The sequence below is a fragment of the Rhea pennata genome, chromosome 15, assembly GCF_028389875.1.
Source record: "Rhea pennata isolate bPtePen1 chromosome 15, bPtePen1.pri, whole genome shotgun sequence".
NCBI lineage: Eukaryota > Metazoa > Chordata > Aves > Rheiformes > Rheidae > Rhea > Rhea pennata.
The window spans coordinates 14801053-14922567 of record NC_084677.1 but is presented as its reverse complement, the minus strand read 5'-3'; the positions used below and the strand labels follow the sequence as shown (position 1 = coordinate 14922567).

Sequence of the window (121515 nt, the reverse complement as noted above, 5' to 3'; positions counted from 1 at the left end):
ATTTTATAGATCTGGATTACATTAGATCACTAGTAGATCTAGATCTACTATTACATCACACTAGTTGCAAATTTAGACATGGCCTCATTCTCCTAAAAGAAAGCGGGAGCATCTGTTCCATTTTTCAGAAGGAACAACACGTAGGCCTCGGAAAAAATGCTGTAGGCTATCACACTGAACCATGATAGGTCTCTTCCTGGAATCTAGAATTGGAGATCTAAACCTTAGAAACGAATGAGATTTAAGGCACATATCTTTACTATTTTTTACATGCTAGCTTTGGTGGTTCCCTTCTCAGCTGTTGTCCATTTTAAATACCTTGCTTGTTTTTTTCCTGTAGATTATGTAAACAGCTAAAGCACCTAGCTTATGGTCATGGATTCTACTGGTGTTGGGAAATCAAAGCTTGAGATGAGCACTACAATGGCTATGATTCTTTTATGAGTATACTTTTTAGTTTAGACTTTCTTGTTAGTAAAAATTCCTTTAACAGCTATTCATACAGTAACATTTTGGGTTTTTTTTCAATACAAACATCTCAGTTAAAAGCCTGTGCTGTATTGACAGTCAGCTATGTCAAACCTATTATGTTCGTGCCATTTAAAATCGTGATGTACGACTTAGGAAAGCTTTATACCAAGGAGTGGATAAATACAATAGGTTAAGTTCTGGAGCAATTGCTATTTACAAAGGACAAACTGTGGTCTACTGATGACATCATTAGAGAATGGTTTTAATTAAACTCTATAATGCCTGTGTCTCACTGTGACCACCTCTTACCATAATTTGATTTGTATAGGGCACTCATTTGCAGACTGGATATTGCTGCAGAATAAGATTTGCTCATATTTTTGCTGGCCTGTGTTCCACACTGTGATTAAGAACAAGCTTAAAGTTAAGTATATGTTTAGCTACTTTCTGAACTGATGCCTCTTTTATTCCCCTTCATTTAAATTCATACCTCAAATAGAAATATTAAGGATCTGATTCTGTCACTCTTGTTGATGTTGAGTAATGAGTTAATTATTAATTATGTCATAAACTATTCTAATCTCAGAACAAGAAAATTCAAATGCAGGTTATTTAACAGAGTCTGTTCAAACCTAGAATTAAAATGTTTTGGCAGCATCGCACAGAAAAGAAAATAAGATTTTACAGTATTTTTTATTATAAAATATAAGCCATGGTTTGCAATATGTGGAAATGACTAGATTATGTCTTCTGTTTCAAGTACCTGTTGATTTTTAGTGTTGGGAAAAGAGTGATCAACCAAAGTGAATATGGAGAAAAACAGCAATTTTTTTTATTACTCCCTGCAATTTAACTCTAATTTTGTAGTTCCCAAAACAACATGTGAATGACTGAGAGCTTTGTACCATTGCTGTCCACTGAACTAACAGGATATAGCAGGCTATTGCTCTGTCTTCCTTGTTTCTTTGACAAAGACAAATGCTCTGAGAAGCTAACTTCACATTCTACTTTAAAGAAACAAACTTTACTGTTAGTCACTATCTGTATTTTCCCACTTATAAAATTGATAAAAACAAAATATCTAGTGTTGGGAAATTCTTAGGTATCCTTTATAATTCAGATCTTTTTTCCCCTCTGGATATCCAGAGAAATACAATACAGTTAGGTAATTCTCAATATCATAACAATCAAGAAATAAAAAGATTCTTTTTCAAAATAATGTTTTATTTCCCAGTACCTCATATCAGATTAGACAGAACAACAGTACAATCCAATACATCAGAAAGCCAAGAGACTCTTTAAAATCATTTTAATCTTTTCGGATGCAAATGTATTAAGTACATACAAATACTTTAAGACAAGGAGATAATATTTTTATAGCCTCCAACTTTTTCCTTGCTAAATTAGATGTTTATTTCTCAAAAACTTTTTTTATTCTCTGAATAATAAAGTAGACAGCTGCATGAAGTAAACCTCAAGCTGTGTTCTGAAGTCTATTTGAACAGAGTGCTTTAGTCCAACAAATTGAGAGGACTTATAACCCTTCTGGTATGCTGACAGTGCAACTAGCTCGTTCCATCTTGAATTCGTTAAGGTAAAGACAGGAGAGGCATTTAAAGATTGGGGAACATTGTTTTGCTTATCCTACTGGTGGTGAAAATAAGCCTCTAAATATCTGATCACAACCTCCTATTTTAGAGATAAAAAGTGCCTGAACTGCCTTTAAAATAGTGAATAGCTTACTTTCCAAGTAGCCATAATCTTTAATTTGTTTATTGAAGATATTTGCGTAGAATATTTGTGTTATCGTGACAGCCTTATTGCACTGGGATCTTGCCCTAGGCAGCTATTTGGATGCATCATATGACAGAGAATATCAATATAAAATAGTTTTGCTGGAATGGAAAGTCTGTTTATCATACTGTCTGTATTTACCATCTCAAATGCGCTATTCAACCGTTTTGTAAAATTGAATAGTATATGCTCCAGTTCTCTCTTGGAATGTTGTGATGTTAGGAAACCATTGTATTTCCGTGCAGAAGGAGATGAATCTAGATGAATCTAGGCAAAGCCTTGCCTAGAGCATTATGGTTTTTCCCTACCCATAGGTTTAATGTATGTTCTTATATACAGATTACTGTTTGGCCAACCTTCTTCACAACTAGTTATCCCTCTGAAACTGTAATTATGCTAATCAGGCTTTTTTTTTTGTTGTTGTTATCCCTATACAAAACGCTAAATCAGGAAGGAAATAAGTTTGAGGATACTAGCGTCCTTAAAATAAATACACATACACAAACATAAATAAGCACATCTGTACATATATGTTAATTGGGGAAATGTAATGCTTACTCCAAAAACCAGAATTGCAAACCTAGAAAATTACATTAATATCTTTGGACTTAAATTGATCTGCAAGGCCTGTAAACAGATTTAGAGGATTTAGTAATCTGCCAGCAATGCCATACGGTGAAACTGAAGAATTCCAACAAAGAGGAACATACATCTGGTGTTTTACAGCCTAACTTCAGAATGATATGCAAACCAGGGATGCACTTCAGATTGGTATGCAGCAAGAAAACATAGAATTGTCACCCCAGCAACAAAAAAAAAAAAAAGAGCAACTTCTGCAATAAGTCTATAATTATAATGAAAAAATGTTTGTAGTGCTAGTTTAGGGAAAACTGAACTTTAAGCATTTTTTTTTCTGTATTTGAATATACATCCTTCTAAGTCAGGGCATGTCTGCACCATGCAATTGAGTGAGAAACAGAGACCCCCGGCTTTTCAAGAAAGCTGTGGAACCAGAGGGAACAGCAGAGCTGAATTTGTCTTTGTCAGTGCTGCATTGCTCTATGTGATCATTTTAGATTGGATGGCATCAGCTCAGAAACGCGTGTATGGTTCTCAGTTATATCCTACAAGCATTCCATCACTGCTACAGCAGGACAGTTGAGGCTGTTCTGATTCATTAATGGTGCATTTCCTGATCTTAATATGTTTGTAATATGATTTCTTTTGAATTTGGTGTGTATTGTTATTAATGCTGAGATTGCTGGATTTTGTCATTATTAATTGGAATACATCTCTAAAATTTGGGTCCTTTACCTGCCATTCAGATTTAGCATGTGCTTTCTAAATTCCATGTTAATACATAACTCAAATTTTAATCTGTTTTGATGAGTTTTATGTCAGAAGTTAACAAATGGGTATACTTACAAATTTTCAGAATTCATTTTTTTTCAGATGTAGCAAACATTTGGAATCTTTTTTTACAAGTGCAAAATGCAATTCCTTGTTAACTACAAAACCATGGCCTAATTCTCTCTAATTAATAGTTATCCATATGTTTTCTCAGTGCTTTGCAAAACACAATCTTCAGCTATGTGACTGCTGTTTTTTACACGGGCTTCATGCTCCATTCAGTGCAGAGGAGTGGTCATGCTTGCTTTGAGTTTGTCTGCTAGCACAGTGAATTTGTATGCATAAAATCCTATGCAAGCTCTGAGCGTATATGCTGAAACTTAGAAGCAGACAATTCATAGCAGCCAAGAGCTGCAACTTCATTGAAAAGTCCGCTAGCTTTGACTGTAGTGTGCTCAATATGGATTGAATCTTGCAAACATTAGCTACTAAATCAAAGTTTCTAGTTAGCTATGTAAGCTCATTTTTCAAAGATTTATAGCAAACGCATTTGGTCAGATTTTCAGAAGAATAGCAAACACAAATACTCAAATCCCTGAGGCAGCAGGTGCTTGCAATATTTCAGTTCAGTGTTCCAGGGTGTGAGGCTCAATGTGATCTAAACTTGCAGAAAGCTGAATGAACGGAGTATTGTTCAGTACATCCACTGAGCCTTCTCTCATATCTTATGTCAAATTGTGTTATATATTAATTGTTTGGAAATCCTTTATTTTTGGTATTAGATCCTTCAGTTTAACTAAAAAATAACTCAGCCTAGAAAGGACAATGGAAAGAAAATCTGTGAAGGTAGATCTACTCGTAAAGGTTTCTAAATGCAGCCTATTTGAGAAGTTCATTGAAAAGTCTAGGTGACAGAACAGTGAAAGTGCACCTGTCTCTTTTAGCTGACATCGGAATAATTAATTTCATGAAAATGACTTCTATTGGAGGTTAATTTATTTTGGCTGACAGACACATACATTAGTATACGTGTCTAATGCTGCAGTCAGCCTGAGCTTTATTTAGAACAGCTTATTTATATCTTTGGGAGATTTCATTGTTAAGAGATGGAAGATGTCTAGGGTCATCCAGTATGAACATACTTTTCTTGGTTCAGACAAAATAAAATATCAAAACAACAGAGTATTGACTGCTTAAATATTTTGGCCTTCTGACAGAAAATTATTTCACTTCTTACACCAGTGAAGTTTAAGCAGTTCCTAGATATGGTACATTTGGTAAGCAAACACCAAACTCCTCTCATTTCACTAATACTGATAGTGTGTGAGTTTAAAGAGATGGGGACACATTGCATTAACTCAGTATAAAAAGTAGTGTTTGTATGCAGCCCAAGTAACCCTGCTTTGCTGCTCTTTTGGCCATAATTTGGTGTTTAAAAAAAATCTTTTTTGTAGTTGTAAAATTTACTGACACAAAGATGGCCATCTGTAGCAGAAGATGGGAATTCGTTTGGAAGTCTTCAGTAGGAGCCAAGAACAAAATATAATATGTACCTTTTAAATGGCATGCATGTGTTAGAATGGAATGACTCCATACTTTAAAAGAAGAGCAAATCTGAAACTATTTAGTGCATTTATGTGCTATTCAAGTCTGGAAAGTCCAGCAGTGGAAGATGGCCTACATACTCATTTCAAGTTCTGAGTTCATGATATCAGTACAATATCTTTTTAAAGTGAATTACAGAAATTTCCCAAGAGATAGCTATTCCTTAGGCCTTTTTCTTTCTTTCTTTTTCCTTCTTTCTTTCCTTTTTTTTTTTTTTTTTTTTTTTTTTTTTTTTTTTTTGGTGCATCTTTGTGTAGATGGGTGGAGCCTAATGTAATTTTTAAGGTTTAGTTTTAACAACTTATGATTGTATTCTCAGCTAATAAAGAAAAAAAAAGGTGGATTCTGTATTGGTGTAATTTAGGCAACATTTGGCTTCCTCAGTGTTTATGAAAAGAAAGTAGACAGTATTTATGGGGAGAGTGGATGTACTTTTAAAAATAGGTAAGTTGCCTCTTGACCTCGTTGTCCAGTTTTCTCATGCACTGAAAGTCTGAAAGTCCCCTGGTGCCTTTGGCATCCTTCTTGGATTAGGAAGTCTTCTTTTATATAATTAGACTTGGGCATCTTGTGGAAAGGAAAATGGAGAGTCTTCCTACCCTGACACATGAATGATATATGCTAGTTCATCCATTTTCATTACACATTTCTGTGGCTAGGGCCAACTATTGGATGGAATTTACATCTATCAATTTTTGTGATGTCCACCTGTTAAATTGATGTCATTGGTACAAAGTCAAATATTTATATACCAGCTAGAGTGAATGATGTTTCTGTTGCTCATTCTGCATCCTACAAAAAGACATTTTGGGCAAAAAGATAAAATGAAAATAGAAAAGGCAAGACAAGAAGCATTATTAAAAAGTATTGCAATCATAAAAGATTTTAAAATAGTCTTTTCCATGTATCTAAAGAGAGTAACAGAAGGATTCTATTGCTAATAGACACAGAGAGATCACAAGTTCAGGATAGCTTTGTGAATCGAGGAAATCAATGGCCTTAGGCCATTCCAGTTAGAACCTCAGAATTTAAACTGAGGCCAACTCACATTTATTGTCTTGAAGGAACACAGCAAGAGAAATACTTGCTCAATTATCTTGGAGCTGGATTATTAAGGCTATATTGAGATGTGTTGTTGTGTTTGCCAGGACAAAAGTCTGTAACCTCTGCTCATAAAAACCACAGAAGAATCCATCAAAAGGTGGGCTAATAGCCCCTTGAAAACAGCTGGCATTAGATTAGTGTGTCAGTTGTGAATTTTTACTTCTTTCTGCATTGTCCTGAAAGAAAGAAAAAAAATTTCTTCACACAAAACCAAAAATGTGGAAATGAAGCAGAGAGAGGAGCTATTGTGTTAGACATAAAGCTGAAGGACCTTCACTGTTTGTGGCTGAAGTTGTGAAACGTGCTGGAAATAGGAGTTCCATTTTCAAATCTTCAAAATGAGATTAATTTCAATAAATATAAAACTTTTCTCTCCTAACTTTTTAACAGTTATGTATATGTGCAAACTGAATAATTTCTGAAAAATATAAGAATTACAGTAGAAATAATATTTACAGATAATAATACTATTTTCCAGATTCATTATTGTATTTTGGTGTTTGTAGTCATTCACACCTATGGTAGTTGTAAAATCTTTTGAAATCCTAGTAGTAGCATTTTACAATCATTTTGCCTCTCTGTGTCAGGCAGTGAGAATGAGGTCCAAGCTATATAGAATTAGATTTATTTTAATTTAGGTACAAATTTATTCTACTTATGTGGAATAGCCTGAGTTATTTAAATGCAGAATGTGTATCCTGACAGTCTTCAGATGTAGGACTCAATATTAAACTCTTGAACAGATATCTGCAAAAATTAAGCACTGATTACAATTCAGTAGGTCAAATGAATGGAACTGAGTCTAAAGTTTAGCTAATACTTTCCTCTTCACATATATTTCTTCAAGGATGAGGTTGCAGTTCTCATTGCTTCTGCCACAGTGCTAGCCATATGGAGTTAACTTGACTGTTTTTAGTTGTACTCCGGTTTCTGAATTACAGTCTCCTTGAAGAGTTTTCATCCTTGCATTCTCCTTGGTAAGTAATCTGAAATAAGAATCAGTTCATAGGAAAGCAAACTTTGTTTAAAGCACCAGTGACTGCAGTTCTTGGTATGTTCTCCCTTTCTATAGACTTTGCAGATTCTGTCTTTAAGTGTCCAAGGTCACTCAGAAAGGGAGGGAGAGAGAGAGAGACAATACTAATTCTGTTGCTATTGAAGTATTACGTGGGAAATGACCTGGAAAAAAATTCCCTGAAGAGCAGTAGGGTGTCAGTGCTAACTCCCAAATAAAGAAAACAGTGAAACTATTGAACCATGCCAAGAGCCATTTTTTTCATCTCCTCAAACTGTTAAAAGACTCAGTAGTGTTGTTGACATAGCAAGAACTTACAAAATCTCTCACCAGAGGTTACCCATCAGAAGAATGAACATTATGGAAGTTGTTTGGGAAATCTGATGTCTGTGAAAAATCTTCCACTGCTTGTCACATAATGTATAGAAACTGTAAAGTATGTCAGTCTCATTTTAAAAGATTCTCTTAAAATCCCTGTCCTCCATAATAGTCCTATAGTGTCTGTAAGCAATACCATGGAATGGTGTAGATCAGCTTTCAGTTATCCAGAATAATGATTATCTTGGAGGGAAAATGCAAAAAACATAACATGTAACTTACATTATGTTTACAGACAGTAATGGGGAAAAGACAGGTTAGTGATAATAGGTTGCCAGTGAAGGACAGAGATACTTGTCCAAAGTCAGTACAGCACAGCCTTATTCAGACATTTCCAGAGCTGGACTGATTCATGTAAAGCCGATACAGCTGTCTCTGCACCTCCTAAGGGTAAATTATGCTTGTGTTCCTGGATACATGAGAGTTGATCACACTGACACTGTATCAGTCCAAAGAATGGTATGGGAAGCATCTCCAGGTGACACTTACAAACAGGGCATGTTTACACTGCACAGGTAAGTCAGATGCGTGTTAATTTTGAGTGAGCTGAAGCATCACCACAATATAATGTGGCATTATACAGAAATACTAGGTTTGGTCCTGAAAGTAATAGAGCTTTAACAGCATGTCTCTGAACCATAGCTAATTCATAGGATCCTTTCCAAGGACTAGTTTATCCACATGCAAACACCATGTTGATTTGGCTACCTAGTTGATTTAGTTTATTGGAACTAGCTTGGGGGTATCTACCCTGTGTTCCATTACAACATGTTGGTGGATTCATAGGCACTCAGGTTATTTTTCTTAGTATGCAAATACAAAAACATGGGAAGAAAATAATATCTTGTTAGTCTAGTGTTATTAGAGATCTTTGGAGGCACTGCTTCGAAAGACTGAGTCGGAGACAGGTTTGCTGTATAAGAGCAAGGCACTGGTGTTGGCTATGGTTTCAGGAACTGGTGCATAGTGACTTACCATTTTCTTTCATGATTAGTAAAAATGTATGTAAGAAAACTTAAACATTACATCTCCAATCTTTATGCTTTTGATAAGGCAACCCTTAAGGCTACAACATCTATTGCTATCTGGCAGAAGGCCACTGCTACTGTCACAGAAGATGCGGCAGTGAAATGTGTGATAACAGTTTTAACCTAAACTTTGGGCTTGAGGAGAAAGGGGACTATTGCTAGTGAACTTTTTCTCACCATCCTTATGACTGTGAGTAATTTACAATTCTGGCTCTCTACTCCACAAAATACGGTGATGTATCTACCTAGCAAAAGCAAAAGTAGTTGTGTGTGTATACTGGAAATGTAACTTTGCGAAGAAGCTGCAGTTATATATGCAACATAGCTGTCCCACTTGCTAAACTTAGATTGATTGAAGACTTCTTACAGAAAAAAAATCAGAGATGTAGATATCAGATTTATTTATTTTTCTTCTTTTCCCTCTTGTTGTCATTTGTCTTTAATTTTCACTATTTTTTTCTTTTCCTTGTTGACCTAATTCTTTTCCGTTGCCTTCCTTTAGTCTTTCCCTGAGCTCTCAGGCTTACAGTTTTCCAACTATAATTTTAAGTTGATTATGAAAATGAAAACACTGCTTGATGGGAAAGGTATTGGCCTACCTTGCAAGACTCACTAGAATTCAGACACCTTTTTCTTCCAGTGCAAAGTACAAGATCTTGCACATGCAATAAGAGAAAGATGACCTTTGATCTGCAATGTATTTTGTCTGGTTTTTGTTATGTCTCAGCCTTTAAATATAAGGTAGGTCTACCTGCTTTTTCTCCTTTCAGGAAACATGTCTCATCCTGGTGAACTGTGTCAGAAATTCTGACCAGAAAGAATATATTCCCTTTGGGTTAATACTTATATGGATGCTGCCTTACAGCCGTTGTACATTTAGAATAATAAGTGTTTTATGGCAGAATGCCATTCCTCATTTCAAAAGAAGGTGCAATGCTGACATCCTAAAGGCTGGAGCAATTTATAAATGGCAGCAGAGCCCTATGATTAAATTACAGGCTTATTATTTAGCCATGAAACTCTGTATTGTTATTTGCCATGTGTATAAAGAGATTATCAGCAGGGACTATAATTTATAATTTACTTTGCAGGTGGAAAAGTTTATAGTTTGAGAAACTGTGTGAAATCATGTTTGTGCCATTGTGTGTGATGGAGGGGAGGAGAGAGAAAGACAGACATCAATAAAATGTTTAGTTTAATGGAAAAATTCATGCACTATATGAATATAAGGTAGAATGATCTTCCTTTCTTTTGTGTTTGCACAGTGCACTGTTATCTGTGTAATTCTGGAGCCATCGTAGCATTATGCACTTTTGCAGAGTACTCTTTCATCTGTAGTAAGGCAGTTTCATGCTTGAAAAGATGCCAAAAGGCTCTCTATAAATTTTTCACTCAGCATTATTAAAATATGCATGTAGCTCAAAAATGTACAGTACACTAAAGAACATCTAATAATTGCTATATAAAAAGTTTTGTGTGGGAACACGATGATTACATTTTAGGTAGCAAAGATGTGAAAATGAATTAAAGTGTATTGCACCCAATTGTCGTGTTTAATAAAAACAAGTCAGATTGAAAATTCAATTAAATTATTAACACCATTGTTGCTGTTGCACATTCATTTAAAAACAAAGTTACTGGATTACTACTTGATCTCAATTGATTTTGACTTTCACAATGAATATTGCCAAATCTCTGCTTGTCATTCTTTAAGAAGATAAGAATTGATCAAACTGGTAGTTCATTTAGTCCATGTCCTCTCTGACATTTGGCAATATAAAACATTTCCATGATGGGTGTAAAAACACCCATGAGGTGTTTGTATTAACAGCTGTAACATTGGCTTAAGGTCTGAAGCATGAAATCTTGTATCCTTTTTAACAAGTTTATCCTATCTAATACAATTATGGATGTTTCTGAGTAACTGTCTGATCTTTTCTTTGAATCTACTTTATCTTTGGCCTCTGATGTATTGTAACAGTGAGTTCAATTTGCATGAACTGACATGCAGTGTCACAAATGAGTAAATGGTTCACAACACTTGATTATGGAAGTGTATTTTTAAAAGAATTAAGGGGTTTTGTGCAGTTTACATACATGCTTACCAAGATGCAATGCACTTGCAAAGGCAGCGTGTGTGAACCAATTAGATAAGCATTTAACTTACTCCTGTGAGCCGTACACACCGACGTGGGGAGGAATCGACAAGGAGTTTGTGAGGGACTCAGGGATTGCCATTTAAGATAAGAAGCTTCCACAAAGTTTTAGTGGGCTATTCCACAGCCCACTAAACTTCTATGAAATTATTAAAACATACATATGCCTTGTGGCATCCACAATTTAAAAATAAGGCAGGAGATTCAGTAATACACTGAAAGGACAAAGGCCATGCTGTTGTTTCCAACAGTAAATCATGCATGAGGATTAATTAGTGTTTTTGCAATGCTTTGAAAATGTGAAACTTCATATAAGTCACAGTATTAAGCCACAAATTTTAGTTTTCTGAGATCTGTACTTCAATTTTTACTTTAGTAGTATTCTTTTCTTTATATAGTGATTTTCCATTATATAGGACAGTTTTTAATCTCCTTTGTAAGAATAAATAGCCAGTTTTCTGTACAAGTCAGTCCCACTGAAAAAGAATAATAATGCAGCTCTTAGTAATAGAAATAACCCTACTCTACATTTTCTGTATGTTACTGAGATTCTTTTCTTCCTCCCTGGCCTGGGTTTTGATTTCCTATATATGATTTGATAGTGATAGTCAGCCTGAGATAACTGCCTATTTGTTTTAGGAATTGTGACATTATGTTGTTTGCTGTAAGACTGTGACATGCTTTTGATATGGTACAGCTTGACATGACATACATTACAACCTAGTGCTAACAAAGCAAAAAAAAAAAAAAAAAAAAAAAAAAAACTCCTAAAACAGTATATGAATATTAGATGGGATATTATGTATATAGCATATATATGCTATATACCATTTGTTCTTTTTTAATGGGCATTGTTTTTTGATAAAGTTTGTTGTGAAGAAAGTCAGCATCAGTCTTCCTTACTTAGGAAGATCATGTTTTGAGCTCATTGTTGTCCCAGATCTCCTGTGGTCTTATAAAACTGCAACAGATGGTTCCCTGTGTTTGCACAGCTGCCAGAACCATTGGTGATAATAATAATACTTTTCACTTTTTTAATACTTTCCATATGACAACCTCATAGAGGTGCATAGGTTGCTCTGTGTATTTTGTGCTGTCTTGGTACACATCCCTTGGGGACATAGTTTACTAAAGGCTCCCCAAAGTTTTTCTCCATTGTCCCCATCCCTAGGCATTTAGTCTGCCCTTGGCTGCAATTCTGTTTGGTATTTATGACCTGTTGCAGCATAAGTGCTTTTTGTTTGTATACAGTCTTCTCACTGATTTTTTACCAAGTGTTTTGATCATACCCTATTCAGAGATCTTAGGATATATTAGATGCTAGTGAAATGATTAGAGGGATTGACAGTAGCAAAAAGGAGTTATAATTAAAATTATCCAGTTACATATGTTGCTGTAATACATGTATTATGTAGATCTATTTTATGATTTCCCTCTATAGAGCAGAAAACAACATATTGGTAGATCCTTATAGGTCTTATTTTTAATGTTGTGTGGGAGAAGAGCTTTATTCAAAAATTTATGTGAACTCTTGCTTTCCATGTTATGTATATCATGTATGAATGTATATTTATAGAAACATACATATATGTGTATACAGATGCGTGTCTATAAATACAGCCTATAAATGGCATATACTTATATATGCGTATATGAAGTGTGTTTATTGTATATGTGTTTGTACTTAACACATCCTGTATATAGATGTGTATGTGCCTGAAATCAGATGACCTTTCTGTCCTATTTTCCTTTCCATTAGAGAAGAGAGAACTCTGTCCAACCCACCCAACTCTGTCCAGTTATCAGTAAGCAGTGCCCAGTCCAAAATGAGACAGAAGAGATGCAGATAGAACAAACCATAGCATGTCTGAGACCTGTTGCTGAGTGATCACCTGCCTTCATCAGGAAAAGGAGGAGAATTTGGCATCAGATGCCAAATCAGTGTGATAAATGGAATTAATGTGCTTTTGATTTATTGCTGCACAGCTGCAGCGTGAGGAGTAGGGTACTGGGGAAACCTGGCCAGTAAGGAGTCCGGCTCTACTTCCAGTGGACTGGAATCTGTCCCTTTTCCATGCCTCAGAGCTTACTTATTTCTTCAGTCTGTGTCAGTTGGTGTAATAAGAGAGATCCTGTACACTTTGCTTTGGTAGGAGGAAGAACAGTAATATGAAAGTGGAAATTAATAGCTCAGACCTATCCCTGTATTTCAGCTGCAAACTTTGGCATAAATTTGGCTTTGTTTTCCCTAGTATAACTTAGTGGAATTTGCTAGGTTTTCTTCTGTTTTGTAATACTAGAGTTTACATGTGATCTGATTTCCTTTCTTTTCTGTGGACTGTTTTTTATATACTTAGGAATCTTGCAGTTTTTACTCCTCTTCTCTTCTGTATGAAAACAAAAATAGTTCTATGTGCTCTGTGTGAAATCCCCAGACTACTCATCAACCTGTGTATCATTTTCAATATTTAAAAAAATAGATGAATATATTTGAGGAGAATGTTTTTTCCCTCCACTTTCTTATTTTTATTCCTTTTTATTTTCTGCTCTCAGTTGACTACATTTTCTAGACAGTGAGCGGTGTACTGGAGGTTGGGGTTTTTTTCAGAAGTCTAGCTCCAATTTCACTTAGAGCTGTAAGCTGAGAGTCCTGAGACTTGCTAATTGGACCCTTTCAAAACAGGCATGTTTTTTTCCACTAAAAAGCAGCCCTGCTAGTCTCAATGTATAGATAAGCCTCTTGCAGTCACAAGAGCATTTTTGCTTTGTTTATTTAATAGGACTAATGATGAATGCAGCATTATCTGAAAATTGTGCCCCATGGCTGTAAACCAGCTGTTCTGATAAGTGAAAAAAGCTCTGGACAGATCAAATATGCAACAAAAGCCAGAGCCTACCTTTACTGTGACATTTTTGGAAGACTGTATAGCTGTTACATCACACTTTTTCAGTGGCCCCAAGCTCATACATATATTCAACATGTACATAAACATATACATATAAATAGGTAAACATATACTTTACATATAAATAAACAACCTACGTATAGAAACCAATGAAGTAAAGTTGATATGGCTAACAAGCTAAAACTGAGCTTATCTTCCTTAAAAGTGAACATCATATTGTACAACTACTACATCCATCTATAAGAGGAAAGAAAATGTGCTATAGAAAAACGAAAATAAAACAGGGAGTAGGTTAAGCCAAAAGAGCTCTGGTTGACGAATTCCAATTGCTGCTATATAAAAGAGAATGACATATACTTTCCTTTAAGAGCGTATACTGTAAGTCATATTAAAGAAGAAAAGGTTTTAGAGGGCTTTTAAATATTCCTAGAGTTCTGAAAAGGATCCTAGATGTAGATCTGTAATGCTTTTCATCCAAAGATCCCAAAGCAGTGTGCAGAGTGAGGAATTAGAGCACAGGGTGATATTAATATTTACTTTCTTGGCTGCAAAGAAGCCTGTGATACTTTAGAGATCAAGAACGTCCTACATCTGTGTTTAGATATGCAAGGGCCCAATTTTCCAAACTGCTGAATACCCAGTAGATTTCAGGCAAAAATGATTTAGGATTATAAACACTTAATTTTGAAAATCTTGAACAATACTCTATAAAGTCATCAGCAGTAAATCAGCAGTTAAGGTTGTACTGAGATTTTTATGCAAAGTAAGACTCACACTTCAATTACTGAATTTGTTCTCCAGACTAGTGATAGAACTGTTCGTAGGGAAAAAAGATTCCTATGAGGGTTTTTAATTAAAATATTTACTAACCTTAGGAGAAGAAATGTTTTAAAACATTCAGTATTTGAATTGTTCACTGACATTTTCTTTTTCCCTAGTTTTAAAGACTGCAGTCTCTACTGAAGTTACCCATACCTTTATCATTTCCAGAACTGATTGTTGATGTGTAATCTGCATTGGAGCTATACCAAAGATCATTCCAAATTTCCAGCTAATGTAGAATTCTGCTGCTTTGCTTCTTAATGGAGCAAGTTATCTTCCAATTCATTTCTGGGTACAGTTCAAGGTAAATGTTTGTAGTGGTTGTAATGGTTAATCCAAAGTAATCTAGAAACCATCTTTCTTTGAATTTATACCTACTAACTTGAAAAAATCTGGGAAGCAAAACTTTATCAGGAAGCTGAGACCAGAACATTTTCCACAGAAGATCAATTCATTTCTTTTCTAGATCCATCAGAGCCCTTCATAGCATCTGGTAAAACCCTAGCTTTTCCCAGGGGCTACTTGTTAGCATGGTGGATTTCATGTGGGTGACTGGAGATGTTTTGCTTTCACTTTATATGTACCATACATGCTTTCTAACTATTGTAGATTACCACCACGTTTGTCAGTAGACCCCAAGAAATAAGTAAAAGCTTGCTCGGCAAATTAAGAGTTAAAATCTGTGAAGTTTTTATTCTGATGTCTAATGTCCTTCTAATTCCAGGAAAATAATTGCAAGCAAGTTTTCAGTTGTGGAAATTGTAGGGACATTCCTACGTAAGTAGTGCAGCAAAGCCTGAGAGAGAAACAACTATCATATAATAAACATAGAAAGCAATTAAAATCACACATCATGAGTTTGTTCATTTATTTTTTTCTTGAATTGTTTTACGACTAGGTCCTCTGGCATTAAGGCAGTTTGGCAGAAGTTAAAATATTGAAAGGGAAATGGAAAGCATTAATCTGTTGGATTCTACATGAGCGTCTTGGGCAGTGAAAAACATACAAATGCTAATTATAGAGCAAATAGCACAACCACTGATCAGAATTTATTACAGCATTTCTGTTTTGTGGATATATGAATATTGGTATGTCTGGAATTGTGTGCACTTGCTGTGCTCTCAGGATCATAGCATTTCTGAAATCATGAAGATACGTGCTTTGCAGCATACACTATTTCAGTTTCAGAAATGTGTGGACTTCTGCCATATGCCCAGGGTTCTGCTGCCTTTGGCTCTGTTTGGCCTCGTGTTTTATATCTAGAACTGTCACTTCTGTGTTGTGATGGCTTATTCTGCTTCCAGAATGTTTGAATACCAGTGATTGACAGTTTTTATGGCAAAAATTAAAAACCACACATGGAACAAAAGAGCAATGGTAACCAAAATAGATATATTCAGAAGGAAAAAATGTCCATTCTTTCTCCTTATCTAGGAATGGTTAGTGCAATTCTTCTTCTGTTTTCTCTTGTAAAGTAATCTAATGAACCTTATCACAGAGTAGTTAGTGTTGGAAGGGACCTCTGGAGATCACCTGGTCCAATCCCCCCGCTCAGGCAGGGTCAGCTACAGCATGTTGTGCAGGACCATGTCCAGTCAGGTTTTGAGTATCTTCAAGGACAGAGACTCAATGACCTTTCTGGGCAATCTGTTCCAATGTTCAACCACCATCACCATGAGGAAGTGCTCTCTTATGCTAAGATGAAACTTCCTGTGTTTCAATTTGTTCTCATTGCTTCTCATCCTTTCACTGGGCACCACTGATCACAGTCTGTCTTCTTTACACCCTCCCATCAAATATTTATTAACATTGCTAAGATCCTCTCTGCACCGTCTTCTCTTCAGGCTAAACAGTCCCTGCTCTCTCAGCCTCTCATGAGAGATGCTGCAGTACCTTCATCATTTTTGTGGCCCTTTGCTGGACTTGCCCAGTAGCTCCATGTCATTCTTGTACTGGAGAGCCCAGCAGTAGGCACAGCACTCCAGATGTGGCCTCATCAGCACTGAGTAGAGGGGAAGGATCACTTCCCTCAACCTGCTGGCAATGCTCTTCCTAATGCAGCCCAGGATGCTGTTGTCCTTCTTTGACCCAAAGGTGCATTGCTGGCTCATGTTCAACTTGTTGTCCACCAGAACCCCCAAAGCTGCTCTCAAGCTGGTTGACTCCCAGTTTGTGCTGGTACATGGGGTTATTCCTCCCCAGGTTCAGGATTTTGCATTTCCCTTTTTGGAACGTCTTGAGTTCTAGCCTGTGTTTCATCAGCTTATAAGCTGCAATAAAGCAATTTCTACAGAAAAAAAGACTACGAAGAGGGTTTTTAACATTCTCATTGGCTGGTCTTATGTAAGAATAGTATGATATCCTATATCCAAGTTCTGATCTTTTGCCAAGCAAACTTATCAGATATTATGAGTGACTGTTCAGCATATGACAAGTTAGACTGTAGCACAGAAAGTTTTTTTTTCCTTTACACAGGTATAAATTTTGAATTTAAGTATTTTTTAAATCTTTTTAAACTTTCTCAATCTCATCTGTCCTAAAGAATTTTGCAAGTCCTGGAAAATGATGTAACCCAGTTAAAAAAGAAAAAGAAAGTTAAATGTTGTTTCTGATTAAGATATGAATATGTGTACATGATATATGATTATTTGTTTTGGGGGGATTTTGACAATGGGAGGGAGCTGTTGGGGAGAAAACAGAAAATAAGACAAAATGGCTGGAAATAGGTACCGCCTGAAAAACACATCAAATATCATTAGCAAAATAATTGTTGATTCTTCATTGCGAAGGGTCATAGCTTCAACAAAATGAAGACTTACTCAATCATGACCTAAAATCTAAAGGATACTGAACAGTTAAGAAGCTTTTCACTGAAGGAAGGAAGAAAAGATAATTTGATCAAAGCTTCCAGGAGGATTAGCTCACTAACACAGAGGCTTTGGTGAAAGGTCTGAAGAAGCTTGGCTACCAAAGGAACTTCAAAGGGATGGTGAGATCAAGGTAGATAAGCTTGCTAGTAAATACTTGATTTATTTTATGGAGCGACCCTATTGTAAAGAAGGAGCAGTACTTTGCTTTATCAAGGGCTGTATGGTCCAATCAATGTGCTAGTGATTATAACCTCGAAAGGACAGATTTATAGATAATGAATCCAAATCAGGTTTGTTGAAGTTAGTACACAGGGAGTTACAACCTGGATCCAGTTCTAAAAGTGATTCTGTTCAAAGATACATAATTTTGGGGCATGTCATCAGTGAGGATGTATGCAGGGAAATCCAGAAAGGGGAGAGCAGTTGTTTGCCCTTGACATCTGTAGAGAATATTAACATTCTATCCCTTGCCTGGAAAGGAAAAATTGCTGAAGTAATATAACACCATATTCTTCCCAGTGCCTTAGGGAAGAACAGGTTTAGTTCTGATCTGATTTATTTAAATTCTTGTACTACATGCATCATGATGATACATAAGCCCATTCTGTAAGTCCAGTAGCCCATTCTAACTAGCAGCATTTAGCACTGATAGTAATGAGAGTTGGTTGGCTTTAAAATGTGCAGACACTCCTTTTCTCAACTCAAGTAACAGATAGACTTCTGAAACACTGTTTGTTCTTGACTAACTGAAACATTGCTCCATTTATTTTCAAAATGTGTAAAGTGAAAATTGCTGCCAGGATAAAAAATTATATTACAAGTCTGTGCCTCCAGCAAATTTTTACAGCTGAATTAAGCAAAGCTGATAATATAAACACTGATAGACTTTTTATTATGGCTGCACCAATGTGAGAATATTGCTGAACTCTGAAGACTTTCTTCTGTCCTGCTTAGTTGTTAACAGCTGACCACCTAGGCAGCAAATTACACTGATGATTCTAGCCTGGAGCTTCTGTGGCTTGGCTGTGTCCATATAAAAATATCTGTCTCACCAGTGACAGCCTTCTATTTGAAAAAGACTCTTAGAGGCAAATTTGCAAAGATGCCAGGCAACAACAGCTGACTTCAGAAAGACCTTTGATTACTCAAAGCCTATTGTAATCTGAATGCCTGTAGCACAATTTTTCCTGTGTTATTAGTGCCAGTGAAAGGGGAAAGTAGTGTTTTACAGTTTCACCAGGAAAATAACTGCATTCTGTGGCAGTGGGAACTGTGGAAAAGCCTCATATAGTTGAGTCACCATCCCTAGTTTTCTGTTTCTGCAATGGTGAGGATATTACAAGAATGATGTAGCTACATTTTGAATTTGGGTGTGATATACATTGTAACTCTTTCAGATGATTAAGGCCTAATCCTGAAGGTTCCTAAAGTCTAAATGTAAGGGATGTAAGTGCTATTTTTCTCACTTGGTATACCAGGAGCCAAACTCTCCACAGATGCTTTCAGTGTACCTCAAGTTCAAAACTATTGATTTCTTTGGGTCAAATTGTTTTGCAAAGAAAGCAAAACAAAATAGATAACTGGAAAATATTAGCTCTGAAAGGATGATGCTTTTTCATGAATGAATAGTTCAGATTCTATGCTCCTCCTTCTGTCCTTTGGAATCTGCTTTTGCTAGCCAATTTACTTTTGAGTATTTTGCAACAATATAGGTCTTTTGTGGTTAGTCATGAAGGAATGCATATAGTATGAAAAGCATATTGTGCACAAAAGAGCAGTATAAAGATGTCCAAGAAATGAGACTTTGGTATGTACAGCTCACATAAGGTTTGTAACTGAACACTGAAAAACAACAAGTTTGAATTTTAAGTTGAACATGTAGAAGTGACTTCAAGTCTTGCTCCATATCCACATCAGTTCTAGAATTGCTCCCTGCAAGTTATATCTCCAGATTTCTCAGCCACCCATATAATCACCATTTTATTGCTGATCATTTATATGGTGGTGTTAGTTATATGCAGTGGTTTACAACAGGTTGACTGAACCACATATAAAACTGAATCCTTGTTTCAGGAGACTTGCAGATTAAAGGTGTGAGTGGTGTGTCCTTGGGTGCTGGATTTTGTAAGAAGCAGAATACATAGTAAGAGTTAAATGCTATATACTACGAATTAGTGTTACAGAGTTACATACTGTGCAGCATTTTCATAACGGGAGTAAGTTCCTCAGTTTCTTCTCTAAATCCCATATCTGTTGCTTACCCTCTGCATGACACATCTGTTTTGTACCCTCTCTTTGCATGCAGCTTTCACAGCTTTATTATCCCGTGCGCGCAGCCCTTCATAGAACTTGGCCAATTACGTCTTCTTACTGGGGATCCTGGCTGAGAAGAATAATAATGAGATGAGAATATAGATATCACATTGCTTTGAGTGACTGCATGGCGACCACTTTTGCCAAGAGCTGATTGTGAACACAGCTTTTAGTCTTTCCAGAGCAGGCTCAGTGATGGCTGACAGAGTGAGATCTCTGCCAAGTGCAAATTTTGTGAACTAAAACAATGATTATATTTCAATGGGCTGAAATTCTAATTGAAGCTAAATGCTTGTTTTCTGTGCCCTCCTTCTGCTCTGGCCTCCTCTCTAATTCTTAAAGCAGGAGTTAGCTTGAACCATTGATCCTTCTGGAATGTACTGAGGGAGTAAGGCTTCCTGTTGGTGTGTGTGTTAGCTTCTTTGAATGGATGATGCTTTAGAATGTGTGAGCAGTCCAGACTCCCTTTCTTCTTATGCACCAGCTTTTGATATTCAGTATATGCATTAGAGCATAGCGCATCATTCGAAGAAGAATATTATAACCAGCTTCTTCACAATTCAAAAAGGAGGGCCAAGAGGTGTGATTAGAGTAGCTGCATTCCAGAGGCAGGCTCAGAACTGCCTTTACGTTGTGCTCTGCGTCAGTGATACCTAGTGTCTGGCTAGTGATCTTCATAAGAGACTAATCTGGGTGGGGACAAAAGCAGAAGAATAAATTCCAAATTATAATAAGTAATTAATCAAATAGAGCAATGAGTTTTTTCTTTTCCAATATATAACATGGAACAACTGAATTTTATCTTTACCAAATCCTGAATGCGGAGAGGGAATGAGGGAGGAATATCTGCGAGGGTAAAGCAGCCAACTGACAAGAGAAACACGAAGTCATGAGGAGATGTTAAAAATGAACTAGTTTTCAGCTCATTCTTTAGAAAATAGTGTCAGGTCTCTCCAGTTGCTTTCAGGCTTTATGGGTTGATGGTAGTTGACTTGTTCTTACTTTGAGGAAGCACCCTTTATGGTGTGAGCTAAGAACAGGCAAAATTTACTCCACTGTTGTGTTTCCTCCTCTCCCTCTGATGTGGTGTGGACTAGGTTCTCCACTGCAGAATATAGTGGGAAAAGTCATGTTGAATGCTGCATCTTCCTGTAGTCCTAATGCAACAGGATAGAAAGAGACACTAAAAGCCCTACACAGTAGCAACCACCTTTCATCGTTATTATTTTTTTTCCTAGAGCTTGCTAATTAAATCATTAAAATTTTATCTTCACTTAACCATGGATAAAACCATTTGAAACATTTAATTAGTATGCTGCAAGAGATACGTGTGAAACCAGAAGCATTTATAGGGTGTGAGTGACAGAGAAAGATAGATAGAGAAAGAGAATATAAGAGAATGCCTTTCCTTGCAGCAAAGCTGCCCATACTTTTGAACAGGCTGTAGATAAAATTGTACTGTTGGCAGATAAGGTGCAGTTCCCACTGAGGTAGTGACATTCACATGACCATATCTGTAGCTAATATCTAGATTTATAAGAGTAAATATATTACAAATATGTTTTGCTTTGCCATGTTCCCTTTAGCAGGATAATGAGAGAAGTTACAGTGCCTCATGGAATTTGTGCATCTAACTCGTATATTGTATGGATTCTCTTGTCATTATCTAGAACAGTGCTATGGAGTGGGAATCAGGACTGTTTTTGCATACTGTCCTGGGAGTTGTGCAAAAAAACACATACTGTGCCTAGGGATGTTTTAACTTCATCATATGATATAAGATTGCAAAGAGATGGATTTATTGGCCAAGGCTCACTTTAGAAAAGCCTTAGCCAGAGCAGGTCTGGAAATGTGATTGTGGTCATGACATTTTGATGGATCATACAATAATTTTCCAGTCCATATCATGGCAATCCTGCACTTGTATAGGAAAAAAGTCTGAAAGTACAGTTAGGTAGAAAAGAAGAATTCCAGTCTTCCAAAAACATTTGCAAGAATTTGAAACAAGAGTAGTCATTAGTAAAAGCACTTACGTGCAATGTCTGAGACCAGAATTCAAGGCTGTGCTCTGCTAAAGTTGAAATACAGTTTGCATCTGTTCTCCAATGGACACCAGTCTACAGTATATATGAAATACTGTATTATACAGGACCAAAGCAGGAAATATTTAGGCCCTAAACAAGCATATGACATGCTGCAGGAAACCATGGGAGACCTAGTACAGAAATTTCCTATTCTATTCCGAGTGCCGTATGTTGGGAGTCCTACTTCTTGGGACAGTTCAAATAAGAGGGGAGATCATGAAAGGCTCTTTAGTATACAGCCTTCTTTCCATCTGCTCTGAAAGAGGAGTATATGCTTTGTTTGTTTTTTTTTTTTTTTTAACTACATCTCTGTTCTTTCCATAACTAAATTTCTTCCCGGCTGCTTTGCTGACAGACTGGCCTCCCCTAGGCAGTTCTCATATGTCAAAAAGTTGTAAGAATTGTATAGAAAACCACATTAAATTAAAATGAAGAAGAAAAACACTTCTGTTTTCTCTCTCCTTCCCCCTCTCTAGCCAAAACACTGTCTTTGCTAAAATCTTATAATGTCTACAAAAATCAAAACATCTTGCAAAACATCATTGCTATTATTGTGTCAGGTTATAGATGTGCTGTAATAGGGACGTGCAGCTGTCAGTTCTAACAATACATAATGACATAACACTCTATTTAGAAATGGCAATGGCAGCTATTAACCTGTTCTATTTGTTATAGGATAATAGTGGAGAGTAATCCCTTGATTTCACTTAAGCACTAAGAGAGCTTAATTCTACCCTAAAAGGCAGACCCATCGGGTTCATTTAAAGAAAATTGCAGAATACTTTTTGCTTGCATCTTTATTTTGAAAATTATATACTCAGAGTTGTAATACTTTAGTTTGGCTTGACGAAGGTGTAAATTCAGTGGTGAAGAGGAGGGGTCTTACTTAGTTTTGTTTGACCTATGCTCTTCAGTTCTTTTTTCAGAAGTTCATTTTTTCTTCAGTGAAACATAATTTGCATTCAGTTCTGAATTCTCCATATCTAGATCCATCCATGGGAACTGTAACTCTGACCTGGCTAAAGCAAAAATTCCTGCTGTTTTTTATTCATTCCATACTGATCTTTAATGTCAGAGGCTTCAGCTCAAACCCATTTTTCTGTCCATTGATCTGAAGGTAAATAATCCATTTGCTAATGTAAACCAGGTAATATTCAATTTATAGTTTCATTCAGCCTTTCTTTTTTTTTAAGCAGTCTACACTGGTATGAATCTGAAATAACTTGCCTTGGATTTTAAAACTTATTCATTGGCACTAAAAATATTTTACCTAAATTTAAGATAGCTTTTGGTTTCTTTGAACCAACATAGACTGATGGTTTAGAAAATACAGACATCATCAGTTATGGATAGATCTTGCATCAGCTCTTCTCATATTCTGATTTGCCATGGCACAGATGTGCTATTTCAGTTCGCCTAGGAGGCGTGACTAGATAGAGGCTTGGGAACAGCAGAACTGTCTCAGCATTTCGGAGGGCTTCTGGATCACAGATGGTTCATTACACAGGCAGGCTTGAGAACGAAGGATATTCAGTGCAAGTTTGTCTGCAGTTCACCATTTAGGCACGCCCTGTGTTTTTCCTTTCCATGTATAGAATTAGGTTCTGATCACGGTCATACATGGAATTGAATTGCAACGTTCAGAACTGAGAATGTGATCACCGTTGTACTCTATTCCCATCAGCCTGGGGAAAAAGATCAAATTCTGTCTCTAGAAGTTCCGGCAAAATTGTACAGTAGCTATGATCTTCTTTATAATGATTTTGTTTGTGTGACATATTTATTCACATTGGCTCTTAACAAACAGAATTTGCTAGTGTGAGGTAACTTTAATTACCTTGCATCAGATTGCTTGAAAAAAACCTCTAGAAATACCTAGATGGTATTTTCATCAGGTTCTTCCAGCTTCCCCAAAAGAATCCCTTGTTTCAGATAAAGGAGATTGGAATGATTAAAAAACCAAACCAAAACAAAAAACAGCCAAACAAAAAAAATCCATTTGCAGCCCCCTTGAGATTTACCCTGCTTGTGCATTCTGTCATTGGTGTATTTACTGATATCAGAGTCAGAGGCTCACAACAGAACAGCTAAATATCAGCGCAACACAGCTGCAGATTGCAGCAGAATATAGGATCATTTATAAATTGCTGATAAAATTCTACCCAGAGTTATATTTATGCAATACTATTGATTTAAGTAGGGTTGCCTGGAAGTACTACCAACAGAATCTGCCCCCTCAAATCTTTCAGAATGGTAAGACATTTATCCTTTGATGACATCAGTTTCCCTGCATATACCATGGAGGACAATTTGTATTCATTAAAATAGCACTAGAAAATGCTATTATATGTTCTTTTTCTGCACATAGTTAAAAATACTATGCTCGTATTTGTTTTGTGATGTAGTTTTTTGTGGGGGGATCACATTGCAAGTTTCAAGAGAACTGTTTGCCCTATTCCTGATTTTCTCTAGAGTAAACTCTTAGGATGCATCAGGCTTTTATTTCAGATAAAGGCGCTTCCTGCATGCCCAGCTGACATCACCTCTGTTTGATGATTACTCTGTTTCCTTTCATGATCGCCTGGTAACAGCTTAGCAAGCACAGCTGCTGGTCAGGATTAAAACCTAGACTCTCCTGAAAACAGAATCAACAGTCATCTGTAGACTTCAATTCTTGATTTATTAGCTTAGATAAAGGGAGAAGTCAGCTGCGTGAGACAGCTAGAGCACGTTGGTCAGGCCAGCTACAATACCATTGTAGCTTGTGAGCGGTTTAGGGAGCATGCTGCATCCCAGGTTGTTCCAAATATGTCGCCAAATACTTCTGCTGCTCTACAGGACTCATGGTATTGAGGCAGCCCAAGCTGCTGCCCTTACTGAGAGACACTTGCATTCTGCAACCAAGGATCCTGACTCATCTTTTCTGCCTAATGGACCACAAGGGAGGTACGAGGATGGACGAACTAACTGTGGGACTAGGACTTGCTTATTCTGCAATGTGTTGCTTTTGGGGGAACATTTCAAATGTTAGTACACCTCTGATTTTATTCAGGAATCTCTGTAGGCTTTTCCCTGAGATGATGACCCAGAACATTCTTACGAGAAGTCAGTGAGAATAGGGTTTTTGTTGTTATTCTTAGCCTGCTCTTTTGTAAGAGTGACTACTGAGAGAGCAGTGTGGGTGCAACTACTGTGCATACATTCATGCAGCTTTATGACTGTGATCTCATAATGAGAATGAAAAATGTTTTCCAAGTTCCCTTCCTCCGTACTTTTTCTTGAAAGAAACTATCCCACTATCAAACTGAGATGCTCATGTTAGCCCCTCACCTATAGAGAAGAGTCATGGAAGGATCAGCTGGCTTAACAGACACATGTGCTGAAGGAAGATTTTCTCTGGAGTACTGATATTCTTCTTTGGGAAACGAATTTTGAGCTTACCTGTCATGGGGGTCGGGGGGAGAGGCAGGGGAATGAGTAATATTTATGCAAGTAGTGTGAAAGTTTACAGCAACATTCTGTAATTGCAAATCCTGTTTCATGGAGCAAAAACTGGATTATTCAGATAAGATTCTTTGACTTCAGGATCTTTGGAGCATGATAGGGATGGAGGAAAAATCTACTAACTATTAGCTGTTGTCAGGAAGAAGCCTGGACCATTTCTTTACCTTGGCAGATATGTCAGATTTGAATTATTCAGCTATTTTAGTGACTTATTTTACCATGAAGTCACAGACATCACTATGCAATTACTTGTACGTGCTCAAAATACCAGAATTCAGTGTTGGCCCTCTGCTTTGCATCAGTTAATTTTCTAAGTCTGATAAGGAATCAAATTCCAGCTTCTTAAGCACAGCTCTATTTCCAATCCTCTCTTCTCATGCCAGTGTGTCAGGCTGTCTTGCTAACAAGTGACCTAGTTCAACTAAAGAAAAAATTTCTGTCTTTTGTAGAGGCCATAGATATCTGTTAAGCTTTTGTTTATTTATTTATTTTTTTTTTTTTGGTTGTTCCAAATAAGGATATTGGTAATGAATTATTTATATGACATCAGGAAATGAGGGAAGGAGTGATGAGAAAAATTTCCATTCAAACCTCATACAGTTTTCAGCAGATTTCACTAAAAAGATTTTTTTTGCAAGTTTCATTTATATCTTGTCACTAGAGAAAGCTGCTGTTGATTTATCTTAAGTATTTACACAGAATTACAATCGTAAGATATACACACATATTATGAGATAGAGCCATGTATTGAGAAAGTTTATCTCCAAATAAAAAGTTGGAAAGGTTGTGCCTACAAACATCAACTGCTTCATTCTCTGCTAATTACTGACACCTGCAGCGGAAATCATTCTCCACTAAAACTAAGCATTTCAGTCAATTCCAGTGGTAATGAGAAATCTAACAAACACATCTTCCAGTTAGCAAAATATGCCAGTTGCAGAACATGTAGCAGATGAAGAATGAGATGGAATAGAGAGATGTCTTGTTCTTCTTTTCCCAATACAGCAAGTATTATAGCTTCTTGAACTGCAGCCATTTTGAGTCTTAATGTAGCCAGTTGTGGAACAGCCTTGCTTGAACCATGCTTTTTTTTACACTTCACTTCCCCAGAAATGCCTTGACCATGACTTCCTTAATTCTCCTTGGATATTTTCAATCTTTTTACTTTTGTTCTGGTGTTTTACAAGCAATTCTGGGACAGCAATTTGCAAGCTACTGTGCTCTCTCTTTGGCAGCCTGTCAGAGAAGTGAGAATCTGAAGTGGAAAGAATCTTGCAACCCAGAGGTGCCAAGATTAGATGATTCTGTATGGAATTGTCCATGTATGAATGTAGAGAATGGGGGGAAAAAAAGAAGGAAAAGCCCAGGTATCAACTACTCAGCTCTGTCATATACTCTGGCTCAATTCGTGAGGCAAGCCTCATTCTTCTGCTCCTGTGGGGAGTTGTTGGGAAACATGCAGAATGTTATACCAGCTCCATTTTGTGGAAAAAGAAATCAAGAGTTTGTAGGAAGAGAGAAAGAAATCTTTCCTGTTGCACATCCTTTGGTCTCTTAGTATGTTGGCAAATTGAAAATTCTGTGGCTAAACATGGAGAAATGTCTTCAGCTCCGTTCTGAGAAAGGAAGCTGAACATGCGTGGCCTTCTCTCCGTTGTATGATGTCTGCTTTTTGCTTTGACAAAAGAGTTCCGTTCCATGCAGCTTAGACAACCCCCCAAATACCCCTAGAATGGAAATGAAATCCAGTGGTGCAGACTGACTCCCTTGAAAATGAGGGGTTAGAATTTCAAGTTTACTTTAATATTTGTTGAGGAACAGCATGCTTGGGATAAAGGACATAAGCATGGCTAAAAATTTTCTTCTCTGCTCTTTTCTCATATACATTCCCATAGCAGCCCATTTCACTAGAATTTGGAACAAGTATCTTATTAGGTGACCATTGCATAAATTTAGCTGTTTATTGTATGGCTTCTAAATGCCACAGTGAATAAGACATTTTTTTTGTATATTTTTTTTGTTCTTCTTGCTTTCAGACTCAAACTTTCTGAAACATCATCATATTATAATAATATTGTCTCTTTCCAGAAGAACTTCAAAATTATTTGAAGAGCAGGGTCATTGTGCCTGAAATTCAAGCGTCTTTTTCCCTAGTGGGATTTCAAAACAGGCAGAAGAGTATCACTATACCTAAAGTGATTTTTTTTCCCCAAGAGCTCCAAAGTGTGCAGAAGAAGGTCACTAGACTTGAAGTTTGCATTGAAACATATAGGAATATATAGAATGTATATATAATGCATGTATTGGAATGTGTGGAATTTTGAAAGTTCATTCTACTTAACTATGAAATTCCATTGCATCTCAGCTCATGACAGTCTATTGGGAACACACTATATACGTAAGCATTTGTTTATTGCTGTACTTTTGTCATTGAAAAAATCCCAATACTTCTTCAGTAATTGATGCTCCTAAAGCACCAGTTATGTATCCTGGAGATATACTTTAATGTTACAGCTCCATAAAGCAGATACAATTGTTCTGTTACTATTCTTAACAGTAGATTAAAAAAAAAAAATAAAAAAAAGCAATTGTGCTGTATGGATGAATTTATCAGAATCTAACGGTGTATATAGGTCATCCTGACCAAAGTAAATGGGATAGTGAAGTTGATTTTGGCAAGAAGGCCACAGAATTCAGGCCTGATGAAAAAAACGAGGGGGAATGACTATAAGTTATTTCAAAAAAACTATATAAACACTGTCTTTCCATACAGTTTTGTATCTGATAATATATAGGTTTAGATTTACATATGGTAATAATAATGAAAAGGAAGCACTGAGTACATGAGAAAATAATGTAGATGTCAAGGAGTATTTCCTATCCCTTGTTCATGTGCTGGGATACTGCATTTACAATAAATCATTAATCCCATTCATATATAATTATTTTCTGACTCCTCTTTTCAACCTGTCTCACCAGATAGCCAAATGAAAATGAGCAAGAACTGACAGTAAATTATCCTGATATGCAGCATAAATGTAAATTCCAAACCTCCTTATTAGCGTTCAGTTTCTAAGTATGTAACCAAATAAGTCATTTACTTCACTTACAACCCCTGCATCACATTTGTAATACTTGCTTCTGTAAAGGGTTATAAAGGAGCTGTGATTCCCAATATGAAATATGTTATATAGAACAAATAGTATCTCTATTTCTCCTTCTTTTTCCTTCTTATTTCCTTATAGTATTTTTAGATGGGCAATATTTTTAAAGAACTTTCTTGGTTGGACAGCTAAGTGCATTAGTGTATGTTACTGTGATATTTCTTTTATAATGTACCTATTACATTCTCTGTGGATTTACACATATTGTATCACCATTGCTTATGTTACTCCACAGCTCCTCTGTGTATGTTTTTTTCCCCGATGCTTCTTAAGGCACAAGCCTAGCTTTTGGGGCAGCTTGTCACCTCTCCAGTTATAATTCTGCATGGCATTAACCTCTTAGTCACATCGTCAAAATTTTTATTTATCTAAAAAAATGAGGTGCCTTAAGGAAACTATTCCTTTGAACTTGGGGGCAAGTTTCTTTGATTTTATTTTATCACAGACCTTCAGAATTACTTATGAATTGCAGTGGATAAGTCCTTCAGAAAAAATAATACTTTCCCTCCCAACAAATTAAGCTATACTTCCTTTATTTGCTAAATTAATATTATAAATTCATTCTTGACTCCAGGGCCATTAGGTGGCACACTTGGGCTATGGGTTCAGCAGGGTGTGCCTTGAAATTGTTTGTGGAACCCAGCTTACAACTGATTAATCACAGATCTTTTCATTTATAGGGAATAAAGCAGGGAAAACACAATAAAATAATGGTTAAACATGAAGTGTTGAAAAGTGTTGGTCACCTGGAAACCAATAAGCTTTCAGCAGCTTTCTCTTTAGAGCCTAATAAGTGATGTCTCCAGGAATTCTGCATTCTCCCCTGCATTAGTTGTATGGATTTCATTCCTGCAGTATTTGAATCCTCAGGTGTACTTAAGTGCACAATTTGCAGTGAAATCAATGGCACTTAGATAGCCATATATTTCTTAGAATCTCCAAATGCTTAGAAAAAGGCTGTTGTTTTTGCTGTTTAAAAAACAAATAGGCCAACAAGAATATGATGAATTGAATCTTCCCCAGTTAGTTTATTTTTAGTATGGCTGCGTCATAGGACTTACATAAACTATAGAAAAATACATCCTTAGGATTAGGTAGAATTGTTGCAAAGGGCTAAGAATTTCTAAAGTTTGTGAGATTCAAGTAGGATGCTGTCTCAAGTGAAGAAACTGAGAAGTTAAGACAGAACAGTTTTACATACATCTGTGAGACTGTTGGCCAATCCCATCCCAAGTGCTAATGATTTCTAGAGATCTCACTTGTTAAATTTCTATTTCCTGTTCTCACAAGCCTCCTTCAGTTGACCGACAGTTTCTTTGTTCCAATGGGAGATACCTGTCATGCGAAGACATAATTATGGCTAAATTAAATGTCAGTATTTCGTATTCACCTAAGGCAAAGAATGTGTATATGGACAGGTTTTGCAATCCAGCTTTTGGATAGCTAAGGTAAAGCTAATGGAGAGCTGTTCTGAATACTAGGACAGACATCTGGAATTTCACAGGCACCTGGCTTTTTATCCTCTAATCAAAGGGCACCGATCTGAACCCTTGAGTTCCAGGATGACATTTTTATGGTGTCTTTTGCATTATGATACTTTGCTGTATTTGGATTTTTTTTCCCAGTCTTTATTAATAATAGAATGAGCTGCAGAAATGAAACCTGAAAGAGGCAATGTGTAGGCGACTGCTAGCCAGTGGATGCAATCAAAGGAAGTGTGTGTTTTCCTGGAACAGCTATTAGATCATCCATTCTCATTAGAAAGAGAAAGAAGCCCAAAGACTTTAGGTTTGTTTAAAAATCTAAGGAATGAGACAATCCGTGGTAAAGAATATGAATGTTTGACAAGTTTCTTGGATTTTTTTGCTTTATGCCAGAATCCCTTTAGCTTTACTCAGGCTTAGTGTTAGCCAGCTATCTTGTGCTATGTGACTGTAGAGACTGACCCAGATGCAACTTGTAGTGCTATTGTATAAGAAATAATAATAATAATATAAACATCAGCTTACGTGCATGACTGTGAGCTTCCTTGGTATCTGGAAAGAGAAGCTTGAGTTACTGTCACTCCTGCACTTGCCCAGAAGTTTTTATATCATCTGCAACTCCTTTTGGACATCATTGCACACATATTCTCATCTATCTGCATTCTGATGTGAGAATTAGATGCTCTGCTTATATAGACTTTAGAATATTTATTTACATTTAAAATTTCTTTTTCTTTAGATGAATGTTTGTGCATGAAAACAAATGACTGGTTTTGCAGGTGTTTTATGAAGGTGTAACACAAGATTACTTCACATGAAAGTTGTGTTCTGCTTTCAAATTCTTTCAGAAATAAGAATCAGTTTCCAGGGAATATCCTGATAGGAATGTAAATAAACAGTAAGCATACAAATAACTTTCCATTGCTTTTCGTTGGTAAGGGAAGATTTTTAATTTATGCTCAGGTTACAGCTAGTAGTTTAAAGCTCTAAAACATAGACAAGGAATTCTCTAAATCATTGAAACATTTTTTAAAATTTAGAAAGTGATAGTTTTCCTAAAGTCATAGTCTCTCTGATGCTTCTGCCATCATTAGAAATAACTAGTGTGAATGTAGCTAAGGCGGTACAGGCTGAACTAAAACAAGAATCAGTAAGGACAAGAGCAGTGTCCAAATGGTAAAATTTTCCATGTAGCTGCTTTGTTCTTCAATTTCCTTACTACCAGTAGTCTCTTGAAGAGAACATAATGGTCCAGCAGTGAAGTGAACTATAATTTGAGAAAGATGAATGATTCTTGTAATTTCTACCATAAATCTGCCCTGTGCAGAAACAGGATGGAATTCAAACTCCATTGTAATGATGGCCAAAGATGGACTCTGCAGGAAAGCCGCAAGTTTGGATTTTGGTGCACTGACAAAGGGCCTATGGCTTGAATAAGAGGCAAGCTACAAATGTTGGCCTCAATCTATTTTAAAATGTAAGAGTTGAGAAGAAGCAGTTTAGGACTGAAATGGGAGTGCTTCAGAGCTGGAATGAAACATACTGGCTAAGCTCCGTAAGTTCTGGTTTTCATGAAAGGTGAGTGGTAGTGCTTAGAACACATTAGCAGGGTTAGTGCAGCTGGAACTTAGAAGAGGTTCACCTCAGGATTAAGGTGTATTAGCAGGGCTTCTGAGGACTGAACAATTTATCTAAAGACATAACTTGAGCCATCCTGTGAATGACATTTAAAGCTGCCTAAAAGAGAGAAATGTTGCCATTTGCTATATTTGTATGAGAAGGGGGAAAACATTTACTAATTGGTATGCAAATGGTGGTTGACCCTGACCAAGTTTTTAGCTGTCACTTGTCATCCTTTCAAACAGTGGACCTTTTATTCCAATTCACACGGCTAATAGTTACACACCCAAGTGTTCATGTGAAGTTCATGTAATGGGCTCTTCCCCCGCCTCCCCTTGCATTTTGGTTAAATGCTTCTTTATAATGTCACACCTTTGCTTCCAAAGCTCTCCCTCTGGGCCTTTCTCACTGCGTGTGGCCTAGCAGGACACCTAATTTGGTGTAGACTCAGCAGCCCATGTGCTAAAAGAAGTGCTGAATGCTGTAGCCTTAGAAAAGCATTTTGCTAGTAAATAGTAATTGTCACAAATAGTGATGGCTTCTGATGTGTTGTAGGACAGCATAACTGAGCACACTGTATTTGGTTTCTTCCTAAGAGAAGATAAGATCTTGGAGACCCACATGTTAGGGAGAAGATGATTTGTACTGTATGAGTTTCATTCCTCAATACTGTGCTAATTATTTTGATGACCCTTGAGAAATTCTGTAGTAACATGAATGCCAAAAAAAAAATGTGACGGCCTTTTTTCTCTGAGATCTGCCTGTGATGAGTTTTGCTGGATAGGTATATTTTTTAAGGTTTAAGGTCTGTAGAATTTAAAAATATATATATGAATATTTGTGAATGCTGTGGGGAAGAATGTTATGTGGACACAACTATATTTCTGATGTAAGTGTTCTGCATTCAGCGGATCAACAGCAGGGATTAATTTTATCTGCTTCTTCCAAGAGGTTAAATCCCCTCTGCCCTCTGTGTGCGTGCAGAGGGTCCGGGCTTAGGCACCAAGGAGCCATACAGATGAACTGCAGCATGAACACTGCAGCAGCTCTGCAATAGTGCAGGGAAAGCAGGAGCTGCCTTTGCAGAGCTCAGGGTTAAAAACTGCCTATGTTGAACATACACATTACTAAATATGAAATATTTGTGTATGTCATATTTTTTTCAGTATGGACAGAAGTAGGTTTTATTTCAGTGCTGTATTTCTGTGGCATTTGTCATGGCATTGTTCCACAGATGCTATCACCACTGCAGTGTTACAAAAATACAAAGTTTCAAAGCTCTGTGATTGCTCACAAGAAGCCCAGAGTTCTCAAAACTATTCAAAGCAATTTGCAGAGGAAAACTGTAGTCTTATACTGTATTCGGAAGAAGACAGCATTTTGCAACTCCTCTCAACTTTCAGCTTGTGGTTCCTTCTGGTGCTGTTGCTTCTGGACAAAGTTTGCTGCATTATGGAACTGTTATGCAGGTCTGCTTAGTAATGGCACATCATCTTGTCCTGTGTTCCAGCAATCAGCCTTCCCACAGGAAAAATTGTAAAAATGGTTCTTTCTTTGACGAACATTCTTGTGTACACACTCACACATAAACACACAAGTCCCTTGCGATTTGTGTTTGGTGTGTGTCTTTGAGCATAACTTATTGAAGAATGATACATTAAGATAATTATATTTTTAATAACAAATGTGTGTGCATTGATCAAGTACCTAATATTAAAATTATGAATAAACGTGCCGGTAGTGATAGCCAGTAGCGGATAGTTGTTGCTGCTTCTGTAGTGTATTGAAGTGGCAGAGGGGAAGTAGTGATGAAGATAAGGATAAAGACTAGTGGCTGTGTGACATTTCTGTCGCACTGCTTGAGGGCTGATAACAGACTTGGGTTTAGAATTAGTAGAGGGAGTCTATAAATAAGATGAGTGCTCGGAAATTCTGATCTTATATGCTCAGCCTCTGGGGTTTATTTTTGTTTGTTTGTTTTTTATTGATTCTCACAAAGTTAATGGCTTGCTGGGATTTACTCTTAGTCTGATATGGGATGTAGGGATATAGTATAAGGGAGATACCTCCTCCTTTCAAGTCCCAGAATTGCTGAAGGTAAGACCTTGTTAAAAATGTGCAACAAAGGAGTGTTAAGAACAAATTGCCCTCTGTTTTCTGATCCCGGTCATCTGGCATAGGTCCAGATTGCAAAAGTGAATGCCTCCTATCGTGTGGGTAGATTATTGTCCGTGGACTGGAGTGGCTTCTGTCACTTTCTTAACTGTCATTTCTTTTCCCAAATTTCAATCACTTTGTTATTGCAAATAAAAAGTATATGGTTATAGTGAAAACAGGCATTTCGGTTGTGTTGTTTGGTAATATTTCTGTGAAAAACTGAGAGAAAACTTTACTCCCAGATGTAGAAGTCTTACCTTCCTTCTTTTCACCTCTGTTAATTATTTGAGTTCTTAAGGAACATAAAATTTTGGTTTTCTCTTATTTTCACTTCTGCTGAGTCCTTTTGTAGTTCAGAGAAAGAAAATACTTAGATATGAGACAATTTTCTCTTGTTTTCTGCTTTCATATGTATTTTTAAGTAAATATCACACCTCATCAGATCAGAGAAAACAGTTCATTATCTGCCTATTTCCTGCTAAAGGGAATGGGATTTGAGTAAATACTTAAAATTAAGAACTTGATTATATTTGCTCAAACATGACTTTAGTAAGCACCATCTATTCTTAATACAGAAGGACTCCATAGTTAAAAAAAGTAAATGGGACTTTTCAACAGTTTCTGAGGAAGGTAAAGAACCACTTCCTTCAGAACTTCAGTGAGCCTGGGCACCTGAATCCTTTAATCACCTTTGAATTCTACACTACAGTGGATGAGAGGTAATACACACACTCAGCTGAGTAAAGTCGCAAGGACAGCCTTAGTTGTGTCATTCTTAGGCAATGAGGTGGTTAGTTTTACAGCCTTGCTATTCCATGGAAACTTGGGGAATGGAGTTTTATTCATTGCAATATTGTGCACGTTGCAGTTCCAGGAAAAAACCCTCATAATTCTGGGGTATGCCATTATACATCCAAATTGGTATTCATCCTGAAGCTGTGCTCGATGATTGCAAAATGTCGTGTTGCAAGAATATCAGAACTCTCCAGAAATGTTAAAAGAAGAGCCAGGAGTAGTGAAGATCAGCTGGCTTGGAGCTTATTTCCTGGGGAAGCAGTGTAAAAATCTGTAATAGCACTAAGATGCTGATCACTGAACAGCTAGAGGCAGTGAACAAGATTCTGGTCTTGACCAGCATACATCCAGGCTACAACTCTTAATTGCAGGGGAGCCTCTCGCACTGCAGTTGCTGTAAAACAACGACAGAAGCTTAACCAAGGTAGGTAATGCTGAGGAATGGTAACCTGGATGTTTGGGGGAAAAAAAGAGGATTAGAGGAGGGGAGGTCTACCAAGATTTTCTTAGGTTTTAACGAGGACTTTTTAATGAGAGTGTTTAGAAGAATTGGCAGGTAGCATCAAAAACTCTTGGAGGAGCATGTTTTATAGTGGGATAGGTTTCAGTGGGAGTTATCAAAGAGGTAGGGGCAAAGGAGGTAGAATCTCCGTGTGGAAGAGATGGGGACCTTGTAGCTGGTATCAATATTTTGTGTGAAATACAAAGCCAGTCAGGCTTGAATTACAGAGCTATAATTTGTGCTTTGGGTTCTGCCGATGACACAATCCACTGGAGACTCTCTCCAGCGGGAGATGTCACCTGGTGATGTCACCAGGAACCCTGGTCGAATTACAGCCCCATAATTCACAGCAGCTTTTTACTGTATACGCGTATACACAAACCCATACCACACACACAAACATTTTTATACTTGGTAGTGTGCATCACGCTGTGTTTTTATTCCTAGTGCATTGCTTTTTTGAACAGAGCATTATCTTGTTATAAACACAAGAATGAGATAATATCATATCATGCCTGGATTTACTCTTCAATCAACTGCACATTGTTGCTAAGAAAAAATAACAAGCTTTTTTAGAGCTTTATCATATCAAGACCTCTGTCTTTAATGCCATTAAAATGAAAAGTCATTCATGGAAGGCAAAGTTAAAATGTTTTTAATCGATGAAAAAGAATCAAAGCAAATACAGCCAGTTTAGACTTAAAAGTAATAGAAAAGTAAGATTATTCCTTAAAGTTCTGAGCAAAATTAAGGCCCAACCTGAAACTGAATTAAATTTCTGTGGAAATGATGGGTCATATAAAGAATGCTTTATTACAGTTGAATTGTTCGATGTCTATAGATTCAAACATATATTTCGAGGACAGTGCAGCTGCACTCTAGATGAAATTTAAATGACGGTTAATGGTGGTTGAAATGATTTGAATGATTGTAATGGTTCTATTCTTGTAATCTGAAACCAAATCAAAAAAAAAAGAAAAAATCCTTCTGTTTGGACCAAGCATGGAGAAGTGGACTTTAGGTAGGGAATGATAAAGTGAAATCTTATAGTATTTGAGGACATCAACTTAGAGGAGAGTTGCTCATCCGCTTGTGGACTAGAATAAGAACAGTGATATGGAAATACATTGTAATTAATTACAGCAAGATAAATTATATTCAACAGCTTGCTGAATGCCTCAAGGTATGAGCTTTTTTTTAAGATCTGAAAAATACAATGGGGGCCTTACAAGAAGAGGGCCTGCAGATGTCACTGAAACACTTGGGCTAGTTATAAATTATTTTAGCTTTGATTGTGTAGCCAGTGTGTCTAGACTCCTTTTTCTTCTTTCCCTTACATGCTTTAATTCCATAGGGGCTTTTTTGTGAACCTTTGAGTTGGAGAGTCAGTTTAGTTTAGATCAATAAGCCCAAGTCTGACCTTTGAAACAGGTTTCTCAACCTCAAAATACTCCACAATTTCTAATCAGGCACTAAAAAAAAAAAAAAAAGTTAATAGTTTTTTAGAACATAGATGAAGCTGTTGTATTCATTTTGCTGGCGTAATTTACTACACTGATGATCAAAAAAGAGTGGAAAAAACAAAGTAAAAATGTTAATTTCAAGCACCATTACAGAAATACAATAAAATAAAATAAAAAATCAGGCATATGTTCATTTGATGTAAAATGATGGTTGTAAGAGCACATTGCCCTAAATGGAATTAGGCTTATAGCTGCAGAAGACCTAGGTCACTATCATTTGTGAAATGGAGATTACTTAATGAGGATTTTTGTCAATGTTTTAATAGAAGAATAGAGTGATTTAAACAATGTTTCTTTAATAATGAAGAACTGGCATTGTTATGGTGATTGTGTTAATACACAATCCTGTTGTTTTAATGGCTAAGTCATTCCTGAATATATATATTAGACTGCAGTCTCAGTGTAACTCATCAGTCAGTCTTCTGTATCCCAGCCTCTTGCTGAGAAGCTGGTCCTCTAGTTCTAGCTGCTCTTCTTAGTAGTCCTAGTTACAGAGACCTCACTTCCAGCTTCTGATTTGGTGAACATTTGGGATTCAAGCTGAGTGAATGATACAGCTGTACTTCTATTTGGAGGGAGTGCATAAACTCTGGCTTAACAAATCCCTTTTCTGTCTGTGCCTATTTACTGGAAGAGATGATTCTCTAGCTGAAGATGGAGAGTCCTTTACTCTACTCCACTTCTTACTGGTTCAAACATTGTTGCAGAATTTAACTGTCACAATCGCATAACTCTTAACTCTCTTCAAGTCCAAAATTAGATTGCAGTCCTTGACAAAGTTCGCATGTGTAGGAAATGTACAGTACTCAGATGACCACTGTAGATCTTTCTGTAACTGCTTCTCTCTAATGAAAATTATGTATAACTAGAAAGTTAAAGAAGACCAAGTATATGAGAATTCACTGTTAAAACTGAGTAGCATCCATTGAAACATGAGTCCTTTGAGAAGTATAAGATTTCAGTCTGCGCAGCATTGATCAACTTCAAATAGATGTCAGAGCTGCTTCCCTGGCAAGAGCTTGAAGGCACATCAACTGTTGGAAGTTGTTTAAAAAGTCAGGTACAGCAAGCTTAGTCAGGTTAAAACTATTGTACATATTTATATCTCAGTCTAGATCTGAATCTTCTTAATTATTTGGTATGCATTATTTATAAATATATGAAAATCAGTAAGAAAATATTTGAAAAGCTAGTGCTGAAAGTGTAGCGGGAGAAATGTAATTTGGAGTAAATATATACTTTTTCTAAATAAAATAACTTCTCTAGTGCTCTTTTGCATACCAAACAGGCCTAATGACACTTCTGATATAGTTTATGCATTCTGACATTTTTATATTCCCATTCAGATAAACATGCAATACACAACAGAAGTGATTGTATTAGTTTCTTAGTTTCTGCACTGCCTATTGTATTAAATAATGACTCAGAAAAATAAAATAAATCCAGGCCATGAATAAAGATGATTTGAGCAGAATAATAATAATGTGCATAAGTTCAGACCTTGAATCCAGTACCTTCTAGGAGATACCAGGCTCCGTGTTCAGAAAATGCATATGCCTGTTCTGCTGAATACAGGGGAAATGTGTTTGTGACATCTGTGAGAACTAGATCAAGTCCCACCTTTTGAGGTGGTGACACAGGCATTCTTGCTGGACAATTCAGATGAGCTCAACCTCTCTTCCATGAAGAAGAAATACATCTTTGGATACAAAAGTTTCTCTCTCACCCTGAATTAGAGCAGGTGATACGCTTCCTCCAGTCTCCTCACATTTTAATGCGTTGAGTCTAATGAGTAGTCATTGCTTTGGATCTCCTTACATAGAACACCCTATTGCATAGCAGAAAAGCTCCATTTTACCTGCTGTGGAGCAGTTGCATTCATGGCATTGAGGCAAAACATTTTCTCAGAGTCTTTTTCATCCAAGATTCTCGGTATACTTGGCAGGATTATAGGACAGTATGTACAAGCATCCACTTGTAATTTGCTAGGTTTCAATGAGCTATATGTGACTGAAACACTATGCATGATAGCAAGTTCTTTTCAGGATTAGAGAGTATGGTACTTAATTCTGTATCCCATTCATTTTAATAGATGTTTTTGCTATGATAAAGTAACAAGATTAGATCAACTAATTTCTGTGTTGCAGAAACACTACAGTTTTACAGATGGGGAAACTAAACTGGAAAAGCAGAGTGACTTGAGTCTGCAAACCTCTCCAGTTTCAGTAATGGGAAAGGTATAGTATAGAATGGAATGGAAAAGAATGGAGCAGAACAGATTAGAATAGAATAGAAGCTTTTGCTTTATTACCTGTTCATGTCCATCCTGACTTCTGAAACTTAAGCTCTTGGAAACCTGAGCAAAGATTAAAAAATGCTCTAATTGAATTCAGTAAAAATAAAACAGGGATACTGAACTCTGAAATGGACTATGTTCATTTATTTCTGACAGGGATTATTTAGTTTTAGTTATTTATAATACTTCAGAGTATATTTTTAAATGTGCTGCAACACAGAGCAAACTCAGTCAGAGACCAAAAGCTGAGGTGCCTGTGGAGCTTGAGGAGTATTGAGGGCTGAATATCTGTAGATTTTGCTCCCTAGCAATGTGTCTGGTAATTGATAGCGAGGCCTCTGCGTATCATGCACTGTCACCTTTGATAGTCATCAGCGTGTATGGAGAGCAAAGTCGGTGCAAGAATGAATGCTGCCAATGCGAGTCGCAATGGAGCGTTCCCAATAGTCCAAAGGGAAAAGCTAGAGATGCCTGTGGAGATGGAGAGGTATGTATTGTTATTGATAGCTACTTCCTATGAATTTGTTAACCCTTAAAAATATTCTGTCTCATTTTTCCAGGTTTTTATTTGTACTACTTTTTATATGTTTAAATCTATTATGCATTTATCTGAATAAAAAGCTAATTTATGCACTGATCTGGTCTGTATCAATGGGGAGGAAATGTAAGATATCTAGTAGAAAGAGGATTTTTGATAGATCTTGTTTCAGACAGTGAGCCCACATATACAACACACATTGAAGGGGTGTGTTTTACCTTTCATGCGGAAAAAAACCCAACTCTCCATTTCTGTGCATCTGTTGCACTGATAATCAAGTGGCTAATGGCTTCCCCTGGACTGGATGAAATGCTGGATCTGCAGAGCTGTTTATATGTTCTGTTCTTTCTTCTTCACTTTGTCCTGCTTTGACCTTGCTGTTTCACACCATTGATATATTCAACACTGGAAAGAACCAGGAGATCTTTTCCCCACATTATGGTATCAATATAGATATGTAGCTACTATATGAGGGCAGTTAAATTTATTCTGGTTTTATATTTGTGTAAATGATCTCTCAGTACCTCTCAATAGTACTTGAAGCCCCTTTTTGCAGCAGGATGTTAATCTATGTTGACTTTGGAGAAAAACAGCAATGTTAATTAATAGCCAAGCTTGTATTTCTGGAATATGCTTTCATGGCTTATTGCTGCTGATGTCTTTCACATGAAGCCACATTCCTGGAGTAACATGGGATTAAAAATACAAACCTTGATGCTGATCCCAAAAAGAGAAATGGCCTTCAATCATGTGCTGATACTCTGAGAGGACTGTTCACAGTATGGAAAGACAAGAACCCACATGAGTCTTTGCAGACTCAAGATCTAAAATACTAACCTTGTTCTAGTGTTTTTCCTTAATTAGAATAGTGCACTATTTCCAGGAACAATTGCCACCTACCTCAATTAGAAATAGCTGCTGAGCAGCAGGTTATGTTGGTTCTTTGATCTGTAATGTCTGAATTTACAGCCCTCATACAGTCCAGTCACTGAACTATGGACAATGCTTATTCTTATGTTCTCCTGTTTCTTTTGCACCATGACAGAATTAATTACCTTTTGCTTCTGACCTTTCCAGCAGTATAGTTGGGCTCTGCCTCATCTTCCTTTTTTTTTTTTTTTTTTTTTAACCTTCCCCGGGAGTGCAGAATATTCATTTAAAAAAGAGTTGTTTTTATACCCAAAGGTTTCTCATCCATGAAAAGTCTCTCAGTGGGTGAATCTAAAGTCTGTAATCCAAAAAGAAGCAGCTGGCTGTTGCAGTGATCCTTTCTTTGATCTCAGGTTCATGCCAGAAAGAATCAACGAGTCCTTCCTAACTGCATTACCGTATCTTCTCCCCTCATAACATACAGGGACATTTTGAACTGCTTAAAAGTATGTATATGCGTGATTCTAGAAATAAAATCTGTCCAGTGACTATACCATGCATGAGCTTCACTACATATCTTGATGCTTTTCCCCATCACCCCTCCTCTCTTCAAGGATACTGAGTTCCTCTGAGGTCTCCTGTGATGATCATGGTTTCCTATTAGACCTGTGATAGCAAACATTATGTTCCTGTTTCTCTATTGTAAAATTATTGGGAGTTTGTATAAACAAAAGTAGCTGTCCCCAGTACATTGACTCATCCAACTGACATACAGCCAAAATGCTGCAGATAAGCCTGCAGTAGTTTTGTAGGGAACCATGTAATGGGCTGATAAACCACACAGTTACTGCATTCTGAGATGTCACTTACTTTCCCCAGGACAGAGGAAGCCAATATGGGGTAAGCAGTAATGGTCTCTAGCAACTATAAAAGCAAAATGAAAAGTGACACTTTTCAACTCAGCAAAAACTAGAAGTGAGCTCAACTTTTCTCCACCCTTCTGAACACTTGAGTTTTAGCTTCTGGCAATGGCTGTCACTTTTGACTAGACTCAGCAAAGAGTCTCCTGAAAGTATTCTGTTATCATCTTGGTCTCTCTTCTTTTTCTTTCCTGTTAATTCATCTTTACTAATCCTTTATTTATTTAATATCATACTAGTTTTACTTCAAAATACCCTAGGGCACCCGCAACGGTTTCCCATATGGAAGAAAGATTGAGTCCTGATATTGGGTCTTCATGTTTGCCCATATTTGGAATTTCTATCAGTTCTGTAAAATTTCAAGTCGTCGTCGTCTTTTTTTTTTTTTTTTTTTTTAATGTGTAGGTCAGTATTACCGAGGCTTTTTCTTTGGGAAAGCTAGTAACTGTTGTTTTGTCGCTTCTCTCATCATTAAAGCATTGCAGGGAAAACAGCATTGTATTGTTTTCTTCTTGAAATAAAACATACTGTTTTAAGAGTAGGAGCTAAACCTGAGTCTCAGCTGTCCCAAGTTGCTTTCTAGATGAGAACAGTCTGGGAGTAGATGGAAATTAAGGAACAACGTGTTAACCCTTTTACTTCCATTAGTGTATGCCTTTATCTTTGTTGCTAGATAATCTCCAAATCCAGGCTATTCAGAATGTGTCTCTGTATTTGTAGAGATTTATAGAGAATCTTTATAAGATTCTTCTCATTACAGAGATTTGTAGAGAGCCTACCATACAGTGGGCTCAGAATGGTTTGAATATTTACTAAAGATAGCCCAGCATACCTTTCAGACGTTTTTTAATTTGAGGTTGGTGCTCTGTGGATTAAGTTATTAATCCATAGGTCACACTAATGGATATAGCCAGGAATCTAAGGCATATGATATATTTTTATTATTTGATTTACTTAAAAAAAATCCTGATGAATATTAATGAATATACTCTCAAGAGACCTCCTCCACTTTGATGCTTTTCCTTAGGGCAAGAAATCTAATGCAATATTTGATTTGATTCTGACATAACTTCTACGAAGTCCTGTTCTGTAATTCAACTTCCTCATGCCATCTATTTGCTATTAGCACTGCTTTAATCACTAGTTCTATCTTGACCACCTCTATGTCAACAATAATTGCTATGACTGCATAACTTTTTTGGATAGGAATCTGTAATTTTTTTCTTTTAATTATACAAATTAACAACAGTGTTAATGTCTTAAACATAGCTATGGTCTTAGTGCAAATTAGGATTGGCATATATCATACTCTGGGCATGAGAATTCCTGTACTATGTTCCCAGTTTCCTGTTTGCCTTGGGCAAACTGCTCAGAACTCATAAATGGCTGAGCAGTTGTTCTAGATTGCTCAAAGAGTAACGCTGTACCCTGGCACCATCTTTGAAAATCCTCTGTTCATGTCTTCCAAACTGCAGCCAATTCTTCCAACCTTTTCAAATTTGTTTCGCTTAGCCTTTGCCTCTCACTTTACCCACCTAGGACATTAGGAAGGTCATCTGTCTTCTAACTTCAGCCTTATTTCTTGAGCTCCTCAGGTGGAAGGCTCAGAAGTGTAGATTACTCTTATTCATGGCAAATGCCTATTTCTTAGTTTTTGCTGAAAGTCTAATTCTACCATTATGTCCAGAAATGTAAACTAATTCCTTGTCTATTTGAAGAAATCAGTACAAAATCTCTACCATTGTCTACGTATTTATACTTTCAATATTACTGTTTTTTCTACACCTGTTCACCAGCACATTCCACAGACACCTTGTGCCCAGGATTTGATTTGCGCTCTGTCCTTTTACTTTCATCACCTCAGATGCTCTGTTCATGAATGGTTCTTTGATTCCCTCCAGATTCCATGTTAAGGGCTTTCTCCTTTTCCTTGCTGTCATCTCTATTCTTCTTTATGAAGCCATCAAGTGCCAAAATATTTCTCGTGCAGGTCTTAGGCCCGTGCCTCCTTTATAGTTTTTCAGGATCAGAAGTGTGTTCTGTGTATATGAAAATGGTCACTTGTAAGACAATTTCACCACCCTTCTTTTTCCATTACTTTTTTTGCTTCCTTGCCTATATAGAACTACAGAGAGCTATCACTTCTTTGTCAGCAGATCTCCACATCCTGCCTATTAACAGCTTGTACATTTGTCTTTGCAAATAGTTCAGCTAAGTTTTCTGTAACGTATTTCATGTACCCTTCTTAACTACTTCTCTTTTGTCACCAAATGCTGCCTGTTTACTACATTATTACCTGCATACTTTGCTTGCAGTTGTACACACAGACTGTGTCCAAATATGAAACATTTTCTTGATCTACTGTATTAAAAAACAAATTGAATGGGATTATACGTCAGTGGAAAAACTCCAACCTCTTTCTCATCCTTATCTGATTGCTTCATTACATTTTAGAAAATTGCAGTCCTCCTCTATTACTGTTGTGTCTGCATTAACTCTCTGTGCAGAGAATATTTTATGCATGCTTACTGTTACAGTAGGATATTATTTACCAAAATTAATTTCGCTTGTATCACAGTGCACTTGAAAGTAAACAAACATCTTTTCCATTTAAGTGTACAGGGATCTTCCGGGGCACAGTAATTTTAACTAAAAGTTACAAATGGTCAAGAAGTTCAGACACACGTTAAAGAGATGGCCAGAAATACCTTGCCAGACGAAGTCAGACTCAGATACAGCCCTATACTGAGCCATTGCTTGCTTTAGGGGTCTTGTGAGAGAGCATCTGCCAAGGTCTTTTTATGGGGTTTGTGTAGCAGTTTGTTTGGTCACAGTTTTGCTGTCACAGTTAAAAGCTGGTCACAGTTTTGCCGTCTATTTAGCATTAGTGTAATGGTTTCCAGCCTGTTAGAAATGCAAGCCGTTTTGTTTCCTTCCCTTTTTACCCTTCCCGCTCCTCTTGCTTGCACATGGTCAAAGAGCCAAGAGAGGACTTTATGTTTTACTGTAGCTTTGTGCTCACTTGAAATAGAACACAAATGCTTGAGCTCTATTGGTCTCTAACCCACAGTCCCAGGCACAAAAAACAGTTCAATTTCATGGCCTTGGGCAACGATCTGTTTTTCTTTTAATTCACTTACTTTCAAATTCATTCCCTTATTACAAATAATATGTATTTAAGAAGGTACTATTACTGAAAACAATTTTAATATAAAAGGACAATTTCTAAGACTAAAAGCCAAAAAAGGACCAAATTCTCTGTTTCAACTGCTTCTTTCATCTTTCTCTTTACATTTTATGAGCATCCTATATATAACAGTCACCAGAGTCAGGCTCTTCAGAACAGAATAGAAAGCAGATTTCAGAGAACGCTTACCAGGAAACCAATTCCCTAATGTGTCAATATAAGACTAAGTACCTTTTTTCTCAGCTTTCATGACAACATATGGGCAATTTGATGGTCTCTCAGTCTCTCAAGACTCAAACCGTAGGAGAATTTTTCAAACACTTCTTGCTTTTTTTTTTTTTTTTTTTTGAACAACTGGCAAGCACAGCTAAAAATGGATTACTGACCCTTCTTGAAGGAAGTCTTCTTGTTTGTTAAGTGATGATGCTAAATAAAGCTCAGATCAGCTATTAGTAAGCTGTTAAAGAGAGTACATTGCAGATACACTCCCTGCCCCCCCCCCCATTTTGCACAGTCAAAGAATTACTGGACTATCTATGATATGTGCATCACTTCTTAGCAGAAGAAAGCAAGGCTTTTTCCTTTTCCTACTTTTCATACCTTAACAACAAGTATGAAATCAGTAAAAGACTAATATGATGATAAGATATATATGGTGACAAGATATATATGGTGACATATAGTGAAAGGACTATTTCATACTGGATAAATCTTCAGGATTAGTGGGGAGAACACAGTTAAATTCCTCAGTTATACTAGAGTAAAGAAAGAATTCAACAGATCAACAATTATAGAATATAATTTGTTTCATAATATAAGGATAAGAATTTGATGCAGCAGTTGCAAGGGGAGTATATAATTTCCTAAATCCTAATATAAAATGGCAGCAGCTAAAATAGGATAAATGCATAATTGTTTCTTTTCAAAAATAAGCACTGTAGTTTCTTTGTTTTCTCCAAAACTTTGTAGACTCTTAAAGAACACTGAACAGTACTGTAAATGTAAGACAAATACATTTTTTTTTCAAATTAAACTCTTAGAGAGAGGGACTATGTCCATCTTTGTGCTTCCTCCCTCAGAATTAAAAAATATAGCATGTAGATATACTGCTCTGAGTGAACAGGGATCATTAGGCACAGCAGTCTTCTTGTGTGTTATACATTATTGAATCAGGTAAATAGTACAGTGTCTAGCAAAACTGGACTTTCAGTTTTGTAAGAGGTCACTAGCTATTAATTTAACACATTTAAGAAATCACAATCATGCAGCAATTTGGATCTGCAAACAGAAATCTAGACTCAATCTATGTGTGTTTATATTTACTTCATTTCTATTGCTTATTTTGATATTTGTTATCTGAGTTCTATTATAACAGGTGAATCAGAAGTAACTCTATGAATGACAAAAGTGAATTACTGGTTATAACAAAGATTATGGCCTGTAATTTGTTTGGGTATAGGAATATTGGAATTAAGTGAAATAAAAGTCCTATATATGAAGTATTTAATATTCAATGCAAATTTGTCATGCAGTGAGAAATCACAGCTTTCATAAATCTATACCATTGTTTCAAAGAGAAGTATTAAAAATTCAAAACTAGGTATTCGTTTATGGGTCAATAAATAGCAGTGATATAGTTTTATGGTTATGTTTAATCTCACATATGTAAAATCTCCAGTGATATATGACTGCTATTTATGTTCAGTTTAAGAGTTCTTCTACAAGCATGCTTAGCTTCCCTCCACTAGGAGCTATACAGTTAAAAAGAAAACGAACATTGGAGCTTGGAAGAACAAATACAACCAAAGATGAAAAAGTCTTTTTTAAGCAACAAATCGTAGAGAAATCATACATCCTGCTCAAGTGTAACTTCACAATTTTTATAAAATCAGGGCTGTGCTAGAAGCAGTGCAAGCCAGATCAGTCTAACAGACTTAAAAACCACTGAAGAATTCTCCACTACCAGCTGCTTCTGCCCTCTTTCCCAGTGCCACCCTGCTCCTGCTTTAGTAGGCGTTCCTATCTCCTGCTTGCAGCACGTTGTACGTCCAAACCTCTGCTTTCAAAAGTGGTTATTGTAATTTTGCCTGAAAACTCATACATTGACTGGCTAAATCCTGTTTTACTTTTACAGACTAAGGCATAACTACATACTGACTTGTGATCTCTGATATTTTTTCTGTCAAGTTACTGACCCAACCCAAGTTTTTTCTGGCAAATTCCTGTTTCATAACCGTATCCATATTTCCTCAATAATGAACCAAGTCCTATTTCTGCAGTGATTTCTTTGCAAGAGAAGGGGTGTGTTTCCTTAAGGATGGGTTCAACGTCAAATTTAGAAAAGACATAGTTTCTGTTCTGTTCAGTGATTCGCAGATATGTTTCTTTTTCCTGTTTCCAGATTTGGATTCTATTGATAATAAAGTTCATTCATTAAAGATTTATTTGGCTTTTTATAAAGCTTACTGGACCAATATTAACATAAATTAATTCTTACGTTTCTTAATTTGCCTCTAATTTTCGAAGTTGTTAAAGACAGCATATTCCTCTTACTTTTTCAATACTGTATTTTCTCTTATCTTCTGGTTATAGTGAAAATAAATGTCATCTGTTTTAAAATCCATCATTAGAGGCTGTTTTAGAATGTGCATGGTTACTTAGAATTTCTATGGAGTTCATGGTCTTGCAGGCATCCATGCTGACACTGTGCTGTTTAACATATTCATAAATGATCTGGAAAACAGGATGAATAGGAGACTAATAAAATTTGTTCATGATACTAAGTTACTACAGGTAATAATGGTGAGAGCCTACTGTGAACAACTGTAGAAGGATCTTATGAGACTGAGTGAACAATAAAATGGCAGATGAAATTAAGGACAGAAAAATGTCAAGTGAGGCGCTGAGGCAGAGAAAGATGCAGTACTAGCTTTACACATAAAATGGTGGTCTCTGAGTTGATTGTTATAACTCAAGAATGAAATTTTGATGTTGTAGTGATTATATATGAGAACAACAGCTCATGCTCAGCAGTGCTCATAAAATCAAGCATTTTTTAATAATTATTAGGAAATGAATTAAAAATAGATAACATAATTATGCTATAGTATAAATATTCCTGTGAAGTGTCCGGTCCTCCTTCTTTTGCTGTAGTGGAAGTGGTTCAGACAAAGGTGTCAAGGATGAAGGTCTGGAAGAGGTTCTCAACAAGCAATGACCAAGTAGACTAACTTTTATGGCTGGCAAAGAGAAAGCTAATAGGGAGTGTTGTAAGTATATAAACTCATGAGCGGCATGGAATGGAAGGGAAGGAATTATTGTCTCTTCTAGTACAAGAACTAAGAGGCATCAAATGAAACCAGCAGAAAGCCGGTTCAAACAAAACAAAAAGAAGGTGATTTTCCACACAAAGGGAAGTTCAGCGGTACAGATCCTTGGGACAAACTGTTGTGCCTACTAAAGTATTACATGTTTAAAAAGCAAAGTAAGAAAAGTGAAAGAAAATTCCAAGTTTGGAGTCACAAACATGCAAATACCTCCTGTGCTGCAAGTAGTGGAGCCAGGGAAAATTTGGGGCGACTAAAACGTAGTGGCCTTTGTCTTTTCCTCTTCTTTTGATGTCTGCTATTAGCCACTCTCTGGGACAACATACTGGAGGAGATGGATCTTTGATTTGACCTAATGCAGTTATTCCCGTTCTCATAACATATACTTAAGCTATGTTCACATGGAGTTCCAAGTTCTGCTTTTGACACATCTCATTTATATCTTAGTTTCCAGTTCAAAGCTTTTTATGGTCCTTCTTACGGATGAGAAAAGTGAAGCGCACTGAGATTATGTGAACCACAGAGCATATTTATATAAGAACAGTGATGAAAGTTAAGAAGTTCTTAACTTCCATGTCTGTGCTGTGCTCATTAGAGCATATTTAAACTACAGAAAATATCCCCTTATCATTTATTCTATATAGATTAATACATTAATCTAGTTTGAGGTATTGCATCATTTATATTATTAAATAATTCTAATATGTTTTCTGTGAGGCATATCGTCCCTCTGAGCACAACACTTAGCAGAAGTTTTCTTCCTTCTGACCTTTTATAGAAGCTTTATAGAATAAAAGGTGAGAAAATGCAGAATAATGCAGAGTCATTAAAACTCTGCAGTTGTTTTCAATTTGTCTTCATTAAAAATACACATACATTTTTAATTAGAATAAATGTTGACCTATAAAGAAGACAAGAAACCTTCTAATTTAAAACAAACAAGCAAGAATAAGTAACTTGCCTCTCCTTGCTTCTACTAAATTTTGATAGATTATATCTTTCAGATTGCAGATATATTAAAGTCATCCTTCACAGTATAACCATCAGAATACATATTGACAATGCAGTTATTACATAAGCAGGGAAAGATGACCTTGTATTTTAAGTGAAAGATGAGATATGGAAATGATTAATTTATTTAGAAACATATTTTTAACAAAATGCATTGTTGAACTAAAATTAATTTTTCAGCGTATTTTGCTGTGTAAATGATCTGAACTGTATTGTGTTTTTTAGATTAGATATTGATTAGATACCCTCCTTTCCCCTTTCCCTTTACAATAAAAAGTTATTTTAAAATGTTTGCCTTCAATTATTTATTTTTTTCCAAGTTTTGCAAAGCAGTCTGTAAGAAATTTTTAAAAATAAAACTTATGTGGAAAAAAATGTATATTTATCACTTTTAATGGGGCATCAAATATTCTTTTGTTATCTCCCCAAAACTTAGTTTCGTCATCTCTTGAGTATGGATATGAATATCTAACTCACTTCTTGTTGTGACATGAAATTATTTGTCTGCAAAGCTTAAAGATACTTGGATTTTAAGCCCTATTGACGTATAGTTAAAAGCATAAGGATCAGCATAAGGGACTGAGCTGTGGCTCATACCCAATTTTGATGAATAATATACGTCTAATGAAAAGGGAATGGTTGGAGTAGTCACAAAATTGACTGTGGAAAAAGTGTCACAGCATCTGCAGCTTTTTTCTGTTTGGCCCCAAGAGGAGGCAGAGCAGATCTGAGTTACTCATTTAAATGGAGGGGGCAATTCTTTTGGCAAGGCACTATCCACCATGTTGTGGGATATGAACCCAGCTCCTGGAATGGATTTGAACCTAACTTTCTCATGAAAGGGAAGGTGAATATGCTAACAGCTGACACAGACAGATAAGTCTCATAATGCTGTGGAAGTCGATGGAGAATTTACGATTTGTGTAAAAATACACCAGTGTCAACACTGCCGAATGAAAGAGAGAATTTTACACGCTGTGTTCTTCCTCTGATATATGCTTGGTGTCATCTTATTTCATAGTTCAAGCAATTGAAACACTTTTTAAATGTGTATCACAAACCTGTAGATAGGAGCGTACCCCTACCTGATTTAAGCCATTGCACCCAAAGGTGTTATAGAAACCCTCCTGTGTGTCACATTTTAAGATGAAGGGGCATTTTTGATGATAATGTCTAGAAAAGGCAGATGAACACTTAACAGCTGCTTATCCACAGACTGGTGAACTGAACAGGGAAAAACTGTTCTGGAAGTCAGATCTCCAGAGAGAAATGATAAATTATAAGCATCTATAAGTAAGAGCGATAGTCTCTAAGGATAGCTGAGCAAGGTTGATAATATAAAATATGTAAAATGTGGAAAATACTTAGTACTTCTGTTTCTTTCCTCTGAAGAGTTGGAATGGTTGTTTTAACAATATATACGGTGCTACTGAGCCCAGACATCCAGGAGAAATGCAATATATTAATTCTCAGATCGCTAGTTTTTGAAATGCATTTCTGATATCCAAAGATTTGCGGGACTGTTATGCTGATAAGGAGTCAAGAGCAGTCTCTTCATGGGCTAGGATTGCTCTCTTGGGAGAAGGATGGACTAGAAGCAGAGGAACGGCAGATTAAGAGCTGAACAGTTAGTGTTTCTCTGCTTCCAACCACTGATTTTTTTCATCTCTGCAGCTTGCAACTATTTAACGATACCTAGCAGCTTCATTTCTGAGTTATGGCCTACCATGCTGAGTGCTGATGAACCACCTCTGTAAAAAGATGTTCTGCAGGCAGACATGGTGTACATGGAAAATATGCTACTGGATAAACATATTTCACATGACTCCTATGGCACATACAGAAAGAGAATCTTTCGCTGTAGCTACCATAACAACATGTTATGGTTTGGAAGTAGCTGTGAGCAAAATACTTAGGAGGCTACCAGCATCATAAAGGAACTTCTAAAATGCAAGGTCTTCTCCATTGTTTTGTCACCCTGATAGAATGCGGACTGTAACTTTGAAATTGTGCTGGCTCTTTATGCAAGGATCACAAAGTAAAAGCCTGGAGGAAGGAAAGGTGCTGCAGTGTACAAAGCGTACTGTACAAAGGTACACTATACTTGTTATTCAGGTTTTAATATCAGGGCTCGGATCATGCAGAATTAGAAGAATTAAAGCAATTGGAAGAAGCTAAAAATGTTCTCCTTTCCTAATGTCTCTTTGAAAGACAGTGATAGCAAATACTCTGCATGTATCCCACCATGTGAGGGATAGTCCCCTTGCAGGCAGAGCTTCAATTTATTGTTTTGTACCACAGGTATATTGAAAGTAGACTGAGAAACTGTAAGAAAAAAGTATATTGTTACCCCTTAAGCTGGGCAGCTAGCTGAATTAAAAGTTCTGGTGGACTGTTTTGGTTACACAAAGAAATATATGACAGAGCTAAGTATCTCTTTGAGAAAATTCTGTTTACTTTTTACTATTTCCTGCTTCCCAGAATAGAATGGGAGTAAAATAACAAAAGACAGTTTAATCATACTTCTAAGTATTCTTTTTTTTTTTTTCAGCCAGACAGTTTAGGAAGGCACTTTCTGTTCTTTTTCTCCATATCATGTTTCCAGTTCTTGTTTTAGATGTCTTCCCAGTTTTAAACTCTTAATATATCTGTTTCTGGGTTGTTTCTTGTTGCTGCTCTCTAGAAGATATGCAGCTCTACCAAAGTCCTAGCCCCTTTGCATCAGGAAAACCACAGATTCAAATTCTGCAGCTATTTGCCATACACCTGTATTTTAGGTGGATCATCTGGGTTTTCTTGAATTTTCTGGTTGCCTGATGTAGTTGTTTTCTTCGCTTTCTACATATCTACTGATTTGTGAAACACATTATCTCAGTCTACCAGCTTCAAGGAACTGTAACTTAAATCATAATATTTTTATATCTTGAGAGAGTTTTTAAAAACTGAAACCTGGCTTTAAGATTATAAATTCTTATAAGAAAGATGGATACTGAATTTTTGACTGATGATTGGATCACACTTGGTTGGTTTCAGTTTACCAGGAAAGTCTTTACTAGTAGGACAATTTTAGGTGTTTTGAGTTTCAGCAATAGGTTCCTTAAAGCTGTTCAGGCTTCACTGGATAATTGCTTTGTCTCTAAGGCTTCACTCTGGGCCGAGGGAAATCTGTGATCTTCTTTAAAATGGTTGTTGTACCTTTTGAAGGCTGCTTATAATCTACAGCATTAAGCAGAACAGAAGCAGAACAAGGAACTACTAGCTAACTCCTTGCTTGATTCTGGAGAGCAGTTTTATAGTCTATTGGCTGGTAATTTCCCATTTGCTAAAGAACTCAAGAACAGAAGGCAAAACCTAAAACAAGATTTGGTGAGTTTTGGCTTAAATTTCTAGCACATTCTTTCTGTGAGATTAGGAACTGTGACTTGGTCTATATGTGGAAGATCTGTGGTTTTTAAATGGAAGTGAAGCTACAAAGCCTACTGTCAGCAGAGCTGGTTACTCTGGTTGTGCTGCAAATGGTTTCTCAGTTGCATGCACAAATCAGCTTCCTCTATGAAAGCAATAGAAAGCTTGGATAAGAAATAACTTGTATCACTTTTGATGGAATAATCTTAGGCCACTATTCTTACATCAGTATTTCACTGTTTTTCTGCAAAGTTTGGGTTTTCCCCAGTTGTGCTGTCAAAAACTGCAGATCCTCATCCGTGCAGTTGTCACATGGAGAGATTTCTGGCTGCTCAAAGCAGGAAGCTTTCCTTGCCCTTGTCACATGCAGTGCACAAATTTGATCACAGGTGATTTTTGATAGAGTTGCACAAGAATATAAGTAGCACATAACAGTGTAGTCCTCGTTAGATATATTAAAAAAGGGGGGGGATTATAGGTTCTCCTGTTCTCCATTAGAGACTGGGAGAGAGAAATTCCTGCCTTCCTTGGTTTTTGAGCTCTTCATTTAGAGAACCAATATGCCTTTCAGAATCATTTTCAATGTCATCCTTATGGCTAAATTTAGGTCCCTTATCAATCCAAGAACAGGTGCAAATACATGAAATTAGTGGGATCATAAGAGAGGATTAGAGCAGGGATGCCCCACACATTCTGCTCCCCTAGCATATATATTCTACCCTCTTCCAATCTTCATGAAATGCAAGTTTTTGGTTCAGTAAGAACACTTTTGAGTGTTTTTGTAATGACACTTTGAGCCATGTATTTTCTCCCTTACATTTCTTCTTTTCACTATCATCTCACTTCCTCCCTTCTGTTTTCTTTGATGCTGCCTGTCTTCTGATAGTGTTTCCACTGTTCTTTTATACTTACTTTCCATTCGTTGTGTTTTCCTTTGTTCTCTAACAACTATTTTTAACTTTCTTTTTCTCTCACTCCATTACCATCATCATGCCTCTTTCCTTCTCACATTCCTAAATTCTCTGTCATTTCTCACTTATGCTTATCATTCCTAGTCTTTATGCATTTCTTTCTCTAGTAGTTTCCCACATGAGATAAACACACATACATGAGTATGTATACATGTATATACATGGCTGCTTTCTTCCAACCACAGAGAGTCAATCTCACATGCGCACATCCCTTCTGATGCACATGTAACCCCTCAAGGGTTCTTTCTTCTGACTTCTCACACATTCAGGACCTGTTACTGACTCCAGGGAGGCTTCACTTGAAGCCTTACTTCAGTCCACCAAGTGTGAACGGTAAAAGCCTAGGCAGTAACTGGGATTAGAGCAGTAGCTATGCGTTGTTTTCCTCTGGAAATTGAATAGGCAATAGCAGAAGAACCAGCAAGCGTGTCAGGCACATTGTGAATGGTTTGGGCTGAGGATCCCCAAGCAAGATGACAACATTAAGGGTTGCTAGTGGTGGTGATGAATACTGGTCCAGCAAGGCTGGGAGAACAGTGAGGGAAAGGACTGGTTTACTTTGCTCTCACTAGCTTGCCTGTGGTGGGAAGCTTTTATTTGTGACCTATCAGGTAACTATCCTCAGTGAGACTCACCAATTTATGGGTTTGCCCATGTGCGGCCTTGAGCCTAGAGTCTAGCATTAAAGCTACACAAGAGCTTAGAGTCCAAGACATTGCAGCTTATTTATGTCAGTGGAGAGTCTTCTCCCTTTGTAAAATACAGTTTAGAGTATCATTCACCTGTAAAATAATCTAATATTTTAATCTAGTATTTATATGAAGTAAATCTTGTTGACTTCCTTTTAAGAAAGCAGCAGCTACCAATCAACTGAATGTTTCCTCAAAAAGCCTTTGAAACCTTGGGAAACCCCGAAACTCCTTCTCCTGAAACTGCTATTCTGGAAACTCTCTTCTGCTCAGAGCACAGTCCTTTCCTTCTTTCTTCTTGCCCTCTCTCCAGCCAGCATGTCAAGTGAGAAGCAAGGGCTGCTACTCTGTGAGTGGCATAGCACCCGTAAGGCTGACATTCAACAGGTCCCCGTTGCCTGAGGGGGCTGTAAAAGCCTGGGGAACTAGAAGTGAGGCCCTGGACATAACCTGCTTTTTCTATCTGATACAGTTGTTTGTGCTCGTGCTGCTGCTGACTTCGCCCTCTGCTCTTCCTGGGGAACAGGCAGAAGTGCCTCTTCATTTGCTTGCAGTGGTACTTGAGGGCTCTGCTGTCACCTGCAAGCAGAGTCATTTGCAAACAGGCTGTATCACTGGGGAGCAGAAATGTGTTTTTTTAAGCCTTAAGCAGATTTATAGTCTGGTTTCCTGTCAGATCTTTGCATTTTCCTTCTCCGCCCCTCCCAGCCTCTGACACACTTTTTCTTACTTTCTGTGCCGCTCTTTGCTCATTCTGACACCGGTGCACTTGCATCCTCTACTCCTGATTCTTCCTAAACACTTGGCAGTTTGAGGGCAAAGGATTGTCTTGCTTTTTCTTTTTGCTTTTCAACAGCTTCAGAGCACAAATAACCTCTCCGGGACTCCTGGAGAGAGACAGTGACAATTGCATGGAGGCAACATAGGGAGTTGCAGCCTGCAGCAGCTGCAGCAAGACAGCTCGGTCACTCATGAGCACCCAAGGTAAGGAAAGCAGCTATCAGATCAGCTCCACCTCACTGCTGGCTAGGACAGCACCTGACTGTAATCATACAGCTTCCACCTTCAGCTCTCTCTTTTTTTGTGTTTATTTTCAAGAGGATGTTTGTTTGAGAATGGTTATGTTAGCTCCTTTGCACTCAACAGATCTCATTGTACCTTGTATACACAGGCACTGGGAGCTGAGGGTTCAATGGAGTAAGCAGGCTGTAGCTGGAGGTGCACACATGTTCTCAAATAAAGTGCACACTGGGAAGGAGAATTGAAATGGAGGTCTAGAGAGGGGAGATGAAAGGACTGATTGTGAACAGTAGCCCCTAGGGAATTTCTATTTCTACCCATGGTATGTTGTGCCCTAACCTTTACTTTAAATCTATTCACTGGAGATTTATGCTTTCTATTAAGTAATAAAATCTTTCTGCTTTGCTCTTTTTTCTCTTTGAATTTGTTCTTCTCACTTCCTTTAGTCTTTTCTCAAACCTGATGTGTCTCTTACTATCTCTTTCGCCATCTTTTTATGTCTATTTTCCATCAAGCACATTTTCTATGTAACAAATGTTCCTCTGGTTCCTTTCTTTGCCTTCCCTCCCCCTCCTCTTTCTTGCCTGTGCAGTAGACTGTACATCCTCCCCCATGTTCTTAATCTTTCTCTCCTTCCCCTCTGTCATTTCCTTCTTCTGTTTTGTGTTCCCCTTTCCCATTGCTCCTCTAACTTCTCACACGCACTCCTACTTCCTGCCCCATCCTTTTTCTCATGCACACAGCATGCATTGCTGGCCTGCAAAGTTAATTTTGCACACACCATGGTGTTGGCTCTCTACTGAATTGTCCTTGCACCTGCATACTGCTTTCCTATCTGCCCTTTGTCTCTTGTACACGTACAGGATTTGCTAAATAAGTTCCTATCCCCAAATACCAGCCTCTTATACTTTGCACAGCTTCCTTTCAATTCTCACACTCATATGAAGTCATTCACAGCAAATAACCCCTGTCATCCTGTTTCTCTGTTTCTCTCTGCCTCATAAACAGAATTTTCTAACACCTATAACACACCATAGCTTCCTTTCCACTTATAAATACAGCCATCTCTGACATAGTTCTTTCTATCCCTCCTCTTTTTATCATCCCACTCCTTCCTAAGTCTTTACCCCAACCTTTTTACCAGATTTCTCCATCTCTTTTTATCTTGGTGTTGACTTCATATTGGAAGGAGCCGTTAGTCTTACTCTCCGCTGCCTTAGCATCCCCCCTGAGTACCTGTAGGGGAACTTGAGGAAGTGTTGCAGTCTTTCAGCTTCTCTTCGCTTTGCAGAATAGGCAGGCTACAGCAGAGTACGAGCATAATGGTGAGAGTGAGTGTGGATGGAGAAAAGGGAGAACACAATCCAAGATGTTTTTGGAAAATTGTAAAAATAGTTTGGGATGAGATACTTTCTTCTGATTGATCATAAACCATTTCACTAGACTAAATAAAGCTGCAATCTTCCTGCCCGAATGCAGGACTTCTTCTCTAACACTGAAGTAGTTTTTATCCTTTGGATCCTCTGGAGTTTCAAATCTCAGAAGTAGAGGTTCCCTACAATAATGCTGTGGTGGGAGTAACTTTGCTCCTGGGATTTGGAAACAGCTTATTTCTTCTATACTAGATATACTAATGAGTCTCAAAGATCAGACATGATTAAAAACTGCATCCAAGAACAGTATCTGGTATTACTCCTTTCTTAAGTTTGTAAGCTTTGAACCAGATACAGCAAAGAAGTAAGTTGCTTTGATGAAGCCTTTTTGCCTCACATTCTTAAGCAGGACTATTGAGACTGAAGATTTATTTGTAGTAATGTTCTGATGTGGGTTTTTGAGGACTGAATAAGGATCACTTATTAAACTCAGTTGAATTATTAAGAGAATTATTATGTAGGAGAATTTTGTTAACAATCATCTACCCTGTCCATCTCCTTAAAAATTGTCCATCTTCTTACGGGTGAAAGGAGCTTAAATTTTATGTTTGCAATTATAATATATCCTTCCTGATTCTGAGCTAGCAAACTGTGGCCTTTGAGCTATGAGAATTCTCTTCTGAATGCAAAAGCAGCTACATTATAATATTTTTGTCTTCTGGATCTTTGAAAAGTCTGCAAACATAGAATGATAAAATAAGAGAGATGTTCATTTTATTCATACAGGTCTAGTATGACTCTTTCTTACCCTGTTACAACTCATCCTGTGATATGAAAAGTTCTTGTGTTCCTTTTAGTCATTCTGCAAAACTTGTATGATGATCTTGTGCTTTGTTTTTACAGTATTCTGTGCCCCCAGTACTGTCCTTTTTGTGATGCCTTGGTATCTCCTAAAAACAAATTGGCTGAGACAAGTTCCATCTCTTTTTTCTCTCACTCTCTTTCTTCATCCTCATCATTTGCCATAGGTTGAGTTAAAAACAAGCATTGTTGAAGCTGGATAGTGGCCATTGCAAGGGGACAAGGAGCCAAAGATAAATTATTTTTTTCACTGTGATACCTGGGGTCTAGAAGGATGATTTCAGCTGGAAAGAGCTTGGACACCTTCCATCCTACCAAGCAAATTCCTATTCTGAGAGGTCCTCCCCTAGAATAGATTCAGAACCTCATGTTTAACTCTTTATTCGTATGATTCATATGATTACTTTCAAATAGATTTAACTCTGATTTAAGAGAAAAATAAACTTTCAACATGGATGAAAAGAGAACAGTCTGGTTGCATGTGCCTCTGTTAGAGGTAAAAGTAATTTGAACCTTCTCTAGAAGGATGCAACCCAAATCAGTGTGAATATATGGAAGAAATCTGAATGCTGAAGTGCTGTGATACTGAAGCTGTCTGTAATACACCAAATGACCTAGTTTCTACTGGTGCTTGGTCACATTTTAATCAGTTATATGGCATGATTGCCTTTGCCAACAGAGGATGAAATTCAGAGAGCTCCATTTTTCCCAATATTAAGTCTATATTACTGAAAAAGAACAAACTACCCACTTTTTTTAGCAGATGTCTCAACTTTATATAGAAATGGATGGTCGTGAAATATGGATATTCCCCTTAAGTGTAGTCATTAAGGTTGTGTAACTAATGGTGGAATTTGACCTAATGTAGCTCTACATTAAGTAGCCTCTGTAGTGATCTAACATAAAAGAACAAGGAACACAGGGCCAGCTCTTGTGACTGACGTTAGTGGGTAGAGCCAATCAGTGGCATTACCAAGCTGAGGGGAGTTTTTCCACAGATCCACTGATATCTGCTTTTGCCCTGGCTTTTTGTCACTGTTGTCTGGAGGATCTGGACTGCATTCCCGGAACGCTGTCCACTTTGCTGAGGAGATAGTGTCTGCAGTGAGTTTGCAATTCCCTTTTCAGAACAAATGGTGGGGTTTGCTCAGACGTACGTATAATAAGGTTCTCCATCTCCTCCTTCCCCCAGTCCCTCTCTCAAATGCTGCTTTCACCCTGTAGCCTGGATCAGTTATTTAATGGCAATGAACATTTTCAGGAAGGTAACCTTTCGGCTTGTGATTTGTTCAAGGACTCTGGAATTATAATTGTTGCTGTAAAATGTATATAATTGGTCTCTGTGGCACACATCCAACAAGTAATAAAAGCTTCTTTCTCTGCCTCTGCAGTCAGTATTCTCTCCCTATGTTACCCTCTCACTTTTGCCCCTCTCAGGCAAAGAGAGACCACAGTGCCAGTCTGTTTTAAGTGCAATTTGACAGAGCGGCATGTCTGCCATATATCCTGACATGGTGTGTCCCAGCTGCGGGTACTGGATTACTCCACGGCTGGAAACCGTCACACTTACTTTAGTTAAAGATAAATATGTTTTCTGGACTTTGATTTTGAACACCGCTTTTCCCTGCGTACTCTCCAGATACTTGGGCTCTAGGAATGACGGGAGTTTGTGAGTGCAGTAACCTACCATAAATTCACATGCTTAATGATCTACAGGGGACTGCATTTAAAATTTTACCAGCAGGTAAAACTGTTGTACTTTTTCATACAAAAAGCAGATTTTTTCCACAGCTCATAAAAGTACATTACTAATAGCATCAAAAACTAACAACATGTTGTGCATTGTATTATATCACTGCTCAACTTACAGTGAAGTGAATATTCTTCTTAGGTAAGTCCTGCAAAACCTACTTTATCTTCAATGCTAGATGGGGCATTACTTTCTAATGCTGTCTACTTCAGTGAATCTGTTTAGCAACTCAACGGGAAAGAGGAATTTGTCAAATCTCACTGGAAATCTATCCGAAATGTCAAACTAAATGTTACACCATTCTGGTTTTGTCAAAAGGGTAAACGTATATACTGCTGTGTATGTGATATTATTGGTTGTAATGGTTGCCTTGGTGAATTTTGCTGTACAAAGTAACACTGTGTAGTATTAGCAGATATGTTTGTTCTGGTCCCTCAGGTCAGTTTGGCCTTACATAAAGAAACGTGTTACATGCAGTAGTCTGATAGTGCCCTGTTCACAGCTTCATTGGAAGCAATGGAAAGACTCCCATGGGCTTCCCTGATTGCTGCTTGTTTGCTGGCAAATTTTCTTCAGGTTGGAACTGAGGCACTGAAGAGTGAGTTTAACATAGGGTTTCTGTTTAAAATAGGATCAGTATTTTTTGCTATATGAATGCAGAAAACACTGTATGCTAACAGTACATATGTGGTTATCATTACCAGTTAATGGATTGTTTCCACTTCGTTTTTTATGGCTGTATATGTATAAACATTTCTAATCTAGCTGTGCCCATACTTGTAATCAGTATGAGTATGCTTAATAGGTTGTTATACACTTCTAATATGTTTGAGCACAAAAGCAGGTTCCTGTGGGGTTTCAAACAGCAATAAAGGAACCTTTCAAATGTTTCCCTCTGTGAATTTTGAGTCCTGAGCAAACTGGGAAAACACCTGAAGGTTGCTTCAACTTGTTTTCTAAAGATTACAGCAAATATACTTCATTTCTAAACTTCAGTGCAACTAGTGATTGAATCTTTTCTCCTTGATCATCAACTGAAAGATTATCACATTGAAAAGATCATTTGAAGGCTTTTGGCTTTTAACATCTCAGTTAAAATACCAGTGACATTTACCATTCATTGACCACACTGGTGTGTTGCGTGAAATCTGTGTTTAAGAAACATTTCCTCCTTGCTTGCAACTTCCCATGGACCCTCTCTAAAGCCCACTGGTACATCCCAGTCTTTTACAACAGCAAATCACAGTATCCATCCAGCAGCTGCTGCCTGTACCTCTGTTTATTGGCTTTTTCTGAAAGTAGTTGCCATTCTATCTGTTTTTAATAGTTTCTAATGAAGTACATGGTGAGATCATCAAATTCATTTCACTAGTAACTTGCCCTGACTGAAAATATAAAACTCCACGAACTTTCCCTACCTTCTTTACTATTTCTGAGCTGTTTTTCTCCTGGCAGAGCAAAGCTTTTCTGCTGTTACACTGCTATTCTCTCTCTTCACACTTTCTGCCAAAATAAGACAGAATAAATCTCAATATTAATTTGTTTAAACAGATTTTTGGCATGTTTTGTCCTTCCAGTAACATATTCCTGTAATTCCAGTTACATATTTTTCAGGAAAACTCTAGGCTAATGTATTTTATTGTAGAAGGGTTAATTTCCATCTGTCTTTTTTTTTTTTTTTTTTTGGCAATTTATGCCATTTTTGCAATTTATGCCATGAAAAATATGAATGCAGTATGAAACAAAAAAAAATTTAAACTTTGTCTTAGGTCAGAAAAGAGTATGTTTTTCTTCTGCTTTGGTTGTTAGAAAAAAAGTGAAGGAGGATTAAAATTCCTGTAAGGCTGGAAACACTGAATCAGTTTCTTTTTAATCTGAAATTCTGTGATCAGAAGGAAAAATTCTTGGGCATTTTCATATGGAGTGTTACAATAAACAAACAATGGTGTTTTGTGTGACTTGCTCATATCTATAGTGAGAACAGCATAAGGCAGTTTTTGTGGATGAAATGCTGTTGACAGTAACACCTCTGCTGTGTCACTGGGCAACTAGGGTTGCACATCTGGGAGAGCAGACTCTGGCTCAAAAGTTATTTTAGTAGCCATATGAGAATAAGGCACCAGGAAGGATGGAACTTTTCCACCTGCAAAGAGCAATTGGAAAATGATAAGTCTGAAGTAGAAATACTCAGGATTTGAATGCCATTTTGAAGGCTGTGAAGTTAAGAACAAGCTCCTGATACACTTCAGAACCATCTGCAATGCAGATGAACTCAAAGTCATTGCGGTTGCATCATTGTAACATGATAATTGTACATAAGTCCAAAGCTATTTTAGCAGGACACTGTTGGGAATATTGGATGCAAGTCTACTAAATAGCTAATGTCATCAGCACAGATCTAAATATGGCCTGTGCACAAAGGCGCTGGAATAGTAAAGGTAATCTGAACATTGTACTACTGCGAGGAAAAGACATGAGAAAAGGCAGAGGTACTGTTACTGGTATCTTGGTCCTCACCCATAATCCCAGCTCCTCTCTACCTTCAGTCTGACCCTTTCATCCAACTTGCCTGACTTGTCGTCTTGTTTTGCACCATCCTTCCTCTTCTCTGTTGCTTCCCTCTTGCTCTCTGATTCTGGTCCCACATACGGTAGTTTCATCAAGTGAATGAAAATAACTAGCAAACTTTTCTCCACCCAGCATGCTTCAGAGCTAGAGATACCTGTCAGCTTCCCTCAGTGACTTATTTTGAGAGAAATGAAGCAGTACATCAAGCATGGCAAATGAAAAAATAGCAGAGATACCATAGGCCATCTTGCTCTAGCAGAGCTTCTAGACCTCGCTGACAAAGTGATACTTTCATCTGGGGGATTCTTCTACATTTTTTTGTTTAGGTCTCATGGTGAAGGCTTAACACATACAACTGAGTGTAGTAGGAGAGGTGGTTGTACTATGCCTCAGACAATGTGGTCCAGTATTGATTCTCTGTGGTCCCGGATGTTTGGCAGCCATAAGAGTCAGATGGGAGCATCAGACTGTGTGGGCTGTGCAGTGCCACATCCTAGCTGTTCTATATTATGCTCTTCATGTCCAGAAGTGGATTATTTCTCACCTTTCCCCCCACCTCGCATCGAGACAGTGAACTGGGCAGTCTCAGACCAGAAATTCATTCTGCCCTAGGTTTGGCCATAAGCCCAAGAGGAGGCATGCAGCTGTTTGCTGCACAAACTGTCAATCCTTATTTCCTCCAGAGAAAAAATAGTGAATTAAGTGAGTCTTCTGATGGTGGGATGTGACTTATAAGCCACCAGCTGGACCATACTGCCCAGAAAATGAATGACAACATTGCTGACTAAGAACTAAAAGTTTGAATATAGGAATCCAAAAGGAGAATATGATTATTGCTTTTAACTTGCTATATACTTTTAAAATACGCTTTATGAGAATTATGCATTTCAGATCCTCAAATCCTGAAGTGAGAAAATGATTTATTTCTTCCTTGGTAGAGTGAGTGACATCATAAATATTAGAAAGAAGCATAAAGTCTGATTCCACGAATTTGAATCAGGATAAATCTCAGTTTACTGTTTACAGTGACTGACATCATCACTGCAGTGGAGAGGCTGGGAATTTGTATATCGGTTTCTGATTGTTCAAAGCAAGTTAGTGGTCCTCACTCACCTCACCTCACCTCCACAGCTCACCACATCACCATAATTGCTAATAAAATGTCTAGCATTTCCTAACTCAGACTTGTTGATAGCACCTTTGGGTTGTGGCTGTTTGCCATTCCGAGTGAATGTGTAGGTGCTCAGCAGCAATGAAAAGTTGTCCTGAAATATGTAAAATTAGGCAAAAATACAAATTGGTAGCAACTTCTGACAATTTTGGCCCTGCATTTTGAGGAAAGGTTAGAGGAGAGCAAGAGGCAGAATTATATTTTTAATATACATCATTCTTTGTTTCTTTTTACTCTTTCAAGGTCAGATTTCAACTCATTGCTGTTGAAACTTTGCTGAATTTTATTTTTCTGATAAGACTTCTATTTCTGAGTGATTAAAAAATTGTTGAATTTGTGGAACAGTACTGGGGAGTATTGACTGAATTTTGCAAGATCTCTGCTCTCCTTTCAGATTCATTGCAGCTGCTGATTCATTGCAGTTACGTGGTACAGCATTCCAAAAGTGTCTAAGCAGCTTCAGCCCCAAGACTGTGGTTATGCATCTAACAGCAATCCTTCTTAAGACCTGACTTTGGCAGCTTGTTACTGCTTTTGCACTACCTTTTGTACTTGGTTGACACAAGCATTTGTAGAGGCATGTGGCAGGCTAGATGAAGAAACTAATACAGCTGAAATTTAACCCTGCAAAAAAAAAATGAGATGTTTTCAGTTGGATCAGCTCTGCCTTTGCAGAGCAGTAATGAGCAGCCAGATGAGGCAAAAGACCTTCCAGTTTCCAAAAGTTGTGAAACTCCAAAAGGTGTCAGATATATCTTTAATCTCTTGTCTATTAATGAGAACACAGGTTCCTGTGTATCTGTATCACTTATGAAAACAGGAGACAGGTAAGTTGGGCTCTTTTTGCAAAATTTACCAGTATTTTTACCCTTGTTTCTAATATCCTTTAAAAGGCAAAGAACATGAACATCAGAAAGGTGAAATTTCAGTTCAGTGACTTAAGGCAGATGATAGCCAATGCTGCTGTTATACAGTCTTAAGTTACTACATTGTACTGCAGTGCTATAAGGTTGTCAGACAGTGATTAAGCAGCAAAACAAATTTCCAATAGCATTTAGATATAAGAAGCCAAGTTAGTAATGGAGTGCCAAGACAAAAATGAGCTTTGGGGGTTTATTTACTTCTGACAGATCTTTGATGTTGCTTAAACTTAACCTAGCTTTTTTTTATGTTGGACTTCTGTCTAACATATTTCTGCAACTTGTAATATTTTGCATTGCACTTTTTTCCCTTATGTGTGCCATGCTATCCACTGCTGCCAACAAACATGTCAGGATATCCTCTAAGAGATACCATAGTGGAGCTGTCCCTTTTAAGAAGTGCAAGTGTGATTATGCTGCAGTGAAGACTCAAAATCCAGGTCTCTGAAAGGGATTTTTGGTATCCAGTTTTCAAAGCATATAACTTATTTATTGACAATAGAACGTGGTAAAAGCTGCATATTTCACTCCTAGCTGGTGAAAACCTGGAAAGTCACTTCTGTCTTTGGTAGCTCCATTTTCATTACTCCCATTCCCAAGTCCCATTCTCACAGCTTTCTTAGGTCTAAGCATGCAGGGTTACTAGGAAGGAAAGGGTCAATACAAGGGGGGAGGAAGGATCAGGATGTCAAAATAAGGTATATGGTTCTCCCTCCAGCTTTTTACTTTCTCAGAGCCTGCATTTTTTCTGCTATATGCAGGAAGGAAAGTGAAGACAGAATCTAGAAAATGATTTGTTTTTAAAGAAACTTCTTGCTGCTTTTAATCAGAGTATAAGTAGAGACTGTCACTTCAGCTAGGGAGACTCGCTGATGAGAGATGGAGTGAAATACTGAAGGTGTAGCAGGACAGCTGGTAAGCAGAATCTGCGGACTGTGGTTTTGACACAACTGTCATTTACCTACTCTGTCCACTGATGTTTACAGCTGCCTGGAAATACTGCTGACTTACTTGGCCTGCAGTGAAAACTGAATGGTATTTTTAAAGCGTTATGTGAGCGTCAAGTGAAAAGTGGTCTGACAGAGCTTCCAAGATAGCTTCGCCGTCCCTGAGCCACTTCTGCCACGCTACGTAGAACACTGCTTGTTTGTACAACCTCTGCTTTTATTACTGATCATGAGTAAATGCTGCTGGTTTTGTCATATTACAAGGCAATAATTTTTTATAATGCTGCAACTGCATTCTGGATTTTTCCAGTTTTGAAGTCTCATCAGGGAATGTACATGAATTAAAATCTTATCCACCCGGGAGCAACCAAGACCAGCACTAACAAAAAGCCCTTTTTACCCCAGAGAATGCATTGAGATCAACTAAAGGGCATGCCCACACACAAAATTACTCCAAAAACTTTACTTGCAATCCAGGAATCATTAATAATTACTCTCTCTCAGGACAGGTCCTGTAAACACTTCCTCCCACACTAATTTGCTGTGAACAATTTCAGTGTGAGTATAAGGAGAAAGTACAGTGTTGTGGTTACTATAGTTTGTCATCCCTTTCAGAGCTCTCCCACAGTACTTGCCCACTTCTTACTGAGTCCTCCTTCAGTGATGTTCTGCATTTTGTGTTCCTTTCCCAAGGCATCTCATGGAGTAACATTGAAAGAACATCTGTCTCTTATTACCTTCACCCCGGGTGATCATCAGTGTTGCTGTGCAGGGATTGTCATACTCATAACCCTGTCAGACAGACGTGGAAAGGAAAAGGCAGATCAAGAGCTCTTGGCCTTTCAAGAACTCTAGAGAGAAGCTGGCAGGGGTAGCTCACAGAAGACAGAATTTCACCCAGTAAAGTCAGAGTCAGTGCTGGTGTCCGCCTAGGACTCACCTTCTAGGAATGCTAATAATAAAAAGACTGGGCATATTTCCTGTTTTAAAGAGACTTTAAAAATTCTCCATATGCTTCTTCTCAAAACCATTCTTTTCATCATTCTGATGTTTGCAGTATCCTGGAAAATAATATAATTTCCTTTCCCAGGTGGTGAGTGTATTGTTTTTATAGGATTTGAAACATTTCTTGACCTGGTTAGAGTATGAGCAAATAGAATTTAAATTCATGTCCAACTTGTTCTACATTGCCTCTGTTTCTATTTCAGGTTGAACCTCCTCTGTTATTACTCCATACTTTGCATGATGCTATAACATGCTAGAGTAATTGCTGCTACAGAAGATAGACAGGTCTTGCCATTAAAGAAAGAAACTTGTGAACAAGCTCTTGTAAAAGAGCTGGAATTTGATGTGGGGAAAGTAGGAGTTAAACTGGCTTCTGCATAACAGTTTTATGCTTGACTTTTCATCCCTGTGGTTGATTCCTCAGTCTTGTCTTCCATGGTGACTTCATTAGCAGTGAGATGCTAATTAGATTTCATATTTATGATTAGAAAATAAGATCATTAGACCTCCTTTAAATAGATTTTTATGAGTTTTGGCTCAGTAAGCTGAGTCAGCAGTATAGAGTCTGCAAGGCTGAACTTACCAGCTTTGAAAAAAAAGGACAAATAGAGCAAACAGTAATGGAACAAGAGTCTGACCTAAAATCCCATGTAGTTTCTATACTGTATTAATTTTTGAGCATAAGAGAAATAATTTTTTTTTGCTTCTCCTAGAAATATTGCTAGTGATATAGAAAAAACCTTTCTTCTTTTGTTATGTTTCAGAGGGTTCAAAGCCTGAAATTTCATCTAATTCTTAAAATTTCACTTGTAGTCAAAGATAATATATTGAAAAGATATTGATCCGTCAGCACTGTTTACCATCATCTGCTCACCAGCAAAATCTTCATTTCATGGATTCAGAAAGATTAGAATATATAAGCACTGACACATACTGCCAGACCTCTTCCCCTGGGGATGTTGGAGAGTTTACACAATACTGAAGAATCAGAACCATTTAAATACTGTTTTGAGTCAGATTTATAAGTGCTGTGTAAAGCCGTTTTCTATTCTTGTAAAAATCAGCACCTCAAAAAGCCCTAAAAGGCCATTTTTTCAAATACTTAGCATTTGAAGAATGCTACAGTTCTTCAAAAAGGAAAGATTTTTGAAAGAGCTTGGCTGCAATTTTCACGTTTGCAGGTGGAGTGTGATTCTGACATCACGTTACAGTTTCCATTTTCCTAAGATTTTATTTCCAGAGTCAGCAGAGAATTTGACAAAACGTGATCCTTCCTCCTGAGCACTCCCCATAACTCTCCTCACGTTGGACTGTTCTGCTCTTTCTTGATTGCATACGTGTGCCTTCTTCTGAGACCTCGAATTGTTAATTGACCCCAGCTGTGGTGTCTGCAGGAGGGGAGGGTCTGTAGAGGCACTGGCTGTCTCCTGCTCCATCCAGAGCACAGCTCTCTGTGGCTATAAGAACTCTCCTCTTAAATTTTCCTCTACAATGGAGTCATATTTAAAAGTCACTTGCAACTTCTGTTTAGAAGAAAAGGGAAGTCAGGCAGCCCCCAGCACCTTTCTATCTGCTATATATAGACAGTAAGTTTGTGAAAGAGGATGGTGGGTGTACGTTTCTGGAGCTACACGACACAGTCCTGCTACAGCAGGGTAAGAAAGGAGAGGACACAGAGCTAGAAAACAAGGAGGTGACCAGAAAGCATAACGGGGAGAAGTCAGTTCATAAAACAAGTACAGTCATTTCCATCTGAAAGGAAAATTTTGATTTCCAGTTATATAATACCGAGTTCTTTCTGATTTCTGCTGAAGTTTTGTTCCTCCTGGGCCAAGTTGTTTGTGCTCTATTGCATACTTTATTGTGGTCAAATGGCATCCAGTTTTCTGCTGTGTGTTTTGTGTTCTGCTGCCTGACAGGTTCATGTGGCTTTAGGCAAGTTTGAGAGGATAACGACTGTTGTCAATTAGCCAGTAAAATGGCTGTCAAGGGCCATTTCCATGGCACTCGATGACTGAGAGTGAAGCTTGCTTCTTCCAGTGACTTTGAGGTGGAAAGACTGCTGATAGTTATTCTGTAGGACATGCTTGTCGTTTTTCAAGCAGCGGTCCAGCTAGCATGTGCCAGAGAACAGTCTCCTCTTTGAAATTCAGATAATTTTTAAAGGAGTATTTACAAATGGGTAACAAAATGAAAAAAGGTATAGTTTTCTATTTTGTCTACCTGAACTTACATAAAATGAACAAAATGCATATGCAAATGATAGCAGTCATCACCCTTAGGAGAATGGACAAGTTTGATCCTGCAAAATAGATAAGCCATTAAAAGCTAAACATGAATGATAAGTCTTCACAGGGCTAGGTGTGGAACTATTATATCTTAGCATAATGTGCTTCAGATGTTTAACTGAGTCATATTCACATCACAGGCAACATATGCTGACGTTATAATGCAGCAGTATGCATTTCTGTTATTTTTCTTGTGTTTGGAATAGTATTGTTTGCTAAGATCAATCTTCATATTAAGATTATAAGAGTTGGCTTCTTATTTGTTCTTTCTTTGTATTTTGGGTATTTTCTCTTGCCTAGCTGTAGGACTTCTAATATAAGATTCCATCTCCTTTTTCTGTGATGTTGTAAAGCCTGATATGTAAAATATCATTTGCAAATTTTCTTGGGCAATGGTGAATTACAGTGAGATTACCTGACAGACTGAGGCCTTTTCTTTGTAAGAATGGCCTACACATTTACCATCTAGTGTTGCTGAGTATAGAGACTGTTAAACTAGCGTGCAGTCCTCCCGTCTGTGTTCTGTGTTATCCTGTGACTGGCCATGCAAGTATCACCTACGAGGAATCAAGGAATGGTTGTCTTACTGCCTGGAAGGCATTCTTCCTTGAATGTTTGAATGAATAGTTTTTTTGCTATTTCTGAACTTGTGTAACGTAAGAGTTTGTAGAAAGTACAACTTTTTAAGTAAACTGAATGAGTGGTAGTTTTGTATGGCATAACTATGTTTTTTTTTGTTTTCCTCAGTTTCATGTGACTCATTGCATTAATAGAAGTGAAGTGTTGCTAACACTGATGAGAATCAGGCGATATGTGCAAGGGTTATGTGAGTTTAATATGTATAGATCAGCTAATGAATCTTTGCCTTACCAGGTTCTTACATAGCTCAGTCTATGAAAATTACTCATGAATCATGGCTCTCTGTAACAGAAAATGTGCTGGGTTTTGTAATGTGAGTACACGTTTACTGGGCCTATCCTACGATCATCAAAGCCATTTCCATGTATGGCCAACTTGAATTTTGAATTCAAGACTCCAGATCTGAGGGCAGGAACTCTCCCAATTGCACGCGACTACCTGCTTGCCCCCAGTTTTGCCTCCTCCTCTTCCCAAGCTAGTTAGAATCTCTTTAAATGGTAAAAACAGAGAGTCCATCTCAAGAAAAAATGAACCTGGAACCTAGTAATGACTTCTGTACCGTTTGTTGGACAAACATTCTCACGAGTCCTTGGTAGCCTGAGGATGGGGGCTTCTTTTCTAGATCTTTGCTTTTAGCACATATTAGTTGAAAAGAAATGCCCATGTTAGTAGCTAATGCTGAAGAAAATTTCTTCAGCTAATGCTGAATTAAAAAAGGCCACATATATAAACATATTTATACTACATTAGCACAGTGATCTTTTTGTTGTCCTTCTCATCATCATACATAACAGCATGGAGGATGTGTAGATTAAAGCATTTGTTAAATGTCAGGCTTTCAGCTCTCCACTGCTACTTTGCAAATCCTTTTAAATAGATGCACTAACCACATTCCTGTGGTAAATTATTTATTTAAATTATTGTACCATTATCTTGATTTGCATGCTCAGAACTAACATTAATTTCTGATGTGCCAGGATCTGTGGCAGGGCCTTTCCTATTGCAAACAACCTTTATCCCTTCATTTGCTTTGCACCCCATATTCTTTCTCTTTGCTTTTACTGTAATCCCTATCTCACTTCTGTTCTTCACTTTCATTCTTTCTATATATTTCTCCCTTCTCTTTTTACTTCTTTTTTCCTGTTCCCTTTTTATATTTCCTTTTCCCTTGTCCTCTCCATTTCTCAACTCCAAGTATCTTCTTTCTCTCTCATTTTCTTTCTCTATCTCTCTTTGCTTATCTCTCTCATTTCTCCTTTACTTTCACAGATACTGTCAATTAATTATCACTCAACAGAATAGCATCCATCTAAGTACCAGCATAGGCATTGCCATCTTGAAGGGGCAAATCTCACTCAATTGACCCTAGAGGGAATCCAAGCAACTAGTTGAGCCTGGAAACCAAGCTTTAGAGGGCATTTTAAGGTAGAAGTTAAAATGGTGAGATGAAGTTCTGGACAAGCCCCTTTCTCTTCCATTGACTATAGAGAAACTAGATTGCTAAGTTAAACTAGGTGCCTAATTAAAGCTGGTGAGATGAATGCACTCTCTGTCTCTTTTTATAAAGTCTCTCCTCTATCAGTAGAGCTCAGATGGTCTGTTTTTTTTAAGTGATCTAGAAACATCTCCAGTGTATGTAGATAATAGAATGACACAGACAGAAAGTGACAGAACAGTCAAAACATCATTACTAAAACTTTATGTTGCTTGTAAAGGAGGACTTTTCCATTTTCTTTGTTTATTGTCGGTAATGTATGTTCTACAACTGAGTCTGATTGGATGTTGCATGTCTGGGGTAGCACAACCTGCTGTGGGTTTGCTATTGAGACAAAATCAATCATTTCCTTCCTATGTGATAATATGATAAGAACTCTGAAGTTCTGAAGCTAGTAGACTTGAGGAGGACATAGACTTTAGATATTCTAAACAGATGGAGAGCATAGTGTGAAAGCATGGATCTCAGCCGTTTATGAAGTAGAGGTCATTACAGGACAATAATAAGTATTACCATACCAAGTAAGATCTTTCACGTCAGTATTTCATTGGACAAAACAACATTTTTAATGTGGAAATATGTTGGTCCCCTAGATAGATATTTTATAGAAATTCATATGCAATTTCAAAAGCAGATGAAAAGCTAAATGTAATACAAAGTGTGTAGTTAGTGCAAGGGTTGCTCAGCTCTGTTATCCTTCAATACCAAAAATCTAATATGCGTTTGGTGCGTGCAGTGTTTTGTGATTTAGGCGATACTAAACAAACCACTGGATGTACTGCACTAGCTATAACAATAATTCATCCTTGCTTTATCTATCTATTACCCTTTCTCTTTTGCTAGAATAGATTTTTATGTGGATTTGGTCTTAGACAGGAGAGTAGCTAATGGCAAAGGAAGAGATGATTAAGGAGAACTCTTATAACATTAATTCTTCTGGTCCTCTTCTGTTGGGACAGGAGTATTGATTACAGTCAGATCTCCTCAGATTTATTTTATTGTTTTTATTTTTTTCATAGAACAGGGATACTGAATAAGAATAACATGACAGAATGCTTTATTTCTTTTCCTCTCAATCTGTTGTTCTTGAGGTAATAATTATGAAAATAAGGGGAATTTTCTCACCCTTTCTGCTTGTAGAAGCAAGATGAATAGGCCTACACAGTCCTTTGAGCTAGTTAGGAAGTTCGTTTTGGTCATCTCTGTCTCTTTTCTGCACAGAGAATGGGAATAACATTTATGACTATGACCGTCATCTGGCTTCAATGAAGATCTTGCTTTACCTCACTGAAGCCTTGGAAGTCTTGTGTTGGTTTTATTTTTCTGTGTAGATTGTGTGTAACAGGATGATTGACTTAATGGAAGTGATCATAAAATATTTGTGCTAACATAATCCCATTTTATGTTTAAAGCTTCCTGCTGTTCTACCACTTTAGTATCTTCTATATCTTCTATATTTTTCTTTTATATTTCACTGAAATCATGGCATTCAGTAGGCTGGTTGAATCTTTCATGAATCTTTTTAGAGGGAGCTCTGGATGCAGTCTCTGCATGTCCAGCCTTGGAAAACAGCCCAATCTATTCAATAGTGCTTCTAGGGTTCAGAAAGTGTTCTAAGGCTTGAAAATATGAAGAAATAAAACTGTGCCAATAATAAATGTTTTTCTAGGGCCTCCCATCCTGGCAGTTCCAAGTGTTTTGCAGTCAGTAATGAATGAGTTCTACCTTTTCATAGGAGTACTTCTTACCAGTCTTGTTTTCAGGTAGGGAAATTGAGGTAGAAAGTATATAAGGTCCAGATTCTCAAAGGCAGACTCAGACTTTGTTCCCTCTCTTTGGGTGTCCAGATTTAGGTATCTGTAAGAACTTGCAAACAGAGGTAAGCAAATTTAGTCTGCTTAATCAGTATTTAACCTTTTAAAGTTAGTTTTCAGTACCATCCAGAACTGTAGCCAATGTAATTAGAAACTTGATAGTCAGCATCTGTGAATACCAGGAGGGTGAAAACAGCTCTCTTGTCTCCCTATGTAAAGGAATGTGATTTCCTTATCACACTTTAAACTCTGACTTTCTTTTAAAATTAAAAATAGCTCTAAATCCCTTTGTGGTTTTATGGTTCTGATATGGCAAAACTGCATCTATCCATAAATGCAGCTTTTGAGAAAATCATTCTGTTGTTATACTTCATTAGTGTGAGATACTGTATAAACCTGAGGGAGAAAGGATGTTTGCCCATGCAATCTAGACATATGCATAGAAAGAGAATGTAGTACAACATACCTTCAAAATGTTAGGAGTAATTGCACGCACAGTTTTAAAATGTTTTAGTTTCTATTTTTGCTTTAAAGTGTGATAATTTACACATATTTTTTCCATTTTGCATATACATACTTAGCATCTGGAGTGAACAAACCTGTGTTTATATCAACTTATAATTTACAGAAACGTTTTCTGTGTTGTGGTTTCTTTTTAAATACTGCCAGTCTGTGAACATCTGTGAAAAATGCAGAAGTCCAAAACATTCAAATAGTTTACCCCTTCCAAAATAAACTTCCTCCTGCTCCTCCCTGTGTAGACAACACCCTTTTTCATATTTCACAAAGGAGCTAGCAAGAAATCAGCAGAGCTAGCTGAAGCCTCTCTTTGCAGTCTGTGCACAGTGATTTCTCAGTATTGGTAGCTGACAAGAATTCAGAGCAAGGGGATGCAAATAATTAAGATGCTGAGGGGTTAATTTCTGCACCATCATGAAGTGAATCACAAAAAAATGAAGCTTTAGATCTAACCCAATGATGAGCACTTTAGAGAACTCCTAGTTCTGAAGCCTGGGGCTTTATTCCCTTGATCAGGGGAGAGTGTCACTGACATATGAAAGGACGGAGTCTGAGTGAGAACAGAGAATAGCTTTAACTGTAAGGTGATTTGTTCAGTTGAAAAATATAGCAAAAAAATAGCAAACACACAGAAAGGTTCACTTTTTTCTAATAGCCAAGAGAAGGATAGTCCCTCAGAGAGAAAAGGAGATGAGGGGACTGGAGTGTTTCTTTTAATGTAAAAAGGGAATGTCACTTTTATTTGTCTGCATCTACAGAGACCTTTGCAATAGATGGAACTAGCCAAGATTATTCCTGGGTTAAGATCTCCTGCAGTTAAAAGCTATCTTGTATACTAACTACTGAAAGGAGCAGCAGGAGAGCAATTTTTTAACTGCTGGGGTAATTCTTACTTCTTTTTGGCTAATGTCTGTTGAAGTCAGTCCAAGTCTGTGACTTCACATCTGTGATTTGTAAAGGACGCCATAGTATTTCTATGATATATCACAACTTCTGAATGCGTTAGATTACAGTTCAAGAGATGCTGGAACCAGATACTAGATACTGCTCAGGAAGATCAAATGAAATAAGTGACTATGCATTTTAAAGCTTTTTTAATCTGTCATTCCTAATTTTATAAGAGAAAACAACTTGTCTGCAATATGACCTCATGAAGGAAGGAGAGAAAATGGGAATAAGATACTTTAAATACCTAGAAAATATATGTGCTGCTGAAAAATCTCCTTTTAAACTTCAAGTCACTAATGTAATGCTTTTATTAGTTTCCCACTGGATCAGTTGTCAGATCTGTTTTCTGACCAATGCACCAAGATTTCAACCAATAACAAGCATTTTATTTCCTATTGAGCATTATATTAAAAACTGAATCAAATAAATATGTTGTCATTATGAACGGTACTGTACTAATATCAGCTGTCCATTCCTGTTGTACCCTGGGGTAGCTCCAGAAGACAGTGAAGTCAGCTGAGGGTTATGCTCTGTACTCCCTTCAGTCTGGCTGAAGAAACACTGCAGAGGCAACACTCCAAGCTCCAGAGAAGAGTAATGCTATATGTTACCCGGCTATAATCCCTCAGAGAAGATGAGCAACAGTACGATGACCTAGGAGAGAACTTAGCTGTTGTTCTGGTGGGACATTTGCAGAGTGGAAATCTAAAGAAGGAAGCCAAAGGAAGATTCTGAGGTTCCTACATTAGCAGTCAGAGGCTATTGCTCTTACATTATCTTTAAGGGCTTGCTCCTGATCGTAGTCTGTGTTTAGTAAGAGTGTGCTGCCAGAAATTTCTTTTCCATTTAAAACTCATAGCCACTCATGCAATATATTTACTAGTTTCCCATTAAATATTATGTCCCCAAAATAACACTATGGACATATTTTGCCAGTAAATGAGGGGTAATTTGATAAAGGTATTTTTAATGTCATGTAAAAATATATTCATGTTGAGAATTACATGAATGAATGAACTCTTTCTTTGAATTGTTTAATGAAGATGTTCCTGAGGGAGCTGCTGACAGAGAGTGTAATAATTTCTGATTCAGTGCAGAAAACCAGAAGAGCTTTTGCATCCTGTCAACTTCAGGCAAGTGTTTCTTTTGCACTCTGAGGTCCATAGTGAGGTTACTGGTAACCTCCCTAAAATCAAGGTGCCTACAACACATGTTTTTAGATGCACTAGAATAGCTGTGGCTGTAAGATGACTAAAGCACTATGTGACCTTCTACTTTACTACCTTCTATTCCCAAAAGGTCACCTTCTCAAATTACGTAGTATTTGTTAATTTACCTTGGAAGGGAAATAGAGTTATTTCCAGAGTAATGATAGAGAATAAGGTTCGTGAGAATCATGAGATCATAAGGTAAATCTATTTCATCTTTAGCAGTCCTCCCACTGCTATCTACTTTTCTATTGCTGTTCATTACTGCAGTGTTGTCTTTACCACCTAAATGCTGGTGTTCAGTAAGATTTGTTCCCTTGCGATTTCATGCAGTTTGTAATGAGTTCCTAAGCCCAGAATGCCTTTGCCATAACAGGAGCCATGTCCCTATAATTCTGGCTCCCATCATGCAGACCTGGTCTTCCTAGCCCTTTGAGGATCATTGCCTGTCCTGGTCCATTTAATAGCAGATAATGGAGTGCTAAAATCTAGAAGCCATCTGCAGAGCAAATGCTAAAGAAATGGTTTCTGGGATATGGAACTACAAGAGTAAAAGAGATAACAGTATGACCCCTAGTAATGTTCCCCTAACCTGTCCATAATATGAGAAACCCAACCAAATTTTTTATCAAAGAGATATTGAACCCAGTCTAGAATTTTGAACTGCTTAGGAATATCTTTGAAAGCACCAAATAAAGAACAAACATTTTTGTAGGACTATTCTGCATTTCATTAGGATAGAAAAACAATCTCGAAAACATTAGTTAGCAGGCTAGCTCTTGCATTTTTAGTTTCCATAATGAGAAGGAGTTAATAGCCCCTAGCAATAGAGATCCATAGCTTTTTCCGCCTGGTGATTTTCAGTGTAACACAGTCTGTTTCCCAACTCCTAAATTGGAGGCTGAGAAAATTGTAACACAACGACAGAACTCTTCTAGTCCAAGAAAAACGTATTCGTTTTGAGCTCTTTAGTTACTGATTAACAGCAAAGTCTGGTAAAGGGCAGCTCTCTTCTCATATGACCAAAGAACTGCACATTCTTGTACTGTGGTCTCTGATGGGCTAAAGCAACTCTTGAAATAGGAGTTTAACTTCCTTGTGTCACCTGGATTGTAAGATCTTGAAAAAGCAAGAATTCAAAAATCAGGCATGTTTCAAATCTTAACACTTATTACAGAATTTAAGAGGGAGAGGATTCCATGTTTGACTTTTGCAAGGTTTTTTTCACTAGTGGCTGATTTTAGCACAAGTTTTCTCACCTCATTTTTGCCTGCCCTGTAGATTTCAATGAGCTGATCACAGAGTGGGAGCTGGCAGGAAATTGCTTAGCAAGCGCTCGGAGATCATGTGATAATATTTGCATGAGTCAAGAACATTTTCAGACTTCGGTGATAAAATGCTCATACTTACCCACAGAATGCACAGAAAGCCAAGGTCAGAACTCACACGTACTTGCATTCGTGCCCACACATCAGTCAATCCCACATACAGCTGTAGAAGGTAGACATACATAGATACTTACCTGGGAATAACTACCTGAATACTTAGATATTCAGGCGCAGTCATTTACATGTGTTGGCTCATCACATATATGCAGCAAAAAGTATGTGTCAAGTCAGCACAGCTGAGAAGGGCAAAGGAGATGAGAATGAAAGCTGTAGTTGCCTGTAGCAAGCTTTTGCTCTCAGCTCTGTACATTCATACCGTTCCATGCATCATGGGATTCTCTGACTGGTAGAGCCTTTCATGGAGTTAGCTGAGCTACAGATTCATCACTGGAAAGCAATATGCAATAGTTCATGGACTCAAGATAGGACTTCCCTGAACTGTCACTTCCCTGATGAGCTGTGGAAAGGCTGCGCTTCAGTACAAACAGTTCAGTACAAGAATACAGGGCAAATTCAACACTCATCCGAGGTGATTCTAAGCTCATCCTATGTAACATGAAAAAGTAATAGGATAGAAATCCACCTCCTCAATGTTCATTTAGTCGTTGTTTTTCTTGTTAAGGAGGAGAGCTGGAGATGGATGACTGCCTGGAGACATTGAAAGATGAGGAGGAAGCTTTGTGGGAGAATGTAGAGTGCAACCGCCACATGCTGAGCCGGTACATCAATCCAGCCAAACTGACCCCATACCTACGGCAGTGTAAAGTAATTGATGAGCAAGATGAGGATGAAGTGCTCAACTCACTTATGCTGCCCTCCAAAATTAACCGAGCAGGTAATTATTTCGTGAATGGCTACATCTACACCCCTATCTGAACAGTATTATTTTGCTGAAACTAAGGGGGGCCTGTATCAAATTACAGGTTATGATGGGGAAACCTGTATCTCATTTAGGTGAGATTTATTGTAAAGGGGGGAATCTGCTGCTGCAGAAAAGAGCTATTTTTATAACAATGATTCTTGCCAGTGCTGTGCATACTGGAACTCTTGGGCTCAAATTCCCGACACAGCTCTGGCAAACGTTTCAGTTAAAACAAGTAGCAGTTATTGCCATTCCTAGAGTAGGCTCTCAGCTATCTTGCAGTGCTTCATGATTTGTCGCTGGAGGATCTGCCATCCTACTGTTTTAATACTGCCTGGTAAGGGCTGCACTGAAGACCATGTCTTTTGAAATTTCTGTTCCAGAGATGAATTTTCTTTTGAAATTTCTGTTCCAGAGATGAATTTGCTTGCACTCCTTTGGAATAGCAATCAGCACCAACATAAAGGATACATGGCATTACTTTATGAGTTCCCCTGAACTCAATTAATCAGCTGGCTTTTCCACAGTGCATTACTGTGGCATAGAAAAACCTTAAAGAGATTTGATTTCAGGGATCTTTCTTATGCTGCTCCTAGTGCTGTTATGTCATTTCTCACTCTCTTCTCTGTGGGCTTCAATTAGGCCGACTGCTGGACATTCTTCACACCAAGGGCCAAAGGGGCTATGTAGTTTTCTTGGAGAGTCTGGAGTTCTACTATCCTGAACTCTACAAACTGGTGACAGGGAAAGAGCCTACACGGAGATTTTCCACTATTGTTGGTGAGTAGAATCAGTAAAAGGAGCCTGTTGAAATGAGGATTACATTGAAGACTGGATTTGATTTTTCAGATGAGAAATGGTAATAAAAACTATAGTCTTCTAGAAGCATTCTACAGTGCTCAGTTCCCTTCAAGTGAAAAAGGATAGCAATAGATAAGGTATAAAGAAAAGAAACAGCCCAGCTGTCTGAATGAGGCTGAAGAGCTTCAAATGGTATGGCATTACAAGAAGTCTCAACAGAAGAAACACTGAGAACTTACATTGATGATCTACACATGTGCAGTAAATTTGAAGCATTCAGGTTAATTGTACATGTATAGATTAATTTTACAAAGTTTGTGCTATTTTCACATGCCTGTCAGCTCAGCCAAAGCAACGAGACAAATGTAAAAGCTTCATACTCTACCCAGACATAAAGTGTACCTGTATATTATGATACCGGTAGTAGTGTGCTGTGTAATATTGCTATTGTTACAAGTTAGATATTTAAATGTGTGCATGTCTGTGTATGCACATGCATAATCCACCTCTCTGTGCATATTCTGGGGCATTTGTTGTTTACTCAGTTCTGCTGAATCCTACTCTAATATTAAGTTACTTTATTAGAAGCTGATAAGCTGTTCAAATATTTTCAGTGGAGGAGGGACATGAAGGCCTTACCCATTTCCTAATGAATGAGATCATTAAGCTTCAGCAGCAAGTAAAGACAAAAGATGTACAGCGCTGCGAACTCTTGGCTAAGTCTCGTCAGTTGGAAGATGAGAGAAAGCAACTAAAATTGAACAAAATAGAGCTGCTGACCTTCCAGGAGAGGTACAACAAGATGAAGGAAGAGAGGAACAACTACAATGATGAGCTGGTCAAGGTGAAGGATGAAAACTACAATCTGGCCATGAGGTATGCTCAGCTGAGTGAAGAGAAAAATATGGCCGTGATGAGGAGCCGAGACCTCCAGCTAGAGGTGAGAGAAATGCTCTGGGCTGCTTTAATTAGAAAGCAGCAATGGAGGATGCCAGTTGCAGCTGGCAAAATGAGACCTCACTTTACAGTAGGAAGATGTGGAGTTTTCATTTGTTTTGCTCATCCAGATGATTAAAGGCATGACTATACAGAAATGCCTACTGCAGTGATATATATTAATGGCATATAATTTACAGACTTGTAATGAATTAAGGTAGCATTTAAAAACAAAATATTAAAAATATAATTATTTGCTGGAAACATAATTTTGCACTTTCAGGCTTGATAATATATTGGGGCAGTTGACTAGGTTTGCACTACAGCTCATCATGGTTTATTCAAAAATTCTCACATACGTCATTAGAACAGTTTGGGGGCATTTAGGAAATGGAAGAAAAATACGGTAAATTCCATAAAATTCATGCTTGTATAGGGCAGGTCAGAGTAAATGACTCTGATGGAGTATTCCATCAAGTGGATCTCGATGTTGGGTTTTATTTGAGAACCAGTAAGATTAGACTTTTTGCCTTACGCGATCATTTCACACACTCGTTCAGTTGCTCACTCCCCTCTGCCAGCACTACGTTCTCTAGATCTCAACTTCCTCGTGGGGAGATTGTTACTGGTGCAGGAAGTTTGGGCAGAAAGTTGTGTTGATTCATGCTCTGCCACTGCTTGCAGTTACCAGTCTCAGGCATTACCAGTCAAGGTCCCTGGACCTCCCCTGACATTCATCTCCACTCCTCTCTCTGACCTCCTGGACCTTCCCAGAGTTCCAGGGTCTTTCCTCTAGCCAGGATCTTCATCTTCTTCTTTCTAGGCCACCTTCTTCTTTCCAAGACCATTTCTTTGTGGGAACCGTTCTTTTCGGCAGCACCTCTTCTTTCTAGAACCCCAAGTCCTCAGTTTTTCTGGGCTAAATAGTCAATGTGCAGAATCACAGCACATGATCAGTCTCCTAAGTGGCAGTTGTGTCTCATGTCTCTTTATGAATTGGAGGATTCAGGATGTGCCACTTTTGTTTAGCCTAGCTGTTATCAAAACTTACAACCAGCCCATACTAGTTGTAGCTAGCAAGTAGAATACTTCTGCTTGAGAGTTCAAAAGTTCAATTTTGGACACTTACACCCCGTCCCCCCTTCACAAACCTGGTTATCTGCTGCTTGTTAGAAGTTACAATTTAAGCTTTTTTTCCCCGCCTATGACAGTGTGTTTTCCCCTCGAAGTGAAACTGCTTTGAGAGCAGTCCTTACCACAGCTAAGAATTATTTCTTTTGCTTTCCTGTTTCTCCTTTTCACTGCTCCCTGGCTATTCTAGATTGACCAGCTGAAGCATCGCTTGAACAAAGTGGAAGAGGAATGCAAGCTGGAGAGGAACCAGTCACTGAAGCTGAAAAATGATATTGAAAACCGACCAAAAAAGGAACAGGTGCTGGAGCTGGAGCGGGAGAATGAGATGATGAAAACGAAAATCCAGGAGTTACAGTCCATCATACAGGTATAAATGCCAGTCACTGCATTTAAAATTTAAAATGTCAGACACTTCAACTTATGCATCCTTCTCACCAAGATGATGGATTGAGCAGGCTTCAGTACTCTTTTCCTCCAGGCACCCGCTCTACACTCTCCTCCCATACTGTCTCACATACCCCACATCTCCTCACGGTCTGCCTTGGTGGCTGCACTGGAGGATCTCGGTGTCTGAATGAGGCTGTGAGCATGGGGGCAGAAAAGCAGCAGATAGTGACAGTTCCCACATACTTTCAGTAAGGGACAGGGAGTTCAGTCCATAACTAGGAAACTCTTAACTCTATCAACAAAAGCATGTAGCTTGGTCTACTGCTACACCTCACCTCAATAAATGCTCCCATTGTAACGCTGCGAAGAGTTGAGTGAAACATCTACCTCCAAAGCATAATGAGCATAAGTGCAAAGTTTGAAGCAACGGAAGGATATATAGCTCCCAGCTGTCTGTAGTATTCCCTGTACAAACACATGCATGAAGAGGAATTGTACAGAAAACTCCCTGTCATCTAATAAATGAAACTGTACATGAGAGAGTGCCTCTTTCAAGATGCTAAATGCATCTGTTTAATCGCTGAGCATTCAGTTCTACGTCTTAGCCCCACTGTGGTTCTTTGTACCAGTCTGTCACTACAAAGCTGCCTTAAAAAGGCAGCCGAGAAATTTGTGACAGTGGGTCTATGTACCCTGTTTTGTGCTATTGTTACATCTGTGCCAAAAGGTCTAGATGAAGAAGAGGGTAATAAAGGTTTCTGTACTTGTGTGGTCCCTAGTTACCAGAATGCCCCACAGAAGATTGCTGTAGCTTGTACAAGTTTCTTAAGTAACCTTTGTTTGAGTAGATGAGAAAAAAGGCTAACTTTTAGGTAATTTAGCACTGTGTTACACTGTGAAGAGCTTAGCCAAATATTAGGATGTACATGAGAATGCTTGGCACTTTGCTAGAAAAGGTCTGTGTCCTTTTAAAGTGACACTTTAAAAATATTATCAATATATGTGTATTTCAGAAAATGGTGATGGTTTCTAGTAGTGCCTAACAATTCTTAGCTCTAATACAAATCCAATCCAAAGGTTGAAAAGGGCATGGTTCAGATGATTCCATGAGTTCTAGTCTATATAGAATCTTACATTAATAGAAAAAGTCTTATAACACCTAAAGAAGCAGAAAAATAATCTAAAAATACTGAAAAATAGGAGCGAATTATAATTAGTGTTCTCCTAAGTGAAAATATAAATAAATAAAAGGCAATTTATCTTAGAAATACATACTTTATTAGGTAAGGAAAATGCCAGTGAGACCTCCAACTTAATGTATTTTTTAAAAAAATATGCATGTCATTGCTTGCATTTTCTGCCTTTTTCATCTTCCATTTATGGTTAATTTTGGATAACAATTTATTTGTTGGAATCTGCTCTAATAACCTTGTTAATTTTAAGTCCAAAAGAAAAATTATTTCTGGGCACTATGGAAAATGAAGCAATGGTACAAGCTACTCCAGGCATGTTTAATATTCACTGAGCATAGGCCTGGAAAGCCTATGCATGCTTTAAAAATTCCCCTGAATGTTTTCTTAGGCCTTGCTCTTTGGTAAAGGGTGAATTTTGTGCTCAGTGAGAGCTGATTAATAGAAAAGAGTTTTGAATGCAGGGCTTGGAGTGAAGAATTGTCCCTGCATCCCAAATAGATCAAATTATATCCAGTACCAAAAAAAGGTAAAACAGTTCTTTCGTCAGACCATTCTGACAGCACGACAAGCTTTGTTCGTCTTTTCTGACTTTATTTTAAAATATGAACACGTGTCCATCTCTTCTCCTGTTTTTGCATTGCAAGACTATGCTTATTTTCTGTTCCTCTTGTTTGTTCTTGTTTTTTGTTTCTTTTTTTTCCCTACAATACTCTATTTTCTTTCCCTGGACTCTTAATCTTAATCTTCTTTAAGACTTAAATCTTCTTTCCTCAGGCTGACAAGCGGAGTTTGCCGGATTCAGACAAAGCCATTTTGGATATTCTGGAACATGACCGTAAGGAAGCACTTGAAGATCGTCATGAGTTGGTCAACAAGATCTTTAATCTCCAAGAGGAGATTCGTCATGTGGAGGACTTGAGAGATAAGGTGAGAAATGGAAGGATAGGAATAAATATCTCAAGCTAGTGCCCAAAAGATTTCTGAGAGCAGTGGTGGTTAACAGTGTGTTTCATTTACAGTACCTTGAAGAGAAAGAAGACTTGGAGTTAAAGTGTTCAACACTAGGGAAAGACTGTGAGATGTACAAACACCGTATGAACACTGTGATGATACAGCTAGAGGAGGTAGAAAAGGAGCGAGATCAGGTATCTCCATTTTAAGTGAAGGAAATTTAGTAGCAACAGCCTGTATCTCTTGTGCCTCACTTGTGGGAATTGAGGGTGACTGGACCCAAAATATTAATTTAATATTAATTTAATAAAATATTAATTAAAAATAAACAGATACAAGAAATTACTGCTTCCTGAAGTTTGTATAAATGTAATTAAGTGCAGGATAATATTGGGTTGTTTCCATAGTGTAGCATCTTCCAGACAGGACCAAGTTCTTAACACCTGCTGTAAGCTGTATATTAGAGGCAGGTAATTCTGTTTGCTCTCTGGAGTGTGCCACTGCCAGCTAAGAGGGAGCTAGAAAAGAACCTCCCCCATCGTCATAATCTTTAATGGTAATACTGTGGCAGATCTTGATTCTAATTGCTATGTAAGTTGATGGATGGACACCTGTTATGAAGTCCTTGTTCCAAAAACCTTGGGATCTAAACCACAAGGGGAGGATATCTGCTGTCTCTGTGCAAAATAGGTTTTTCCTCTCCACTGCAGGCATTCCGTTCCCGTGATGAGGCTCAGACACAGTACTCACAGTGCCTGATTGAAAAGGATAAGTACAGGAAGCAGATTCGAGAGCTGGAAGAGAGAAATGATGAACTCCGAATTGAAGTGGTTCGGAAAGAGGCTTGCATTGTTAACCTAGAAAGCAAACTCCGACGTCTCTCTAAGGACAATAACTTTCATGACCAGGTGGGGCTGAGATGACATGGATTGTTTCCTTTAAGACTTGGTCTTAGAAACGTTTGAGTATGAAGGGAAGAGGGGACTCTTTAAATTCCCCTCATGAATTAGGTGAAAAAAAAAACTTCCTTCTAGTAAATGTCAATATTGTGTGAAGTTCCTCAGTACAATGGGATTCAAGCTCACTGCATCATGCACATAACTTCTCAAAGGCTGGCATTCCACAGCTTGAGGTTAGATGGAAGGAAAAGAAATACAGAAAGACAATGAATTTCTATTCTGGGGTAGAAAATACAAATACATCTTCTAAAGAATGTGCCCCAGTGAACAGAAATCCCCACAGAATCGATCTGAGTTACTAGTTTGGGACAGGAAACACATTCTGCATAAGCTTCTGGAGCACTGTATTCACAGACAGTTCAACCAGATTACACCAAAAGAAGATCATGAGGAGTTGTGCCCAGCTTTTCTCAGAAATAAAATATTTCCTTCTGATTTTTAGAGTTTACCACGGAATCTGCCCATTACCATTATTTCCCAGACCTTTGGGGCTCCTAGCCCAAAAGCCAATGGTCAGGAAGCAGATGACTCCTCCACTTCTGAAGAGTCTCCAGAAGACAACAAATTCTTCTTGCCTGATCAAGCTCGACTCAAGAGAAGAGTGAACCTAAAGGGAATCCAAGTATGTCTTAATACAAGGCCGAAATGGTACAGTTAGGGACTGTTAGAACTAAGAGATATAATGCATGTTGTTGTGTCTCTAAAAATGTTGTGCTATAAACATAGGCATAGGTTTACGTATAATAATGAGCTGTCAGTTATGGCCCTGTGAAGATTTGTATGTTGAGGAGCAGACATAGTCAGGCTTCACTGATCATTTTCTGCCCCTTTTCTCCATTTTATGTATTGCCATTGCTTTTGCTGTTCATTCATATACTTTAAGTATCTTCATTAAATTGATTCTTTGCCTTCTTAATGGTAAGATGGTATAATGCCCAAAGTCCAACACACAAGGAATTTTGAAGACTGAAAATGAAGCACTGGTGGAAAAGCTTATATCAGCTGGAAGGAATAATAGAAAAAAATGGACAAAGTCTAGAGCAATATTAACTGCCTAATTTAGAATTAAATTATGGCAATTTTTTTCTCACTTAAGAGTAAGAGTAGCATGAGTTAGGTCCTTGATTTCATCGACTAGCTGCATTCATTTAGCTATCATCTGGTACTATATTCATGAATTGTAAAAAATATACAGTCTAACATTCAGAGTTTTGCGCTCCTGTTTCCTTACATGTGCATTTGAATTCTCCCTACCCTTCATAACCTTTCTGAGCTTTGACTGTCATTATTACTTATGGCAGTAGAGCTGCATTTTTTTACATTGTACACTCCAAAAAGATGCCTGTTGTATTAACAGCTGCCTGAAACCAGTCCCAAGGCACCCACTTTACCTTTTGTCTTTTTGTTCCCTCAGCAGAATCTGGAAATTGCAATGCATCTGAGCCAGATTTTTAAGGTAGTTAGGTAGCTATCTCCCATTCATTGCAGTGGAATTTAGATACCTAAATATTTTCTAAATTGTGGGTTCTATATTGTAGCATAATGTGAAAAGTGGTGAAAAATATCTGTTTTACAGAGTATGGCAAATATTCTGCATTTGTTTTTTTTTTTTTTTGTTGTTGTTGTTTTTTGTCCTCTTTCTTTTAGATAAATCCAAGAGCTAAATCCCCTGTCAGTATGAGCAAAACATCAGAGTTTCAAGGTCAGAAAGAGTACCCCTGTTCTTATCCCTTTTCTGTTGCTTTGTCTCCTCCACTCCATTTCTTTTGATTGTTTTAACAAACATGCCAGGAAGGGAAATTCTTAACTAAGTCTGAGTCTCTAAAATGGGCAGTTTCTTTCATAGTGAGTAATGTTATAATTTGAAGTAGTCAAGTGTTCTACTGGATTGTCCTTTCTGTCCAAGATACCTTCACAGACACATAACTTATCTCAATGTTCTGTTTCCTCAATTTTCCTTTCAGTTTATACATTTTTTTAAAGGCATTAGAATAATATCTGTATTAAAAGTCATTATATTCTTTTTGTTGTTGGTAAAATCCCTCAAGCTGGGGAGAGGCATCTAATGAGCCCCTTTGCCATTCAATAAAAAGGAATTCCTTTTTATTCTAAAGCAGTGCAAAGGTTGAGGTTTTCTTGACACGCCCATCAGCCAGTTGCCAAATTACCAAATTAGTGAGTGTATACTCATGTTTGAACTTCCTCTAATTCCTCTTATTGATCTAAGACTGTTCTCAAACCGAACATCTCCTTTATTTGTTGTGTGCTACAGCATGCTCACTGTTGTACAAGATATGATGGGAGACATGGTTTCTGTTCCAAGACATTGAATATTAAATAGTATGTTTGTATCAGGGAATGTGCAATCTTAGTCCAAATTGGAGATGCTGAGGAAGTGGAAGCAGAAGTCCACAAAAGCATTCACACTGTGCTACCTGGGGCTTTTGAGAGATCTCAGGCTCCTTAGTCCCTGTTGTAAATCTGCATAATGAGCATAAAAAATGAGCATAATTCTGTGAGCCATTCTTGTTTCAGATTACCAGATCAAGTTGATGAAGTTAAAACATGAATAAGTATAATGGTCTTTATTGTATTTGGTAATTGGTTTTCATAGATCAAATCAAAAATACAGGAGAGGCTGAAAGAGAGAAAGTGGGCAAGAGGCTCTCCAGTGTCGTGAGCATTCCTGTATTTGCTTGGGCAACTGAAGGTGAAGGAGAAGGGGCCAGAGTAGTAAAGCAGAGGGATTCTCCAGTAGAGAATGAGGGAAACATGGTAAATGGAAATGGAAGAGTAGTGCTGTCATTGCAAAACTGAAAGACTATTGAAAATGATCTAACGTAATTTTCTTTTTTGTCTCTTATCTGTGCGTGCAGCAGTTAGAGTACAGGATGAAGACGGGGCTGATACCAGCAATGGCCGCACAGACACTAGTTCCTCTAATCCTGTTTCTATCAGTAACTCCTTCAGCAGCTGTGAAGTCAGCAAAATTGTAAGGAGTGTTCAGATGCCCCTTGCCTGTCTATGACCTTCTCTCCAAATGCAGTTCAGAGCTCTCACAACTCAGTATTAGCACTTCACTAGCATCCCAGCTGTGATCAAATTCAAGGCTGTTGCCAGAGGCTCCCTTAATCCTTTTACCAGCATTGTTTGAACCATGTTATTAACCTTTTCCAAAATCACATAACTGGTTTGTGTTTACTTAAAGATATTTCAAAGGTATTTATGACCTCTTGCTGTCTCTTCATGCTGTTTAACATTTACTGTTGGAAGGAAGAGATATTCTTTAAAAGCTGCTTTGTAATTTATTTTAAGAAGCATTTTCAAAATTCTGTTGGAGATTTCTCACGCCTTTCCAGTCTATAACTAACAGAGTCAGAAAAGGGGTGCAGATCACAGTTGGAAATTTCTGTGTATGATAGCCAAACCATTTCTCCCCTACTTGCTGTATCACCATCATCTCCCAACGCAGATATTCCATTATATCTGTGTGAGCACTGACACAGCAGGACAAGCAGACAGAGAGAATGCTCTTGCAGAGTGTTAATAACAAAGAACAAAACATCTTGCTAGAACACCATGAGAAATGCTGCCCCAGGAAGTTATAATTATACCCAAGAACAGCCAGGGAAGAACTCCCTGCCTCTCATAATAAGCTTAGCTGGTTTTAGGACTATTCTTTGGAATATCTGTTGGATACCTTGATGGATTACACTATCTTCATGGTAGTAAAATCTGGAGTTTACTCTAGATCTCCAAAACTAGTATACTAGTAAGTATACTAGGTTAATTGAGTATATGGAGAGCTGTAATTTTCTTACTCATTCTTTATCCCCCACTGTATATCAGCTGTGCAAAATATACTCCATGCATAAAGGATAAAGTTAAAATTCTTCTGTAAAGCAACTAGTCTTGTGGTCACAGAAGAAAATACTGTGTCAGCACAGAAAGTATGTATATAGCTATGACACTGGACTGTAAGAACATGAATGCTCTTGCATGTAACATTCTGTGAGCCTGGAATCACTTTTTCGTATTGTTAGATGTGCTTCTCAGCACAGAATACCACTAGCAAGTTAACATTTCTGCAGTTTAGAAATGATAGCACACCTAATATGAACATCCTTCTGTCACTGTTGTTTTTTAAAAGCAAACCTTGAGAAATCGCAATGACAGTATCATGTCTACCACTCCGGAGCCGCCAGGAAATGATTCAATAGTCCGCCGTTGCAAAGAAGATGCCCCTCATTGCAGGTAGGCAGCCACGCTGGTGAAATATGGCAAGAACCTGTTGTCCAAGGAGAAGGCAAACAGTGCCTTCTGTGTCTTTGTGTCTATCTCCATTTGGAGGGTTCCTATTAAGCAGTAGGACATTTCTGAGGATTTTAGGGCTGCAGACCTTTATCCTTAATCCTTTCAAAAACACTCAGGAATCTCTGATGATTCAGCTGAGGTGAGTGATAGAGCAATACAATGGCATCATTGCCTTTTCTAGGGTATGTAATAGCCTAGAAACAATAACAATATTGAAATGATCAGGCACCAATGCTATCAGAGAACATGCTGTACCTTTGTAGCCTGATATGGCTCCAATTCCTGCTTTTCAGCTCTGTGCTGCCTGTGTCTCTGTCCCTGTCCTTGTCCCCTTCTCTCAGACCTCCTCCTTCTCCTCAGCACAGTGCCAAAATGGAGCAGAGTTGCTGAGAATCTGTGGGGAGCAGGGTGTCCTGGGGTGAGAGAGGGAGGGGTTTTTGTTGGAGAGCATCAGAGCTCTTTATCTCAGAGATCGTGATGAGAGGAGAGGGATTTATCGCCTCTGTTTCTCCTTCTGCTGCAGCTTCCACTTCTGTTAGGTCATGGCCCTCCTTGCAAATGAATCAGGTCAGCTATGCAAGTTAGTGGCAGGAAGGAGAGAGATCTTGCCTACCTCATCTTCCCCTAAATGGCACTGACCCCTTTTCTAAATGTTTTATAGTATTATGATACTTGAAAATACTATTTTGGTGTTAGTGTCAGTAGCATCAGTGTTTGTATCAAAAGGTCTCAGAAACAGGTATTTCTGATATCAGAATGCACAGAAGATACTAATACACACTAGAAATGGTGTCATAAAAACAAAACACTATCTCTTCATTGCTTTTGGAGGAAAGACTAATAAAGCACAAGTAAACAAATTTAAGAGAGAGCTCTATATGTAGAAGATTTACATCTTTATTAGTGCTTTTCAAATCAAATTCATCTCTAGCAGACTGTCACTTTCACTTCTCTTTCTCTGTGTAAGTATTTTCAAGACAGCTTTCCACGGAGAGCATCCTCAACTAGTTCTTCCTCACAATTTTCTAGGCTGCTGAGGTTTTAGGCAGAGTGATCTATTCTAGTCTCCTTGGAGTTTTCCTGCATTGTCTTCCAAGGCCCTTTTTAACTGTGTATAAATCGTGTTACTTCAAAATGGAAAAAAAGGGTTGTTTTGTTACTGATTTTTATGTTTCATGTTTCAGATTGAAAAACCTTTGCATGCCTGAACATTTAAATATTAGCAGGATATGACAGAAGGCAGTAAAGATTACACAGATATTTTTCATCTTGTGGCCTTCTGTTACTACAGCTCTGACTATGTCCTGTTCCGTATGTTAAGGCATTAGAAGACTGAGAGGTATTGAAATTTAAAAATACAGCTCATATTAGATGCTCTTTCCCCCTGGCAAGGGGAAGGAGAAGGTACACTGGCTTAGCAAGGTGGGAATATAGCCTTATTTTGTTAATAATTGCTAAAGTCAAGTATCTCTAGAACATGCCCAGAAGTGATTTCTCTGTGGTTTGTAACTTTATAATTAGCCTGCTAATTTTTTTTTAAATTTTTTTTTGTGAACATAGTCCAAAATAATTGCTATTTGAATGACACGTTTCAGGTTTCACAGTTCATCTGATTTTGTTTTGTATGGAAAAAAATATGAAATGATAATTTAATACAGTAGGAAAAGGTGTATCCTTTCCTTGCTTATGCACAGTGTAAAAATAGCTGATTCTCCCCAGACTTACTGCAAAAATTCATCCTTCACCTGAAGCCAAATATGCAGAATATCAGCTCCACAGGAGAACTACAAATCATTCTGAATGGGAAAAAACAGCAGTTGTCATTTAAACAGCTTTGCAACTAAAGGACATGCTGTAATCAGTCCCTTCTAGTGATAGTCACTTGGCTGGACATCCCCAATATCCCTTTAAGGGAAAAAAATCGTGCATTTTAACTGTTTTTATAGGCCAACCAATCTAGTCACCTTTAAAAGGAAAGGCTGTAGCTAACTGATGTCAGTGGGAGTTGGACTGGATCCAGAGCTGTGGAAGGAGAGTTTCTGCGTGAAGCTTGGTATACCGTACTGTTCTGTTACTGTAGGTACCCGAGTAGCCGTGTGAGGCACCATTAAGCTGTTACAAAATGCTTCAAGTACTTTAAATCAAGCAGGTAAATTATTCCTTTCCTGCTGCATCTCAGTCATTTTCCTTGCATTCGTTATGTCCATCCTGACATTTTAGATCTATAGTGAAAAAACCCATACTGCAGTATACAGCAGGTGTTACGCAAACATTACATCATTGTATCATAGTGCTGAAGCATGTGCGAGTCACTCAGATGAGACCATCATTCGTCAGCCCCCTTTGCCTTCAGCAAAATCTTCATTCACTCACTGCTGCTAGCATTTCCTTCTTTTGAATCTGCTTGCCCCTTCACCTGCCCCTTCCCATATTGGCTGACACACTGTTTTCCTGTCATCCTCTTACTTCTTCCCTGGGCCCACAAGCATGTCACCATTGCTTGTTGTTTTGCATCTGAGCAGCTGCTTTATCCAGCAGCTCCAGCATCTTTCTTTTTCACAGATTCCTCCTTCAGAACTTATGAAATCTGCTGAAAGGTAGAAAGTGGACAACTTTCTCTCTTTCACTGTCTCATGTTTTATTTTTAATTCCAGCCTGGTTGAAGAGGACAATGACAGCTTTGGATGTGATACTTTGGAGCTAGATGGTAAGCAAGAGTATATCATATATATATGTATATATAGTTCAACTATGTGATGTGTTTTGAATTCAAAACCTGACCGGCCAGGGCCTTGAGCAATCTCCTCAAGCTGGCTACTTTGAGGAGGGGTTGGACTAAACAGTCTCCAGAGTCTTCCAACCTCAGCTGTTCTATGAGAGTGAACAGGTAAGTTTAGTAAGCAAGAGTGGCCTTCCTTGCCGTGGTCTGTGGACATTAACCATTCTTCTGTATTAGGAATTCCCCCATTCAGCTTTGGCTGGGATCAGGTAAACCTTTACTTTCCCCTTTTCTGTCTTTGTCACTCTATCTAGGACTTGTTTTTATTTTTGTTACCTTTTTCAGATGACAGTCATGACAGGCACTCACATGGAGCTCCTTCAGTGCATTCTTCCTCTTCTTCTCATCAGTCAGAAGGCCTGGATGCCTATGACCTTGAGCACGTCAGCTCCATATTTAGAAAGTTCTCTCTGGAAAGGTATTTGAAATGCTGGTTTAACTATTTCAGACTGTGATGGAAGGGAAAGGCTACTATAGTAGAGCTCTCTCATTTATCTGTTGGTTGCTGAAGATATAATGGCAGGAATATCATGTCACAAGTTGTCATTCGACACACATCTCATGATACTATGTTAACTCTTTACTTGTTATGTCTGCAGCAATATAATGTTATTTTGGACCCCTTTCGTAGTCTGTGATCCAGTGAAGGTCCTCTTAGAATTTCAAATCCTTCAGGGCAGATAAAATGTTCTAGAGGTTTACATGTATTCCTGTGATCTTGTTATCTTGCTGCCATAGATGGGATGCTATTGTACATCTGTCATATCAGAGCAGACAGTCTTCTCCAGAATAATCTATTAAGTAATGAGAAAGATTTCTCCTGGAGTCCTTATATTCTAGTGTTCAGTAACATTAAAAGTTCATTTATATGTGTCTCATTTCTCAGGCATACATTTAACTTTGGGTTGGTTGTTAAAAGCTGAGATACTATTACTTCCTTTCATGAAAACAGACCTTTCCGTCCCTCCGTCACATCTGTTGGTCGCATTAGAAACTCCTGCTATACTATCCAGCGCGTCACACTGAACGGAGACAGCCTCAACTCAGAAATTACTCTGGTTGGCGGTAATGACAAAGGGAGCTTTATTAGTTCTGTCAAGATAGGATCACTTGCAGAGAAAGCAGGTCTTCGAGAGGGACACCAACTCCTTCTGGTAAGCACAAAATAATCAACAAACAGTATTAGACATGTGCACCTGCATGCATGCACACTCACTGAAATACTCTGTTTCTTCTTTCATCTTGTATTAATGACAAAGCATATGACTTTTGCAGAAGAAAATCTGATATTGATTATGAAAATATAAGAGAGTAGTATGTGTATTCTGCCAGAATGCACACATCTTTGCACTTTTCAATAGCTCTGAATGGAAGAGATTAGAACTAGAACAACTCCATTTCCTTTAATGCTATCGCTTGTGGTACTGCCCCTTTGAAATGCTAGAGTGAGAGTTGCTCTCGACTTTCTCAGTAGTAGTCTGCCTGAAAGGAGGTTCATGCTACTTAACTTAGCATGACAGCTCCTGCGCTATTCCTCAGAGTGGCTTATTCTGGGACTGGGACAGAAATGCAGCTGCAGTATGAACGGGAAGAAGGGCTGCACAGCTGCATAGCTTTTATCCTATTAAAGAAGGAAATGTTCCACCAATAACATCCCTTCCGCCCATTTCTCGGGGGGGGGGGGCGCGCAGACGGCATTCCTGCACTACTACTTCTGCAGCCTTTTACTGAGAAATCTAGGTTTGTCAAAGACCTGCAATTCTATTGTCTGCTAGTATTCCTAATTGGAGAGAAATTAAATAATCCAAACATACTTGTTATCAGGATGCAAATATCTGAATTGCAGGATCAGGAAAAGACTATCTGCTGCTATAAAAATGTGATATAATTGACTCAGATTAAATCCATACTGGAGAATAATATTTCTTTCATATCTAGTTGGAGGGCTGCATCAAAGGGGAAAATCAGAGTGTTCCCTTGGATACTTGTACAAAGGAAGAAGTTCACTGGACAATTCAGAGGTGCAGTGGTCCAGTAACACTCCAGTATAAATCAAATCATGAAGGTAAGACCAAAAGTGTGGCTCAGGTCTATTACAGGATGTAGTGTGGATGAGAACAACAGGACTAGAATATCTTTGAGAGGGTATTAATTATACTGGTATAAACCTGAAGCAAGTCTACTGATGTTACATATAGCTACTGTATATAACTGCACCAGGTTCTAGCACTGTAACTGAGAGCAAAAATAGTCCATACCATTGTCACTTCAGGAGTATGAAGAACTTACATGGTGGGCCACCAAAAACATGGCTCTCAAAACACAATCAAACTTATTTTTATATACCGTTTTCTATAGTAAAATGTGGCAAGCTGAATCTTTTATCCAGCTGAGGTTTGATTTAGTATTTCCATGCTGGAGTTTCCCTGTTTATTACCTTTGTGGCTTTATCTTTAGCAGCTGGAGTTCATACATGGTGAACAGAATTTGGTTTTACTGTTCCTGGCTTGTAATGTTAATGTTATGGATCAAAAATGACACTCCAAAAGCCATTTCTTACTGATACAGATTTTTAAGGCTGGTTATAGAATTCCAGCTGCACAGATCACACAGGAAGTGATGTCTTTGATTTTTTTTTTTTTTTTTTTTTTTTTTTTTTTTTTTTTTGGTGTTTTCAGATGTAGAAAATAATATTGCAAGTGTTTTTGGAGCACCACTTTGCTGCAGGTAGAATGTGTTATATAGATTGTGGGAATGCCAGTTAGAGCTAATAGTAAAGCAAATAGCTTGTCAATAAAATAAGTGATAGATCTCAAGCTGTATTTATATGATGGAGCTCTAGCTGCATCTGCATCTTTACTGAGAAGTTTTCTGGTTTATATTTCATCTATGTGAAGCATTAAAATTGGGGTTACCTAAATGTATTACTATAAGGGAATCTTTCTTACAGACTCTGATACTTGCAGCATGACCTGTTCCTAAAGCAATGCCCCATTAGTGTCTCAAGCTGCAGACCCATAACCTTTTGTAACTATTCTAAGTAGCATTTTAGAAGTATAGACTGTTTCTTGAGGGAGCCTCAGAATTTCTATGCCATGTACTTCTCCCATAGGACTCCCGGGAATGCAGAAATACTAAGGTTTTGACTACTGGTTGATCATTTTTGGCCTCTTCTTTTATTACTACAGGTTACCGGAAACTGCTGTCAGAACTGGAAGAAGGGCTTATCACATCAGGGGATTCATTTCATATCCGCTTGAATCTGAACATCTCGAGCCAACTGGACTGCTGTTCCCTGTCAGTGAAATGTGATGAGATTGTACATATTCTTGACACCATGTATCAGGGGAAGTATGAGTGGTTGTGTGCCAGAGTTGATCCTTTCACAGACAGGGATCTGGAAACAGGGACTATTCCCAGCTACAGCAGGTGAGTGTAATGCAGAGTGACCATGAGTGGAAGTAGTGGTTCTGGAAACAAGAAAACTAACTGCTATGACTGCAGATATTACCTGAAAGAATAATGTGGGTTTCTCAGAAAGCAGAACAGGAAAACATGCTATGGAGATTCTTTACTCCTTAACTGCATGGCAGTCCTGCTCACTATTTTGTTTCTCTTTACTATGCGATTCAGTCGGTCCTCACTGCTATTTCTATTTAATCTTTTCCGTGGACACAGACCCATCACAGTCCAACCATCTTCCAAGTGGGTTCAAATTGATCTCTGTGATTCCTTTCTTTCTTTCAGAGCCCAGCAACTTCTTTTGGTGAAACTGCAGCGGTTGATGCACAGAGGAAGCAGGGATGAGACAGAAAGCTCATATAATACCCTTCGGGCACTCCGGGTAAGAACCTATAAACAAGGTCATTTTACCATCTGTGACTCAATTGCTACTTGTCGTTCATTATATTAATTTTACACGAAATTCCTGTTTACTCTCTTCGTAGGTTTTGATTGTTCCAGGCAATGGGTGTCTTATGTTTGCTTTAAATAATATTGCCCCCAGCAATGGACCTAGCTCCAGCAAATTATTAACCCTTCCTGCTATGAGGGAGTACACTTTAAAAGTCTAATATCCACTCTGCGTGGTGTTAATCCCTTCATTCTCTGCCTGTGAGCCTCTAACGCATGTTCACATCTACATGAGGAAGAAGCTGTGTCCTTGTGTTCTTTCTCTCCTACTGTGAACAAGCAGCTAATCCACAGAGCTATCATTGTCCCATATTAGAAATATCTGTCTCCTCCAAACTACATGCTATGCAGAGAAGTGGGATTATCAAGTCTTAATGCACAACAGCCCTGCCAATTTCTCCTTTTCCCTCAGTAAAAGTGGTTTGATTTTCTGTTCTTTAGCCCCAAGAATTCCATGTCTGTGCAATCAAAAACTAGCTTACTGATATATCAGTTACCATACATTCTTTCTGGAACTCTTAATAGCCTTTGGGACCACAGACAAATATGCTTCCAGCATTGCAGAGACACTGTAGCCACTGCTTGTATTTGATCTCAATCGAGGTTAAGTGTCGTGCAGTCCTCCTGCACTCCAGTCCTCACTGATCAAAGGGATGGGGATCGCTGGCAGAGACGCTAGTGAAAGCCAAAGCTTTGCCTGCAATTTCTCAATGCAGAAACTACCTTTCATAAACTCTGGAGTGCCATCTCCTATGAAGAAAGGGTTGTGAAAGAACAGTAGCAGAAGCAATGTTTCTCAGTATAGGCAGTGTTGTGGTTACGGTTTGCTTCAAATATTGTGGAATGCATTATTTGGGGTAGTTGTTAATCAGTTACTATCCCTGTTATTGGAAATACCAGATACCTGTTTTCGCTTGTTCTGTTTTCGCTTGTTCTATTTCTTGGATGTTATAATTTAAAAAACGAGAGAGAGAGAGAAAGAAAAATTCTTGTTATTTTTTTACTAGAATACACTGCAGCCAGAGGAGCCTGCCCCACTGAACGATCCAAAAACTAGCCCTCGTCTGTCCCGAGCAAGCTTTCTTTTGGGCCAAATCTTACAGGTAATAAAGTTCAAATCCTCAGTGAGGTGACTAGAATAGTAGATCTGAATAGTAGATATTCTCAGGCTATCATAATCTCCTCGGAAACTTCACCTCAGGTATAGAGGCTATATGAGGATTTCTTCCTGTCAAAAAGAGATTTAATATATGAAGAAGAGCAATAGGTTGTGTTTTCTAGCTGCTCTTGAGAATGTTTGTTTTTAAGTGCATTCTTTTCATTAATAATATAACCTTGATGAATCAAACATGTCTCCCATCACATATTTTGTCTGAACCATAAGGAGAAATGCATTTGGCTAGGCCAAATCCCCAAGTGTCTGTGATGTGAGCTTCCATCAGAAAATAGTACTTTAATTGTAGGTCAGTGACTCTGAATGCTACAGAGTGTGTGGGGGTGAAGGATAAAAGACATGTGAAGGAAGATGGTTGTGAAGGTTAGCAAACATACAGGAGGAGGAATTAATGTTTGGATAGAGGAATAGCTGGGTGGATGGGGAATGAAAGCATGAAGCATTTCTCTCAGTGCAAAAATCTGCCATTAAGGAGGTTTTGAGTCTCAGTGGTACAGTAAAGAAGGGGCAGAGCTCTGGGTATAATCTGTAAAACTGTTGCTCTGCTATTCCGAGTGAGTATGTTGCTCTGTTGTGGATACATCAGTGCTTGTACTGTTGATGCCAGAGCTCTGCGAAGAGGAACATACTGCTTAAGAGCAGAGAACAAAATAAAAACTCCCAAAGGGGATTAACAAAGGCTCTGAATCAGATCTATGATATTTAAAGAGCCTGAGAATTCAGTCAACAGCTCCATGAAGTCTTGTCTTTGATAGACACAGGTAATTTGGATCTTGTAGATAACAAGTGTGGGCTGACGGATACAAAGAGAATAAATAATGTAAGGAATGAGGGTCAAATTTCTTTGTTCGCCTTTTCAGTTTGTCAGCAGGTCTGAAAATAAATATAAGCGCATGAATAGCAATGAGCGAGTCCGTATCGTCACTGGCTGGCCCTCTGGTCTGGCACGAACCTCCTCTGAAGCAAAAAAGCTCTTGCCTGATAAACTAGAAGGTATGGATGTAAAATAATAATAGCTCTTATGCACCTGCACTGATATAAAGGCCGCTGCATGGCTGTGAAGAAATCGTCAGTCTTTCCTATCTCTGACTTCTGTGTTCCACTCTGTACAAATATTAGTCAATGTTTGTGACCAAAACAGTGATTTTGCTGGAAGTGCTTGGAGCACCAGGCCTTCATGAACAAGTTCATGATACTGAACCTTTGTATTTGGTTGGCAACTCTTCCTAGGTTCTCTCTTGTTCTTCCTCCAAAAAGGTTTAACTCAAAGTAAGTTAAGCTAATAAGCAGGAAGATTCAAGCAAGTGGCATGTTAAACTATGAAATAATCTCTCGAAAGCAAAAGGCACTTGAATTACTTAGTATTAGGTTGGACATCATACTACTGTGTGTATGGTAAAGGCAACCCTGGCATTAGAGAAGGAAGGACCATTCTGACTAACCATGTCAGTTCTTATTAAAATGTATATATTTCTCCTGTCTCTTTCTCCAAATAATGTTGGAGAGGAAACCAGAGTACAAACCTCCTGTTCTTTACTCAGATTTGGATTCCGAAAGCGAAATCAATAAGAGCCTCAGTCTGATCCCTTATAGCTTGGTGCGACCAATCCACTGTGAGCGCAGGCGCCCCGTACTCTTCACCCCCACCATGCTTGCCAAGACCTTGGTACAGAAACTCCTCAACTCTGGAGGTGCCCTGGAATTCAACATGTGCAAACCAGGTAATGACACAAAAGACGATCATGACTGTTAAACACAAATATACAGATGCACACACACATACGGGCATGCACAGTTGATAGCTCTCTTCATAACACATCAGAGTGAAGTGTAGCTATAAATCCTAGTTTTTAAGAATATTTGAGATATTCTGAATGTTTTTGAAACAGCCAGTACACATCATTGAGGTTCTGTGTGTGAATATTATCCTTGAGTATGCTGTGTGATTGCTAGGTTGCTCCTCAGAGACTGGAATACTGCGAGTGCTTTTCCTGTTTGCATACTGCATATCTAGGCAATGTGAAGTTTTGATTAATTTGTGTCTAGTATTTGCTATTATGAGAAATATCTTCCCTAGAGCAACTCTAGGTTTCTATCTAGTCCAAGGCTGTGAAGATTGTGCATTTGATGTACTCCAAAGACTGATTTTCTTCTTTGCTAAGTATTTATTATTAAAGCAATATGCAGTACTGTGATTGCTGTAGGGCAGGATTGTATACAGCACAGCATTAAACACAGCTGACATTTTGCTTTTACACTTCTATTCAATACCCACTGCATAGTACACAGTCTTACAGTTACCCAGACAAACTGGAAAGTTAAGTATTATAATAAATATCCTCTGTCTTGCAGCATAAAAGCTTTGATGCAGAGCTGAAACTCACAAGGGTACCAGTATCACACATTGCAACCTAAGCCAAATTTTCTGAAAGTTTAAGCAGAAATGTTGGAACACTAAGTCCATGTTTTAGGAACCTATACCAAAGTAACCTTTTTATTAGCACTTCTCAGCATCTTCCAGCCCTGAAATGTTACTATGTAATATTAGGTGCAGAACTAGTATTTACTGCTTTAATATGATGCCTTGATAGTGTTGTGGTAATTGCCCAAGGACTTGCTGATGCAGGATATAGCTGAGATACTCAGCTGTGATCAGATTAAAGTTTAATTGAATTAAATGGAAGAAATGAGGCAGCTGTTAGAAAGACAATTCATTGCTGATCCTCTTTCCCATCCTTACATCCTACTGGAAGTATTACTGGGTAGTTTCTTAGGTGTATTATTGTTGTAATTTTGACCTTGTCCTCATCTACTTCTCTTTCCAGATATTGTAACAAAGGAAGAGTTCTTACGGAAGCAAAGGACAGAGACTATCATCTTCAGCAGAGAAAAGAATCTGAACACATATGAATGTATTGTACCTGCCAATATTGAGGCTGTCACTGCCAAGGTGCTTAGAGTATTCTGTATCTCTTCAATAAGTTGTCTGTGAATCTGTCTGCAATGTGTGTATCTTCTTGAATAAGAGAAAGACCAATTTACAGATGCATGTTCTCCCCCTTGTCTGCATTCAATCTCAGATTTCTATTTATTCCTCCAAATAGCTTTGATCTGTGCTCTTGCTTTTCCTTCCTTTTTCATCCTCAGCCATATTCTTGCTCATTCCCTGCGATGACCCACATTGATACAGTAAAATATCCTTTCATTTTCTATGCTCTGTCTCTTATTCAGTTCCTTTTCATTTTATAAGTATATATAAATGTGTGTGAGACTAAGAGGTACAAGGACCTAGACAAAAGGGAGGATAGCCTGAAACACAGACATGGAGGTGTACAGTACAAAGATAACAATGTCAAAGACAGAAATCTCATCTCAAGTAGAGTAAATTTGATGCACAGCATGGAGAAAAGGAGAATTCAAGTGATGTTTTTTGGCAAGTAGCTGTAGTCGATGTTCTCTCTGAACAAAGAGCGAGTATGTGTGTTTGTGTATATACATAAAACTTGTATTTTATCATAGTCTTTATCTTTAAATCGAATCATTTGTATTTGAACCTTTCTAGAAAGCCATTAAACTTAGCCTTTATTTGACTGACTGATTGTAAACTGGTAGGAGGAGTTTAGAATTTAAATGTATATTTGATTAAAAGGTTTTAAACCCAGGCAGTGGTAAATGGAGAACTATTCACTTGACCCCACGAGGTATGGATACCTTTATCCCAAGATTCCACAGCTGTGAATGTTCCTTTGTGACACTGTTATGACTTTGTTTTCAGAATAAGCATTGTCTGCTGGAAGCTGGAATAAGCTGCACGAAGGATTTAATCAAAGCCAAGATATATCCTATTGTTCTCTTTATCAGAGTCTCAGAGAAAAACATCAAGAGGTTCAGGTAACATATCAAGTCTTTTGCATATTTGATATTCTGTCTTATTTGGTGAATAATTCTAGAGTCCACTGAGAGAAATACAGAACCTGAGAGAAATACAGAACCTCTTCTCTCTCCATCTGGTGCTTTTACGTGCACTCTTTCCTCCCATGATTCCTCCCTGAAATCTTGTAACAGGAAAAAGTAGGATTTTCCCCAAATCTAGTACTCTTTTGCTGTCCCTGACAGCAATGAATTTTGTGGGAGGATAAGACTGGGCATGGAGGAAGTCAAATATTCTTCAGTATTTCCATAGCATTTCCTGTGGTAATGTAGCTGGAAAAGAAAAGTTCATAAACACATTCTCCCTGTGTTCTGTCCTCTTAAATTTTATCCCTAGAGCCAGTACTGGGGGACAGGGGAAGATAGCTGGAGTAGCTGCATTCCCTACTGCTTTTATTGCTTGTGCATGATCAGCAGAAAATAAATTCTTGATGGGACAGCTGGACCTCTGAGAGTCATTTAAAATTTAAGCCATTTATTTTTGGTCCAATCATTTGATGCAGGAAATTATTGCCAAAGCCGGAGACCGAAGATGAGTTTTTACGTATGTGCCGTCTGAAGGAGAAAGAACTGGAAGCACTGCCATGTCTTTATGCCTCTATAGAGGCAGATGCATGGAGCAGTATTGAAGATCTTATCCGAACAATAAAAGACAAGATTGGAGAAGAGCAGCGTAAAACCATCTGGATAGATGAAGATCAGCTGTAAAGAACAATAAATAAAATGGAGCTCTATGGTTACTTAAGGACATACCAAAGTGGAGCTGGGGCTTTCAGAATTCTCTGATTCAGTTCCCAGTGCTCCTGTTTCACCCTCGCTGGCTGAGGACTCTTCCTGCTGGCAGAACACATGCGTGGAATGGAATTGGAGCTGTGTTTAATAGTGAATGTCTCAGATGCTAGGGAGGTAGGACGTGGATCAGAACACTGCCATCTCTATTACTTCTGACCTCCCAGTATCTCTTCAGGGACAGCAGCTGTATGGCATGTGAGAAGGACAAAGATCTTGAGTGGGAGCTTGGGGTAATTTATTATGTTAAAATATGGACTGCATTTGCCTCATTTAACACTGCTGATGAGACCAGATAAGTGGAATCTAGGAGAAATATGGAATGAGGATTGGACTAAAGGATATGAAAAGTGAGATGTGCCCCACACCCAGTCTAGAGGTGATAGTCTGAATATATTCAATTAAGGAAGCTGAAGGCTGTTTGGTAGCAATTAAAACACTACCAGTGATGGCCTTAGCAGCTCCGTAATCCTGTTTTGACATGACCATTTAATCAGGAGGGAAGAAAATAATTAAATAACTATTATTTCTGGCATTAGTTAAAATGACGGTTTTCCCTTCGCTTCTAAATCTGAGTTTTATTTAACGTTTTTACAGGTGTTCTTTGTAGTCCTGGCACTTACAGCAAAGTAGACTCCAAAGTCCCCATGGTACATCACATCTTTCCAAGTCTGCTGATGTTTCATTTAGTTTATCTCAGCCTCTGTATTGTATTTTTATGCATCTCCGTTTTTAACATTTTTTATTCAAGGAAAATACTATGGTGCCTTCTCTAGACAAAAGGTTTCTCTGTTTCTCCACTGAAATCTGTATTCCTCTACAACATCATCGCCTGCCAACATGCCTGCTCTCAACAGGAGGGATAGTTCTGAGAAGAGGAAAACCAGAATTTCATAAGCCAGTAATAGCTATGAGCCACTCAGTCCTTGACCTCTCTGCTATGACTGACAGCAAAGAGACCGGTGAGCATCACACTGTGCTGTGGCAAATAGGGTAACATTTTCAAAGTTTGTACATGACTTGGAAGACCACACCCCATTTTCAAAAGTATTTCAGTCCCTAGAGTTTAAGTTTCACTGATAATTAGTGGAAATTGGACTCCTAAATCTCCTAGGGCTTTAAAAAATTTTCCTCTATACAGCCAAATTAATTCAATAAGAATGATTGGATAATAATGACTTGCACAACTGCTGATCTGAAATGCAATAAAGTCTGGCCTACAGATGAAAAGTTGTACATACCATTATCCTTGAGTCCTTCATTTCCTGCCATTAGAAGATGCCTACCTTCTAAGACAAATTTTATGACAAATTTGTCTTTGCTTCTGTGTTCATTCTAAGCCCCTCACCTTTGGGCCAGCATGCAGCAGCTGGTAGTAGAAAGACAGAATCCAAGCTAAACATCTGGACTGATTGCCCTCACTAGATGAGATGCTACATTGTCCTTGAGACGAGTTTCTGATATTGTGGATGTCTCTCAGGTGGATTCAGTCTATTCATGTTGGTTTGTGTGGCTGTGCTTTTTTGCTCTTTTACTTTCATGCACATCATTTTATAACTAATGGTACCTTCTAGAAATCATTTATGTCATTTTACATCTAAACTTCCTGCTGCTGTTTCTCACATTATTGTTTGAAAGACTGTTCATAGCTAGTGCTTCTCAGAGAATAGCAGTCTACCTGCCCCATGCCATCTGCTAGGACTCTGCAAGCAGAGAGATACTACTATTTTGCAATCTCTGCAAAGTACAAGCTGCATACACATTTTGCAACTCCTTCCTGGACAAAAATAACAACCAGTCATGGATGTGTCTTCAGAGATCCTCTGTAGCTCAACAAAAAATAAGAAAGTATCAGTTAGAGAAGTTAAGTCTTCCAAGAGCATTTTCCAGACATTCCTATTGTCCTGATAACGTAACCCTGGGTAACAGCCACTCCTGGTTTGTTGGTGCCCATCTTTTACTAGTTTTGAGGCCACAGCTGAGCAGTGGAAGTGGCTATGAAACTATTCCTCAGCTGCTTCAGCAAAAAAAGTCAGCCAGGTCAGCTTCCCATCCCTTCCGGATGGGACTGACTTCCCGCAGGACATAACTCTTATGATGTCCATGTCCACTGGCTGTGCCGCAGGGCTCAATGACATCTAGTAGAGTAGCTAGAGCAGACAGTTAATGGGGAAGAAGGGGATGCACTATCCCAAACTGCTATAGCTCTTTCTGCAGCAATCTCTCACCACAGCTTTAGTTCTGAGTCTGCTTTGCACAGACAGCAGCTGTGGATACAGTTCATCTCACTTAGCTTTAGACATGGGAATGGTAGATGCCAAAGCCTAAAGGAGGTTCCTTCTACAATGATACGCCTCCATTCATCTAACTTACTATAGATGGCTATCTGAGGATGACATGAATTGTCCTCCTGTCTATTTCTTTCCATTGGCTATAGGAAGAAACTAAAAAATTAGCTTGACCTTTAGCATTTAACTTCCAGGTCTGTAATACAGGACAGCTAAATTCACCTTATGGGAAAGATGGGACTAGAGATGGAGACAGAGAAAAATAATAGCTCTAATTATTTCTGTGAAACATGAGAGGAAGGAATAGATAGCATGGGTTTTTTAACTTGGTGTCTGAGTTAACCTCCTCTAAATTCCCAGCTTTGCAGATACTATGAGGCACTGTGGTTGTCAGTTCATTTAATGCAAAGCAACTAGATTCTGTTAAGTGAAGTTCACTGACTGAGCTGTGTGTGTTGCCTACATAACCATCATCCCTCTTTCATTCAACGGAAAAAGACTGAAAACTATATTCTCCCTTGACTTCTGGATATGAACTCAAAGAGCAGATCTGTAAGAGGAGCACATTCTCAGAAGTGCACCAGAGCAAAAGGCACCATTATCATTTCCACCAGCTGAAGAAATGCTTCTGATCCAGATCCAAATGCCATCCATCTGAACTGAAATAAATTAACCTCTGTATCTTTTGAAATATATTTAAAATAACAGGCTTGAAAAGAGAATGTGGATTTACCTAACTGTCAGAGTGCTGGAATCAGTGTGTGAATTCCAGGTCCTCGAGTGGTAGACTTGAAGTGCAAGCTTGGAACTTAGGCTGTACATCACTTTTGATTCTGCTAATTCTTACTTGTGAGGTATTGCTTTAAGCTACCAACCACTTCCTTCCTTCCATATAAATGTAATACATACATACACTCCTTGATCCTTGGTCACGTATACTAATGACCATCTAGGTACAGACAGCTTATTGATCAACCTTCAATAGTGATCATGTTGTTAAGAAACTGGAAACAAGGACAAGAAATGGAGATGGAAACTGGAAATTGTTCCATTTGTTGTAAACAGTATCACAACTGAACCCAAAGCAGACTGTCTATCTGATCTTCTATAAGTTTAAAGGTCTGACAGGCTTTCTGTTGGATTGTTCTTCAGGTCTTTTTGTATTGTTAAACAGCAATACAAGGTTTGTGACTGATGATTAGATTTACGGATACCACTGGAATTCAGATGAATTATCTAACTCACTCCAATACAAAAAAAAAAAAAAAAAAACTATGAACCCAGGTTTGAGCTGGAATCCATGTTTGGACATCAGAATTCAGATCAAGCCCTCTGACAGTGACGTGTCAAGATACTGAGGGCATATGCCTGCCCTAGGTAAGCAATATTTACACCCATCCCTTCTAAAATCAAATCACTAAAGGTTTAAGTGAAGTTTCTCAACTTTATTTATATTTTAAGTGAAACAAGGAGTTATCAGAAAGTCAGGGCAATTTCCCTACTATTTAGTATGCTACTTTTTCTGTAAAAAGGCATACAGAATACAATAGTAACAGGCTTTTAAAAAGCATTATTGGAAACTTCTTTCCTTTGAGATCGCAAGATCTTGTTGGAAAATTTTTAGATGCAAAGTGTTCTCTGAAAAACGTCTTTGAAAAATTGGCCACTGGAAAATTCAATTGGGAAAATTTTCAATTAAATATTCTTCTGTTAGAAAATGTGTTTTCATCCAAATCAATTTTCTATCGAAATGTATTCATTTCAATAACATTATATTAAAACATTTTAGAAGTATTTCTGTAATACTGAAATAGTCTTTTTCATTATTTCACAACAGTTTTTTACTTAGAAACAATTCTTTATTTTGAGTTTTTTATATTTTTATAGTTGAAATATTTTTGAAAGTCTATTAAATCATTTGACTGAAACAATTTTTGAAGGAAATTTTGTATCTGATGTTTATATATTTCAAATGAATAGAAGTAATTGCTTATAGGTATCAGATGTGCTATAATTTCTATGATCATGGAAAAAACAAACTAAATTTGGCTTTATATTCTGTTTATCTCCACTACTAAAATGATGTTGTAAGCTGTTATCTCACAGTTAAGTCAGGTAAGCTATCATGCAGATAAGTCAGTATGCAGTTCAGCACATTTGGGAATTGTTGGCCGTGAAAATTTCATGCAAACTTTATTACACAGAATTTGATATTCTTTTGAACCGGAATTCTGGCTAGAGGCTAAGCTGTCAATCGGTCTGTCTGCAGCACCGGCAGCTCTGGTAGCACAATTTGCAAGGGAGTAGGAACACACACAGAACAGACTTTTGCCTATGAACACTAAATGGAGATAGTTGACAAAGCTGGAAAAATGCCTGTAAGCCCCTTAGAGATGTCTGCAGTCTTTTATGCCAAGCTGTATTCATGGCCTGAAGTTGGAGGACTCTATAGCAAGGACAGAGTCAGGCAGGCAGCATTCAGGTAGGCTGAATTCAGTTCTGATGGATTCAGATCTGTATGTAACCCTGGAGCTGTTGGGGCTAGAATACACTGACCGCGTGGTCATGTAAGGCTGAGACTTTTAAATAGTTATTATTCTGTCTTCTAGAGACTGGAAGAGCAAGACACAAGCTAGGGTTTGGGGACTCTTGGGAGAGCAACGTTCTAGGATTTTGTGTCTATTTGAACTGAGTGCTCCAAATCCTTCAGCATTAATCTACTATACTGTGAAGCTTATCATATGTGTTCCGTCTTGGTGCAGTTACCATCTCCCCTGCGCGTGTTCGTTTCTGAGAAATGCCCAAAACACTTGCAAGTGACTGCTTACCCTGATGTCTCTGTCCTGCGCATCTGTGCATGACATAGTGTAGGCACATATACACACACACAAAATGTGCATTGATCCTTACACATTGCAGAATCACAGCTTCTATTTTAACGTAGCACTATTTTGTGCTATACACCATTAAAAGATACACAAGATTTCAGCCAAGAGGTATGTGATTATTTTCTTGTAAGTTAGTTTTTCCCCGTTTCTCCTGCCCAGCCTCGTTGCCAAAGTTCTTATTTGTTCTCCACTCCATGTAATGAACACATAGATTCAGGGCTGGCAGCGCACTTGGGTTGCCCTCAGATCCTTCTGAGGAACTACTGAGCACTACTCTGTGCAGTGATCTACTGCATCAAACAATTAAGGGAAGTGTGTAAATTGAAATGATAATTCCAGAAAAGAGCTTTGCTTCATTGGACTTACCTGCAGGAGAAAAAGGAGAGTCTCTTTTGGATCAAGGTAGTGTACAATGGCCTTTTGACTTTGGAGACCTAATCCCAGTGTGATTTTTGGTGCAAGCATGATGAATATAGTTCTTTTGCTCTGGCAGTGGTGGTAATACAGTCACAGGTTGCTGCAGTCCTCCTGGCATAGCAGGAGTTACACTGATGCTACTATCTAAGAGACCTGCCCACACAGTACCTGGTGGAACTGGTGGAACCATCCTGTCTGACACTTTCCTGAACAAAAAACCTAGCTCAGCCAGCACACCGCTGAAAGTCTATGACAGGAAATTTCCTTCTGAATCTTCCAGGGACCACATCATTCTGCAGTGCTCCCTGAAATCGCACTTGATCTTTACACAAAACTCTTCCTGACCTTCCAGGATCATCCTGAACCCTCACACTGAAGAATTTATGCCATTCTCAAGGACTTGGCCTGAGTGTTTCTAGTATAAAATCTGATCTCTGCCTCTGAACTTTCAAGAGAGAACAGAAGGCCTCCCATGCCTATAATTTACATCTGTAGAACTAACGTTTATGAAGAAGGTGTTGTTAATGTCTCTATGCAGGTGGGGAAACGGGACAGAGAGTTGATGTGGCTTGTTTGTGCAGGTCAGTGACACGGCCTGGCTCTAAGCCCTGCACAATGCTGACTCCCAGTGATGTAAACTGTTCTAGTCTCAAGACTCTCGGTGAGAGTATAAAACAAGTCTGGCAGCTGTCTCAAGGATTGGAGTGGTGGCTGCCTTCAGTGGTGAGATTTCTAATTTGATTTGAGAGCTCTACCAGTAAGCTAAGTTCAGAACAACAGGAAGCTCATCCACCCTCCCTCCCCCGCCTCTTTTTTTTCTGTTCCTCTACTGCACAAACTTTCTGATGTTCAGATCACAGGCTCTCCGGGGTTAAATGCACCATTAGTCACTGGAAAAAAAGGAAAAAAAAAGACCCTGCAGAAGCAGATGGTGGGTGATAGAGAAACTGTCTGGGAGTAAATATCTGTACCAGCATGGCTGCTTCATCAGATATTAGCATCAAAAGCTGTTTGACAATTTAGCAACACATAGCAATATTGATTTTCTTCCAAACTGCAGACACAGGAAGCAAAGACAGAGAGATGATTCTTTCATAGGATCCCCATTGTGCCTGGCCAAATAACAAGATGGGACCGCCAGACAGCAGAGTACCCACAACACCCAATCCAGGAGCAATGTTAACAGCAGCCAGCAGGTTAGAAGTTATCAACAGATTCACAAGCCATTTCAGCTCCATCCCCAGGCTTCTCAGTGGTATGTGCAGAATGGAGTGTTACTGTCCCAGGGATGAAGAACTGGGACAGGGGCCAGGACCAGGCATTCCCACCATAGAAAATGGAAAAGTATCATAAAATAGTGGATTTGAGATGGATTATGGAAAAGTCCTGGGGTGCAGCTTGCTTCTCTTGCTGTTTTCAGGGCAGAGATGAATTAATTGCTACAAAGGAGTCTGAAGAGTAATAGGTACCACTCCACAAATCCCTCTCTGAGCTGCAGCAGCCATCGTGACTTTTCACGGCAATGGCAAAATAGCCATTCTGCCACCCTGGCTATCTGGAAGAATTCCACCTGAAAGCTAAGATGCAACTCTTTTGTCCTTTATTCGCTATCTCACTAATTTCTCTTTCACAAGTTGATAGAAAGCCTTACTGTGTTCAGCAATCGGATTTTGGAACCATTTCTCGATGACAAGTCTTTGGTGTATCCAGTCCTTTGGAAAACAGTTTTCTTTTTCTGATTTAAAGTCTCTACAACTATTGCTCTTACAGAAAGTACATCAATTATGCACATTTCTCCTTGTCTCTCCTTCTGAAATGTCAGTGAATCTGATAATTTTTCCTCACAGAGGAGGTGAGGAACTAACAGAGATCTCTGGCACAGCCTGCAGTGACTGCATCTATCAAGGCATTAGCAAAGCAGCAAGGAAACAGAAACGGGCACTGAAGCTTGCTCACATTTAATCCCATCGCTCTCAAACCAGTATTCAGTGACTAGGTACTGACATGGTGCTTAAAAAGGGGCCGGAGCACATCAGGACAGTGCTCAGGGAGAGCCACAACACACAAGGCAACGTCCTCCCTCGCCACAGGGGAATCCAGAATGTTCAGGAAAGAACAAAACATAGTAAGAAATAAAGACTAGCTCACGATTAGAGAAAGCTGATAGATTTATTCCTGGCATAAGTACATTAACTTCCAGTTTGTCTAAATAAGTACCAGAAGAAACTAAGCTGGCTCTCTACTCTGACCTAGCTGGAGTCCTTTATAGCAGTGTTGCTGTATTGTTAAAATACTGTTTTAAGAGACAGTTTTTGGTTGTTGCCTTCATTTTTTCACCCTAGAGAAAGTCAGTGGGGTAAACTTGTATTAAATGAATGTGAAAAATTGATGCCTGGTTCTGAGCGCACATTTACAAATATAACATCAAAACCAGTGGCCTACAACAGCATCTCTCCCAAAGAGTGCTGCCCTCCAAGCACTGCCTTCCCTGCTGTAGTAATGATCTTTCCCTTACCAGCTGCCTGAAATAGTCAAGCAGCTTTCCAAAGACAACTGCTCATGCTGGTGAGATTTAGCTTTGTCACTGTAGCACGTCTGCAGCATTTACTTGTCCATATCATGGTGCTGAGCTGATTTGCTCATTATCAGATTGCTGTTTATTAATCAAAGCAGTAACAATGGGACAGAGAAGCTGGAATACAGCACAGACAGTGCTTCATTTGTTCCAATTGATTTTCCCATCACATTTTATTACTACTATTTACTTTGTGTGCCTCAGAAAGATTGAACTGCACTGTGCAGTAGGGATGTGTATTTGAATTTCTCTTCTTTGCTCTTATTATTTCTATTATGATAGTCAGAACAGTTGGTTCTTCCACCAAGTCATGCTCTTCTCTCTGGTATGAGATGGTATATGAAGATTTTCTGATAATTAGAAGTCCTATATGTGAAGTCGTAGGAAAATCCATGAGAATCATGGATCCTGAGCACTTTTGAAAATTAGTTCTCCAAGATGCCATGTTTTAAAAGCTCTCAGCACTGATCAGAACAGTTATACAGCTAATGCAGATAGAAAGTACAATGAAAGGGTATGCAGAATATTCATACACATATACTTAGACAGTTTCAGGATGAGATTTTGTTTTTCAGTAAAAATAATGAAGGTGATGATGATACCTGTTTTTTTCCTGCTTCTTCCTAGTTCTTTGCTAATCGATCACTGTTTACAAGCTGGATCTTGCAGACTTCATCCAACACATCTAAAACATTAAGAAAGACCAGATGAGTGCTGTCAGGTAGTATGCAGTGGTTTATGAAAGATGATACTTGAGTCAACAAAAGGACAAAGGATGGCAGATGTTGTAAGTTTACATTAATCATCTCTTCTCCATAAACAAGGCTGAGAAACAAAAGCAACTTTACAACTTTGCTTGAAAAAGCTATGAAAATCTGTGATGAAACTCCCATTTTCAGTGCAACTATGATTTTACTCTAGAGATTTATAAGTATTTGAACTATATATATTCTGAAATTGCCCTATTCAATGAGTACAACAGGAAACTCATGGTTGGCTGCAGCCGTAGGTGTGAGATACAGTTGCGTGGGAAGGTGACGAAAACATGTGAAAAAAGCTTTGTTTTCTACATTAATTTTATAATTAGCCTAATTCAGGAGTGAGGAGGCAGCTAGCAGGTGGCAAGGGCAATCAGCATGTGTCATTAATAAAGTTCAAAACAAAAACCACAAATAATCAGCTGAGCTGAAAGTTTCCATAGGTTCATGCCTGTTACTGGAAATGTGAGGGTCTCTCACACAGGAATTTCTTTCTTATCACGTGTTTTATCTTGCTGAGATGCTGTTTTGTACTTAAGCAGAATGTTTGACTGTTTGCATCTGTGTACACACACATCTGTGTGCAGGTATGCACCACATATCTGCACGTGTACATACAGGCTTGTGTGCAACATCACCCTCTTTGGGAATATGCCACACTACATCAGATGGAATTATTCCTTTTTCTGCTAACTCAACTAGAACTGCTTCTTTGTTCTACTCGCAGAAGCTTTGGGATTTTAGAGCAGAAGATGTTGAATTTGAGTGCCCTGGCCCCCTCTCTCAAGTACGTACATACACTTGTCAGTTGTCCTAACAGTGCATGATTAGAATGGCTTCAAACTTGCCTGATGGATCTGTATCTTCCTGCAGCTGATGACCTTGAGCTATACCAAACAATTATTTTCTCTCTAGGTTTTTTGAGTAGCAGTCAGGGTAATTGAATGATTGTAAAATGAGCCACTAGGCCACTAGGGGTTAAGTGAAAACTAAAATAATGTCATCTACAGGAACATTTTTTGGTCACACTTAAGGTCACAGATAAAGGGTTAGGAAATATCAGTCTGAGACTGTAACATCATAAATGGGTTTCTGCAAGCACAGTTTGTGAGTGTTGGGAAGGGGTGAGGTAGAACGAGAATATACAAATACTGGTGGTGCATTTAACCTGGACTAAGTTCAGATCTTTGATAAAATTCAGTTGAGCAGTATTGATCAAAGTGGAAACATTAAGTATTTTTGTTAATCTGGCACTGTTTCATTCATGCTGTGTTATTATTGTTATTACGACCTGTGATTTACTGTGTCCAGCCTGGATCAAATTCAACAACTGTATTTCTCAAGATTATTTTTCAACCTTTTCTTATTTAAATGTATTTATGCCAGCAGAAGTTTTACACCTTTTTAAAAGAATGATGTCTCCCCCCAGTGGCAAAGTAACATAGCTTTCGTTTCCAAAATCAGGCCATGTGACTATGAGTATGTGAGTGTGCATGACAATACACTTACATGTGAAATAACTTTGTGACACATGTAAGAAAAGAATGACCCTTCATTATTAGCCACTTATTTTATAATATCTCTTCCAGCAGGACTACCCTGCTTCTTCGACAGTCTTCTCTTATGTAGCAAATTGTATTTTAATACTATTCATTTCCACAAAAGTTTAATATATGCAAATAGCACTGAAGTTCCCCCCCCTTAATTTGCATGTTTTACTATTTCAATAGCATGATGTTTTTATCCCCTGAGTCCAGAGTCGTAGGACAAAATACTGCATTAGGTCCGATTGCCTTGCAACATGAGGTAATGCAGTGCTTTAGATATTTTATAGAAAAAATCTACTTGGATTAAGCTGTTTTTGGTTCAGAAGAGACATGTTCAAGCCCTGGTCACCTTGTAACAGTAAGCCTTATGATTCAAGCACACTGGGGTGAGAAGATATTGATTTACCTTCTGTAAAATAAATGTAAAGCCAAAAGCCTAAGCATTTTTCAGCACCTCTCCAGTACTCTGCCTGACTTGTGTGACCCCTACGCTGCAAGCCCCAAGTCTCCTATCTTCCACTCTACATGCCACATCTTTCTGTTCATCCCTGAATTGCAGGTTTTTACTGTAAGCTGCAACACTTGTGTATCCTGTATTGAGAGCCACAAGTACTCCCTTACATACATTTTGTACTCCTTACTGTAACTTCTCCATTTTTCTATCTTCACATTTCTAAACCTGATATGAACTTCATAAACCACTTTTCTTAATGTCCATATGCCTTACTATGGTCCCAGTAGAATTACTTAGTGCAATATTAAAAGGACATTGAAATAGCAGAGTAATATCTCAAAACTTGAAAGAGCATTTTTATGTAAACCGATATTTAGTGTTAAACATGCTTTTCCTTTCAATAATAACTACACAGTGCTAAAATTGGAAGACTTACTCCGAAAGGGTTCGTGTGATTATTTGATTATAATATGTGAGCAATGCTTGGAGTTACCATTCTGCTGATTTCATGCCAAAACAATGGACTATGACAGCTTCAGCATCAGCTAAACAACTCTGCTTTTTCTGAGACGTAGGGTTTTTTTCCAAAGATCTTCCTTCCAGCATGGGTGACATTTTAAATGTAATTCCTGTGCATGAAATTTAACTGCAGTGTCTCCAAAGGCTTTATTACTATGTTCTCACCTCCAATAAAACTGCAGTTGCAAGAATTGCTCAAAAGGTATCATAAATGAATTGGAGAAAATAATGGAAAATATCTTAAACTTAATATTTGTGTATTCTATTCCTGAACTTTTTCATCATCTGAACTATGACATAGAATAGCTTTCTTCAGTGCATATTATGTCATAGCCATTTGCTGAAATATGAATATATTTTTGAAGATAAAGTCATCTTGTCTCTCCCTGGAGAACGCATTTTCATTCTGTTTATTTTGGGCTTCTGATTGTATTTTGCACTGTCACCCACAAATATTCACTGTATGTTTTTTTCTCCTCTTCTAGCCAAGGTTATAAATTAAAATTCAATTTCATTAAAATCGTAAGTAATCATCCTCTGACTCTCACTACTAACAATTCGGTGCAGGGGGATCCCGGCTGCTCCCACAACCGTAATTCAATTGAACTCACCGGGCGTTGTTCACAAATCGCTTGAGCTGCACTTTCTTCACAAATTTATGGCATCAGCACTGTCCAGAGGTTGAATTACAGCTGCAGGTTTGATCGGGGACTGCATTATTCTGCATCTAATCCCTGCATTCTGACAGCAGCAGGGGGGAGCCCTGTTGTTTTACAGGACCAGTGTGTTGTTCTTCTGCTTCACATCAGGGGCTGAATTGCCTTTGGAATCAGGGACCTGTCAGCACAAAGCAGCAAGCAAAAAACAAGATCAAAAATGACATGGTATGTAAATAACAAAGATGGAGACAGTTGAAAGCCAGCTTGCTTTCTCCTGCACTTACCATGATTTTGCTCCTAAATTAATAGAATGGTGACTGACCACAGACTGTGCTCTTGCAGTATTCGATGCTATCTGTACATATTACAGTCAAATCTGTTGAAATGTGACTCCTAGTTTTTACCAAAAACTAAGAATGTTGATATTCACTGGTGGCAAAAAGTCACTGAAATATTAATTAATTAAATGAGTTATCTCAACCAGAAGCCCTCCATGCATCCATTCACACACAAGCCCTTCCTGTCAGGCAGACACGCACAACCTGTGGCATTCATACCATAAAGTATGTCAGCAGATTTGGAAGGGCATACAGCAGAACTGATGCCTTTTGCTGGAGAGGTAGCATGCCTCTTATCAATGATGGCCAGTACTTTGCCTTCGGCAGTGAAATATCCCCAGTTAGAACCCAGTGGGAACCGGACGTCCCTGCCTCACTTAGAGCCGTGGTATCATCATTCAGCTGACTGAAGCGGGGACTCCTGGGTCTCACTTTGGAACTGATCTTCATTAGGACTACAGGGGCACACTCCCCTGATGTGTTTAACCTCAGTCTGGGAAGGAAAATATCTAGTGTGTTGCCCTTGAAAGTTTCTCCTGCTTTAATGTATCTATATGCACATGCTCCTACAACACAGAACTGTGGCTGGCATGTATCATTATCTACTACTCACTTAATTGAGCTTCATTGTTAAGTAATTAATGAGAATCAAAGTCGCAATATGGTAGCTTCACCACTGTTCTGCTTCTTGTGACTTCCAGTAATTTTCTTGTGTACTTTCCTGTGTTTTAATAGCAAAACCTGTTACATTCCAGTTTTGCAAAAACCCTGGGAGGCAAACCCTATGGGGTGTGGGAAAATACCTGTTGATTTTAATGATGCTTGTGCTCAGTGAAATAAGAATTTAACTTACTCCAAAATTTATTTTCAGTTTAAACGCTAATTTCATCTGCAGGGTTTTATTCTAAAAACTACTTTTAGAAGAAACTGAAGGTTATTTTAAAAACTACTTTTAGAGGAAACTGAAGGTTATTTTATTTCTTTATGCAACCTTGCCATTTTTTTTATATGCTTTGTTGTCAGAGAGAATCTGACATGAGACAGGATATGGGAAATGTCTGCTTTCATATGACAAGTCAGAGCAATAGCATTTGGCTACTGGACTGCAGCTTTTAACTGAGCTGTCTGAATCACCTGTTGTGTGCAGTCCCTAGCGGCTATAGACTCCCCTTGCCAGATTCTCAGTCACTGTTTCCCAGGTGTGTTCCAATGTCTTTTCAATGTATTTTAGTTCCTTCACTTGCTCATTTTTTATTCCTTTGCAAACTGAAATATATTTTTCCACTCCTAATTAACTCCCTGCCACCCTGCTTGTGGTAAAGCCTGATTTATTTCTCCTTTTCTGCTTTGAGAGGACAGGATACTTAATCTCCTCTGGGTGGACGCTGAAACACCATCTGAATAAAATGCTGATCACTCATCTGGTTAGTTCCTGCCAGCTCTTTCTTGCATTCCTGCTGCCCAGGTTTTGCATCATTTGCAGTCATTTCTTTAAATGACACAGTCCTTTCCTACTCAACTGTTAGAGACTATTAATTCCTAATTTAGCTAGTAGTCACATTTAGGTGTGCATGTGATTGTTTCTCCTTCCAAATTATCTGTGAGACCATGAATGTTCACAGGCTAACAAAGACTGTTTAGATAAATACTTTGCGAGGGTATTATGCCAATGGAACTGATTGATTGCTCTTGCTGTTCTTTTTGGAGCTTTTTTGTGTTGACAGGGATCTGCTTTTCATGTTAATCTCCACTTGGTAGCTGCAGAGGAATAAGGAAAGCTTGGGATCCCCCCATCCAGGGAGCAATGAATAAACATGTAGGAACAAACAAGTATTACTGCCTAAAGAATTAGCATTTTGAAAGCCTCTGTGTTTTAAACCCATCTGCACAGTGAAAACTGAATATCAAATATATGTGGATGCATTCATACATGTTTGCAGTGGCAATCTCTTTCAGATGGCAAAGACTCACTGTAAGTGCCAATGTTTTTCACATCTTGAAAATATTTGTATAAAAGTAGAAGGAGAAAAGATTGCCCATCTGCAAAGTGTGGTGAAAAATTATATGGGCAGAACGCACAACACGTGCTAAGTGAAGGGAGCCAGGTGAATGAGGTAAAGGATCAAGATTTTTCTTCTTCATACTGAAGTCTCGAGAGTCCCGTTTAGTGACATCTCTACCAGTAGAGATGCCTTCTCTGCCTAGGAAGGCACTACCTTCTCAGATGTGCAGCCATTCTGCTTTTCCTTGCAGAATGCTGAGAAATGTAACAACAAATTCTGCAAGTGGACTTGGAAGCCTGGCCTGCTAGCCCATTAATGGTCTCAGGTAAACACTGTGGACTCTGTTCTATTTATTCATCCTAAAGGGTAGGTGTTAAGAAATATGAGGCAGGTGAGTGGGTGACATGACATCTGCAAACATCACCTCAGCAATTCAGGTCAGCCTTGGAGCAGAACTGTAAAAAATTGCATCATTTGAAAACTTTTCAGCACCAGCCTTTTTTAAAAAAACAACAGTAATCAACAGCTTTCCTTTGGACCTGAATAACTAAAGAGAACATCTGTTTTCTCTTCAGATGTGGAACTGCAATAGCAAGCCATGCATGAATTTGATTAAGGTTTGCTAATTTCCTACTAGTTTGGGGAGCTACATGTTACCTATAGAGATATTTGGCTCTGTATCACCAGATGAAAAGTCATTTTAAAGATAATGCAGAAAAAATGGGCATAGATTGGCAACAATCACAATAGGTTCTGTTCTCAGGGAGCTCCACTTTTTTTGTGTGTTAAGATCCTGGTACTTTTTGAGATTTTGCCTTATTTTTTCTCTTAAAGTTGCTCATCTTGTTTTCCAATGACTTTTTATAGCATAGACATCCAAACTAAACATGAGCCTGAATTGACAATACAACTTACTGCTTCAGTGTCTGAGGTCCAAGCATGTTTAGGAGTTTTATCAGCTTTTGCATTGTTTTCCTGTTTTTTTTTTTTGGGGGGGGGGGTACTCTGAAGATAAATTTTCCTTTCCTAGCTGTTCTGTCGCTGTGTACTCTGAGAATATTTCCAAGGATTCAGAACTCAGAACCAAGGGCTGTTGAGACATAACCTACGCTCAGATCCCATGGGTCCAGTTTCTGTATCTTCTGAGAAAACACCTTCAAGCAGATCCTCATTTTCTGTTCTTTCTATATTCTCAGGACCAAAATATGCCATCCCTGGAGGTAACCAAGATAACCTTACACTAAGAAAATACAGCCTCCGAGACGCTTAGCAGGGCATGCCTTGAATTACACAGAATGTGCCTTACTGCATGAAATCAGTGGAAAAGTCACAGGTTGGGCTAAACTATGCTTGTCTTCTCCCAGTAATTAATTGTTTGGGGATTAACATGAGGTTTTGTGTTTTGAAAGTGAACTAATCCACTAGCTGGCTGGTGTGAAATGAAGGAGAACAGGCTACTGTCAAGCAGTCTGAAAATAGTGAAAATTAACTGGGTGAGGTGCCACAACTCACATACTTTTACGTGTATGAATAATGTATCCTCTGAGAGACAGAAGATGAAAAAGTCACATAGAAAAGAAAAAAATAGCCCACAGAGTTAATGAAAGGAGCAGACATACTTTGCCTCACAGCATCCTTTGGTAATTTTATTGCTTGGTAGTGGCTGGGCCGTTGCAAGAGAATCGATGTTTGTGAACTCACATGAGGCATGAACCAGACATTCTGCAGCTTCTGTACTCACAGAACTAACAATAGAGAAAGAAAATATAATTAAAAATCAGAATATATTGAAATAAAACAATTAGAATTTGAAAGTACTTTTAGGTTATCCATTCTTCTTCCACTCTTACAAGGCTGTTCCTGGTTCTCTAGTTCTTTGTCTAGGCTTGCTTTTAATATTTTCATCTCGAGTACTGTGTCAAAGTACTGGGCTCTCCAGTACGAGAGAGACATGGAGCTACTGGAGAGAGTCCAGTGTAGGGCTACAAAGACGACCAGCTGGGACACCTGCCCTACAAGGAACGGCTGCGAGAGCTGGGCCTCTTCAGCCTGGGGAAGAGAAGGCTGAGGGGGGATCTTATCAATGTGTACAGGTACCTGAAGGGAGGGTGTCAAGGGGACGGGGACAAACTCTTTTCACTTGTCCCATGTGACAGGACAAGAGGCAATGGGCAGAAACTGAAGCACAGGAAGTTCCGCCTGAACGTGAGGGGGAATTTCTTCCCTGTGAGAGTGACGGAGCACTGGACCAGGTTACCCAGAGAGGTTGTGGGGTCTCCTTCTCTGGAGATCTTCAAGGCCTGCCTGGATGCAACCCTGTCTGCCATGCTCTAGGTGACCCTGCTGAGCGGGGAGGTTGGACTAGATGATCTCCAGAGGTCCCTTCCAACCTTACCTGTTCTATGATTCTATGATTCTCTGATTTTGATGTCAGTAGTTAGAAGTTCAATGAGGTTAGGCAAATCCAGATCCTGAAAAATGGATGTGTCCTGAACTCAGCTGTATATTAAAGCAAAGCTAAAAGGGGAAATGGTAAAGTTGAGATCCAGATTTACTATTAAGTAAAGATGTGCCAAGTTACTTCAGTTTTCATTTACTTCATGGGAGTTAAGACTGCTATAATTTCAAAGAATTGGGATCTCAAAGAATGAGCAAATTACAATAGCAATCATAAAGACTTGCAGAAAAGGTCTCAGTACCTGTAGCAAAAACCTCATACCTTAGTACTGAAAGAAACTCATATACTTAATGATGTTACTAGAAATAGTAGATCTATTTGAACAATTTTTGTTTCATTCCTCCCCTGGAAGATATGGTTCAGTTTCTCCCTCTTTATTTTTTCAGTCTGCTATTGAGAATACACAGAGACGTGGCCATGTAAAAGCCATGTAAAACCTCTGAGAATTCAATAAGGAGAATACAGTTCTTTTAACATTACAAATCTACCAGTTTAGGTGAGTGCTTGAGGTGCATTTATACTGCAGCACCTCCTCAGGTGAGCAATGAGAGTCACAGTCTCAGCAATAGGGAAAAAGCAAAAGGAGATTAGAGCAGAAATCCTCAAATCTAGAAGCTTTGCTATCTAAATGCACAACAAGCAATTCAAGGGCACCAACCTCTTTAAATAAGTCACACTAAGCCAGGAGTGCTTCTGCCCTGTGGTAACGAACAACAGGTCAATATTTTGACTCGGTTTGATCATCTAGCATAGTGGTCAAAAGGACAAGGTGGGTGATTTATCAACTCAGGTGATTCCCTTTGTGCATACTTCATCTTTCTGTTGTCTTAAGATTAACAGATACTTACCTAAATTCTGAAGTTTAAATTATGTTAGAGCTAGATATGGCACTGTTGCATGGTGCTGTACTGTAATGTGTAGGTATATCCTCACTGTTGTTTTATTTGCTTCCCATTTTCACCAAGCAAAGTATTTTTCCTGGCAGTGACAGTGTTTGGCAATGCTTGGGAAAATTACATCAGTGTCCCAGGTATGAGCAAACATTCAGTTTGTGTAGCACTTACAGGGTCTGTTAGCTGCATTCTCAGCTGAAGGGCTAGCACCTCCTCCACTCTGTGCCTCTCCACTATTGATGAAAACGTACTTTTAGAGGACAGAATGTAGTTTTTAAGCTATGGGTCACATAAGCTATGGGACTGGGTAAAGAATGGGCTATCATCCAAATGGGGCCTCAGCAAGAATTAGAGGTTAGCCAACTACAAGCTTCAAGATGCTGAAATGATAGTTCTGCGTCCTTTCAAAGGCTAAATCATATATTCCCCTCTGTGCCTGACCAAAGCAGAAACAAGTGAGGACTGTAACAAGTACAAAGAGCCAAGGTCAAGCACTTCAGCTCTCCTCATTTCACATGCTTTGTGCCAGCATTCATCAATCAGGCCATGTCCTCTTCTGGGCTTTCTGTAACAGTCATAGAAAAAGCACCGTACTGATTGGAGTTCAGTATTAGGGCTTCTTACGTAAATTCTTCCTGGTTTTCCAGAGGTGCCCCAGATGTCACCCCATCTGCAATAAGGTCTTCACATACACACTGTCCATTAACTTCTCCATCTGTCATACAAATTTTCAGCTCTAAATTTTTGCTATCTCTTCAAAGCCTCACAAGTTCATGCTCCAGCCTTTACCCCAAGTGCTCCCCATCTTTTTGCTCATAATCCAGTTGCCTTGTAGCAAAGAAGGGAAATGGAAATAATGTTACCCTCATTGCTTCTTTTGTTCAATCTTCCATTCCTCTACTTTTCCCCATCTTTCAGTCTCCCTCTCCTTCACTGTGGAAGATAAAGGAAGGAGAAATAGAAACAGCTGTACAGGTATTTCTTCACTCAGCAAAAAGAAAACAAGAGTTATAGGAAGTAACAGTGTGGGACAGGGAAAATGGAATAGAAATAGAGAAAAGGTAAACCTAGAAAACTTAGGAAGTAAAAAAGGAATAGAAAAATGAAAATATTAGTATTATTTTATTCTAGCTTGTATTAATATAATTTTTTTGATTTTGATATAAGCCCAAAGAAGTAAGAAAAGAAGACAGATGAACTGGGAGTCTTAAAATTCAGAACTGATCAGACAGTAAGAAAATGGAGAATGGGAACATGTTGAGATTGCCTTCAAGCCTTTCTACACCTACTGCTTATGCTTATAGAAAAAAAATATGCAGAAACATCAACAGGCATCCTCACATGATTTTGGGACATTCCATCCAGTACCTCAGCAGAGCAACAGAAGGTATATTGCTTCAGCTTTACAATAGTAAACAAATTATTTTGTCCTGTTTTCAGAACAGCTTCTGAATGATTAGGGAAGCAACAATGGTACTGTGGGAGAATGAGGGAGGAGTGGGCCTTCTTGGCCGTTAGATGTCTGCTACTGAAAGCTGCTTTTCATGGATGAATGTGTAAAGAACTAAGGATGTCTGCCAACTGATTTATCTGCTGAGTTTATTGTATACTATAATTTCACTCTTACTTACAGGAGAGGCAGGCCTATCAAGGGAGCTGGTCTTCATAGCTGTTTGAACTCTTTGCCAAAAATCCTTAGAACCCCAGATGCCTGAAGAGGTTCTCGAATGGAAGCTAGACAGAGCTAGTGAAGCAGGGGTAACTGAGCTAATCAGAAAATACCAATCTGGGCACTTCACAGTTATATTGAGTCTGATTTTCAGGCTGCTTAGCATCTGTGGATTCCAAAGGGAGTTCTGAGCACTCAGCCGTTCTGAAAATCAGGACTACAGAATATGGGGGGCTGTGGGGATAGATTTGTTTGTCTACATCCTACTGGTCTGAGTGGCTTCTTGCAAGGCAATGAGGACATCCAGTGGGTGAACTTGTGAATTACAGTAGTATTTCATAAGTGGAATTTGCTGCTGCTGTGTCTCAAAACTGCAGTCAAAGAGTAAGATCATGAGAGAGAAAATAACTTCCCCAAAAAAGGTTCCATGCTACAGTGAATGGTGTGCTTTGTGCTGCAGCACTTTGTGCTGTTCTCCTCCTGACTCTGTGATACCCAAAGGTAGTTTTAAGTCACTCCTCTTACTAAGGAGAAAAAATTAGGTTTGGGGGGGGGAAGAACACTTAAAGCAACATTTCAGTCTGATTAATAGTCACACTGGATACTAACTTCCCTGAAGGGTTTTGTTTAACTTTTTAAAAAATCTTTTTGCTAAATCTGTGAACTTCATCATCTTTTGCGACAACTTAAGGCCCTAACAGCCCTAACTCTTTATGAAATTCCAGTCATTCTACTAGTTTCCCTCAGTGCTCTGTGCATTTGTGTCACTTTGCCCAGTACATGTTAGCATACATTGTCCCAATATTTAGGGGTGGGTACATGCCTGAGTCGGAATTAACTAGTTTAAACTTCATTAGATGGTTATGACATAAGTTACTGGAAGTAGAGGCAAAAGAAGATATACAGAAGGGATAATATCATGCTGTGGAAGTGAGAACATGTGTCCGTTATTTATGATTTCAATCTGTAGCCAGTAGGTATGGGATTGCAGCTGCTGCTAGGTGATCACATACCAGCTGCTTTCAAAAATGTTTTTTCCTTCAATACCTAATCAAGAGACTAAGGGGATTTTCTCTCAGATGTGTACTTTGATACTTTAATCTACCGCTGAACTAGATTGCTTCAATATGCTTTACATGAAATTACACCTGATGTCAATCAAGAAAGTAAACTTCATGCAGAAAACAACTACAGACTCTGGTACTTCTCAGTAGAGGACACAGCTCCAATGCTGTCTGTTGGCAGCGGCCATTTACTGCTCTCCAGGGAGCCTTTAAAATGTTGACTGTAACCTTTAAAGGTCTAAAAGCTCAGGAACAATTTCCTGGGACAGCTGTTCGTTAGCAGTCTCGGTTAGCGCTGCACCCCGCAGCTTTGGCCTGCAGCGAGGCCCGCGCTCAGTCCCCTCGCTGTAGAAGAGCAGATTTGCGGCAGGGCCTCCTCTGCGTGGCAGCTTCTGCTCCGCAGCTGCCTCTGCATCCGTGCCCAGCTCTGCAGCAAGCAGGCGGCAGCGAAATTATCAGTCCCTGGTACATTTTTGCTCTGACAGTGGTTAAAACTTCTTGGGGTTTGTTGTTTGTGTGTGGATAATGACACTGGCCAGGCTCTTCAGCTGCCAAGGGAGGGAATAGGGGAAATCTTTGCATAACTTTGCAAATTGGCTTAATTAAAAGAGGTCCAAACCATACTCCCACTGCCCTCTCTTCACCAGTTCGTTGTTATCACATATCCCCCAGCGTGGACACGATTTGCTCGGGAAGTAAAAACGTCCGTGAGGAGCACACTGCTCGCCTCTCTCACGCAGCCTCCATCAGCGCTGGGAACACAACCCCGGCTCAGGCCGGGCTGGGCGCACAGCGCCCAACGGCCCCTAACGGCCACCAACGGCTCCGGCACGCGGCATGACGTCACACCCCGCCCTGCAACAGGCGAGCTCGCCTTCTCCCACAGCGACGCCCAGGTCCCGCCTCCTACAGAATCTCCCCGCCCACAGCCCGGCCTGCTCTCCTCTGATTGGCGCTCCCTTGTCTTGCCCCGCCCCCAGGAAGCTCCTCCCCTTTGCCCCGCCTTCACGCTGTCCCTCCGGGCCTTGCCTTGCCTTGCGCCCCGTCTCCTGCTTGCCCCCGCCCTCCACTGGTGTTTCTCCAATTGGAAGC

The 121515-nt window shown here is 38.4% G+C and overlaps 1 protein-coding gene across 1 annotated transcript; it reads left to right on the top strand.

Annotated features, from left to right (window-relative positions):
- The first annotated feature begins 39321 nt into the window (after nucleotides 1–39321).
- CARD11 (caspase recruitment domain family member 11) lies at nucleotides 39322–101123 on the top strand. Its single transcript, XM_062588625.1, is given in 26 exon segments — nucleotides 39322–39428; nucleotides 66414–66453; nucleotides 66455–66485; nucleotides 76395–76607; nucleotides 77277–77414; nucleotides 78050–78375; nucleotides 79693–79872; nucleotides 81860–82012; nucleotides 82105–82230; nucleotides 82747–82944; nucleotides 83438–83617; nucleotides 84643–84697; nucleotides 85872–85987; nucleotides 87146–87249; nucleotides 89964–90016; nucleotides 90374–90506; nucleotides 91041–91242; nucleotides 92027–92153; nucleotides 93277–93517; nucleotides 93836–93932; nucleotides 95008–95103; nucleotides 96035–96167; nucleotides 96716–96895; nucleotides 98000–98124; nucleotides 98950–99065; nucleotides 99608–101123. Coding segments are annotated over 26 exon segments (3675 nt in total). The 3' UTR covers nucleotides 99813–101123.
- The last annotated feature ends 20392 nt before the right edge of the window (nucleotides 101124–121515 follow it).